Source organism: Cyanistes caeruleus, chromosome Z, assembly GCF_971803275.1.
Source record: "Cyanistes caeruleus chromosome Z, bCyaCae1.hap1.1, whole genome shotgun sequence".
Taxonomy (NCBI): domain Eukaryota; kingdom Metazoa; phylum Chordata; class Aves; order Passeriformes; family Paridae; genus Cyanistes; species Cyanistes caeruleus.
Genome location: NC_141732.1, coordinates 6,128,688 through 6,269,287, shown reverse-complemented (window position 1 = coordinate 6,269,287; position 140,600 = coordinate 6,128,688). Strand labels below are relative to the sequence as shown.

General features: G+C 45.4%; 5 protein-coding genes across 18 annotated transcripts; 3 read left to right on the top strand and 2 right to left on the bottom strand.

Moving 5' to 3' along the window:
- Positions 1–29,830: 29,830 nt before the first annotated feature.
- On the bottom strand, positions 29,831–31,367 carry LOC147648033 (uncharacterized). 2 transcript variants are annotated; one of them, XM_086867828.1, is made up of 2 exons: positions 31,164–31,367; positions 29,831–31,013 (listed from the first exon to the last, which is right to left on the bottom strand). In XM_086867828.1, the coding sequence occupies exon 2, from the start codon at positions 30,942–30,944 to the stop codon at positions 29,994–29,996; it is 951 nt and encodes a 316-aa protein (XP_086723954.1). In that variant the 5' UTR covers positions 30,945–31,013; positions 31,164–31,367; the 3' UTR covers positions 29,831–29,993. The 2 variants fall into 2 exon arrangements, with proteins under 2 accessions (XP_086723954.1, XP_086723953.1); XM_086867827.1 differs by having other exon boundaries at positions 29,831–30,963.
- A 119-nt stretch (positions 31,368–31,486) lies between these two features.
- Positions 31,487–53,968, top strand: LOC147648032 (RNA polymerase II elongation factor ELL2-like). 6 transcript variants are annotated; one of them, XM_086867846.1, is made up of 11 exons: positions 31,487–31,607; positions 32,513–32,692; positions 42,494–42,560; positions 43,821–44,062; positions 46,120–46,246; positions 46,662–46,752; positions 48,080–48,401; positions 50,383–50,449; positions 52,087–52,258; positions 52,692–52,736; positions 52,878–53,968. In XM_086867846.1, exons 7-11 carry the CDS (start codon positions 48,116–48,118, stop codon positions 52,974–52,976), a joined length of 669 nt encoding a protein of 222 aa, XP_086723972.1. In that variant the 5' UTR covers positions 31,487–31,607; positions 32,513–32,692; positions 42,494–42,560; positions 43,821–44,062; positions 46,120–46,246; positions 46,662–46,752; positions 48,080–48,115; the 3' UTR covers positions 52,977–53,968. The 6 variants fall into 6 exon arrangements, with proteins under 6 accessions (XP_086723972.1, XP_086723973.1, XP_086723974.1 ...); XM_086867848.1 differs by having other exon boundaries at positions 31,492–31,607; positions 43,818–44,062; XM_086867844.1 differs by lacking the exons at positions 31,487–31,607; positions 32,513–32,692 and adding exons at positions 36,797–39,710; positions 39,945–40,358.
- A 15,971-nt stretch (positions 53,969–69,939) lies between these two features.
- LOC111940706 (serine/threonine-protein kinase PAK 3-like) lies at positions 69,940–92,883 on the top strand. 4 transcript variants are annotated; one of them, XM_086867769.1, is made up of 16 exons: positions 69,940–72,631; positions 73,225–73,362; positions 79,435–79,472; positions 79,918–80,040; positions 82,961–83,095; positions 83,373–83,717; positions 84,165–84,332; positions 84,656–84,869; positions 86,890–86,953; positions 87,643–87,691; positions 88,435–88,547; positions 89,149–89,266; positions 89,953–90,052; positions 90,518–90,714; positions 92,056–92,193; positions 92,614–92,883. In XM_086867769.1, exons 5-16 carry the CDS (start codon positions 83,003–83,005, stop codon positions 92,704–92,706), a joined length of 1,692 nt encoding a protein of 563 aa, XP_086723895.1. In that variant the 5' UTR covers positions 69,940–72,631; positions 73,225–73,362; positions 79,435–79,472; positions 79,918–80,040; positions 82,961–83,002; the 3' UTR covers positions 92,707–92,883. The 4 variants fall into 4 exon arrangements, with proteins under 4 accessions (XP_086723895.1, XP_086723892.1, XP_086723893.1 ...); XM_086867766.1 differs by lacking the exons at positions 69,940–72,631; positions 73,225–73,362 and adding an exon at positions 78,280–78,537; XM_086867767.1 differs by lacking the exons at positions 69,940–72,631; positions 73,225–73,362 and adding an exon at positions 78,294–78,537 and having other exon boundaries at positions 84,165–84,281.
- Positions 92,884–102,568: 9,685 nt separating this feature from the next.
- Positions 102,569–124,074, bottom strand: LOC147648031 (RNA polymerase II elongation factor ELL2-like). Of its 4 annotated transcripts, none has more exons than XM_086867802.1 (11): positions 123,943–124,074; positions 115,427–115,611; positions 113,224–113,290; positions 111,721–111,962; positions 109,530–109,654; positions 109,024–109,114; positions 107,387–107,708; positions 105,339–105,405; positions 103,532–103,703; positions 103,054–103,098; positions 102,569–102,913 (listed from the first exon to the last, which is right to left on the bottom strand). In XM_086867802.1, exons 2-11 carry the CDS (start codon positions 115,553–115,555, stop codon positions 102,815–102,817), a joined length of 1,359 nt encoding a protein of 452 aa, XP_086723928.1. In that variant the 5' UTR covers positions 115,556–115,611; positions 123,943–124,074; the 3' UTR covers positions 102,569–102,814. The 4 variants fall into 4 exon arrangements, with proteins under 4 accessions (XP_086723928.1, XP_086723926.1, XP_086723927.1 ...); XM_086867800.1 differs by lacking the exon at positions 123,943–124,074 and adding an exon at positions 116,277–116,392 and having other exon boundaries at positions 111,721–111,965; XM_086867801.1 differs by lacking the exon at positions 123,943–124,074 and adding an exon at positions 116,277–116,392.
- Positions 124,075–124,182: 108 nt separating this feature from the next.
- Positions 124,183–125,719, top strand: LOC111945296 (uncharacterized). 2 transcript variants are annotated; one of them, XM_023947985.2, is made up of 2 exons: positions 124,183–124,386; positions 124,587–125,719. In XM_023947985.2, the coding sequence occupies exon 2, from the start codon at positions 124,606–124,608 to the stop codon at positions 125,554–125,556; it is 951 nt and encodes a 316-aa protein (XP_023803753.2). In that variant the 5' UTR covers positions 124,183–124,386; positions 124,587–124,605; the 3' UTR covers positions 125,557–125,719. The 2 variants fall into 2 exon arrangements, with proteins under 2 accessions (XP_023803753.2, XP_023803752.2); XM_023947984.2 differs by having other exon boundaries at positions 124,298–124,386; positions 124,537–125,644.
- Positions 125,720–140,600: the final 14,881 nt, after the last annotated feature.

Here is a 140,600-nt window from a genome sequence, read left to right as displayed (position 1 = left end):
ATCATTTCCGTGAAGAGGAGGAAGGAGGAGGAAACACTGTGATAATCCCATCAGGACCATTTACTCCAACACTAGCGTTAGAGTCAGATTGTAGACTAGGATTGTAGAGTAGGGTTATAGAGTAGCATTGTGGACTAGGATTGTAGGGTAGGGTTATAGAGTAGGATTGTAGACTAGGATTGTAGAGTAGGGTTATAGAGTAGCATTGTGGACTAGGATTGTAGAGTAGGGTTGTAGAGTAGGACTATAAATCAATAAAATTTCTAAAATTTTAACTCACGTGGAAGATTCCTTTCTTTCTTACCCTGTGAATAAGCTCAGCATTTCCTTCACAGTTATCAGTTGTCTCTTAAAGGTGCAAAGTGATATTCATGGCTTCTTTGGTGTGCTTTGCAAGTGGGGAAGGCTCTTCTTCAGTCATCCTCTCCAAAGTGCACTGCCTTTGGAATTTGGCTCACTGGCTGGGTGTTGCCCAGCTGTGTGGTATGTCTAATTGAGGCAGAAAGGGCATTTGCAGGTACAAGCAGTGGAGGGATGGGGCAGCCGAAACATCCTGTGCAGATGCAGGCCTTCAGCTGTGACTCCAGAGCATTTGGGTTCCTGCCATTTGGATTTGTATCCCTGTGGTGGTTTCACATTGATTGATATTTGGAGAAGGAAGAAACCACCTATGGAAGAGATTTCTCGGAAAGAAGCTGCTGGGAGCTCCTTCTGTGCCTGGGAAAGGTCAATAGCTGGCTAGTGCTGAGAAGTGACAACATTTTGAACCATTTAGAAATTAGGTCTGCCTCTGTGAGATCTACATTTTTGAAAATAAAGCTAGGGAAACCTCTCTCTTGGCTTCTGGACCCAGAAGGTGATGGAGCTCTGGTGAGGCCGGCCCTGCTCACCCATGGCGTGTGCTCCTGGGAGAGGCTGGGCCGGACCCCAGTGGCTCCTGGACAGGGATGGAGGCTGCAGAATCCCAGCCCCAAGCAAGGCTGGGCCACAGCTGTCGTTCCGATTGGGAACGGCTAGAAAGAACGACACTGGACTCTCAAGGGAGTCACAACACGAGAATTCTTTCGTTTATTGCTTCAGCCTGTCTTATAGACAGATACGTGGAAAGGTACAGAAAAGAAACTCTTATTGGCTAGCAAAGTGCTACATTACCATCATTGGTCAGGGGCACTTTGCCCCCCTGACTCTCTCCTGCAAGGAGAAACAAGAAGCTGTAAAACAACACCTGTAAGGCTGTTTAGTGTCCCTGAGAATTGTTTTAATTCCTTCTGATATTTTTCCCAGGATACTTTCTCAGGCAGCCTGAGGAGCCATGCGGCCTGCAATTTGTACAGGCACTGTGGTTCAGATTTAGCATCCATAATTCACCCTTTTCTGTTAGAAAAAATAAAAAAGGCAGTGTTTGTTATATTCTACTGGGCCCTTGTAGGATAAAGAACAAACACAGCTCAAGAGGTTTCTTTGCTAGAACTTTGAATGGATGCTGATCTAGAATTCATCTAGAATTTTGGCTTATGTTTTGGTATTTAAGATTTGTTCTCCTTGCAAGGACTTGATGGTTGACTCTAATATTTCTAATTCAGTGAATTAATACACACACTATACAAGACACTATATACAACATTGTTAGTCTGTTCGAATTGACAGTCTAACATGTCAATAGAGTAGTTTGAAAGAACACCAAAGTGATAAAAACAATGCACAATGCAATTTATATGCAATTTATGCTGCTTTGATCCCCTCTTCTTATCCCGCTTTTTTTTTTTTTTTTTTTTTTTTCCAAGTATAATTGAGGGATTTTTGAGGGATTTATTAAGTTTACATGGTTGTTGTTGTGTAGACTTGTCTTAGGATGATTTTTGGTTATTAGAACAGTAGTTCATGAATTTCAGGAGGTTCAGGGAACTCGAAGTTACCATCTCTTCGCGGTTGGTTGTCAGTTCTGTAAACACAAGACTTAAAAGGTACAAACTGAGTGAGTAAGTTTGGGTCCTGCAGGGGTTGCAGGACTTTGGCTTGGCTCAGGCCGCTGGAGGGTTTGTTGAGGCATCTCCTCAGGTCGGTACAGAAGGTCTCGGCGGAGTGGCCTGCCGCTGTAGCACGGCAAGCACTCTCTCTCTCTCCCGCGCCTCCCCGCTGGAGCGCGGGGGGACCGTGAGGGCGAGCCGTCTCGCGCACGCACGGGGCGAGCGAAGCCGCCGGTCCCCCCCACCCCGCTTTCTCGCCGGTGCTTCGGACGCGCGGTGGGGGGCGATGCCTGCCACGGGCCTGGCCCCGGCTTCTGATCTGGGATTGAGCTCGGGTTTCTTGGGGTTCTCGCGGCCGGCCGGCAGCCGGCCGGTGGCGGCGGGCAGGCGCAGGGGGAGCGAGGTTGCTGTTTCCCCTCCCCCCGCCACTCCTCTGCCGGGGGCAGCCGCACGCCCCGCCGCGTTGGTACCGGGGAGATTGGTTCGTGCACGCGCGGGGCGAGCGAAGCCGCTGGTCCCCCCCGCCGCTTTTCTGCCGGGGGGAGCCGCGCGCCCCGCCGCGTTGGTACATGGGGGGTTTGCTTGGGCGGGCCCCCCCCCCCTCGGCGGCGGCGGCGGCGGCCCGCCGTGTTCCGGACCTGCGCTCGGACTCCTCGGTGGCGGCCCGCGCGCCGGGCGCGGGGGGGGCTGAAGAGAGGCCTCTCTGCTGGCAGAGCCCACGCGCCGAGCTCCGCGGATGGCGGCTGCTCAGACTGCTCTGGAGAGGGAGATTTTCGGGCTGCAGATTGCTCCTGCTCGCCGCTAAAGTCCTCCGAGGGTCCGGGCAGAGTTAAAAGAGCACTATGCAGCTCATCCACGGTTTCATCTCCCGGTCCCTTATCTTGTACAACGGAGGAACTTTCAGCATCAAAGTTTCTCATCTCGGTTTCGCTGTCCTCAGACTGGCTCCGTTTCAGCGCTTTAAAAAGCACTCCCCAGGTGGCTGCTAGGCTACACACGCTGATATCTCCGTTAATGAATTCTGACCATAAATGGTGCTCTATCAACAGCCAAAGTTTGAGATCAAAGGCATTGTCCATAGTTATATCAAAACCTTGCTCTTTCACCCACTGAAATACAGCACGCATGGCATCTTCAGAAACACTGAGTCCCATGTGGGGCAGGGCATCCTGCCATGCAAGGTAAGCAAGCTGTTCATCAGCCGAAGTTCAGTTCCCCATTATGAGGACTTTATCTTGGCGGCTCCGCGAATGCAATTATGCACATGCTGTCGGCTCAGACCCGGGAATTTTGAGCTCTGCTTCGCCAAGATGAGCCGTTCCAAGCCCGCTCACTGGCAGGGCTCCACTATCCCGTTGGTTTCCAGAACCAGCTTCCTCTAGGAAAGCTTGGGAGAATTCCACTTACCCCTCTAGGGGGAAGGGCTGGCTTTTTCCGCTCGCTGCTTACCCTCAAGGGATTAGCAGATGTCACGTCGGTTGCTTTCTGACCTCAGGGGTCGGCTGCACATCACGTCAGGTTACCGGACCTCAGGGGTCGGTTCAACATCACGTCGGGGTCACCAGATGTCGTTCCGATTGGGAACGGCTAGAAAGAACGACACTGGACTCTCAAGGGAGTCACAACACAAGAATTCTTTCGTTTATTGCTTCAGCCTCTCTTATAGACAGATATGTGGAAAGGTACAGAAAAGAAACTCTTATTGGCTAGCAAAGTGCTACATTACCATCATTGGTCAGGGGCACTTTGCCCCCCTGACTCTCTCCTGCAAGGAGAAACAAGAAGCTGCAAAACAACACCTGTAAGGCTGTTTAGTGTCCCTGAGAATTGTTTTAATTCCTTCTGATATTTTTCCCAGGATACTTTCTCAGGCAGCCTGAGGAGCCATGCGGCCTGCAATTTGTACAGGCACTGTGGTTCAGATTTAGCATCCATACACAGCTGCTGACATCTCGCTGACACTAAACCCTCTCCCCAGCACACACCGACGGCTCCAGGCCGAGCCTCCCCTCCCATCAGCTGCTGGGCAGAGAGAGGGGGCCTCAAAATCATCATCAGCCTGAAATCATCATCATAATTGCTGCAGCCACTGCCCACGACCATCTGCAGACCGGGCAGGATTTAAGCCTTTCATTTAACCCTATCAGTGCACAGATGAGACCTGCAAACCACCATTCTCCCCTCAAGAGAAAAGGACAAAGAGGGGACACGTAGAAGACAACATGAAGATACTGAGGTCAGTAAAGAAAGATTCAAAGGAGGTGAATGAGGAGATGTCTCAGTGTTGGGCTGAAAAATTCTTTTGGTAGCGCCATGGAGATAGACAATGATACCTGGAAACATCTCCTTCAATTCATGAGAGAGGATGGGGGAAGCATTCAAACTGTGCATGTGAACAGAGGCATGCATTGATAAGAAGCCAAGCAGATGTTGCAGTAGCTGTGATCCCATGAGAAGCTTGAACAGAGAGAGAGAGAGATGAGAGTGAAGAAGACCTTTTGCCCCCAGGGAGAGAAGAAGAAAAGCTCTGTTCCCAGAGATGATGACAGAGACAGATGAAGGGAACATTTGCTGTTGAACAACTCGTCCTTAAAATAATACCCCATGGGTTTGTAGCCCATGAAGACAGTGGTAGTAGGGCTGTGAAAATGGGAAAGATTTCACAATTGCAGAACTTAACCTGGGCAGATGCTATTTGTGGAAATGAAAAGCCATGAGAGAACTGTTTCTTGTAGAGAAGTCTCGATGGCATGGCAAGAGAAATCTTCTCTCCCTACACGAACTGATGGAAGACTATTGTCTAGTTGGTACTGATTTAACATCCCATGTTTTGTGTCTATGCTGTCAGTTGGGAAAGGAAAGAAGTTAGTCAGGGGGAGGAAAGGAGTCTTGGAAGTATTATTCTTATGCTTCTCCTTCTTGTAGTCCTGTTAATAAAGTTTCTTTATACCTTTTAAGATTTGAGCCTGTTTTGCCCCTCTCCTAATCCATATCTCCCAGCAAAAACAAATGAGTAAGTGCACTGGTGATTTTAGCCAGTGCTAAACCCATCACATTATTTAGTAATTATAAAATAGAATTGTTACAAGAAAAATAATTGTCCTGGTGTGACTATATATATATTGAGTTCTGCACCTTTAAGGTTTGCTTTGGGAGCTGGGGGGAAGTTGAAGCTGCTGGAGGCTGATGGGACTTTTTTCTCCTGACCAATTACTAGCCATTTCTGAGAACTCCCAGTGATTCTGACCATTGAAAAGTGAGATCAACTTGTGAATACCGATCGTAAGGCTTAAGACTGGGAATTTCTTGTTCTCTTTGGTTTCCATCTTTTGAACAGGTAACAATGCTCTGGCTCTGGCACCGGCTCGGCCTCTTCCTCCCCAACCAGGCCGGACAAGGCCACGGAGGGTGGGGGAAGGAGAAGAGCGGAGGCGGCCGGCCTGACTTGGTTTGCAGTTTGTGCTACTGAACTGAAACCTGACTCCATGAACATCTGCAGCTTTCCAAGACTTGAACTCTTTTACTACCTGGATGAGACTTACAGATTAACCCTTTTTTCCCAGAGTGAGGGGGAGAGAGAGAGGGGGATAATCAACATGAAGAAGACATGATAAAACCATCAACGTCAGTGAAGAAAAGAATTAAGTTTTAGATGGGGAAGAGAGAATAAGGAGATGCTTTAATAAGCTGAAATATTTTTCTGTTAAAGCTATAGAGATGGACAATAGTGTCCTGAAAATAAAGAACTCCTTTAATTCATGACAGAGTTTATTGAGAGGAATGGAGTGTTCCAAAGTGTGGATTTTGAGCAAAAGGTGGAGTAGTTGTGATACCGTGAGGTGCTGGAACAGAGGAGGAGAAGTAATAGTTGAAGATTTGTGGCTTTGTAGAGGCAAAGAAAACCTTCTGTTTCCAGGGAGGCTCAGAGAGACAGATGAAGAGAACTTTTGCCTTTGAATAACTCATCCTTAAAAATGACATCCCTGGACTCATTTGACCCGTAACACACCTCAGAGTGATGTGAAATGGGAGGAGACAACTGATGGCAGATTTTTGCGCAGCTGGCATCAGAGAAATAGAAAGCTATGAAGAAAATTAGTTCTCTTGTGAAAAACTCCATAGATTAGCAGAAGAAGACTTCTGTTTCTCTACAAGGACTGATGAAAAGACTCTAGCAATTATTGGGACTGTTGTAAACACCAAAGTTTTTTTTTGTTTCTATGTTGTCAGGTGAACAAGGGAATGGTTGGGTAGTGGGGGAGAAAAGGGTTTTCTGGAGGTTTTATTCTGGTTTTCTTATTCTTACAGTTTTTGTTAATAAACTTTCTTTATTTTTTTTAAGTTTTAAGCCTGTTTGGCTCTTCTTCTAATCCATATCTCCTAGCAAGAAATAAGTAAATTTTCTAGTGATTTTTTAAATTACTGCTATAAAACCACAACATTTATTTGGTATGTTGGCCGGGAAACAAAATTAACAAATCTAAACCACTACAATCCCTAAGTGCAATCTCTTTGGCTGGATGAGAGTCTTACTCAAGTGAGAAAGCAGAAAGATCAGTGGTGGTGCTCTGCAAGGTCTCCTCTGGTGCAGAGCTGTCAGCGACTGGGAGGTGAGAGCAGGCTGTAAGAGACGGTGCCAAGTTTCCCTCATCTGCCTCACAACCATGGCAAGAACAGAGACCGAGACCCTGAAGACCACAAGGGACTTTGTGCAGAGCTTCTGGCCTGGTTGAGGTGGATGTTTGCTAAGTGATTGTTTGGAGGTGTGCTTGACCTGACAAAAGCTTTGCAGAGCAACAGGTCACAGCACAATTGTGATTGTTTGCAGGTGTGTTTGCTGTGCTGCCACGCTACACTGCCTTAATTCCTGCTGGTGAGCAGGGACTTGTGAAGAGCGGCCTGCTCTGTGCCTTACACCTGCTTCTCAAAGCAATGAGTCACACCACAATAGCCTATAAATCTCCCCACCTTTTGGCCAACTGCCCCTCCCTTTGAAACAGACTATAAAAGTGACTTTTCTAAGTTACTTTTTGAGAGAGAGATGTCCCCACAGAAGACACCAGCGACTCCATCTTGTCCGTTGGTAGCTATAACCCCCTTCTTTTTTTCTCTTTACTTTGCTTCTTTATCCCTCCCTTCGCTCTCTCTCTTTCTTATTCTCTCCCTCTCATCTATTGCATAACCCATGTTGCTGGCACTAAAATAAAGGTGCATTGTTGCTGTTGTGATTTGAACTGAAATCCCTTGGTGTCCTTTTTGCACTCGGAGATCATACGAACCTCTCACAACTCCCGCTTGTGTTAGAGGATCGTGACAGAGGCCCTGCCATATTTGATCCATGTTTGACCAGGTCAACAAGACAATGAAGAAAACTGTATCAGTTACGGGGTGGGAACTTGACCCTTGCAAGAGAAACAATGGATTGGTCAATGGGTGGGCAGTTAACTTTTGAAAGAGGAACTGTTCATAATGGAGGCATTGTTGGCATGGAGTCGGTATTCTGAGCCATTGTGGTCTCATCTCACGTGCCGGCCATGTGGGAGCTAAAGCTGTCACTGGGAAAATTGCACTCCTGAGCAAGAGATCTAAGGCCTGGCTCTGACTTGGAGGGGTGAGAAGGACGAAATGCAGACTGTTGATGCTGGGGATGTCCTGAAATTGCACGGCCTACCTTCCTCTCCTGCCGAGCACCATGCTTCACCTCCTTCTCCTGCTCAGTGGGTTTCTGGGAATCCAGGAGTTGGTATGTATTATTTGCTACTGCAACTAATGGAATAAATCTGCTTTGCAACCCCAGTTGTGTCTTGGCTTCTTTTCTAAGAAAAGTGTTTCCTACTGAGGCTATGACAATGACTAGCAGAGAGCCTCAGGACAACACTACTTTCATTTCAATATATTCTGAGATGGGATTTAAATATGTCAAATAATCTGGGGAAATGGTTTGCCTGTGAATTTCAGCAAAGTAATCAATATGTCTTAGTTATATGGATACAAACTAGTAGGTGAGATTGCTACATGTGCACAATTTAGGGAAGGGATTCTCCAAACACCCTGCACAGAAATAGATTAATGCCTCCTTTCAAGCCCTGAGCTGGCCATGGGGAACTGGCACTTCTTGGTCACTTTCATTTTGGCCACTTCTCTTGAGCATGTAAGAAAGATCAAAACAAAACCTTTTCCAGCTGTTTCTCTCTGGTTTACCTTTTTGAAGGCCAAAGCTCTGTGCTGCAGGTGGCCCAAGTGTGTGCAGAGTAATTAGCTCCCAAAAACCCCTTGTTTTTCCCAGAAGTCATCATCATTTGTTCCCAGGTGTGTCCAGATCTGGCAGGAGAAAAAGCCCACAGCACAGTGGGCACTGTGCCCTGCCCAGCCAGAGCTCTCTGGCACTCAGCAGCAGCAGCAGCAGCAGCAGCAGCGCCAGCACTTTTCAACCTGCTCCTGCCTTGGCTTCACCTGGGGGACAGAAGCCTCTGGAAATCAGCACTGCCACTCATGTTCCCAGCTTGGAGCAGCTGCTGCTGCTGCTGCTGGGTAGATCCTGCCAGTTCAACTGCTTCCAAATGGGAATAAAGGCCGAGGTAGAGATGGACAAACAGAGGAGCCCTGGGCACATCCAGTAAATGTACACATATATGGAGAGATTTGTTAAGAATTATTTCAGCTGTTATGGCAACAGTGTTTTCTTCCCCGGTTCTTTGCAATGCTCAAATGCCCACTGTGCTGTGGGCTCTTTCTCCTGCCAGATCTGGACACACCTGGGAACAAGTGATGATGAGTTGGGAGGAAAACCAAGGAGTGTGTGGGAGCTGCATTACTCTGCACACACTCAGGGCACCTGTAGCAGAAAGCTTTGTCCCCCTAAAAGGTAAACCAGAGGGAAACAGCTGGAAAATTTCATTTTGACCTTTCTTATCTGCTCAATGGAAATTGCCAAAGTTAAAGTTAACAAGCAAGGCCTGATTCCCACAGCCAGCTGAGAGTTAGAAAGGAGGCATTACTTTATTTCTGCCCTGGGTGTCTGGGGAATCCCTTCTGTAGGAATCCAGAAATGGAGGATTATTTCTCTGTCGTATTCTCCAAAAAGGTATTGATCTTGTCCGTCACTGACAGAATGGCTTCCAAATATCCCTGGGTAAAGCAGGACTTACAAAAAATTAAGTAGAAAGTACTATGATGTTTAGTGTATCACTGAAGTAAAAAATACTGATTCTAGAGTGTTTAATAGATGGAGTAAAGATGAAGGAAAAAGTTCTTAGTTGTTCTCCACGATTCTGCAGTTTGTAAGAGCACAAAGAGTGATTGGTTGAAAGTTAGCCACAGTTTTAGTTACTTAAGTAGATACAGAAAACTTATTTGTTAATATATAAAAACAATACATGTGTCCATTGTTAATTGGGTGGAAATGGATATAAAGATGAAACAGCCACATGGTTTGGGGCTATTTTATGCCTTCAGAGCCAAAGTGAGCCAGGTGATGGTGATTTGAACTTGTGCAGGAAGTCTGGGAAGGCCTGCCAAGTATTTTGATAACATCTTAATAAACACAAGAAGAGCCTTCTGAGCTTTGAAGTTTTCTTCCTGACCTGGAGAACTGAGATAACTGGAGCTCCTTGTGAAGGAGTATCCCAAGAGAACACAGCCCTGAGGAGACTGAGATCCCACAGCAACAAGTAATACAAGAAGTAATACGAAAAGAACTACACCACCTTTCCTAACTTGTGCACACCCAGCAATCTCACCTACTAGTTTGTATCCTTGGAACTAAGAGACATACTCAATAATTTGCTGAAACTCACAGGCTAAATATTGCCTGATTATTTGACATATTTAAACCACTTCTCAGAATTCATTGATATGAGAGCAGGGTTGATCTGAGCATCTCAAGTAGTCATTGTCATAGGTTCAGGAGGAGACCCATCAGAAAAGAAGCCAAGACACAACAGGGGTTGCAAAGCACATTTATTCCATTAGTTGCAGTAGCAAATAATACATACCAACTCCTGGATTCCCAGAAACCTGCTGAGCAAGAGAAGGAGATGAAGCATGGTGCTCAGCGGGAGGGGCAGGTAGGCCGTGCAATTTCAGGACATCCCCTGCATCAAAACAGTCGGCATCTCATCCTTCTCACCCCTCCAAGTCAGAGCCAGGCCTTGTATCTCCTGCTTAGGAGTGGAATTTTCCCAGTGACAGCTTTAGCTCCCACACGGCCGGCACGTGAGATGAGACCACGATGGCTCAGAATACCGACTCCATGCCAACAATGCCTCCATTATGAACTGTTCCTCTTTCAAAAGTTAGCTGCCCACCCATTGACCAATCCGTTGTTTCTCTTGCAAGGGTCAAGTTCCCACCTGACGCCGTACTCCGTGGCCCTTTACGCCCTGGCTAGCTCTGCACTACTTGGCTGTTGGCAGCGCCAAGAGTGGGGAACGGTCTGGGAGCAATATTCCTCAGACCGAACCTTCAGAGCCCTTCGCAATCAGGCCCTGCGGTCTCAGGCGTCGCGAGTCTCAGTGGAGGGATGGAGGAGGCTCAGAGTCTCGATTGCTTCCCAGGAACCAGGTTTATTGAGGAAAAGGGAGCGGTGACTGGGAAAGGACTGGGACGGTGAAGGATGAGAGCAGCTGAGCCCTGAGCACCTCCGTGCTTCGGGATTTAAGTGGGGGAGGGTACAAACCAGGGACCAATCAGGGTACAATGCGGGAGGAGTTAAGGGAGGGGTTTACAATACTGGGGACTAATAGGGGTGGGACATAGGCGGAACAGCAGTTAGAGAACCAACCACAAACTGAGCCAGGGGTGAAGGGCATGGAAGGTGCCGGAACAAAGGGTAGGGTTTACAATGATGGACATGGGTTAGGGGCAGGCTGGGGGTGATGGACAGGGAAGGTCTAAGAATAAGGGGAGGGGTTTACAAAATTGACAAGGGGGGGGTAAAACCATTACATAACCATGGGGGAATAACAAGATCCTACCAACAAGTTAAACAAACAAAATCAACAAACGGAATGCAACACCCATCCATTAAACAATATGGTCTTCTTTGAGTTTTCTGAAAGAGTCAAAAAGAGGGGAATTTTCCAACTGAGTTGATGTTTCAGAAAACTTTATTTATTTACAATCCTACTCTATAATCCTACTCTACTAAACTGCTCGGCAATCCTACACTATGGTCTTACTACTTGGTAATGTTACTCTATAAAACTGCTCGGCAGTCCCACACTACAGTTCTACTGTACACTAGTTATGAAAATAATGTCTTCTGTCATATTTTTCTCATCTTCTTTTTCTTCAGTGAAATGATGAGTGGTGACAGGGTGGATGCTGCCTTGGCTGATGTTACAAATGGATGCTGTACACAGGAAAAAAACCAACAAAAACCATTAAACCATGACTTTCCGAGCTCTGTGCTTCACAGGCTCACTCAGGATTCCTTTGCTTCCTGGAAAGACCCAGAAAGGGGGCAGACGAGACCATCTACACCTCCATCTTCATGTGCAGTGCCTTGCCATCACAGGCAAACCTGGCCCAGAGTCCCACTCATCCGTGAATTCTGGTGTCTAAACTTGATGGGACGTTTTCCCCGCCACTGCTCTAGAAATGGTGTTTTCTGTGCCTGGGGTTTCTACCTTTCAGGAAACTCCAAAGCCTCACATAGGCCCCTCTCTTTGAAAGACAGGCACTGTGCTAATTTCCACAGGCAGACCGAGCAGTGTCTACCTTTCCATGCCCTGCTCCTCCAGTGCTGGATGGCACCTTCCTTCCCAGCAGGGACAGCCGAGTGGCACTGGGTCCTGCAGTAACCTCTGCCACACAACCTGGCAGTAACCCTGGGGCAGTTGCTGTCTGCTTGACCGTGCCAGGCTGAGGATGGGGCAGGGACAAGTCCCACTCAGCTGTCCCTGTTTGCATGGCAGAAACCTCAAAGAGAGGGACAGGGTGACGCTGCACCGGAGCTCCGGCTGGCTCTACGGTGGTCTTTGCACTCCGGCGCAGGCGAACGCCAGGAGTGGCGAATCCCTGGGGAGTAGGCTTTTCCCTCAGTGAAACCTCCAGAGTCTTGGGCCACCCCAAGCTCTTTTTTCCCTGCCTCCAATGGGGATCTGCAGTCCCTGCCCAGCAGTGCTCGTTGTGGATTCTCAAGACAGAGGTGATGCTCCAATGCACCTGGCGCAGGTCAGCCTTGGCTCCAAGGAGGCTCCGATGCTCCGAGCTGTCGCGGATGCGGCGGCGAACCCGAGCGGTGCCATTGCTTCGCTGGGAGCCTGAGCGGTGCCCATCGCGCTGCCTCTCCGGACAGGCCGTGCTCTCACCGCCGCCGGGGCTGCGAGCAGCTGCTTTCCACGTGCCTCCGGCTCCGGACCCATCCCCGCAGCAGCGCTCTCCCAAAACGCGCTGACCCGCGCCCATTCTCAGCCCAGCTGCGGGACTCCCCGATCCGGGGATTCCCCGCTTGCCAAGGCGGTTCTCCCCTCCCTCCACGGCCGTCTTCCCTCTCCCAAGGATGCCCTCTCACCCCGGCTCTCCTCCCTCTGCCCTGGACTCTTCCCCTTCTCTCAGGGCTCTCCCCCCGTTCCCGGGATCCTCTCTCTCGGACTCTCCCTCTCTCCCGTGCTCTCGCTCTGCTCTCGGGCTCTTCCCCCTGCCAGGGTCTCTCTTCTGTCGAGCTCTACCCCGTCTCCCTGGGTCTCCCCCTCTATCCCGAGAGCTTCTCCTTCTCTCGGGATCTCCCGCTCTTTCCTCTTCCAGGATTCCTCCCCTCTGCCAGCATCTTTCCCCTCTGCTGGTCACTTCTCCCTCTGCCAAGGTCTCTCTCCCCTCTCCCGGGATGTCGCCCGTTCCTGGACCCCCTGGCTGCGGTGGTGCCGTGCTCGGAGCGCAGCGGGGCCGGGCCGGGGCCGCCGGGGCCGCGTCAGCTCCGAGCCGCGGGAGGAGCCGCGACACCGCCCCGGCAGCGGCCCCGCGCAGGCGGAGCGGCCCCGGCTGAGCCACGGGCTCTGCCTGGGCAGGGGCTGCGGGCTGTTGGAGCTCCTCCAGGCTCACTCCGGGCAAAAAGAGCTCCGACCAGTGCTCACTTCGGACCTTCAAGGCTGTCGGATGCCTTGCAGTGAAGCTGGAGAGCCCAGGATATTATGGTCACTTCTTGTCCTCAGCTCAGCTGGAAAATGGTTCCAAGCGTGAGTTCAAGGGATGTGTGTGCATCCAACGGTGTGTGTCTGCATCCGTGTCTGTGTCTGTGTCCGTGTCCGTGTCCGTGTCCGTGTCCCTGTCCGTGTCCGTGTCCATGTCCGTGTCCGTGTCCGTGTCCGTGTCCGTGTCTGTGTCTCTGTCTGTGTCTGCGTCCCTGTCTGTGTCTGTGTCTGTGTCCGTGTCTGTCTCTGCCTCTGCCTCTGCCTCTGTGTCACTGGGTGTTGGAGCTTCATGTGTTCACCCTGTGTAAGAGATGAAGATTCTCTCATCTGTCTCACAACCGTCTCAAGGACAGAGACTGAGACCCTGAATTTCACAAGGCACTTGGTTTAGGGGTTTGGGCCTAGCTGAGGTGGATGTTTAAGTGATTGTTTGCAGGTGGTTGCACGGTACACTGCCCTCGTTCCTGCTGGTGAACAAAGGCTTGCAAGATGTGGTTTGCTCTCTACCCTACCCCTGCCCCCTGCACAATGGAATTCATCACAATGATCATCAGTCTCCTCTGGTTTTGGCCCTATGCCCCTTGCTTTGTAATATCTATAAAATTACACCCCAAACTTACCTTCCTTTGAGATCTCCCCAATGGACAGAAGACCCTGTGTTGATGGACGGCTGAGTGGACCTCGACGTTGGTAGCTATAATCCCCTTACTCTCTTTTCCTTCTGCTTTGCTTTCTCCTCTTTCCCCTCTATCAGATATTAGTGCTGATAAGCACTCAATAAAGTGTGTTTCACTTTTTAAGTCCCAGGTTTCCTGATAATCTTTAGTACTCTAAAATCAAATCAAAGAACCACATCATGAATCCCACCTTGGGGATCGTGACACCCTGGCAGCAAATTCTTGGATATCATGAGTGTGATAAATGGAAATGATTCATGCCAACTAAATTGTTACTATTTAGAAAGTTATTGTTAGTAGCAATCAAGGGAATTAGTGTTACAAGGCAGATGTATCCCTTTACAGGTGTTACACGTTAAAATTAAGGTACAGGATGTAGTTTTGAGCTAAGTAATGTCCCAAGACAAAATTGACCTTGAGATGGACAAGGTTGGAATGCCTTTAGGCATGAAGCCTGAAATTATGAAACGTAAGACTAATTAGTGGAACATAATGCTTACTTCCATAACACAACGCTGAGTGTGCACACGCAACCTGTAAGGCCATCCAGAGGACAATGAGGATGAGTGTAAGCCTTCATCCAAAAGCCCCCCAAAAGAAGACTGAAGAACCCTAGCAACAAGTGAGGCATGCGCTGTGAAGAATAGTGATGGAAAATTAGAGAATCGGAAATAGGATGAGATTGGCGGGAAACATTAAGGGATATGTATAAGCATACAGTATATAAGTTTAGTTTGAATTGCTTTGTTTTGTACGTGAGGTAGGGCGGGAAGCCCTCTCCATACCCCGGTCGGTTTTGCTTATGCTTTAATCATACTTAAGTACTGGCAAGCTATATTCATATATGTGTCTATATATATATATATATATATATATATATATATATATATGTGTGTGTGTGTGTGTGTGTGTGTGTGTGTGTGTGTGTGTATATGTACACACACACACATATATATATGTCTATATATGTATGTGTATATATATATGTATGTGTGTGTATATGTACATCTATATATACATGAATATATTTATTAAATTGTATTCTTTTACTAAATGGTAGTCCTTTTATACCAAATTGCTATTCAAGTCACTAAATTATATTCTTTTATTAAATTGTATTCTTGTATTCAATCCCACTAAACTGTATCTTTTTTTTGTTCTTGTTGTTATTAAATTGCTGTTAACTCAGTAGACCTAAATTGACTAAATTTCAATTTCATTTGTAACAGTGAGTATGAGCCTGGATTTACCCAGGCTTTTAAGTGAAGAAACCTTGGGTCTATTTCTCTATGGAGTTCCTAGGAAGCAAAGCTACATTTTCAGTGGTGGTTCGATTGTATTTTGATTAGTCTCTGATGGACTTGTGGGTTTATTTGCTGCTGGAGTTGAAAGGAGTTGATCAATAGTTTACTCATGTAAGCATGAATTAACTATTAAGAGTCAGCAAATATTAATCACAAGCCTAAGAAGCAGGATGCACCTTAGCCTTGTCAACATAAACAGAATGCACCTTAAGAAGAGAAGAGAAGAGGAGCAGAACCTGTTGAAACTGGCACAGAAACTGCTGATGAAGGACTGTTCATGCTTCAGAAAGAAAGGTGAAAAGTGCAAAGTGAGGGAGACTGCCAGCCTTCATCGGAATGACCCCTGTGGAAGACTCGCAGCCTTCCTCAGAGCAATCACCACAGGACACTGCATGGGTGAGTCAGCTATGCTAGTGATATGAATGACTTTCAAGAAGTAACTTGCATAACCAGTCCTATCCCAAGGAATGTAATGAACATGCATGAAATTGAACGATAAACTGTGCTGTGTAAAGTGCTGAGTGTGTGTGTTAGGAGGAGCGACCCCCATGTACCCGGCGCCGAATAAAGCCAATCCCTACCTCACTGAGTCAGTGTCTGAGGTGACTCTTAGCTCAGCATTGGAGCAAATCAGAGCAGTTGCTGAATAGGAATCATTCTGAGTAGCGTGCTATAAAAAAATAATACTGAGAGGGTGAGCATCTTTTGTTCCCGAACAGCAGTTTGGGTTTCCAAAATGTTGTTTGGATAAATTAATTCTATGCTTTGCAGTTTAGTTTTGTTTTGTTTTGAGACTTTTCTTTCCCAATGGTTTATGAATAGCTAGCATAGAGTTTTGAATAGGAGACTGTCATTGTGCTGCTTTAAAATAGAAAAGATTCCATGAAATAATGGAAGCTGGAGTTTTTCTTGTAGTAGCATAAAAATGGATTTAGTGATGTAGTCAGTCACTTTTGTGTATAAATATCCAGTTAATATAGCATTAAGAAAGACGTATTGTAGGTGTAGGCAATCCATTACTAAAAAGATTTTCTGTGTCCTGAAGTTGGTGCATCAAGGATCTCTATTTATTTCTTGCTTCTAATTTTTACTGTTTTCAATTTGGGGTTGCTCTTCTTACTGTTTTATTTGAGTCTCAATGTTTCAGTGATCTTGTCTTTATATTGTAGGCTGTAGTAAATCTGAGCCACTGCTATCAGGATTGAATTGCTGTGAATGGTGGTGTGAAAATGCTTAAGGGCAGTCTCTGACACAAAGAGCTGCACCGTTTGCTGCTCGAAGTCCCATACTTAAATAGTTGATGTGGGTCTGTGCAAGTGTAATCTCATAACAATTCTAGTATAATATAGTGCTGGTTTACAGATGAATCCTGTGAAAAGCAAGTGCCAGATGTCTTTCAAGAAATGCTTATAAACAAGAGATTTGTAGTCTGTATTTTGACAAATCTGTAGACTTTTTGGGAAGTGGGTAAATGGTGTTCTGCTCATAAATCACAGGCATCCTTTACAGACCATCAGTGTGGTGTGAGCTTGCTGGATCAACATATGCTTCAGATGCAATGGTCATTCAGTTATCAGCATTTTGTAGCAGTTTTCCCTGTGTCACATTAAAATATCCCCATGGACAACGTTCTACATTGAGGCTGAGACATAGGAGATGGGAGTTTTTGCCCAAAATTTTTAATTGTTTCACTTTCTGTACTAAGTCAGAATTTCTTTCTGTGGCACTTGAAACAAACTTTTTAAGGAACAGCCTCTAACCAGTCTTGCTGTAAACAATTCTTTTTCCATGTCACTGCCCTTTATGCAGTAGGATCTGTACTGTCACGGTAAACACTGAATGTTCTGCCTTAATGTCAGTAAAGTCAGCAACAAGAAGAAAACCACTACAATTCTTACTTCTTATATATCTGAGCATCCTATTTCTGGCCCTTCTAAGGGACATAATCATTCATGGGACTACAGGTTAAACCCAACAAGTCAACACCTTAATACTGAGTGTGAAATACACAGAAATGTTAATGTATGATGTTGTTCTGCCTTTACAGTATGTGCTTCTAAACCAATTACATTTTCCTTCCCGAATGCAGTTTTATTTTGTTGATGGTGGCAGTGTTGATTTCAAATTCATGTCTTGTTACTGAGTTCATCTTAAGAAACTAACCATGTCTGATGTATATCCTAATCTAGATGAAGAAAAGAGAACTGTCCTTTGCTTTTTGAGGTATTCTTTTTTGGTGAAATACATCTGCCTGTTTGACTTGTGGAGCTTGGCTGGAGCTGATTCAAAGGTATATATTCATCTTCCCAGCAGGGCTGGCCTTTAATGCTGAATCTGTCCTTAGCAAAAGGGTAACCAAACGAGGGCTGAAGGCTGGAATTCCACAGAAAAAGCAAAGAAAGGTATTTTGAGAGGGTTGAGAGGAAGAACAACCATCTGTAAAGTCCCAAGCAACTTGCTTAAAGGGCATTTTGAAAGGGATTATGTTAAAATGGTTCTTGTACTCTGGGTTAAATGCATGGGAGAAAAAACAAAAATAGATTCTTGAGGGGTCCAAACAACTTTACTGGAAAACTTTAGAAAATCAGTGAGCTTTGGCAAAAGGTTTGGTACAGCACCCAATCAACATTAAACACTTCTCAGAGCATTAACCTGACCCATTCCACTTTGCAGACTTCAAATTTGTTTGATGTTAAATTACTCAAAATGATGTTTCTCCAAGAAGAGGGAATTAGAAGAAGAAAAAGAGAGAAAAGATACATAAAAGCACGCATAAAGATACAAACTCCTGAGTTCCAGTGGTGTTCAGATAGACACTTCAAGATGAAAGTAGTACCAGGACATGTGGCCTCATGCTGAGCCTTAAACATCCTTCAGCCTCCATGGGCCCACCCCTCAGGTGGGACTTCTGGTCATTTGGCCACACAGAAGCTGGGTCAGGGGCTCCAGGGGTGGAGAGTGGGGCATTTCCTCTAGTGTGCCAGTGCCTGGCAGCTCAGCCAGGCTGGGATACAGGCCCTTTGGCAGGTGTGAGGTAGTTCACTGCCTTGCCTGGGGAAGGCCTGACCTTTTCTCCTCCACACACGTGTCCCAGAAGCTCTCAAGACATCGATCTTTCCAGTCTCTGACACCGGCACAGGAAATTCTGCAGGGATAAATCTGCTCTGGTTTCCAGTGGGCAAGTTCTCCGAATAGAAGGGCTGATGTAACTTTGATCTTCTTGTAGGCACTTCCAGTTCGTATTCATTAGAAGTGAGCAGTGAGTACTATGACCAGGACTAGAGGGGTTCTGTGCCCACCTGAGTGGAGGAAAGGGACATTCAGCTCTCTTGGACTGTGTGGATTGTTAGCCTGGCACTTCGGACCCACAAGAGCAGGTGGCTTTGGTCAACAGCAGTGCAAAATGTACCCTGATGCCACTGAGCTGTCTAGGGGCAGAATCCATCTCTGTTCCTGGGGTGACAGGGAATCCCAACAGCTGCCTGCACTGCAAGCTGAAGAGAGCCTTCCGCTCAAACAGCCACAAATGATAAAACGCCACTGGCGCAGAGGCCCTGTGTATCCTCGGCATAGAGTACTTCAGGAGACGATGTTTCAAGGACCCAGAAGGGCATTGTTGGGCTTTTGGGATAGCTGCTGTGGAGACAGAGGAAATTAGAGAGCTGGTCCCTGGTGCCTCAGGGGACCCTTCTGCTGTGGGGCTGCTGAGGGTCAAAGAACAACAGGTACCGATCGCTACCACAAGAGTGCATTGTCAAAAATACTACCTCAGCTGGGACTGTGTGACCCCCATCCATGAGATGGTTTGTGAACTGGAGAACCCAGGAGTGGTCAGCAAGACTTGCAAGCCTTTGCAGTCCCATATGACCTGTGAATAAGTCTAAGGGAGAGTGGAGACTGACAGTGGAGTATCATGGCCTGAATGAAGTCACACCATGTGATGGATTTGCATTTAAGAAAAAAAGTAGAAAACACCCACAGAAGTTAAGGCTGCTGGAGGCTGATGGGAGTATTTTTCTCCTGGCCAATAGCTGGCCATTTCTGAGAATTGACAGTAGTTTTGACCATTGAAAAGTGAGATCAACCTGTGAACACCATCCTTTAAAACCTAAGCCTGAGAATTTCTGTTCTCTTTGTTTCCGGCTGTCAGGAAAATTAATCCACGAACACCAGAGGTTTATGTCCAAAAAGGAGACAGAGGAGTCCTTTTTCTTTATTCGAATAAAGGGAGAGGCCATGGGGCATTCCCCTGGGGTCTCTCAAATTTTTGGAGGGCGCAGCCTCCTTTTTATCCTAATTCCCGGCCGCTTGTCCCTTCTCTCTTTCCCCATAGGCTGAGGTACTTGAGAGGTACAGGCTTCCCGGAACGCCTGACACCTGGGGTACCTTCCCCCCCCCACCCCCAATGCATAATCCCTTCTTAACTTTTATGGAATTCATAGTGTTCTTTCAGTGCCTCTTTGATCTTCTACTGGAATCCATCCCATTGTTTCTGTCGTCTCTCACTGATAGCTACATCTTATCAACTGACCCACAGCTTGTTTGTAAAGACAAGCTCATCATTCCTCTCAATCCCTCCTCTTTTAATTTTTGTTAATAATTGTCTTTACAAACTTTAGTTATCATTGACTTAATTTCTTGTTCTTGGGTCTTTTTTTTGGCTTTGCAATTATTTGCAGTGGCATTACTTTCTGCCCTTTTGTAGCTATCTCTGGATCAGTAGGCACGGCTACTACCTGCATTCTTTTGATCACATGTTGAATGAGTTGTATTAAGCAAGGGATCATGCATGGTAAAAAGATTAGAGTTGCTACAACACATGAGAGGAAAAAAAGCATTTGTTTGACCCATAGGCCACCAGGTAACCATGAAAACATGTCCCATTCTCATCTTTTCCATGTTTGGACCGGTACATGGGCTAACTTTCTTATTCCTTTTGTTATTTGTTTTACCATTTTTCCATTGTCATCTATTTGCAAACAGCAGTTTGAGTCATTCAATTTTCCACACACCCCCCCTTCTTCTGCTAATAAATAGTCTAATACCATCCGATGTTGAAATATTGCATTTCTCATCTGAGTAGACTGGTCAGCAAGAAGGTCAAGAGCTGTAGCTGTCTGGTTGATTATTATTTCAAAGACAGCTTGCAACTTAATTATCTGATTTAGATTATGAATGGGTTCTCTGGCACCTGATATTAATTCATTTGGGTTCCAGGTAGCTGGTCCATAGTGTTGTATGATACGTTCAGGTGGCCATTCATCTTTTCCCCACTTTTGGGTGCTCCTTCCAACCAGGGATGTATCAATAGACCGCTTCTCTCTAATTAGATCATCATATACTTTGATTCCTAACTGATTTCCTTGAACTTGTGGTAGCAGAAAGAACAATGGTCTAATATACCCCACATAACATATTCCTGACCAGTTTGGGGGTAGCCTGCGGTAAGCATTTTGGCCACAAATCTAGTAATGCTCCTTTAGAGCCCAGGTCCCATTAGCGAAGGGACCTTTCTAATTTTCATCATCAACTGGTGGGTCAAAATACAGCTTGCTTCCAGGGCCTAGTGGTCCACCCATAATAGTTGCCTCGCCATAAGAATCACAATATTTACATTTCCAAGCTCCTACATGAGGTTTCCACTTGCAATCACATCCCAGATCTGTTTTATTAGATCTGGACCAGAACGTGTTAAAAAGGGTTCTAGTTCCATTTCGGTGTTGCCATTTCCACTGATAGTCTCGGACAACATGTGTCTTACTTGTGGAATTATCCCGGGGGCAGCTTAAAAATAAAGGGTCAAAAAACTTATCCTTCCCCACTGCTTTACAGCCTTCAAAATTTTTTTGGTAATTATGGAAGGAACACCTTACCCAGCTACCATTAGTGAGCTTAACATGCGTTTGATTCCATCTGCCTCTATATCTGGAACAGTCATAAGGAGGGCAGTTGGGGGTCCAACAATCTAAACCCAAAGATAAAGTCCAGTCACAAACGCTCTTTCCCACATATGTGCTTCCTGTTCTGTTTAAGCAATAAATGCCTCTTTCAGAAGAATGAAGCTGCCATGGACTTCTTTCTTTGTCTCAAAATCCAGTTCTATTATTGACTTCACTCAGGGTGCTAACCCACCATTTAGGCTCGACTGGGCTGGCCACCCATGGCCAGCTTTCAGATCCCCCTGGCCCTCCACAGACCCAACAGTTTTTAAGGTTAAAGGTCTTTGCTACTTGTTCTCTTAAAGTAAAAAAACTTATTTTCCCACTTTAGACCCCAACTTAACTGAAAATATAAAGGTAAAATTATTAAGAGAAACATTCTAATAGTGTTATAGTCTAATTTCTAATTTTCAATTTCACGTTGTCTTCTACACCACCTGTGGCAAGTGAAAGCACAGAAACAGCTTAGCATAAAGAAAGCAATGACAGCATGGATTGGCTCCCAGTGGCTGGAGATTTGAGAGTAGGGATTCCCATACAGACTATTTCAGCAGGCAGTCTGTGGGTAGGCACTCAGGGCTTCCCCCGATGTCGACACACGGCTACTGCTCCAGTCCACTCCTGCGGAGTGTCAGTTGCGGCTTCCCATCCTTCTCCTCCAGCTGAGATGTCCAAACCTCTGGGGCCTCAGAGACCTTGATTCGTGTTCAGCTCTCTTGACGGCTGTTTCTGGGGTCAGCAACAGCTGGAAAGGTCCACGCCACTTAGCCACCACTGGTGCTTCTTTCCACTCTTTAACTAGGACTCAGTCTCTTGGTTTTCACTTGTCCAAAGGCAGGGTCTGTGCCAGCAGAGTTTCCTGTCGAATAAATTTCACAAGAGACAGTATCCAGGCCACAAATTGTTCTAAATATACATCACTTAACTCTACTCCTGACTCAGGCCGAGAATTACAAAGATAAGGAATTCTAAACTTCAGTTCAAAGGGAGATAGTTGAATACTTCTCTTCGGTCTGGCCTTTACTCTTGCTAAAGCTAGTGTCAAGAGCCACACCCATGGCATATCAGTTTCTATCACCAGCTTTAGAAGATGCTTCTTTATTTTTCCATTCATTTTTTTTTCAACTCGACCTGATCTTGTTTTTAAAAAAATACTTTAATAATTGACCTTGTAGTTACGGAAACACCTGGGAACACTTCTGGCTACTCATAACAGACATACTATTACTAAAAAATCTCTTCACTCGGGGCATCTCAGTAAAATCCACTTGGCACCTCTGGAAGGGACGTACAGCCCAAGGCCTCTTGCCCCTGGCCAGTTTCTTTGTAACTTTGTTATTTGTCTTAGCACAAATCAAACAACCATCAACAGCTCGTTTTGCCAGAACAAAAAAACCCACAGCAGCATACATTTTGAGGAAGGCTTCTGCTATCCCTCAGGAGCCCCAATGACTCCCTTCGTGGAGCTGTTTTAGCAGTTGTGAGGCTAAAACTTTTGGTATCCACTGCTTATCATCTCTTGTAAACCAATTACCCCCTCTTTCCTCTGCCCCACTCTTTTTAACTATGTCAAGTTCTGGTGGAAAAGACAGCTTCTCTGGCAAGGGGGCAGTTACTGGGAGCAAGGGAAGTAACTTAGAGATTTCTGGCAACAATGCAGCTTTCCGAGCTTTTTCATCAGCCAGTCTATTTCTTATTGCCTCTTCCGAGCACCCTGCCTGGTGTCCCTTGATGTGTATTATTGCTACCTCTTTTTTTTTTTTTGGTAAATTCACCACCTCCAATAGGCGGGAGATTAAGTTCTCATGAGTTAACGTTTTTCTTCTGCAGGTTAATAAACCTCTCTCTTCCCACAGTTTCCCAAATGCGTGTATCACACCATATGCATATTTAGAATCAGTAAAAATATTTACTGTCTTGTCTTGGTATAACTCAAAAGCTCTCACGAGGGCATACAGCTCGGCTGTCTGGGCTGACCAGGTGGCTGGTAACCTCCCCCCTTCCTTTAATTGCTTTCCACTCACGACAGAGTATCCTGTAAATCGTCTTCCTTCTATCACCTTTGAAGACCCATCAATAAACACGTTTTCCCCTTCAGGCCATGGGATGTCTCTCAGATCATTCCTTGCCCTAGTTTGTAGATCTATTACTTGAATACAATCATGGAATTTTCCTTGGCTCCCTTCTTCAGGGCCATTCAAACAGGAGGCTGGGTTAAAACTTTCCTTGTTTTTAAATTCTAAATTTTCTTGTTCTAATAGACAAGATTCATATCTTAGCAACTTAGAGCTGGTCATCCACTTAGAGGCTCTCTCAGTTAACAACGCTTTAATCTGGTGTGAAACTTTAACAATCAGATAACCCCCCCTTGTCAGCTTTCGGGCCTCAGCCACCATCAGAGCTGTGGCTGCGCAGTTCTGCAGACAATGGGGCCAGATTCTGGCTACTGGGTCTAACATTTTAGAAAAATAGGCAACAAGTCTCTGTGTTCTCTCATGCTCCTGAATTAAAATTTCTTTTGCGTGACTTTGTATAAACATGATTTAGTTCAGCAGCTAGTAATGCCACTGCTTCAAGCCAATTACATTACATTTCTTTATTTATTCCTTTTTTTTTTTTTTCTTTTTAGTAATTAACCACTCCTTATCTTAATTTTTGCATTAAGTCCATCTTAGGCTTAGGGAGATGACTAACAAATTAACTTCCATTAAGGAAACTCTAATACTTATAACATTTTATAACTTTTAACATTTAAAACTTTTATTAAGGAAAGAAACAAAATACTTTCCTTTAAAGTTTTCTCATAATTTCCACAGAGGAAGTGCATGACAAATACTCAGGCTTTCTATAGGACACTATTTTTACAAGGTTGCAGTTACAGAATTTGCTTTAGGGCTACAACACACCACAGACTGGTGGGGATGTTCCCCACAAGGTATGACTTGCAGCATTGGCTTAATAACTGAAACTTGCCAGTTCTGGCTTTTTACAACAAAACATACAAAAAGCAGAGGGGTGTGGTCCCCTCCAAACTGGAGCCATTCTGCACAAAACTTCATGTAGACAAATTAATTAAATCTCCAAATTAATTTACTACAATTTTTACAATTCTTTCAAAGAAAGATGGTTAAACTTCTGAGCCCACAGAAGAAACTACAATTCTCACAACTCCTTTGAACGATTAAAAAATTCTTTAGACAATTTTCCCCCTCGGGGATAAAAATTAAGGTGAATCGAGAGGTCTTTGTTTTTCACTAAGACACACACCTCTCCTCGATCCAGACCCACTTTAGAAGTTGATAACGGCTCTAGGTTGGTGGATATAATGAGAGCCTTTGACACTCTTAACAATCCATTTCTCTTATCTTCTGGACTTTCTCGGCAGTCCAGCTGTTCTTGGCTTTTTTTTGCAGACATTGCCGTTTTCAGTGTTGTACGCCATGAAGACAGCACACTGATCCTTTCCCAGCCACTGTTTAGCTTGGGTCTCCCCTGCTGGGGAGAAAAAGCCTCTGCCACTTCCTTGTGACCGATCCCGTCCCCTCTGTCCCGGGGGACCCCTTGGACCTTGCGGTTTTTCTTTCTCTGGCCTGAAAAAGGCCATCACCTTCACCTTTCCTCCTTGTGCTCACTCTATTTACCACACACCGAATACCAGAGCCAGTCCCTGTCCTGCCACATTGTCCAAACAGCTCCTCCCTGCTCCAGTGTTCCCGGCGGGCACGGCCGGCAGCACCACAGGTGGCCAGGGCGTCCTGCAGCCTCAAAGGGCCGGCAGCTGCTGCTGCCCCTGTCCAGGGCCAGTGGGGTCAGGCACTGCCCAGTGCTGAGTCCCAGCAGCCTCACAGGCCCCCAGCCTGTGCTCCTGGTCCTGCACCTCCACTCCTGGTCCCTGCTTCAACCATGTCTCTCCACACTCTCCATTAACCAATTCTGTTCCAGCACAAAAACACAATCCATCCATCTCCTGCTGCCAAAGACTCTTTCTTGACTTCCTTTATTGCCCCCCCCACCCCGGGCATGGATTCTCGAGATCCCTTCTAGTTCCAGGCATTGATATGATATGCTGCTCCCTTCCCCCTACACCACTGTTATTCTCAGGTGCAGCTGTAGGAACAGCATTTCCCTGATCCCTTTGCCCTGGAAGGTGAGGATACCGGGACTTGCAGCTGGCCCTGGGTCAGCTGGTACCCCCCGTTTTGCCTCTTCTCCTTTTTTTTTTTTTTTTTTTTAACACATAGATTTCTCCTGTTGCTTGTTTAAACCATATCAATCCACATTCCCTTTTAATCCATTTTTTCTCAATTCTCCTCTAGATACCTTCACAGAACTCAACACAAATTAATTCTGTTTTCTAAGGTGGCCATACAAGTCCATTTGGCATCTTATACTCTGGCCATACATAATAACAATATTTTACCATCATCTCCATAGTTACCTCTGTGTGAATGCATAATCTGTCCCAAGATCTCAGCATTCTCCCCAAGGGACTCTCCGGGGGTATTGTGGGATCGTCATCCCTTTTGCCAGGACCCCTTCCCGGCTGTACCCTTGCAACCCTCCATGGGTGCCCTGTTTAGCCTGTGCTACCCTCCATGGGTGCCCTGTTTAGCCTGTGCAACCCTCCCTGGGTGCCCTCCCAGGCTTGCCTGTGCTACCCTCCCTGGGTGCCCTCCCAGGCTTGCTCCCGGAAGATCCCATTTTACTCACCGGTGAGGTTTTCAGTGGTCCTTCCCTGTGGACCCTTCACGGACCCCCCTGGTCCGCCACTCGTCTGTCTCCTGGACAGTCTCGGGAACCCAATCGATCGCCCGGTGCCGGCCGCCACCAAGGGGAGCTGATCACCGAAACTGGGTGAGGCGCGCCTTCAGCTCCGCTCGCTGCCCGCCGCCCCGGACGGTGGAAATATCCCGGACCGAGCCCCCAAAAATTGTCAGGAAAATTAATCCACGAACACCAGAGGTTTATGTCCAAAAAGGAGACAGAGGAGTCCTTTTTCTTTATCCGAATAAAGGGAGAGGCCATGGGGCATTCCCCTGGGGTCTCTCAAATTTTTGGAGGGCGCAGCCTCCTTTTTATCCTAATTCCCGGCCGCTTGTCCCTTCTCTCTTTCCCCATAGGCTGAGGCACTTGAGAGGTACAGGCTTCCCGGAACGCCTGACACCTGGGGTACCTTCCCCCCCCCCACCCCCAATGCATAATCCCTTCTTAACTTTTATGGAATTCATAGTGTTCTTTCAGTGCCTCTTTGATCTTCTACTGGAATCCATCCCATTGTTTCTGTCGTCTCTCACTGATAGCTACATCTTATCAACTTGTAATAAAGAATTGGGTAAATAAAAATTCGGAATAAGAAGTTTAAATAAAGTATGTATAATTATAACTAAATGGAAGTATGGAATAAGGAATTCTCCTCCAGGTCAAGGTAGAATTCCTTTTCCAAAAATCACGAATTGCAAAAGAACCCCCCCAGATAACAGGTTTCAGCAGACTCATCAACTCGGAGGAAAGGACAGGACACAGGCCATCATAGAAACAAAAGAACCAGCCTAAAAGTCTACCTCCAGAGAAAGGCAACGCCTGGCCGATTTCAGCCGGAGACCATCAAGCAAGACAAAAGGGACGAGCCTCAGGAAGATGGTCGTTGCCAGAATCGAACACCACACCCGCCAAACCCATACTACAGAAACTCAATCAAGAAAGACAAAGAAGAGACTACTCCTCCGAGATATCCATCGGCGCTAGCCCGGATCTCTCGATCCTGCTGTGATGAAATATGTTAAAATACATACAGACTCACTTTGCATTTGAGGAGACTCTGCCCGGATACTTACTGACTCAATGTTCTAGGCCAGGAAATCCATTCACCAGACAATCAGGGACATTTGGTGAATGGAAACTGGTTGGAATTCTAGCCTGGGGACATAAAATCCCTATAAAAACCCAGGCCAGAGAACCCTCAGACGTGGATTTGGGAACACCTATACCTTGCGTATAGACCCTGTCCACCCAGCGCTGCGCTGTCCATTTATTGTGGTTTTTTTTCCTCGCTGTTTGTTGCTTTATTAATTTATAATAAATTAATCTTTGTTAATCTTTAATCTGCCGTTGCATTTATAACAACTGACCCACAGCTTGTTTGTAAAGACAAGCTCATCATTCCTCTCACGGCTGTGAAAGGTAACAGGGCTCTGGTTCAGCCTCCTCCCCCACAGGCCGGACAAGGCCGCGGGGGGAGCGGGGCTGGCCGGAGTTGTGCGGTTCCCAGGGGGGGATGGAGACTGTGAAGTGACAGGAGCCCCTTCTCAGAGGGGCTGAACCCCTCACAGGGCTCGCTGAGCCTTGTACAGGGGGGCTGCCAGGCCAGGCCGGTTCCTGGCTCAGGTGCAGTTTCTGCCACTGCTGAGATTTGCAGAGACTGCCGAGGAAGGGGAGGGAAAGTCATCAGCCTGCAGCATGCTGAGATGCTGACCACACTCCCCCAGAGCAGCCACCGAAAATTCTCCATCACAAACAGCCGCAGCCTCTGCCCAACAGAGATCAGGTGGCCATCCACAAGGCTTGAGCCAGATTTTAACCCTTTTATTACCCAGATGGGACCTGCAGATTTAATCCTTTTCCAGAGAGTGGAAAGTGAGAGTGATTCACATGTAAAGAGACAACACAAACCATCCAAGTCAGTAAAAGAAAGGATCAAGCCTCAGATGGGAAGAGGATGAGGAGATGCACTAATAAGTGGAAATATTCTTTTGTTAAGGTTATGGAGATGGACAATAATGTAGTGAAAAAAACTCCTTTAATTCATGAAAGAGTATTTCAAAGGGGTATGAAGTATTTCAAAGCATAGATCTGAGCAAAAGTAATCCATTGATGAAGCTGAGCAGATGGTGAAGCAGTTGTGATCTCATGAAATGCTGGAACAGAGAAAGAGAAGTGAGAGTTGCCAAAGACTTGTGGCCCCCAAGAGGAAAAAGAGAAAACTTCTGTTTCCAGAGAGGCTCACAAAGACAGATGAAGAGAGCCTTTGCCTTTGAATGACTCATCCTTAAAATGACATCCCTTGAGTTCATGGCCCATGAACACACCTCTGAGTGGTGTGAATTGGGAGGAGAACCTGATGGCAGAGTTTTCCGGGCAGCTGGCATCAGAAGAATAGAAAGTCATGAGAAAACTGTTTTCTTGTCAAGAACTCTCCATAGAATGACAAGAGAACTTCTTTTTCTCTACAAAGACTGATGAAAAGGATACTATGTACTATGTAGTTGTGACTGCTTTAACCACCAAGTTTTGTCTCTAAGTTGTCAGTTGGACAAAAAAAAGTTGAGTGGTGGGGAAGAAGTTTTTTTTTATTCTGGTTTCTTATTCTTGTAGTTTTGTTAATAAATTTTCTTTATTCCTTTTAAGTCTGTTTTGCCCTTCCCCTAATCCATATCTCACAGCAAGAAAGAAGTAAGTTTTTTAGTCATTTTTTTTTTTAGCTTGTGCTTTAAAACCACGGCACACCATCACCGAGTGCTGCCATGCTGGGCGTGCACAAAGTTCAGTGTAAACTGGAGTCCACAGCACCATAGACATAACTGGCACATTTTTCTCCATTACTTCATCAGGAGAGTGCAGGTGCAGTTTGCAAGTGCACAGGAATCCAGTATAGCCCCAGGGCTGGAAACACAGCCCCAGTATTTATCATGACACTGGAAAAGGGTGAGGCTCTAGAACATTTGCAGTACATCCATTACATCATTGTATGAGGCAGCACAGCAGGGCAAGTTTTGGAAAGGAGAGAAGATAATCCAGATCCTCCTGAAAGCTGGTTTTGTCATAAAACAAAGTAAGGTCAAGGGAGCTTCCCAGGAAATTCCTCTTCTGGGAGTAAAATATCAAGATGGATATCATGCAATTCCCATGAATTCAGTCAAGAAAATAACAGATCTGTCCCCACTGACCGAGCAAGAGGGAAGTTTCCTAGGCCCCCTGGGTTTTTGGAGAATGCATATTGCAGAGTAGAGTCAGATGTGACTTAGAGGAATAATTTTAAGTGGGGTCCTGAACAAATTAAACTGTTTATGCAGTAGCCCTTGGGGTAGTCAATACAGGACAAGATGTGAAAAATCTGCTGGATTTATGCTGGGGTGGGTAAAAACCTTGACTGAAGGCTATGTAGTTGTGGAGAGTAAAGTATCACCCACATTGCCCCCTGTTTAGTTTTATGTAAATGTTGCCAGAGAGTTCTATAGTTTCTTTGTTATCACTGGTTAAGATTTGATGCATTATCTTACATATTCCTAATCCTCAGCTTTTTTTGGTCCCTTTCCCTCAGATGCCGCCCCTACCTTGGTTTATATAAGTTACTGTGTTACCCTGTCCCTCGACTCTTGTGTGCATCCCCATATGTGTTTGGATTATGTGTTTGTTATTTTGCTTGTTAAAGATCTTTTTTTTTGGGTCACACAATCATACCCATCCCTATTTATTTTCTCCACCCTCTGCCCTGAAAAGGTTTGTTGCAGCCACCCGTGCTGCAAGAGACTGACCCTGCATGGACCCTGTCCAGGCACCCAGCAAAGCCACTCTATCACTCCCCTCTGCCAAGTGGGCAGGTAAGAGAAAATATAGAGGCAGGCTGAGGGCATGGTCCTGTGGCAGGACCAGCTGCCCCTGATGCCTGCTGTGCCTATGGCTTCTGCTGCTCTGTGGGTGTGCAGCTGCAGCAGAAGCTGTGGGAAGAGGTGCTGCTGCCATGGCCATATGGCTCTGGGACCCCATGGCTGTGCCCCCCAGTGCCTGAGTGCCGCCCACAGCAGTACCCAGAGATTTTCTGAGGGAAATCACAATTTATTTCCTTCTCCTTGAAAAAGGTTTGCAAGAGCCCTGCTAGAGCTACTGGTGGAGCAGCCTCTGGCAGGCCTGGGGAGGGTTCTAGGGCCCGGGCTCTTCCTTTTGTCAGACATGTGGGGGCCCAGTGCACAATCAGTCCCTACCCTGGGAGCAGATGCAATTGATGCCCTGGACAGGGGGAAGCCTCTGATGCACCAGCTTCCTCCTCCTCATCGGAGCCTGTGGGGCTGCTGTTGGGAGTCCCTTGCTGGGAACTGCTGGAGCTGCAGCTGTTGCTGCTGGAGCTGCAGCTGCAGCTGTTGCTGCTGAAGCTGGAACTCCTAGAGTTGCTGGAGCTGGAGATCCTGGAATTGCTGGAGCTGGAGCTGGAGCTGGAACTGGTGGAGCTGGAGCTGGAGCTGGCCTCAGGGCCATTGTTCTCATCTTCTGTGGGCAGAAGCCTCTGGGCCTCCTCACGGTGCTGGCCCATAATGATGCTGATGACATCATGGACCAGTGGTGCTGTGTGTTCCTCGAGGAGAGGCTGCAGCACCTCAACCAGAACCCCAGCATTTGGCCCGTGGATGCAAAGGCCATGCAAGATGCTGCTCTCTATGGCATCTACCACCCACCACCAGCCCTGGTATATTCCTGCCAGCCTCTCATGCAGCCAGGGCCGCACGGATTCCAGGAGATGCTCTTGTTGACGGAAAATTTCTGCCCAGACCACAGGCAGGACACTCCCTGCAAACTCCAGCCCTGAACCTTCCTGCTCTGCTGTAGACACTGTCCCCTGTGGAGAAGATGAAGGGGACACCACAGGAGGATGGGAGCTGTTCTCATCCAGAGAACCAGGAGCTCTCTCTGCCTGGCTGCTGCCATCTGGCAGCTCCTCAGGGACTGTGACGGGTATCTCCAGATAGTCGTCTTCTCCATGATCAGAAAATCGCACAGTCACTATTGCTCCTCTGCAGAGTGGGCACACTGGATTTCTCTGTGTCCACCGCAGGATACAGCCCAGACAAAACTGGTGGTGACAGGGCAAAGTAGAAGCCACATCCTTAAAAGTGTCCTGGCAGATGGGGCAGTTGCTGTCAGTCTCTGTGGACATTTTTGTGCTCTTCAGCACGCTGTGGAGAGATAAGGATCAGCGGCTGTTTTCCCCCACTGCTGCCACCTCCTGCAGGAGGGAGAGGCCATGGTCATCAGCTGTTCGGGGGCAGGGAGGAAGAAATGGCCAGGCTCCTGGGGAAGGCCACCCTCCCAGCTCTCTGAGTCCTGTCATGCACCCCACAGCTGCCCTGGTTGGACATTTTCCTGCACAGCTTACCCTCAGTGCTGCATCTGCAGTGCTTGGCTGCCTGAAGCAGGCAGGGCAGGGAAAACAGGAGTGATGGCTCTGAGGCTGGCACCAAGATGGGCCAGTAACAGGCACCACCCAGCACTAGAGAAGCCTGGCTTGATCCTCCAGTCCTCACAATGTTGCTTGGATGGAGTTCAGGCTGCAGCCAGACTGGCCCAAGCTCTGCCAACTGAGTAGAAGCAGTGAGGAACACAAGGTCGTCATCCATTCCTTCTGTGACGTCACAGTCCACTGCTTGGTGACATCAGTCCCCACTCATCAGTGACAGCAAAACCTTTCACCTTCTGGTCACCCCAAGATAAGCAGTGAGGGGAGTAAGGTCACAACCCGTTGCTCAGGGATGTCACAGTCCACAGGTTGGCCACATCAGCCTCCTCCACCTGGTGCTGTCACAGCAGACCTTCCATCCCTGTAGGTACATGGCATCAGAGAGAAAAAAAGGAATATAATTTCTTATTTCCAGCTTCTACCTTCCCATATTGCTCCCTCCTTGGTCACCTGCACCTTGTGTCTGTGCCTGGGTGTCTCATCATGCTTTCAAAGTTCTCCCTGGGATACACTGACAGGGCACAGGGAAATAATTCAAAGCTGTGCCAGAAGGCATTAGTGAAATTGGCCAAATAGAAACTTTCTAACACAGTTTTGAGTATTGGAAAGCAGGCATTCTTTATTACACTGTGCTGGTCACTCAGAGGATCCCTCCTCTAATTGAGTGCCCCGAGTGTCAGGTGAACAGAGTTTTTATCGTACACACTGATTACATGTTCATTCGCTATCCCTTCTTACTTTGATGTATATTTATTACTTTATTTTACAAATTTGCACCCATTATTGGAAGTCCTTATAGTTCTTGGGGTTCTGTCTTCAATATCCAGTGTACTTTTTAGGTGGCTGTCCCTCGGCCCTCACTTTTGAGTAAGCACAATATCATTTTTTGCACAATAACTTCTGCTTTGTCAGCTTTGCAGAGCTGAGCTGGCATCCTGCTTTTGTTTTGCATGACTTCTGTTTGCCTAAGTTACATCCTTCATCCACTTCTTCAAGGCTGTGCTGCTCTGTTCTGTGGTCCTTACCAAGTCCCGCCTTTTCTTGAGATAAACTTCCTTGTGGGAACTTGTTTCTTAATACTTCTATTTCATTTTACAGCATAAGGCCTTATAACAGGTATAGACTGATATTTTTACAAAGCCAGGTGACTAAAATTTGGTCCAGATTTCTTCAAATCCCTGGGAGATGTCATCTTGAGCTAAGGAGTTTTGGCTCTTTTGATTCTGGAATAACGTATCCACGATTTTGCTCTGTCCATTTCAATGCAGTAAGAGTTGGCAACAGAAGTTGGAAAGGTCCTACTTTGGCTGTAGCAGAGCAGTTCCCCAGTCTTTCAAGCACACCCAAGCTCCTGGTTGGAACTTGTTCACTGGAATGTCCAGTCCTGTTGATCTGGAGATCACCACTCTTCACTGTAAATCCTGTAAAGTTTTACTGAGAGAAATGAGGTAATTATTCAGATCAACCTCTCCTTATATGTGTGTGTTTCCTGAAATGTGTGGTACTTGGTAGGGTTGATCATACAGCAGCCCATAGGGGCTGATTTTGCTGGTGTCCCATGGTTGAATTCTAATTTGAAGTAGAGCAACAGGTAAAGCTTGGACCCGTGCCAAGGAGGTTTCCTAACATATTTTGCCTGACTGCAGTTTGATTGTATGATTCATTCTCTCCACTTTGCCAGTAGCTTGGGGCCTATAGTGAGCATGAAGATCCCAAGCTATTCCCAAGGCTTTCCTAACCTCTTTTAGCCCTTCTGCAATAGTGGGAACCTCTGTCTGATGACGTTCCCAAAGGCAACCTCAATTTAGGTATTACTTGGTTCAACAGTATTTTAGCCACTTCCCTAGAGTGGTTGGTGTGACAAGGGAAGTCTTCTGGCCAGCCAGAAAAGGTATCCACCAGAACTAGGATGGATTTATACCTCCGTGTTCTGGGAAATTCAGTAAAATCCATCTGCCACTATTCACTTGGAACACCTCCAGATTCTATGGCTCTTAGTACTGCATTGTGAACATTATGTTTGTTTCTGTTACAAACTATACATTTTTTGAGTCTTGATTGTACAATCTGAGCCATTTCAGACCCAATTATAGATTTTTTGCAAATTTTTCAAAAGTTTTTCAGTAGTCCAGTGAATGGCTCTGTGTTTGCAATTTGCTATTTCACACAAGAGTGATCCTAGGACTACTCTTTGCCCAGTTAGGATGACTGCCAATCTTATGGATGAAACCTTGCTTCTACACTTTAAATTCTTTGTCAATCCCTAGAACTATACTCTGGTTTTTCTACTGGGAGAGGTATCTCTGACAAGAGTGTTAAAACTTTGTTTTCTAACATGTCTTTTTCTGCAGCCTCATTGAGCTTAATATTTCCCCATTTCCACTTTGGTCTTATCTACTTGGTGTGCTCTGCAATGCCTGATGGCACCTTCCACTGGTTTCTTGATACTTTCAAGTTGAGCCAAGATTTGTTTTCTGTTTTTGATGGATGTGCCTTGAGATGTCAAAAGGTCCCTTTCTTTCCAGAAGTCCCATTTGCATGTACCACTCCAAAACTTTATTCTGGGTCGGTTCAATTGTTAACTCATTTTCCTTTACCCAATTGCAAAGCTCAAGAGATTGGAATTAGTTCTACTTTCTGGGCAGAAACATCAGAGGGGAGTGCCCCCAGTTTGATTCCCAACCTCGTGTTGTGGAGTCACTGCATATCCAGGTAGCTGGAAAGGAAGATTGAGGACATGGTCCTGTGTCAGCAGCTGCTCCTGCTGCCCACTCTGGCTTTGGCATTTGCTATGCTGCAGGTATGCAGGTGTAGCAGGATTTCCTGGGGGAAGTGGTAGCACTGCTGACACGGCCCTGAGAGTCCAGGGGCCCATGGCTGTGCCCCCCAGCACAGGGGGTGAGCCACGGGGGGGCAGAAGGGGAAGGGCATTAGAAGGGAGAGAAAGCAGTGTCCAGGGACCGTGTGAGGGAAATAACAATTTATGTCCTTTTGGTTGAATGAAGAGTTCCAAATGCCCTGCTAGAGCTGCTGGTGGATTGGCCTCTTGCAGGGCTGGGGAGAGCCCTGGGGCTAAGGTCCCTTGTCCTTTTGGGGCACCAGGTCCACCTGGGCAAGTGGCCCCTGTTCCAGCCAGGAGCAGAGGTGCTGTTCCTTCTGCCCTGGGCAGAAGGACCTGCCACTGTCAGCCCCTCTTGCCACAGGTCCTCCTGATGCTGGTCCTGCCCTGCAGGGATGGGCACAGGTGGGGAGTGGCTGTGAAAGCCTGAGCAGGGGGTTTAACATGAACTGCTCTCAATGAGTTGTCTGGAAGTGAGAGTTTTCCTTTTTCTGCCAACCAAGGCTGTCAGTGTTTCTGTGTTTGTATTAATCAGAAAGATAAGAGTATAGGTTTGTGGTTTAATGGTGATCAAAGTGGTGTCTGAATTCAATTGATTTAAATTTTTTTTTTTTTTTTTTTTTTTGTAAAATGACAGTTTGTCCATGAAAAGTCTGCAAAACACGCACATCTTTTTGGAAGTGCTCAGAACCCACTGTCTGTGACCTCAATACTAGCTGAGTGACCCTTCAGAACCTTGAACTGACTAAGCAAAGGCATGAACTCTTTTGTCTTTGTTTAGAGGAAGAAAAATACCAAACCTGGAAAATCTGACTTATTCAAGAAAGTATAATTCTGTTCATCATTCATTCAGACACCTGTGAAGCCAGGCCAATAATGCTCTCTTCAATGGTTTAACACAGCTGATTGACATAAAATCACTTGGAATTTTGGCCTCAACTGTCAATGATATTTTGAATATGAGAAAGTCCATTTGGGGGAGGAACAGAATGCATTTGGACCATTCAATTTTTAAATTTTATTTTCAACACACAGATCCTCTCATTTTTCCTTCTTTAGCCTTAAGCATTAAAGTCAATCATCTGCAGCTCAAACGTAACTGTTTCTGCTCTTTTGCTTAATTTTTTTTTTTTTTTTTTGATGAGCTGAAAATATTCAATTGTAATTTGCTTTATAGAATTGTCAGTGTGGGACTGGAAAAAGACCACATGACTTTCTCCCACCATAGATTTTTAAATATTTTAAAATATTTTAAAATCTTATTATAAAGATTATTTGGCAATATTTAATTTTTGCTTTCTTTGTAACTTTATTAAGTCTGCACTTTAAAACAAGAGCTACCTAGCAGGCTTTCAGTTCAATTACAGCAGCTGCTTTTCAGCTGGCTAATTTTCCTGTAGGACTAGACAAGGAAAGTAATCACTTGCATAATAAATGGAATTGATTTGTGCTAACTAACTTGTAACTATTTGGAAAGTTCCTATTAGAAGCAATCAAAAGAATCAGTGTTACAAGGCAGATGTAACCCTTGACAGATGTTACAGATTAAAATTGAGATACAAGATTTAGTTTGGAAGATAAGTGATGTCCCAGGATGAAAATAACCTTGAAATAGACAAAATTAGAACAACTTTAGGCATCGGGCCTAAAAATCATTAAATATAAGACTAATTACGAGACTTACATAACATAACGCTTGGTACACACATGTAAACCTGTAAGGTTATCCAAAGGACAATGAGGAAGAGGAGAAGCCTTCGCCAAAATACCCTAAAAGAAGACTGAAGACCCCCTAACACCAAGTGAGGCATGAGCCATGAAAAAAAATGACGTAAAGTCAGAAAAATGAGAAATAGGAGGAAACTTAGGGGAAACATTAATGAATATGTACAAGCATACAGTATATAAGTTTAGCTTGAAGTGCTTTGTTTTGTACATGAGGCACAGTAAGAAACCCCCTCTGTACCCTGGTCAGTTTTGTACGTGAGGTGGGGTGAGAAGCCCTCCCCGTACCCCAGTCGGTTTTGCTTATGCTTTAATCATACTTAATACTTACTGGCAAATTATATATATAAATTGTATTTTTTATTTAATTGTTTTCTTTTATTAAACGGTATTCTTTTATATCAAATTACTATTTAATTTACTAAATTCTATTCATTTTTATTTAAACTGGTGTTAACTCAAGGGACCTGGTTGTCTGAAATTCTAATTTCATTTATAACAATTGGGAAATTGAGTTTTCCACATTGTTGCAGTGTAGGAATGGTATTCCCCAGTTTAGTGCTCACACTGAACCACCTCAGACCATGTGCCACTCACTGACTTCCCCACCACTTTCCCTGTGGCAGGATGGAGAGGAGAACACAAATAGGTAAAGATCATGGGTTGAGATAAGAACAATTTACTAGAAACAGCAGTGAAACAAGAACACAAACAGTAACAACAACACTAAAAGCAGAGTGTACAAGAGGTGAATGAGTCACATAGGACCACAAAGGACTTGACACACCCCATGACTTACAGCACACTGGCCAAGGAAGAACAAATGCCTTCCATTTCCACCTGCCATGTGGGAGGTGGCATGCAATTACCCCAAGGTCCTGTCCATGCTCCTCCTGGCTGCTGCAAAAGTTACCCCTGTCCTGGCTGGATCCAGGACACAGGATCTGCCCTGTGTCCTGGATCCTGCTCTGGATGAGAGCCCCCACAGCATCTGCCCTGGCAAAAGGGACTTGAGGACAACCTCTCACTCACTGACATTCCCCCTCTGCCCCTGCCCCAGCTGCCTTTTTGCCTCCATCCCCTTTTTTTGCTGCAGCAGTGCTTAGGAGTACTTAAAATGCTCCTTTCCAGTTTTCTTTAAGTGCCTCGTTGCTCTGCATTTTGACATAGACACAGTTTCCAGGTTGATGAGATGTACCTGAGCATGCAGATTCATCAGGGATGGTCAAACCAGAAACCTGTGCAAAGATGAGAGCACTTGTCCCAGAGATAATAGACATGGTCTTAAATTTTCATTTCCTATCATATTATTTTCTCCAGAAAGGATTGCAACTTGGTGAGGTCTTCCATAGAGCACTTAATATAGGCTGACTTTTTCTTTAGAAGCCATTTGAATTGTGGTTCTCAGAAGGGCAAGGGGAAGTGCTTGTGGCCAGTGAGTTTTCCTGACCAATTTTACTCCTTTGTCTTTTTAGACTCTGATTTGGTCTCTCAACCTGGCCACTGGGGTATGACCTCCATGGGCTAAGTAGGTCCCATTGAACTGGGAATGTTTTGCATAGATTTTGTAGAATTTAAGGCATGAAAAGAGAATCTCTATCTGATGACATTCCAAATGGGATCCCCAACCTGAGTATTATTTCTTGTACTTCTCTAGCTTTGTTGGTGTGGCAAGGAAAATCCTCTGGCCGTGCAGAATATGTGTCCACTAAACCTAATAAATAGCTATATGGCTCTTATTGAGGTAACTCAAGAAAATCTCTTTGGCATTAAGCTCCTGCACTACTTCCCTTTTTTGTGATAGTTACTGGCAGTCTTCTGTAAAACTGTGCATTGCTCTGTAAGCAGATTTTACGTTTTCTCTCTATACTTGTCACAATCCCTGTCAGCCTAGCGCTAAGTAGCTGCCTTTTCAAATTGTCTACCATGCTTTCAATACCCCAATGAGTTTCTTTATGTTTATCTTCTACAATTTATCTCATTGCTTGTGGCACTCTAACTTGTTGGTTTCTTGCTACCCACCACCCTTCAGGATTCAATCAGGCATTAAAAGCTTTTGCCAATTGATTATCTGCATCATGGTATTTTGTGACTGGTTTGGAAAGGTTCACAACTTAGGGAAAAATTGCTTTGTTCTGCCACCTCTCTAGCAGTTTTGTCTCCTACTCAGTAGCTGATGCTGGCTGGTGTTTGTCTGAACTGGTGAGCTTTGCAGTGCATTATTGGTACTTTAGCAGGGAACTGGACACTCCCAAAGCTTTCCCTATTTGATTGGAGATCCTGATTCCTTGTAGAAGGATCGAGAAACATAGTAGGATTCACGGCAGTAGGTGTCTTTAGTGCCATGTCTTTAGTTCCAGGAGTACTGCCTGTTACTTTAAGATTCTGCTCAGGGATAACCAGTGACCTCCTTTTTGCTCTAAACCAGACACAAGCAGGTGCAGGACAGAAATTGACATTTATTTCCCCATTAATTTTCAGACCTATTCAATCAGTCAGGACCATGGGCCCTCCTACTTTGATGCACACAGGCCATCCCTAAAGTACATTATTCAGTTCTTTTTTGAGAAATATGCTCCTTTCCACTGGTTCTTTCCTGCATTTCTAGTCTTTGAGCTAAAAATGGATCTACTGTGCAAGGTGAAGGCAGTCATGTATGAAGAGTGCCAAGAGCTCAGTCAATTCTGGTAACCCCAGAGTAGAAGTCATGAAATTTAAGATAAGAAGAGCCTGTTGGACATTCAGGAGTCCAGTGTAACACCTCCTTGATTTCCTTTGATGTTTCATACAAAGGCTTTTCCAATAGTCTGTAATTGGGGATCCATAATCAAGACCATGCAGTCAATCACAAAAAAGGACACAGTTCTAGATCTGGTGTTTGACAATTTGCTTTCTTCCTTTCTGTACCTCAAACTACCCTGTCCTTGTGTGTGTGGAAGCCAGGAGACCAGACATGGACAGATATGGACATGGTCTTGTAGAAAAACACACAAAAAAAAAAGGAAAGACAAGATTTCTTGGGAAATGAGCTTTGGAAAGTAATACAGGACACATTTTCAATTACATGCTTTTGTTCCCTCCCCCTGTAATGACAAGACAAGGGTTTTGGTGCATGGTTTAAATCAGGAATAAGCTTGTGTATGGGGAAAATGCAAATATAAACACAGTGTAAAATATTTTCCAGATGTGTCAGTAACTTCAATGGCCACCAGTAGTCAGCACACCTATCAGCCTGTAATTGTGTTCAGGATCAGTGCAGGCTCTTCCATGTCAGCTCCTCCTGCAGGGCACGTGGGGGCCTGGGTGTGCTGCTGGCTTGCTTTCTTTTAGGAGGCTGGGATGAGGAAGGCTCTGGGGGTTTTTGTCAAGGAGATGATATTTGAGTGACCGTGTACGTGCTCAAAGGCTCACAGACTGACCGGCCCACGGCAGGACTGACCAGTGCTGGGAGGGCTGCACCTTGCTGCCCTGCTTAGAGGTGTTAAGCTGCTCCTTCACCTCGGAGACAGCCAAGTACAACACTTTTGTGCAGAAACACTCTGTTAGCCCTGGTTTGCACAGCTGCAGCAACTGGGATGGTTGGAGCACCCCTTTCTGCACTTGGAAACCAGCTGAGTCATTCACGGGACAGGGCTGGGAATTCCCCACATTTGCCCATTTGGAATTCCCTCTGCCCCGAGCGTGTCACATCCCGCTCCTCAGTGACATCCCACCCAGCCTGGAACATGGAACTCCCCGTTTCCAAGGACACGTGGCCATTGTCACCGGCACACAGCAGGCCCGCTCAGACCCTTCCGTGGCTGCAGCGAGAGCGGAGGTGTCACAGTGCTAGGGAGTGTTGCTCCAAATTGCTTGGTTCTAGCACAAGGTGATCAAGAGGCCAATCCACGCACTGAGTGGAGGTAATTCTTTACAGTTCTGTGCAGAAAGTGGGGCTCAGTGGTCAATCCACAAAGCCACTACCACAGGAATCAGAATGTTTTAGTATTTAGACCTTTCATCAACTAAAGTAATTAGTGTTCTTTGTCTCCAAGTTACCTAGTTCTTCTCATAATCACTATTCCCTCTACTATTAGATTATGATCCTGTCACTTCTCATGCTAATTAGTCTGCATGTTCTGTCTCTCTGTTCTTAGTGAGAGCTTTCTGGAGTGAGTGGCCATAGTTTGCCCTGCCGGAAATTCCCTTTTACGCCGCTGGAGTAGATTCAGCACAGTTGCTGCTTTGGCTTTAGTAGTTGGCTCCTTGTCTTGGGGGTTCTGTCAAATGTCCTTGTGCCCATAAGTTCTGCATTCTTTGTGTCCACCATCAGTGGAACAAACTTCTTCCCAAGCCTTGCTAAGCTCCCCTAGGTCGGAGATAACTCTTGCCTGTCAAGCCCTACACCTTCAAAAGGCAATTCAGCCAAGAAGTAATTTGCCTTTCCAACACCTGGCCATCACTTAGAGCTTGTTGGCTAACACAGGGCTCTAATCCACACTGCGCCCCGCAGGGCCCCCAGCACCACTGCCATGCCCGTCAGGGTGACCCAGAGGTCCCAGGACCAACAGGTGAGGGGTGACTGTCGGGCTCTGGGCGTTGACACCGTGGGGGCTTGGCCGTGGTTTTGGTGTCAGGGGCTGCTGACCCTGCGGGTCCTGCTGTGCAGGGCTGGGGCCCCACTGGTGCTCCAAGGGCCCCTTTGAGGCAGCCGCCCCGCTGGAGGCGATTCACAGGGATGACACCCAGGAGGTGCCAGTGGAAGTCACAGGTTCCCTGATGGAAGTGGCTCTCAAGGATGACATGGAGGAGGTACCAGTGGAAGCTGGAAGTACCCCATGCTGTGACATTCAGTAACCTCATGCTCTGGGCATGGCTTTAGGTCCAAATGCATGGAATTCTCATTGTCCCATGTTTTTAATGGGATCACTGAAAATGTAAGGATAAATGAAGCCCTTGAACAGGAATTTTTTTTGATATTAGGAGTAGCCATTACTTTATTCCTGGCTCTGGTGCATAGTGGAGAACTTCTGCCACATGCATGCCACTTCCAAAGCTGTTCCACTTATTCATACCTTTTTATCAAACCAAGAAATTGCTGTTCATGGCTTCTAAATGACATCATTCTTCTCATTAACTACTTTTCTATTGTATTGGCTCGGATATTGGTGTCACCTTTCTCATTTCAATTAGCCCATATTTTTCAGACTGTTGATTAACTTTTTCCCAGACGAGTTGTTTTGAGCTCTGAGGCAGAAATGTTTTTATTAGTGTTTGTCTCCTGGTTACTCCAACATGTTCTTGGAGGGCTATGAAGTGTAGATTCCAGGTGTCCAGCCTTTTATACCTCAGGCTTTGTTCATTGAAGCTTATCAGGGTTAGTTTTGGAAAACGACAACTTCTGGTGATCTAACAATCCAGTTGTGACAGTTGACTGCCAAAAGATTCTTAGCTACCTGCTCTCTAAAGTGGGAAATGACAGTGCTTAAGACTGATAGAGTGCTTATGATTAATATACTGCTTATGATTAATTAAACAATTACTTACAAAGTTAATTAAAATAATTAGGTAGGAAAAAATGCAGGCTAAACAAACAATGAACAACTGCATAAGTAATGCAGGCTTACGTTTTGGTCACTTACATGATTGGTTTCCCTTCTTCTATAAAATGCACAGATGCTCTTAGAGCATAGTCCTTTGTTAAGCTGATGTAAAAGGATGTGAAGTTCAGGTGACTCCCTGTTCCCCTTCATGTCCTCTCCCTGTCCCAAGCTCTGCCAGTAGTGATGAATGAAACAGAAATATTAATGGAATTGTATTGAGGCAACACTTTGTGCAAGTGACATGGATGAAGGATGAACAGTCTCACAAGCAAAATGTAGAAGGATTTCTAAAAGACTGCTGAATATTGCTTTCACAGATATTTGCAAGTGATCCTCCTATTTCTTGAAAAGTTCAGGCCAGTTTCAGATGAGCAGCTTTTTAGCTTCACTGACAGCCAGTTTTGCCTTCAGAATGAAGCCCTTGCATGGCAGTCAGGTGTTTTTGTTAAAAAATATGATTATGCCAAAAGACATTTTAGTGATTTTTAAGCAGCACATTCAGGACTAAGTGATGAGTTCAAGCCAAGCAAGCCAAATTTTGTCACATCTGACTAACTTAGGATAAACTGTTTCCATTTTAACATCTATGCAAATAATTGCATCTTGAGCTGAGGAAACGAGCAAGGGTTTCCATGCCTTTTACAAATGAAGTTGATATTTTGCAGTTGAAGTTGTTCTTGGAGCTGACTCCAGAATGGGTTTCCTAAGTTCCAAATAAATCCCAGTGTGGGTTCCTGCCCCAACTTTGTGATCTTTCTGTGAACCACTCTTGCCACGTTTGTTAGCTGAGTGCTGGCCAGTTCAATTGCACTCAGGCACTTGATTTCAAGGGAAGCTGGTGCCCATCAATTCCAGCAACTGGGAAAGGATGACTTGGTACTTGAATGCTTGGCTGCATTAGAGGCTAAGTGACGGTCATGCTCTCAGGGCAGTTTTGTAGCCGGCTGCTTTCAGAGGGAGAATGGTGTCAAAGCAGCCCTTTGTAGTTGATAGGAGAGCAAACCTTTCCAAATTCAGCTCTTGTTTAAAATTAGGGACCTGCTTAGTCAGCAGGAATGGAGTGCGGGCTGAACGTTTTACAGAAGATTTCTTTTTCCTTTTAGCCAAATACCGGGGAGGCGTCACACACTGGAAGTGCGCAGGTTGTCAAATTGTCTAACCCACCTGGAGGTATGGTTGCTTTTCATATTTTGCTCCATGTCTGTAAGACTTGAAACATGGTAACTCATTTTTGCAGCATATTCTTGAGACAAGGGGGTGTGTTCAGAGATCTCAACTGCGGGTGCTTTGCTCTTAGGTCAGCTTTGCAATCTCTTGTCACAATGGCATTCAGCCATTGGCCTGTTTTCCCCTGAGGAAGCCTGCTTGTTCTTCCTTGTTCCCATGCTGATTGACGGCTTGGAATTTTGAGCATTGAAGTCAAGGGTTGCACCACTGCAAGCACATTGGGCTAAACCATTCACCTTAAGTGGAAATTGAAAGAAAATGACTTTGAGGAAGTTGCATAGAGAATTTCATCAGGTCAATATGCAAAACTTTGCTTGATTTCATTTGTTGTCTTGGTCATTATTAGGTGACTGTTGCCACAATACCCTCTTGGGTTCTTTTCAAGGCAAGTGAAAGGAAAGTCATGATGTCATCTTCCCCATGGATTTTGTCATTTCCCACCAAGAAAACACTCCAATGTGCTTAGGTGGTGTCGTTTGTTTTTTATCTGTTGTGAGTGTTGTTTCCCCAAGGAGCCTGGCTGCAGGCACACACAAGGTGGACATTGCCATTGCAGGCACTCAGTGGTGCTGCCTGCAGCAGTGAGCTGAACCAGGCACAGCCAGCTGCCCTGAGAAAAAGGAGCTCTCACCTGGCTGTGGCTGCAGTCCCCTGCCTGCAGGGACATGCCTGCCACTGGAAGGGCAGCTCTTGCCCTGCTTTAGCTCAGTCTAGAGCATTTTATGGCCGCATCATCCTGGCTCTTTGGAGAGACAAAATTCACCTTGCCAATTTCTCATTGGGGATGTTCCGTTTCACATGTGAATGATGATTTGTGTGATTCTTGGTGGTGATTTACATAGATCCTAAGGGCATATTTAACATTTAGTGACTGGGGTCTGAGGACTGGCAGTGGTGGGACAATCATGGAACTTGGGGCCACTTTTGCTTTGGGCTGGCACTGGGAAACACAGGTGAGACAGAACTGGTTGCTGGTAGGCTACAGGGTGCCTCTGCAGCATGCTCCATGCAGTATCAGTTAGGGAGCGGGATTTGTCACAGAATCAGAGAATGCGCTGTGTTGGAAGGGATCCACGTGGATATTTAAGTCCAGCTCTGTCCCCAAGAATTGCATCATCCTTTGAAATCAAGTTTCTTGACTTCTCCCAGCCTCCCATTTCACACTTCTTTATCTCTTTTCCTTTCCTTTGGGAAAACAAGCAGATGTCAAAAGAGCTGAACCGAGCGCTTCATGTCCTGAACCAGAGGGAAAAAAAACAAAGCCCATGAAGCCTGCAGACAGTGAACAAAATCCTTGCACTGCTGTTTATCACCGACCCTACAAGGACAGGGTGATTCACTTACTTGCTCTGAGGGCCTACAAGAAGCCAGAGTTACTTGCTCGCTTGCAGAGAGATGGAATCAAGGAAAAGGATAAGGGTACCCTTGGAAAGATCCTCCATCAGGTGAGATTGTGGAGTTTGTGACAGCAATTTTTCCACAGTACTACTCTCTTCTTCCTCATTTTCACTTGTTCCTATCAGCCCTCTTTCAATTAGAAATTAGAAACTAAGCAGTGGCTTATAGAATGCTCCATACACCTAAGTTCAGTTTGTCCATCAACATAGTCCAGATGCCTCAAGCTGCAAGTCCATGTGAGGAAAGAAAACTTCAAAATATTTGAGGTCTTGGTGTTTTGCTAGAATAGCTGGCAATGAGTAACACTTTGTAGGGTTGTTGCTGCTCATGCCTCTTTTAATCCTCTCTCTTTTCCTAGCACTGTTGAACTGTTTCATGCAGTAACTTCACAGGGGTTCCTTGATTTTATGAAGTGGTTTGTAGTGGTACCTAAAATTTCCTAGGATAAGTTTGAGAGGAGAGACGTTTGGAAAGTGCACAGGGCAGCATTTCCTTTTAACAGACTTGGTGACCTCTCAATGGTACTTGGCTTCTGCTGGGATCTGTGAGGATTGCCTGCCAGGAAAAGGTGTTCCAGGCAAAAGCTCCATGATAAAGGTGGTAGCCTAAACTTGAGCACAGGGTTTCTTTCCTGGCGTGTAGATTGAGTCTTCATCTTGCTTGGAACAATGTTATTCAATGCCTTCTCCAGTGCTGCTCTATCTTCTACTGCTATTTCTTTAGGATAAACAGTTAGAAGATGCACACCCATGGAAAGATGCAGTGGTTTTGTCCTTCTGTTTTAAATATTTCCTGTTCCCTTAGGCTAAATGTCAAGTAGGAATATTTCTTTTTTAGGTAGGAAAAATTGTTTGGAATATAGTCAAGGCAGGAAAATTCAGCATGGACAGAGTTTCAGTTGATCCCACAGGGACTTTTTAAGAACTTGATAGAAGGATTTCATTCCTTGACATTCTGAAGTTTGTTGCTGTGGTTGCTCAGGGCAGTGGCAGGGTTTTTGCCTGCTGAAGACACAAACTGGCAATTTCATCAGAGCCATATTCTACCATCCCAAGTGAGGAAGCCCATTTAGATTTCAAATAGATTAGAAAAATTTCACAGTTCAGCTCCTTAGAAGGTAGAGGGTGAAAACATTTCCTCCTGTTCCACTGCAATGTTTAAGATTGCTTTGGAGGTAATGTCCTGTAGGAGGTGTGAACTGCCTCAAGGTACTGGTTTGCATTCTGAAAGGGCTGTGTGAGCACTGCACACTCAAATGCCTTGCTCAGGCTTTTCCAGATAGCAGAGCAAGTGGGAGTTTCTTTTGTATAAATGTAAAATGGGCAGCCTGAGCTGGCTGAGATGTGGTACACACACTCTTGCTTCCCTTCAAACACAACCTTAGTTCTGATTTTAAGACAGGAATTCCTAATTCAAAGTAGCTTTGTTACTTTTACATTTCTTTAAGCTGTTGACAGACAGACATCATCACAGACCCGAATCAACAATATTTAGCATGTTTTCATGGAGATAAAAAGGGTAGATTTTTACAGAAGGTGGTGATGTGTTGATCATATATTCAGTGTGCTGTAGGGGTCAATCTTTCCTGTGGGCTTTTCTATGGAACTCTGAGCAGGTGTGAAGTGGTGAAGCCTAAACCAGCCCTTTTGATATTAGTGGTCTTGAGGTTTTACTACTGCATTTTACCTTTTTGAGTAGACTTGGTAGTTGTCTTGAGGAAGATATGAAGCTCGCTGCTTTTCAAAGGAATACAGCAAGGCATGTGCATGGCCTTCTCATGGCAGCACTTTGCTGGAATGAACCCTGGTTCTGCCACATGAAGAGGGACTCTGGGCCTGACCACAGTTCTGTCTTGTAGCACTACATGTTGGTTTCCAAGGAACACTTGCTAGATAGAAATAGAATTATGTGGTTGTTTCTATTTGGTGACACTTTAATATAGCTGAAAACTCATGCAATAAGGGAATCATTCATCTCTCTACCAAAAGATGTTGTTTAGTTCAAAGTGGGTGTTCACAAATCATTGTTGAGGACCAATTCTATTGCTTTAGTTTACATACAGCACCCATCATGAATGGTTGTTCTCTTAAATGTCTGCCTGTAGGTAGCCAACCTGAATCTAAAGGATAATTCCTACAGTCTGATGGAATATCTTTGTTGGAAAGCATTCAGAACAATTGGCCTGGCTATACTGATGTAGACAGAGAGAATTTGAAGTTGATACTTTCCAGGTAAGTTCAGTCTTTAGGGGAAGGAGAAGAGTCTTTTCAGAAGAAGGCCTTAGGAAATGAAGCCTGGATTCTCAGAGTACGCTGAGGTAGCAGGGACCCATTGGGATCCAACTGACGGCCAACTCCTGGCCCTGCACAGGACACTGCAAGAATCACACCATATGCCCAGGAGTGTTGTTGAAACACTTCTTGAAGCCTTGCTGCACTGACCAGTGCCCTGGGGAGCCTATTCCAGGGCTCAAGCACCCTTTGGGGCAAGAATATTTTGCTGACATCCAGCCTAAATCTGCCTCAACTCATCTTCATGCTATTTTCTTGAGTAATGACACTGAAGTTCAGATTTACCGGCAAGGAAAGACTTATGGCTGTTGACCATTTAGAGCTTGTAGCCTGAACTCTTGCACCATCCTTCCAGAAAAACAGCTCCATCTCAGAACACAAGCAGCACCAGCCAAGAGCCATCTCTGGAAGCTTCTAAGAGAGATGCTTCAGCAAGGCCTGCTCAGGTAGTTTGTGCATTTTTAACATTCTGTAGTGTGTATGAAGTTGCAGCACACTTGCTAAATAGCTTTCACACACTTGCTGCTGGTGTAAAAGCTGTGCTGGGAATGTGCAGGACCAGGCCAAAGCACGTTAGTCAGTAATTCTGACTGCTGGCACAGGAAGGTTGTGATCAGAAGAGAGGCTCCTGCAGGGCTCAAGCAGCAGCGTCCTGAGCCAACTTGCTGCTCTGCCTGGAGCCTTGAGCTCAGTCTCCACCCTCAACTCATTCCCTGCAGAAGGGCTCAAAGGATTAGCTGTGCATGTATGACAGAGGCACGTGAGAAATCTACTGTACATGAGAAGCTTCAGCATGGTGGAGCAGATGGGGCCCTCTCACTCTCTTTCCCCCCTCTCTCTCTTTCACTCTCTTTGTTGACTCCAGCTCCAGACTATGCACATGTCAGGACCAATGCAGGATCTCCAGACCCTTGATATTCTCTCTTGTGTCTCTCTTTTCTCTGCCTTTATTTTTCTCCTGTCTCACTCTGCCTGGGCACAGCATGGCTGTCCTGTTCTACTCCATCCTCGGCCCTGAAGTTTGCAGTGGGAGTGGGGAGCTTGTGGCCGTGTGCTGTGGCTTTGGAGCCAGCACCTTTGAGAAGGTCCTTGGGAGGTGCTGAGAGATGATTGAAGGGCACTGAGGAAAAGTGAGGGCCCCTTAGTCACCACTTGTGAAACTCTCTTATAAAAATTTCAAGATCCCCATCTATGAGCTTTTGAGTGTGAAGTGTGGGGTGGCTGCTGGAGTGAAGGTCACTCTTGTTGAAAGCACAAGAATTCCTTACATGTGACTGAGGTTTTTGTTCAGCCTGATGAGAAATCACAACCAATCATCACACCTTGCACTGACAGATTGTGGCAGTGAAGATTAATCCCGTCTTTACTACATAAAACCTGAAGCCAGTCAGGTGCCTCTTTACTAAATCATGTGGGTATGTGACAGCAAAAGCTGAGTCTCTTCCTGGTGTGTACTAGTGGAAATTGAGACCTAGGCAAAACAGACCAGACCTCCCCCTCTGTGGGGAAACCTTTGATAGAGCTGCTGAAGGGAGTGTCTTTCTCCCATGACTTGGAAGAAGGACATGCTAAGTCTTAAGATGAGAAAGTAGGAGTGAGATAGAGAATGTATTTACCTGCAGTATTTCCTGGTTTCAATGTTCTTTTCATTTAAGATGTATTTTCAAGCACTGCCAGTTCAGAAATGCTACTTTTTCAGAATGGGAGAGAAACCTGATCTAGATAGATAAATATATGGACATAGATGAATGAGTTCTTTTGTTATTGTTGCAGAAACGGCCTCTGGCTTCTGACTTTAGCGGTCCTGTGATGAGCAAGAAGCGGAGAATTGCTCGCCAGCTCAGTTACAACCAGCCAGCAGCTGATGGCCACTTCTCTTCCTTGCTGCTGCCTTCCACATCCACTTCCACTTTGAACATGTCTCCAAGTGTTGGCTCCGTTTCCCCCTGCACCTGTGAGGTGCAAGAACAAGACAAATTTCAGAGTTCTAGCATCCCAGAGCCTTCTGGGGTGCAGGAGGAGATCCCCAATTCTAATGGAAAGAAAAACCAACCGGGGAGGCTGAAGCAGCTGTGTCCCTGGGAATTCGATGAAGGTATTAATGTGCTGCCTTTCCTAAGTCCTGGGGGAATAACCGTGGTGTAAAGATTTGGTTATTAAGAGAAGCTTCTGCCCAAATTAAGGTGCAAGTGCAGCCCTTTTCCAGTGTCAATAGTAAAAATGTTATTTAACAGTTAATACAAACTGGGGAGATAAAAAGAAATTAGGGAAGAGAGGCAGGGTGGGAGAAGAGAGGGGCATTAAGTAGGAAGATATCAGTACCATGTGGATTCTGTGTTGTCCAATTGGTCCTTCTTCCCTCTGGTCTTCTTGGTGGTGGGGGTTCCCAAGTTGCTCTGAAAGTACCACCTTTATAGTGGATCCACAGGGTGCTCACAGATGTTCCCACACCTTGGGCTAGAAGTGATGGAAGTGTTTATTCCCTTACCCACAGTGGAATGTTTGTCTAGTGTCCTAATTGCGAACCTTCAGCACTGTTAGTCCAAGGCTGGTGCTTTCCTTCATGCCATCTGTGCTTCTCTTAAATTCCCCTTGTGCTGCCTTATCTCTTATGGGAACATCCTTCTTGGACAGTGTTCTCAAGTAGATAATTGTGTTCTTGCACCTGCTGAAAAGGCAGCTTTGAAGGCTGCATACATAAAGGCACTGCTCTACATTTCTGCTCTACCATTATTCCTTGCTTGATGGTCATGAAAATCCAGACTGCTTTTTCTGCCATTGCATTCCATTGTTACTCTTGGTTTAAAAGACAGGAGCAGCAAAGGCCAGAATCTGTGCTTCTGCAACCTTATCTAAAACTACCTTAATTTTTAGAAATTCTCCCTCTGTAGTGCAAAACCAATCAAGAAGAAAGAAATGTCCAATAGATTGCTGTTGGGAGAACGTGGTTAAAAGGAAGAGCCAGGCACTAGAAAGTTACAGGGATTGGATTTTTTTCTTTTCATTTGATTTCTAGTAAACACACAGTTGACTCAGACAGTTGATTGAGCCACCACTTTTTCCATCAGCAGCTTTTCAAGTCTGCATGCTGGAGATAGAAACCTGTCAGACATTTACTGCAGACTAGTTTACTGAAACATGTAAACATCTCAATGATTTCATCATTGTTTGTTGAACTCAGCCTTTCCATGGCAACTCCATGGAAGCTACAAAACCTGGCCTGTGGTTTGCTGGAGTTGTAGTTTGAAGTGGCCTGGGAGCTCCTCTCCATCCTAGCTGCAGAATTTCTTTCTTCAAAAGCTCTAGAAATGGTACAGACTGAAAACAGCATTGAAAAACTAACCAGAAAACCCACAAGGAACACTTGATTTGTCATCAGAGGGACACACCCAGTACGGCAGAGTTCAGTTGCTTTGTTAAATCTATGTCTTGTCCCTTTTGGAGGTTGAGCTTGCAAATGACAAGGGTTTTTTAGCCTGGAGGCATGTCTACTCTTGCAAGTGGTGCTGTGCTTGTAGAGACAGGTGCCTTGAGACGGTCTTTGCACATTTCTTCTGCACATACACATGGTAGCTGCAAACCTTGGGATGTCTTTTGGAAAGATTCCTGCTTGAGTCTCTAAAGATGTGAGCATTGTTCTTCAGAAGCCTGTTAGAAAATTCTGCCCAGCTGCTGTTGGAAAAATCTGTACTGTGTTTCAAGTTGGGGCTTAGGCTGAAGCTTTTGTGTGGACTGAGCTATGAGAGCAAATGCACTTTTGGAAATGAAATGCCCACCCCAAAGCTTACCAGCTGTATTGAACATACTGTGATTATTGCTATTTCTGTCCAGTTTAATTACCCCTTTGACACTTCTGTTTATACTTCTGCTACACCATGTAGCAATGCAGAACCTGTAGAACAAAGTGGCCATCCTCTTTCTAAACCCTGGGACTTGGCTACTGTGGAGAAGGTCATATGTGCCATCCTATGATATAATGCTGTGAGAAGGAAGCTCTAAAAGGACTTGTTAAAGCCAATACAGTGGGTGTTTTTGGATATTTAAGATTATATAATCAAGATCCTACTTTTCTGCAGGCGAAACAAAAGATACTTCCATTGCCTCTCCATGCTCTGCAACAGCCAACCAGCCAGACTACTTGAGGTGAGTAAAATTGCCATTAACTCTTGCCACTCTCAGTGGGGTGCAGTGTCAAGCTGTTTCCTGTGTGGAAAGGGTAAGTTGGGGAAAGTTTGGCTGGGCCTCCAAGGCTCCGAGCTGAGATGAGCACCGAGGTGGGTTAGGCCTGGAAAGGCCCTTCCTTGCTGCAGTGCAGGTGCCCAGGGCCAGCTGCAGCAGTGGTGCTGCATCCTGTCATGGTATTTGCAGTGCAGGAGGGGAGGGGGAAGTGTGTGTGTGTGTGTGTGTGTGTGTGGTATAAAGCAGTGGGAATTGCTCTCAGCTTCTGTCAGAGCTGTGATGTTGGCAAGGGCAGTCAGGCCTCCTGCAGCCCTTGGGCTCTGGGGCAGCTGCGGCCTTTGGAGCAGGCGCGGCAGGGCCCTGGCTCATATTGGATACAGCCAGGGATGTTCCGTGGGGAGGCTGAGGGCAAGGCGGGCCCTGCAGGGGAGCAGCTGAGGGAGGCCTGTGGTAGGGCTCTTGCTAGGGGATGTCCCTGGGCAAAAGCCAGTAGTCCAGGCTATTGCTTCTCCGCTACCTCCCAAAATGTTGAAAGGCCTCTGCAGTTCTCTTTTCAAAACCATGCAGCACACCAGTCAGGTGCAGCTGGCCTGGGGTGCATCAATCGTATATGTTGTCTGTCTTGGTACTGAATTTCAAGTTGTTAAAGATTTCCTGCTTGTAAATATTAATCTCAGATGCTTTGAAGGATTCATTCCCATGAGGAAAGAGTTCTTGTCATCCAAAAAGAAGCCGGTCTTCAGGGCCAGAGGAGCAGAAGTACTGGTGTGGCAGTGTTGAAGTGATATCTATTATTCTCATTGCCACTTCATCTTGGATTTGTGTCATGAGTTTGATAGAACTGCACTTGTGTTGATTTGAGGGGGAAGGGAATGAAGAAGGCTTTACTCCCATCAGTGGCTCCAAGCTTTAATGAGCTTTGTCCTCCTTAAGAGGTGATATGGTTTTGGGTTTAGTTGTGGTTTCAGACCAGTCTGCAGTTTGTTTCTGTGCCTCTGATACAAGTGCCTCAATTCAATGGTCAGTGATGTAACTGCTGCTCACTAGAAAAATGAAATTTTATCCTTATCTCTGCTTTGCTGTTAGACAGACAAAAATGGAGCTCAAAAGTCCAGCTCTGCACCCAGTTCATCAGAAATGCAGTCCCTGCCAAAATAGTATTGCAGATGGATTTTCAAAAAGAAATGTAAATGAAAAAGTTTTCCTACCCAGAAAGAAAGAAGATAAAATTAGGCAATGTTTCTTCTCTCCCTGAAGATGCTGTGTTTGTTAGTCGTTTGACACTGGAAATCAGTGCCGATATTTCCTAAATGTGATCCACTTGCTAATGAAGAAAACCTCTACAATATAAAACAGTAGTTACTAGGTGTCATAGAAATGTGGCAGATTTTTAGAGCTACCTGACTTCATTCCCTTGAAGCACATCAGCTTATATGTAGAATCATTGAGTCCCAGAGTGACTGACTGAGAGTTTGGGGGTCTGTGTTTGACATTCACCACGTGCTTGGTGTAACAGTACAAGTGTGCTTTCTGAAATAGAAACATATCAGAATGTTCTCTTACAGTACACTCCTAGAAAAATGGTCTGATTTTTCCATTAGAAAATACGTAACTATAGTCTCCTTGGACCAACGCCAGCGCTACAAGGATGACTTCAATGCAGAGTATGAGGAATACCAAAATTTATATACTCGGATTGACAAGATCAGAGAGCACTTCACACAGCTTCAGGAACAATGGAAGTCTGTGACCGTAGGCTCTGAAGCCCATCAGGTAGAGAAGGATAAAGCCATAAAGACTGTGCTTCATCAGAGCAGTCCTTTGGATTCCCTGGAGCTGCTCAGTGAGATGCAGGGAAACTGAGGAATTGGCATATATGCTCAGACACTGCTTGGGCTGGGTCAGATTTTTGGCAAGACCCTGCCCATAAAACCCTGTTTGAGCTGTCTGAGAACAATCCGTAGGGTGAGAGGTGTCCCAAGCAGAGTCTTAGAGCATGTGCTCCTTCTGGTGCCTGTTGAGAGGCTTAATTGCAGATCTTGGGTGATACTGGGAGTTGGGGATTTGTTGTTGCAAACCTCCCAGAAGAGTGGTGGCTCACAGAGAAGAAAATCTCGGGAGTCAAACGGAATGCATTTGTAGTGCTTTAGTAAAGTTTGCATTTTATGGTGGTAGTGAAACATTCTTTGTGTGTTTTTTCTTGAAGATGCTGCTTCATCGAATCCTAGCAGATTATCAGCAGATACAACAGGTATGTTTGACACCAGATCTGCAGAGCGTGGTTACTGCTGAGTCTGGCTCAAGGCTTTTTTAAAGCAAAAGCACATCTTGTAAACTCTGCAGAAGTCTTTGCCTGCCCTATTTTTTTTATTTTTTTATTTCTCCTTCATAGGGTAGCCCCAGCTACTTTGAAATGAAGAACAGGTGCCTGTACCTCCACAACAAGCTGTCACATATTCAGAGCCTCATATCTGAATTTGACAAGCATTAAGTGGAGTCCTGGCACCAGGGAACTGCTTCAGCCAGAAATATCTATGAACTCTGGATTTTTTATTACAACTAGAAGATTAGGTTTTTAGGATTATTTACATTAGTGTTGAACAGTAGGTTATGTTATGTTATAAATGCAAAGGCAATTTCGGGTTATATAAAAGAGAAAATTTATTATCAAACAATAATAAATTCGAACAAAGAGAAAAAACCACAATAAAATAAGCAGCGCAGCGCTGGGTGGACAGGGTCTATAGGCAAGGTATAGATGCTCTCAAATCCACACCTGAGAGTCCCTTGGCCTGGGTTTTTATAGGAAGTTTGTGTCCCGAGGCCAAATTCCAAGCAGGCACCCTTTGCTAAGAGGTTCTTGATTGTTCAAAGAATAGATTTCCTGGCACCGGAGAATAGGGTCAATAGACGTTGGGCAGAGTCTCCTCATATGTAAAGAGGTCCAGGATGTCTTTTTGATATCATTTTGGTCCGGGCCATTAGGGTGGAGTGGTGGCACCCATCCTGGAGCCGATGGCTATCTCGGCTGGCTCCTCTTCCTTTGTCTAGTTTCTCCATTTCTCCAGCACAGGTGGGCAGGGCGGAGGTGCTCAGGTTCGGTGATATCTCGTCCGGGCCCGTTCCTTTGTTCATTCGATGGCCCGTGTCCTGTCTATTCTTTCGGGGCTGATGTGCCTGCTTGCGATTGTTATCTGGGTGCTTGGCTGCAATCTGTTGCCTCTCGGAGGAGAATCACGACCAGATCTGGAGAAGGACTTATTCCTATTACATGTTGTATTTTTTTATGACATCGCAATTACATATATATTTTATAATACCCTTTACGAATTTTTACTCATAGATTAATTTATTACATGTTAGCATTGAGCAATAGATGACTTTCTAAAAATGTAGAATTAGTTCAAAGAAGTTGAGTAAGTTAATGGATTTCAAAGATGATATTATTGAACTTTAAGAATAAAGAAATTTCCCTTGTGACAACTCCTTCTCTCATTGTTGCTTGTATCATATTGGAGAGGCATTTTTCTTCTGGCCAATTATTTTCTTCAAGACGTATGTTTGTCTAGTGAAATAAATTTATCAGGAAAAGGTTGAAGCCCAGTACCTCTCTTAAAAACGAGATTCACTTAATAAATTATAAAAATAATTTAATATAAACAAAAGACAATTAGGAGACAAAAGAAATAAAGCAAAGGGTTAAAACGGCCGGGTGCCCTGGTGGGTTGCCAGGAACACACCTGGTATCTCAGGAGTGTCCTTTTTATCCCCTCTTTGCTGTGAGAGGTTAATGCATATTCAAGCATGTCCCCTCCCTGGTTCCACCTTCTTGGATCATGTTATTTTCTGCTGGTCAGCATTATTTTGGAGTTTGGTTTCCTTTCTGCTGCAGATGGTCACTTGTTGATAAGGGTCCAGGCCCCTTATACTTCCTCAGAGAGCAGATGGGCTTCATCTCTTTCCCCCTTACCAACGTCCTGGTACCGGCTTTTTGGTAACAGTTTGCTCTCCATTTCCTGCTGCTGATAATAGCCTGTTTTCCACAGCTTGATCCTCCCATTGTCTTGCCTGTTGGAGTTATCTTGCCTTCTCCAGATGAGACATATCCTTACCATTCAGAATTCCTATCTAAGCCTGTAACTTGCTAAGAGAAAAGAATATAGTAAAAGCATATAATATATTTATCAGAATAATTGTGAAAAGCCAATATTTACAACATTAATTCACAACAAGCCCTCCTTTTATTTTTTTTATAAATCATTTGGCTTGAGCAATAATTCTTGTTTTCTAGCTTCTAGCACTCGTTCATTTTTCTCACAAATCAGTTTAGCTTTTTCCAATAGATCTTTCACATTATTTTGTTTTCCTAATACCATGATTTTTGTGCCATTCTAGATGTAGCCAATTTTGAGTCTGTAGGCATTACTACTATTTGCATGCCTTGCACTACTTTGGTGATTAGCCAAATTAAACAGGGGATTAAACAAGGAAGAAATATTAAACCAGCTGTAGCACTGCTACAAGGAGAAGAAACTTAGCTTCTTCTACTACTCTATCCCCAATATATTATCCCACCAGTTAGTGGTCATTACTGGTTTTCATTTTTGGACTGGCACATGGGCCATTTTTCTGATTTCTTTGGCGATATCTAGAACGGCATTTTTATTGTCATTGAAAACAACAATCTTATGTATTAATTTTCTCACAGAACACCCCTTCTTTTAGCCAATAAATAGTCTAAAGCCAGCTTATTTTGATATATTGCCACTGTGGCTTCCATCACTGACTGGCTATTAATTCTATAGCTCCAGCTGTTTCACTGGTTATGATTTCTACAACAACTTGGAGTTTCATAATGCAAAAATTGGGGTTCGATATCTCCAACTTCCATCTTGTGCCCAAGAATGTTTCTAATATGTGTTCAGGGGCTATTTCTCATCTCCCCATTTTTGAGGTACTCAAACTATTCCCTTTTATTTCTTTTTACGACCTCAAAAACCAACACCCCCAACTAATTTCTGTCTTGTCCTGACAAAAAGAAAAATCCTAGCTGAATCATTCTCAGAGTACAATTCCCCTTCCATTGCGAAGGGAGTTTTGGGTATGCCCTTTTCTCACATATCCCAAAATAAGACATCTGGTGCTTTCTAATAGTCATTTTTCTGTTGATTTATATTTCCCCAAAATTTGGCTATTTCCAGAGTAAGGATTTTTCCCTGTACTATTACACTGGAAGAATCTGGTTCTATTACTATGTACACAATTTTTTCTTTTACTTTCCTTGGGGTCTAATACAGAGTTGGTTTCTCTGGAACTTGCTATGTACAAGTTTTATTACCAGCTTTATACTTTTTACCAGGAGTATTTCTCACTTCATGAAGAAGTTTTCTCCATTTAATTGCTGTTTGAGCTTTGCTTACATGTCCTGACGTGAGGTTAATACAGGTCTAGGTTGCTGTGTTGGCTTTATCTTTTCACTTACCATTTGCTCTCTTACCAAATCTTGGTTATTTCTCCTGGCAACAACTGTGAAGAAAATCCATCTTTTTCTCCTTTTTGGGCAGTTGTTTTCTAATCTGTTACTACTTGTTCTTAGATTTTCTGTAGTCTAATATTTTCCCTTTATGCATACAGGTACTTAATTTGGATAGGTTATAGCAGTGATTATCGATACTGGTGTGGGTAATAAGAAAGAAACCCCGGTGTCATTCCATGTAAAGCTTTTGATAGCATTTGTAACATGGCTTTACTGGTGTCCCAAAAGGGAAAAGGATAAGTGACAGAAGAAGGAATAATAGGGGTCCAGTATGGCTTACACCCCCACCAATCCTGCCTATGAGGTTGCAGCCCACAGCAGGTGTTTTATATTCTTCTCGGTGGCGAGTTGTAGTGGTCAATCTGGTCTTGCCCCCTTATTTCCTTGTCACTTCCTCTTTTGTAATTTCCAAGCAAATTTCTTTTGACACCTTTTAACAACAGTTTCCCACCGTTCCTCAGGTACTTCCCACTCAACACGCACTAGTAATTTCCCATCTGTAAAAAAAAGTTATCATTTAAGTTATTCTTAATAGATTTGACACCTCACACTTCCTGCAATGAGAGGCTTAACTTTGGACTACAATACCTATTACTCTCTAATTTAAACACTTATATTTAATCCAGATAGCATGCCCCGTATTGGGATGATTTAGACAATATATATGATGTGGCACTGATGGAAGTCGTGGTTCTCCCCCCTCCTTTATACAAATCACAGGCAAAAGTAAAAATATACGAGGATTTCCCAACTAAAACAGCCCCAGTCCTCCTGTTTGGAGTGGGAGTTTTCCTCCCCAAGGTGGATATCAAAGTGTCCCAGAACTTATCCAGGCAGGACTTGAAACTACTGATACAGGCTTGGTCTTACTTCCCAGTTAGGCGTGATTCTTAGCTCATTCCTTGGATCATTTAGATTGTTTCAGTTCATTACCGCCGGTCTCTGCTCAGGAGTACATTTGGTATCACTGGGTTTGGGTGTTACAGTCCAGTCCTCAGGTCTTTTGATCTTATTGGTGTGAATCCAACTTCACTCTTTGGTCCAGATTGCAGCTTCTCTGCCTTAATTATCAGTAGTACCTGAAAACAATTTCTTAATAACACAGGGAGAATGAAAACGTCACATCAAAATTTTCCATCAGCGAAATTTATCAGTTAACATAGGAGCCAATCTCTTTCTGCGTGTTCAAATTAGTTAAACAAGAAAGGCTAGGTTAGTTTTGACTTCAAATAAATTACATTCATTACCTTTTTACCTTTTGGGTACTATTTATTTGTTTAGCTTCACAAACTTCTTTTATCGGTTTCTTAGAACAAACCCCTTCCTTTTAACAACAAGAGTAAAAGAAAGAAAAGAAAAAAATAAGAGAGAAAAAAAAAAATAAAAATCCTATTTCAAGAAATTAAACACCTTGATGAGGTTTTCAGAACCTAACGAGCAAGATTACTTTTGCTTTGGTCTCATCATCCACCGGTCTGTTTCTCGGCCTTTGTTCCGTTCCTTTCCCATTGACAGCAGTTTTTCAGGCTATCTCTCTCCCGCACCCCTGCTGCCGCAGCTCTGGGCCGAGCAGGCTGTTTCAGCTGCTCGCTCTGCAGGGGCCCACTGGCGTCCTTGCCAGTCTCTTGCGTGCTGACCCTGGGACAAAGCCCGTGTCCCCTCTCTCCCTGCTGTGCCGTCCCTTCACACACAGGACTGGCATGTTCAAACACACTCAGCTCCCGCCACTGCCGAGGGGCAGAGCCCGGAGTCCACAGTGCTCTGGTCTGGGGCTCCTCTGCTGGGCCAGCTCGCTCCTCAGCAGCAAACCTCACCCAGCACCGCTGCCAGGCCGGAGAGCACTGTCAGCACCCCGCACCCCTCGAGACCCCAGCACAGACACGGCGGGTCCCGCTCCAGCAGCGCCACTCACGAACCGCGCTCTGCACCCTTCACATCGGGTGGGAGAGGACCGGGAACCGCCACACCGAGCCCTGCTGTTCGCCACTCACAGGTACCGGGTCCTGCTACAGCCGCTTTACATAAAAGCAATAGAACAACACCTAAACCTAGCAACTCCTAACCCAGCGCTCCAGATGCTCCTAACATCTCCTATTTCGGGCACAATTCTCATCTCTAATCGCGCTTGAAAGTTTTTCTCCCCACAAGCCAGTGCTCACTCTTCGGAGCCAACAAGACACTTCTCGCTTTCTTTCTAAAAATCTTTACAACTTTAATGAAAAGAGACGCAAACCTCTCTCTTTCTCTTTGCCACTATTATCTCGCCACTCTTTACACCACATCCCTCCAGAATCTCTACTACACAAATTACTTTGCTTCAGAATCAACAACAAATTCCAACACCTCCTTTTGGGGACGCTCCCCAAAGCCATCAAAGGCACTAGACACAGAGATCAGTCAGCTATCTAGCTACTTTTACCAACTAAAACAAACTTGCAATTTCTATTTCTTCTGCCTTGAACAGATCTTCAGTCAAGCTAGAAATGAAGACACAGACATCATTCTTCTCTAAGTTTTCTTCTACAGGTACAAAGGAGTCTATCCTCACACAGCTGCTTAATGTGAATAATCTCTAGTGTAACTTTTCTCATGACAAGATAGGTCAGGTCTTTTATTCTTACAGGCATTTAGATACATTGACAAGTTTCTGACAATACCTTTATGTTTCAACAGTACTTGCAGCTTATATACTATGAGCAATCTATAGCAAGAACCAGTCTTACAATTATTTTTCGAACTCTTCTTTCACAAAATAAGACTCTCTAAATTAACACATGTACTTATTAAAATAGACCAAGTTTAGAGTTTCCACAATCCTCTTCTTAATTCGAAACACCAACAATCTTAATTTTAATCTTTTAACTGGGTCCACTTCTGCTTTTGTAATAAGCACAGCTGCAAAACAACACAAGCACTCCTAGAGACATGTGCACTCTCTTGGCAAATTCAAAAGAACAAGAAATCATGGCAGTTCTGAGCCTGATCTTCAGCTAAACACACTATCACAATAACTCCTTAGCAATCACCAGAGAGATGATCAGCATTTCATATCGTGAAAAGAGACAAAATAATTTTCAGCAGCAGTAAAAAGATTTACAACAATCCACAGGATTTTGCTTTTAGGCTGACACCAGGTTCTGCTGTTAAGAACCATGGGCTGTGCCCATCAGCACGGGACACAAACATTAGGGTTAACAGCTCTAACACTTATTGACAACCTGATAAGTTTTCACCTCAAGAAGTGACTGCTATGCGAATTACTGTAACTTGCCTTTAAAATTATAATCAACCACAAAATTCTACGATATTCACCAAAGTAAAGAAATTGGAAGGCATACTAAGAAATGGGTTTGTTTCTCTACAAAATAAATATTGCAGTCACTCAAGAAAAAAACAAACAGAGCTCACTTCTTTTCCATTTTCTCCCAGGATGCATACTCTTCCTGTAATCTCAAATTTTAAGCACCGACACAGCTTACTGCTGCAGAAGCCCACAGCACCATCATACACGGAATTCTCTCAGAACCCGATAAAAACAAAGGCTTGCAACTTGCAGCTCCCTTGGTTTGGAGCTGATACCATACGCCAGTACTGCTTCATATCTCACTCACACATCTGGCTAAGAAAAAGCTCTCTGAGACAGTTTGACACCAGTCCTTACTCCTGAAATCACAGAACTTAATGTGCGGGGTCTCATAAGACCCCGGCATAGAAAACCTGGGTCCCAGAGGGACTCACCCAGCTCTCTCACCATTGGGCATGTTCCTGGCCTGTTTCACAGCTTCAGGAGGTTCCAGGAGTCACTGAGAGCTCCTCCGATACCCCTGTGCCTGGAGCAGGGAACCCGAACCAGCATCTGTGGTTCAATCCAGCCTGCCTGCAGCTGCCTAAACACAGCTCTGCGGCTTGAGAGCTCCAAAATAAGTTTAAACAATCCAGGGGCACCAAGACATAGAAGGCCCCTGCCCTCACTTTACTCAAAAGGGATGGGCTGAACTCATCCCCTCAGGGCACCCTCCGTGCCCTGATCTTATCAGGGTCTGGCCGGACTCACCGCCGGCCGGAGCTCCAGGAGTTCCTAGCTCGGCAGGGAGTAGCTCTGGGAGCACCATCTCCCAGGAAAACCTTTCACCGCCACCACAGCGGGGCAAAGAAAACTTCTAAAAAAAACCAAAAAAACCACAAAAAACAAACAACTTCAAACACTGAATCACATACCATCTCACCAAAGCGACCCCTCCCCCGCAAGCAGCTCTTGTTGCCCAGGGGGGAGGAAAGGCATGGAGGGACCATCACCACTAAAGATAACCTTGGCTTTGCTCTGAGACCAGAGCTGCTATCCCACTGAGAACAGATTTGATAAAATACCCCCGCGGCTCCTGGGCTACAAGCCCCAGTTCTGGTTTGCCTCCCCTCCCGGGGCTCCAAAACAGGAGCTCGCAGGGAGGAAGCGAATCCCTCCATGTGTCCTCACCGTGATCCAGTCCCTGTGGAAGCATTGACGCGTGTTCACTCTTACTCCAGCACAGCACAGAAAACCTTTCCTCTTTAACAACACAATACAGTTGCTCACCCTCACTCCAGCACAGCACAGAAAACCTTTCCTCTTTGACAACACAATTCAAAAAAAAAACCCCACAAACTTCAATGCAACAATCACACCTATTTACGCATTCTCACATCTGTTCATTCAACTCCACCCAGTCACAGCAAGACAATAAGGTGCTCTTTACTTCCCTTGTTAATATCCGCCCATGGGCACTGTAATATGTCAAATATCCCAAGTTTCTTGGATTATTCCTCAATTTGGCAGTTTTAAATCCAAATTTCTTGGATTTAATCCTCAACTTGACAAAGTTTTAGAGAATCCACTTTTTACTCTGTTTTCCCAGTGGATTGTGCCAGGAAAACCTTGGGCTCCCTTTCCCGAGGGGCTCACCCCTCCCCTGAGACCCAGTCCCAGTAACCCCGGGGGTATCTTGCAACCCCCGCTTCCCGCTCCCCCAAAGATTACTTACAATCCGTCTTCTTCTTTGGGTCTTCGTGCACAAGAATTATGGAGCAAAAATACCGCGGTTTTATGGAGCCTTTTTTTTCCCTTTCCTTTGCTTTATTCCTCTCCTTCTTGTCCTCGGGGTTTTGACCTGCAGCCGCTTGGTCCACGCTAGGAGAAACAGAATGGGATCTGCTGAACTCAGCAGGGGCGCGCCTGTTTCCCCGTTCTGCATCTCCGGTGGTCCTAGAGGTGAGGTGCTTATCCCGGAAAGAGCCCCCAAAAATTCTTAAAAACGAGATTCACTTAATAAATTATAAAAATAATTTAATATAAACAAAAGACAATTAGGAGACAAAAGAAATAAAGCAAAGGGTTAAAACGGCCGGGTGCCCTGGTGGGTTGCCAGGAACACACCTGGTATCTCAGGAGTGTCCTTTTTATCCCCTCTTTGCTGTGAGAGGTTAATGCATATTCAAGCATGTCCCCTCCCTGGTTCCACCTTCTTGGATCATGTTATTTTCTGCTGGTCAGCATTATTTTGGAGTTTGGTTTCCTTTCTGCTGCAGATGGTCACTTGTTGATAAGGGTCCAGGCCCCTTATACTTCCTCAGAGAGCAGATGGGCTTCATCTCTTTCCCCCTTACCAACGTCCTGGTACCGGCTTTTTGGTAACAGTTTGCTCTCCATTTCCTGCTGCTGATAATAGCCTGTTTTCCACAGCTTGATCCTCCCATTGTCTTGCCTGTTGGAGTTATCTTGCCTTCTCCAGATGAGACATATCCTTACCATTCAGAATTCCTATCTAAGCCTGTAACTTGCTAAGAGAAAAGAATATAGTAAAAGCATATAATATATTTATCAGAATAATTGTGAAAAGCCAATATTTACAACATTAATTCACAACACCTCTACTATGAGGTTGCCCACATTTTAAGAAAATATTAGAGGAAAAGGAAATTCTTTATGATACATATAGGGGTGTTTTCCAACCCTTCTCCTTAATGCACACTCTTTGCCTTAAGTGGTCCAAAGAGTAGGAGTTTGGACAACCCCCTCCCCCAGTCAGCTTGTTTGGGAGGGTTACAGAGGAATGTGTTATGGGCTGCTCTAAGCTGTCAGCTGAAGCAGCTGCCAGGACTGCTTGGAGATCATGGCCTCATCTTGTCAGTGAGCCAAGGAATATCCAGATCTTTTGCAAGTGTTCTATAAAACACATGGAGAAGTGTTGGAGGCAAGGCTCATCAACAGATTTTAAAGAGAAAGTGGCTTGAAATGTCTTTATGGAGACTCTGTCTGTTTTATAGTTTTTCCAAAATAATCTGTCACAACCAGTCTTTCTAGAGAGACACAGATATTGATTCCTGCACAGACCTAAAGGGATTTTGAAGTCTAGTCTTTTACCTAAGTCTCGTGCCATTAATTTCTTCAGCTGACAGGGTAGAGGTGTGTCCAGCAATGCCATAACCTTCTTCTGGGGAAGGATATGAAATTGACTGAGGAAGGACAATATCTGGCAACAATTCAAAGGGGCCCTTTCTTTCTTGGAGACTGTTTTACCAATTCCTCAATTGTCTGCATGCCTACAATGTTTAGCCCCCTGTATGTGAGACATCTTGGGGTGTTTTGTGATTGAACACCTGATCCATTGTTGCCCTTCTGTTCTTTTTCAAGTGAAATTCAAGAACATGTCACCTCTATAAATCCTGATGTCTCACTATATTGGGGACAGTGAGGTAGTAACGACATGGTGTCTCTTGTGATTTGAACAGGAGAGCAAGGTTTATTACTGCAGATCTTGTTTTATAGACAAGTATGCAAAGGTCCAGAAAAGTAAAATTCTTATTGGTCAGTAAACTAAGACATTACCATCATTGGTCAGTGGTCTACACCACCCCTTGACCTTCTCTTGCAATAAAACAAGACACTGAAAACACCTGCAAGGCTGTCTTCTATTTCTAATGATTATTTGGATTCCTCCTTATGATTTCCCAGGCTACTTTCTCATTCAAGTCTGAGAAAGTTATGTGACTTGCTTTTCCACAGACACTGGGTTCCCTGCTTGCCGCTTGCATTTAGCATCCACAGCCTGAGACTTGGGTCTTGCTTTGTCTGGGCCAGGGGCTGCTCCTACAGCTCGTCAGTGCAGCAGCACAAGGAACGGTGATGTGGGGAGCATGGGGTGAATTCTGCTGGGGTGCCTTCCCTTGGGCACTTGGGGACTGCTGCTGGTGGACGGAGCATGCAAGAGTGCTGCTGTTGAGAGTGTGGGCTGAGACAGAGGTTTTAGAGGCACATCCTTATTCTGGGTCACATTTCACTCTTGCTGTCAATTGCCTTTAGGATGTGTAATGTCCACATACTCCTTAGACCTGTGTGTTTCTGGCTGTCATTTCTGTCCACATCCCTATAAAACCAAAGGAGAAATAAAAAAACACTCTATGCCAAACAGAAAGAAAATAAAAACTCAACAGCTTTATATGGAAAAAGAGCTTTTGAATATTACAATTAGAAAGACACTAATTCAGTAAATTACAGTTGCTTTATATACCTGTTAAAAATGATTGTATGAGCTTGGGAGGTTTGGTGTAGCTTGGATTTAAGTCTGCAAGTTCATAGCTGGGGAACAAAGCAGGAATATCCCTGAAGAGCAGAAGGCTGCTGGAAACTGCTGGGAGTGGGGCAGGGCACAGTGTCCTTGGCAGAGGAATGTGATGGGGGGTTGGCACCCTGCTGGCTTTCCCAGAAGCCTGTCACTACTCCTCTGTCCCATGCCTGCTCACAGTGGGGAGAAGCCCTGGTGCAAACCAGATCTGAGCATCCCAGCTTGCAGTGCTTGTGAAGCTGCACCTGTGCATGGGGTGGTCCCCACCTGCTGCAGGTGAGAAGATTTTGTTGTTGGAAAGAGCAGAACTCATCAGGTTAATGAATAAAAAGTCTTTAGAATGTCTTTGTATATGAACAAGTATCCTTGGTCTTCAGAAAGAAGGGACTGTCCTGGCTCAGGCTTGTCGAGCTAATATCTTAACTGAATGTGGCTGAACATATAAAAGAATGCAGGTAGTTGTTGATTGTGCATTTTGAGTCTATAGCCAGCCCCCAAATCTTTATCCTTTTGAGGAAAGAAGAGTGAGAATTGAATGTCTTCAGCTGGGAGTTCCCAGGGGAATCTCCAGGTAAGGTGGAAAATCTTTCAGGTTACAAACCTTAAAACACAGTCTTCACCCTGACAGCCACAAAAGTCAGAATCAGGGCTGGCTTTCCTCTGACCAAGTCTGCCTCCCTGACACAAAAAGAACTTGGCCAGCTGCCTGCACAAGATGAAGATTGATAGAGTGATATTCTTGTTGGGCTCAGCCATTGTGTTCAGCTGTCCTTGAAGGAGAGGCTGGGAGCAGAGCAGAAGTGAGAAAAGGGGTGGATGTCAGTACTGGAGGCTTGGGGGATTTTCCCCACCACTTGACCTCAACCTCCTCTTCCTTTCCAAATGTGACAGCCACATATACAGGCTTAGAATGGCTTCAAGATTTCATAAGATACATGCTTTCAAAATAGCCATTTTTGTCCTAATAACACTGAATGCAAAACACATGCAGTAAAAACATTCTGTGAGTACCTCACATGACTGGAAAGTCAGACCTGGAGAGGAAGAATAACTTCAAACCTTTTAAAAATATAACTTTAAGCAGCATTCAGCCTTCCACCTCAAACCACTCTCTATCCTTGGGTGAAGTGCTGCTGCCTTAGGTGTTTGACTTTTCTGTCTTCAGCCTGAGGCTCTGGAGCATACATGGATTGGCTGCTCTCTGTGTCTTCATGCTGACACCACTTTTTGCAGTAACTTCAAAGAGACACTATGGCCTTACAAGGACAGCAAATCCTGTGTTACTTGCTCTCCAGCAGCAGAGCTTCCCCTAATACCACTACAGTGAAATGGGCACAAACCATCCCTGGCAATCCTCGATGGCTACCATGCCACAACCCTGGAAACAAGACACCATCTCCAGCCAAGTCAGTGCCAATCCTCTGCATGAAATCATATGATTCACCCATCCATCCCTTCCCACAGGAAATTTCTTGCAGTTCTATGCTTGCCACAAGATGACAAAAACTTCACCAGACAAGCTTTTAGGAAAAAGATCAGCAGGCTCCCACAGGTTGACACTCCCACAGTGGTGTCAGGGAGGATGGGAGAAGAGTCTTAATGGTGTCCTTGTGCCTCTTGTTTTCAGAACCACTGGCAAAGTCTGACAGGACTGCAGGGAGGCTACATGGCCTTACCTATAAAAAGGTACCCCCACAGAGCCTGGGTGGAGAGCTCACAATACCCTGGACACCCTTGGCTGGATCAATGCTGGTCCCAGCCCTGGTGATCCTCTCCCATGGGATCTCTGCTTCCTTTTTCTCTTTCTTCCCTCTTTCTTCAATGCCTCATAAAGCAAAGCCTTCCTCCCAAATCCTCCCTGCATTGCCTGAACACACTCTGGCTTTTGGGACACATTGCAGCTTCCAGCACTGCTCAGTGCTGCTGTTGTGGCTCAGTGGGTGCTCAGTTGAGGAGCTGAGTGTGCAAGGTGAGGCTGGGGCTCTGAGCAACCTGGTCTAGTGGAAGCTGTTCCTGACCATGGCAGGAGTGTTGGGACAAGATGATCTTTAAGTGCCTTGCAACCCAAGCCATGGCTCTACCCAAGGCAGTATGGTTCTATGATTCTAAGAAGCTACAAAAAGTATCTCCAGTGTAAATCTCAAGTGTGCTGCTATATATCCATAAGTAATCACATGAGAGTGATTAGAGAATTTTTTTTTTAAATTTTAATCAAAATTTTACATATTCAATCAAAAAAATGCATCATTTAGTCAAGGTACACTAGAAGAAAAACATACAAGTGTTTCAGAACATGCCTAGTAAAACAGTTATTCTGTTTTCTAACTTCTATTTTTTCTAACTTCCTATTTTCTTTTCTGACTTCTCTAACTTTTTTCTAACTTTTCATTTTTAATTTATGGTTGTGTCTTTTGGTTTTTTCTTCCTCTTAAAGGAAACACCCCATGGCTTCAGGACAATAACAATGGTTTTCTGACTATCATGTTGTCATGAGGTGACTTTACCTTTAAGGTGGTTGTGAGAGCTAAGGAAGTTGAAGTTGCTGGGGACTGAAAGGAGTGTCTTCTCCTGACCAATTATTGGTCATTACTGGGAATTGACAGCAATTTTAACCATTGAAAAGGGAGATCAACTTGTGGACCCTACCTTAAGATGTAAAGTCAGGGCACTTTGGTACTTTTTGTTTTCCTGGCTGTGAAAGGTAACAGAGCTCCGGCCTCCCGTTCCCTGCCCAGGCCATGTGGCCGGGCGGGGGCTGGGCTGGGCCCAGCGGCTCCCGGCCGGGAGATGGGGCCTGTGGAAGGCTTTCCCCGGTCTCTGGCCAGGCCGGGCTGATCTCTGGCTCGGCTGCAGGTTTTACTGTGACTAAATTTACTAGAGACTGCCGAGTGAAGAAAGAAAGAGGCTCTGAACCTGCAGCGAGCTAAAGCGGCGACTACACTTTCCGGAACAGCCATGAAGAATCTTCCATCACAGACAGCTCCAGCTCCTGCACCGGCAGAGGTCACAGAACCATCTACAAAGCTTGGGCAAGATTTTAACCCTTTCATTACCCAGATGAGACTTGCAGATTAATTTTTTTTATCCAGAGAAGGAAAAAGAGAGAGAGTGATCAACATGAAAAGAGACTTTATAAACTACCAGTGACAAGAAAGAAAAGAAGCTTCAGGAAAGGTAGAGAATTAAGAAGATGCTTTAATTAAGATGAAATATTTTTCTGTTAAAGCTATGGAGATGGACAATAAGGTCCTGAAAGATCTCCTTTAATTCATGACAGTATATAGGGAGGAATAAAGTGTTCAAAGTGAAAATTTCGAGTAAAAAGTAGAGTGATTGTGATATAGTGAAGTGCTGGAAACAGTGAAGCGAAAATTTGAAGCCTTGGGGGGCAATGAGAAAAACTGTTTTCTGGTGAAGCTCACAGAAACAGATGAAGAAGACTTTTGCTTTTGAATAACTCATCCTTAAAATGCCATCCCTACACTCAGGGGTGAAGTGTTGCTGCCTTAGGTGTTTGACTTCTCTGTCTTCAGCCTGAAGCTTCTGGAGCAGACCTGGATTGGCTGCTCTCTGTGTCTTCATACTGACACCACTTTTTGCAGTGACTTCTAAGAGACACTATGGCCTTACAAGGACAGCAAATCCTGTGTTACTTGCTCTCCAGCAGAGAGCGATGCTGGATACACACCTCAGAGTGATGTGAAATGGGAGAAGTGAGCTCTGATACTAGCAGCTCTGGGCAGCTGACATCAGGGCAATGGAGAACTATAACAAAAAATAGTTTTCTTGTGAGAAACTCCATAAATAGAAAGAAACTTCTGTTTCTCTACAAAGACAGGTGAAAAGACTGTAGCAGGAATTAAGACTGTTTTAACCACCAAAGTTCCAAAGTTTTTGTCTCTGTTGTCATGTGAACAAGGGAATAGTAGATAGGGGATAAAAAAAGTTTTTCTGGAAGTTTATTCTGGTGTTCTTATTATTGGAGTTTGTTAATAAACTTTCTTTATTCCTTTTAAGTTTTATGCCTGTTTTGCTCTTGTTCTAATCCATATCTCACAGTAAAAAGTAAGTAATTTTTTTTTAGTTACTGGTTTAAAACCATGACACTACCTGCCCCTCCCACCGAGTACCATGCTTCACCTCCTTCTCCTGCTCAGTGGGTTTCTGGGAATCCAGGAGTTGGTATGTATTATTTGCTACTGCAACTAATGGAATAAATTTTCTTTGCAACCCCCACTGTGTCTTGGTTTCTTTTCTATATGGGTCTCCTTCTGAAGCTATGACAATGACTACCAGAGAGCTTCAGGACAACCCTATTTCCATTTCAATAAATTCTGAGACAGGATTTAAATATGTCAAATAATCTGGGGAAATGTTTAGCCTGTGAGTTTCAGCAAAGTACCGAAGATGTCTTAGTTCCATGGATACAAGCTAGTAGGTGAGATTGCTACATGTGCACAGTTTAGGGAAGGGATTCTCCACACACTCTGCACTGAAATAAAGTACTGCCTCCTTTCGAACCTTGAGCTGGCTGAGGGGAATGGGCCCTCTTTGGTCACTTTCATTTTGGCCATTTCTCTTGAGCAGGTAAGAAAGATCAAAACAAAATCTTTTCCAGCTCTTTCCCTCTAGTTTACCTTTTGGGGGGCCAAAGCTCTGTGCTGCAGGTGGCCCAAGTGTGTGCAGAGCAATGCAGCCTCCACAAAATCCATCAGTTTCCTCACAGGTCATCATATTTTCTTCCCAGGTGTGTCCAGATCTGGCAGGAGAAAGAGCCCACAGCACAGTGGGCACCGTGCCCTGCCCAGACAGAGCTCTCTGGCACTCAGCAGCAGCAGCAGTGCCAGCACTTTTCAACCTGCTCCTGCCTTGGCTTCACCTGGGGGACAGAAGGCTCTGGAAATCAGCACTTCCACTCATGTTCCCAGCTTGGAGCAGCTGCTGCTCCTCATGTTTCTCACCCTTCGCCACTCAGCTTTCCTATCCTTTTCTTCCCTCCTGTAGTGGCCAGGGATCTGGCCAGCGGTGTGGCCGTTCTTCCCTGGAGGGAGGAGACCCCTTAGGCTGCAGATGGTTGCCCTCTCCTTGGGAGAGAGACCCTGGCTGGCCACCTTTACTGGTGTGCTGAGGTCAAAAAGCCACCCCCAGCATGCCTCCGGTTTTACATACATTCTGTGTTTCTCACTGGTTATTCCCTTTGACCCACCCTTTTCCACAGCGGATAAAAAGCAAGTTCTCTCCGACCCTAGCAGCTTTTGAACTGGGATTTCTTGGAGGAGAAAGCTGAATTAAAACCTCCTGAGAGATCAGAGCTACGAAGATCTGTCTCTTTTCTTCTGTATTTGCCTTTAGAGCTGTTTTCACTCCAGCAGCCCTTTTGAGGGCTAAAGAGCTGAAAGCCCAGAAGCAGCTGCTGAGGTGCCCGAGCCCTGAAGTTCTCACCACCCCACCTTCACACACAGCTGACTTCTCCTTCCCATTTCTCTCCTTTTCTTACTCACATTTCTCACACTTGTGACCTCCTATTTTCTGCCTTTTTCCTCTCTTATTTCTTCACCCACTGCTTCCTGTCAGTGACTCTTTCTCTTCAGTAGTTGATGGGTTTCTCTTGTTTTCTTCCTGCAATCCCCTACTCAAAATATCGGGTGCTAGAGCAGCAGCCCAAGAAGCCTCTGCCTGTGCATCTGCTGAACACAAAAGCTCTGCTCAGCCTAAAGAATCTCATAAAGAAGAACCTAAGCCACAATGGATTTCCTGCTGCAGTTTGATGGGTTATTTTCATTTCTACATAGTCTTCATAGTGTTCTAAATAAATAGGTACCCTGAGGGATAGATATCACAGGTGAGCACCCATTGCACAGTCTGCTTTCAGTTAAATCCCATCTCCATTTTCAACACCTCACACTCACTATGAGTCCTGCATGGAAGAACCAGGCTGTGATGCTTCTTTCTGCTTTTGGTACTTTCTTTTGGAAAATGAAATTTTCTATTTTAAAACATTCAAACCCTGGAGTTTTTTCTATTTTCACCTGAGACTACTGCCAACTGAGGTTACAAACTGGCTGGTATGTGTTTGTGTGCACAGACCACAGGTCTGTCTCCATGCCCCAGGTGTCTGTCAATGTCCATTGAAACAGATGGCTGGAAGGGGAGCTCTGACTGCCCTGCGATGTTCTGGGGCTGGGGCTGGGCTGGTAGAGGCTGCAGAACGCTCTGAGAGACACAGCCTCACCTCTGGCCACCATCTTGTGCGTGGCACAGCCTCAGCTCTGGCCACCATCTTGTGTGTGGCTGCCTCAGCCCCAGCCACCATCTTGTGCATTGTGGCAGCTCTGAGGGCTGTGCGAGGGACGCTCTTCCCCAGCGCTGTTTTGTGTCCTTTCCCAGGATGGCATTTGGAAATGCTGCTTCTGTCCTGGGTTACCCTGTTTTGGCCTTGTCAATACAAAACTCGCTCTCTTACTCATATTATGATTAGAAGATTCTAAGAAGAAAATGAAAAGCATACTGGGATTATGATGCACAAAAAGGAGTGAATTAAACAGTACTCCATAGTGCAGGGCCTATAGAGCAAGGATTTGTTTATTCAACACCATGAGTGAGGTGAACAGCTCTGCCACTTGTCCATTCAAAAAGCACAGTACAAACTTTTACACATTTTTAACTTATTGGGCACATTCTACTTTCCTGACCTTCATATTTTCTAATTCCTTGATTATGGAAGCCCTTGTAGCAGGGCTCTGCACAAGGTGGTCGTCAGCCTCCTGGTGGTCGTTGCGGATGAAGGCCAGAAGTGTTCCTCAGGCTTGAACTTTTTTATCTCTGTTTCTGCACGTGCTCTATAAGATTGTCTGCTCAAATAGCCAGTGGTTAGCTTTATGCAGTTGCCTTGTGCTAAATTTGCTGATTTCTGAGAAGTGCTTGATTCCCATACCCTGTTACAAAGTAACTACTTTCCTCAGAGCTACAGCTTTTTCCCTTAGCTCAAGCATTATCTCTTTGCCTCAGTATCCAAAAGAGGAAAGGGAGGAGGGGGAAAAGTTGGTAGGGTGATAGGGCAACATTATCTTGTTGCCCAGGGATCAATTCCTAGATCAACTAAGCGGCATTCTCCTCCATCTAGTAAGTGTGGGGGTACCACAGGGACAATGCCATTGCATGGATTTGGAGTGTTGGGGTGTTGGCACCAAAGTCCTGCTCTTGAGGGAAGTGCAGGGACACAGGGGCTGTCAGAGGACAATGAGACATGGGGGACATGAGGCCATAATGTGCCGAGCAAGATCCTGCCCAGGATGGCAGCAAAGGCATTTCCTCCCCACGGCCTTGGCAGCGTAGGAAATCCCAAAAGGGGCTGAGGAGTCCCATGGGTAACCAGGAGGGATGACCGACATCACTGTGGCTGCCAGCATTCCCCAATCACTGGCCATTCCATGGACACTGGGGACTCTGAGGATGCGTGGATATGCTGGTTTTACATTTATTATTACTCAGTGAGGAGGGAAGAAGCCACCCAGGAAAATGATTTTTCTGAGAGAAGCTGCTAAGAGCTTCCTCTGTGCCTAGTAAAAAACCAATAGCTGTCTAGTTCTGAGAAGTGACAACCTATTAAATAATTTTAGAAGCTGGCTCTGCCTCAGTGCATTCTACATTTTAAAAGACAGGCAAGCCCAAGAGGGCTGTCTCTTGTTTCCAGCCTTGAAAGGTAACTGGGCTCTGGCTGGGCCTGCCCCGCTCCACCGCAGCCTGCGAGGCCTGGAGGGGCCGGGCCAGGCCCCAACAGGAGCCAGGCGGGGGATGGGAGGCTGCAGGGCCCCGGCCAGAGCTAAGCCAATTCACAGCTACTAACATCTTACTAACACCAAGCCCTGGCCTCAGCCCTGGCCCTGTCTGCTCGTGCCGAGCCAGAGTCCGCTGGGCCCTGGGAGTAGCTGCTGGCCAAGCCAGGCCCCCTCCAGCACGACCCCCCACAAGCGGCTGCCATCAGTGGGAAGGGGAAGCCATCAGTCTGCAGCTGAAATGAGAAACAGCAGGGGCCAAAGACCAGCCACACAGCAAGAACAGCCATGACCATTGTGATCAGGTCCCTGAGATCTTAGCACAACCACAACACGGCCTCAAATCCATCACCGTAACTATTGCAACCACTACCCAGCAAAAATCATCGTAACCATCTGCAGGCCTGGGTGAGATATTAACTCACTGCAAAGAGAAGACCTAGAGACCTTAATCCTCTCTCAAGAGAGAGAAAACTATAAAAGACACGTATAAGATAACATAAAAGTCAATAAAAAAAGATGAAGTCCTAAATCAAAGGAGCATGAGGAGATGCCCTAATATGCCATTGCCATCTGCTGCAAGTACTTCCACCGAGGCTCCCTTCTAGAAATGTCCCTGCAGCACATCAGCATCAGCACTAGGTTTGGTTGCATCAGTGGGGCAGATCAAGCCTTACCCCACGCAAACAATCTCCATTCTCAGGCAACATTTTGCTTTGGGCTATCATTCCAGCTCTTTTGGCTGTGTAGATGGCCCTAATAACAGGAAACAATCATCACAGAACTGGTGCTATTTTTTCCAGCAATGAAGGAAAGAAACTCAAACCAAACAAAGTTTCTGAAATAGTGGTTTTGAGAGAAGAAGTACACCCCCATTCTTCTCACGGGGAAACTTGCCTGCAACCTGGAGAGGATGGTTTAAAGGCACAGAGTCCCTGCTGCTTCTTGTGCCGTGCTGCTGAAACACTTAGTGACCATATTTGTTCATAAGCCAAGCCACTTTCTCCATATCACCAAGCTGGAGCCTGGTGATGGGGAGAGCCTGCCAAAACCTCCAGTTTGTTTCCTGCCACTTTCTGGGATGGGTCCAGTGTTTATGCATTGACTTGAGTATCCAACGAGCAGAGGCTTAGCAAAGGGATGACACTTCTCTTTCTTCAGATTTCACCAGGAATGTTTTCCTATTTCCACATAAGGGAACCTGAAATTTTCAGACTGCAGAGAGACAAAGCTGCAGGTGACTCCTGTGTGCCCAAATAGGCATTTTTATCTCAATACATTTGTGGAGGCATCTTAATGTATCTGTGTTGAATAGGGGATCCCAAATGTTTGTTTCCTTACCTGAAAAGTACCTGGGGGATTTCCTTTCTTTTCTTCCAATTACCATTGTTTTCAACAACAGGACAAAAAGCTTGATGAGTTTTGTTTTATGGCAGCTGTGCTTCCGGGACCAACAAGCACTGCTGAGCTGCCTTTTATGTAATAATCCTTGGAAAGAGTAGAGTTAGTTAGAATAGCAAAATCCCTCTTCCAAGAAGCCTGTCAAGCTGGTGTGAATCCTCAGAGAAGAAAACATGTATTTGCATGTCTTTATTTTCCCACTAACTAGATCAGTCCATGAAATCAGCTGCCAAAGCAAGACCTGCAGGATGTTGGAAAAGCTGGGGCTGCTTTGGGGCTTGTGTTTTTTGATGATACAGGGAAGTCATCTCTGCCTCTCTGCCAGGGCAAAATCTGCCACTGCAGAGTGGAGCTGAAACAATGGGCTCTGGGAGAGCAGTTGCAGATGGGAAAGAAGCAGGTGGAGCCTTGTGTTTCTGTTTGCTCCAGGTTCAACTCCTGATAGCCAAAGGAGGGACCCCACAGCTGCGGCAGCCCAAACTCCTCTCAGCTTTGCTGCGTGACTTCCTGAGCTGCTGCCTGCAGACAGACGAGGCACAGTGCTGGTCTGCTGAAGAGCTCCTGCAGGTAAAATGCCAAGGGGCTGCAGGTGAAACAGTTTCTGAAAGATGGTGGCTCCTTCTCCGCTGAATTCCAAGGCATCAGATGTGCCCCCCTCCTCCTCCCTTCCAATCTTGGTGCTGTTCAACTGAGAATGGTGAGGAATTCTAGACTGGGCAGGGCTGGCAGGGACCTGTAAAGCTCATGTGGTCCAAGTGCCCTGCAGGGAGCAGGGACGTCTTTAAAGGGAACAGGATACTCAGACCTGAGCTATTTCCAGGGGTGGGCACCTACCAGCTCTTGGGCCAACCTATGCCACTGCTGCCCCATGCTCCTTAGACCTACTCAATGCCCTTTTCATTTAAAAAATATTCCCCTGCCTTTGCAGCTCTTAGCTTGGAAAATCATGCTTTCTTCTTGTTTCCTTTTCCTTTCTGCTACATCAATTTGTAACATCGGACAATCCTGGGTGCAGCCTGGTGACACTCATCGTATCAGTGAAGCAGTGGAAGGAGAGAACAATAATGTTTTAATCAATATAGAACTGTTTTCTCCATGGCTAGCTTAGAGTAATATTGTAGAGTAGGAATGTAGAGTAAGATTAGAAAGTCGGATTGTAGAGTAGTAATGTAGAGTTGGATTTTAGAGTAGGATTATAAATCCATAAATTTTCTGAAGCCTCATCTCTTTCAGATGATTCCCTTCCTTCTGACCCTGTGAGAAAGCTCAACATTTCCTTCTGAATTGCCAGTTATTTCTTAGAGGTGGAAAGTGACATTGATGGCTACTTTGGTATGGTTTGTAAGTGGGGAAGGCTCTTCTTCAGTCATCCTCTCCAAAGGTCACACTAATTCAAGAGGCATCCTGATCACATAGTATCTTTCATCAATCTGCTGCTGCTCTCTGTAAACAATTTGGAATTCGAAAAACACTGGCTCGAGCGGTGCTTGCAGCATGTCCTGACAGCACTATTCTGACACCACTGCAAGATGGAGGAGCTAATCCTCGGGGACTCCGGCCCCATGAGTTTGGCAAACTGATGTTACTGAATTTACACCTTTTGGACCATTACATTATGTGCATATGTCAGTGGATACTTGCTCAGCATTTGTGTGGGCTTCTGCCCATTCATCTGCCTCAGCTGCTGCAGCTCAACAACTTTGGAGAAGAACTCCAAATTTTGCTGTGATGGGATTCCCCAAGAGGATCAAAACTGATAATGGTCCCATATATTGAGCCACTTCTAGTGCTAATTTTTTACAACATTGGGGTATTCAACTTCTCCATGGAGTCCCATATAGCTCGTCTGGCCAAGCAATTGTTGAATGCTTTCATCACATTCTTAAAAGTCACTTTACTGCTTTGGAAAAACAGGGGAAAATAGAGGGTTCCCCCCATGAAATATTGGCAAAACCATTATTTGTTATAAATTGGTTGAGTGTAGGTGGACGACAAGACCATCCTCCTGCAATAGTACACATGCAAACAAACCAACCTGATTTTACTTTTAAAAATATTCAAGTTAAATATTTTCCTCCTCTGACTGGGTTATGGGAGGGCCCAATGCAGTTATTAACTTGGGGAAGGGCTTATGCTTGTATTTCCACAGGGAAAGATTCAGCTACATGGATTCCTGCAAAATGGCTTAAACCATGCTTACAGAAGAATAATGACATCAGCTCTTTGTCTTGAAGCATGGAAGAGACATCAGCATGGAATGAACTTGGCATTGACACCATTGCTGAGTGCCCTGCACCCTGACAATAAGGATGCAGTTGGTTTTTTGCCAGATCTTACTGCATTTTTTGTGGCTCTTTGAAAACAATCAGTTGACAAGAGACAATTAGAGACTCTTGAAGGTGTTTGTGGAGAACAAGGGCTTGACTATCGACCCTGGCTATTGGTGTGTTGTTCTTGGTGTAAACAAGAGAGTTGGAGAGTCACTCGGGCATGTGAAAGAGAGGAGGTGTGTAAGTGTCAGCCATGTATCACATGGGTTATTACCTACTCTAGAGCACGATGGTTGACTGACTTTGGTGGTCCATCATTAGACCAGTTGCCTGGAGGGAATGCTCCAAGGGGTGCAGTCAGAGTACTGCGTGAACAACAACAGTTTCTAAACTCGTTCAAACAGATTGAAGATTTTGGACAGAGAGTATTAGCAGACATTAGCTTTGAGCTTCTTAAACGCTTCGCATTTTTACGTATTAGGCGAGGCAATAAGGTAGTGAACACCAAGTGTGGAATGGGTGTTGGAGTTGCCCAAAGTTGGCAAGTTTGTAGTCCTGAATGGGACATGGCAGAAAGACGATGCCCATCGCCCATGGCGATGTTAATGTTGATTTTTTGGGGTTTTTCATTGTATGGTGAGGGGTGTTTCTGGACAAAGCACAAAGAAATGTTTGGGTAACCTGGGCTAATGTGTCTGGTATGCAGGATTTTTGTCTCAATTTACAGCAGGCCAGTGACCCTTTTTGAACTTGCTTAATTGGCATTCCCCTTCAGGAGAACAAAACAGATTTTTCTGGTTGGGGGGACCCGAAAATTGTAAATTTAAGAAGTGGCAGAAGTGATGACTGTCTCAGTCCAAAGGGACAGTATACTTGGCTGTCTGTGTGCAATGCAGCCTGGCAGAAAAGAGTAATTGCAAATTTGAACTGATCATATCCTATTCCATTTCAAGAACTGGATTTGTTAGCCAGTGTTTTCCCAACCTTGGATGTCAATGTTACTGTTCTGCCTAGTTGCAACAGTATGGCCCCACCATGGCAAGCAGTTAATGGTACAGGAGTAGTTTGGTTTGGAGATCCTTGGATTAGTTGGTTACAAAAGCAAGGAGAAAAAACATTGTTTGAAGGTTATCCAAATGTTACAGGACAATCTCCATGGAACAGATTAAAAACAGGGGGTCTGACAGGAAACACTTCAGGAGAATGGGAACTCCCACCAGGATTCTTTTTGATTTGTGGGAATCGAGCATTGCCTGGTATTCCAAGATGACCTGTTGGTGGACCATGCTCTCTTGGTCCACTAAAATTATTTGCCCCCCACATGAGGAATTTATTGAATGCCAGTCAAAGTCATCATCAAAGATCACATTGATCCATTTGAATTTTGATGAGACTTGTAATGCCAATGTGCAATTACCATCATTGGTGACTGTCATTGCAACATCTTTCCATTTACCAGAGGGAATGGCTGCCAGGAATGTGAAAAATAAAGCTCGTCTTGCCTGTTGGGTTGACAAACAGTTGCATTTGACTAAGAAAGTGTTGAGTGAGTTGCTGACTGATGTTGATAGTATTCGGCATGACACCCATGCAGAATTGCGCAGCTATAGATTTTTTGTTATTACCACATGGACATGGATGTGAAGATTTTGAAGGAATGTGTTGTTTTAACTTATCTGAGCACTCCCAAAATATTCATAAACTAATGGCAGGACTACATGAAAACATGAAGCATATCAGAGAATGACATGATCCTTTTTCTTTCTAGTTTGGGTTTAAGGGGTTGGTGGCAGGCCTTGGTCAAGAGGGCAGTAATGTTACTGATTGTATTTCTAAGCTTTCTGCTGCTTCTTCCTTGTTTCTTACAATGCCTTCAACAAATGTTGCACCATTTAATTCCTCCAATTTTAAAGAAAAGAAGGGGAGATGTAGGACCCTGAGCTGCATTAGAACAAATTTCACCTCAAAGAGAAAGAGTTAAGAACGTGGGCAAGGTTATCAGACAGGGAAGGAACAGTCATGGTCAGCAAAAGAACACAAAGGAAGAGCCAAACAGGATGGGAGATAGAGAAGTTGAACACACAAGTGTTGGTCCCATATACACAAACGTAATTATCCAATACAAATGCTTACAAGGATGTGTGCAGCCAGTTCTACAGGGGATACTTGTATGAATAGATCTATATACAGTATAAAAGTAACCAAGCTTAGAGAATAAACAAATGATCTGATCCTCCTATTGGTGCTGTGTTATTCCTCTTCCTACATGGAGAAATGAAGACCCTGGCACTGAACTATGACAATGACTAGCAGAGAGCCTCAGGATACCCCTACTCTCATGTCAATAAATTCTGAGTTGTGATTTAAATCTGTCAGAAAATGAAAATGGTAAAAATGAAACATTTTCCAGTTGTTTCTCTCTGGTTTATGTTTTTTGAAGGCCAAAGCTCTGTACTGCAGGTGGCCCAAGTGTATGCAGAGTAATGCAGCTCCCAAAAAAACCCCTTGTTTTTCCCAGAAGTCATTATCACTTGTTCCCAGGTGTGTCCAGATTTGGCAGGAGAAAGAGCCCACAGCACAGTGGGCACCGTGCCCTGCCCAGTCAGAGCTCTCTGGCACTGAGCAGCAGCAGCAGCAGCAGCGCCAGCACTTTTCAACCTGCTCCTGCCTTGGCTTCACCTGGGGGACAGAAGGCTCTGGAAATCAGCACTGCCACTCATGTTCCCAGCTTGGAGCTGCTGCTGCTGCTGCTGCTGGGTAGATCCTGCCAGTTCAACTGCTTCCAAATGGGAATAAAGGCAGAGATATATGTAGACAGGAGCCCTGGGCAAGTCCAATAAATATGCAAATATGTGGAGAGATTTGTTAAGAATTATTTCAGCTGTTATGGCAACAGTGTTTTCTTTCCTGGTTCTGTGCAATGCTTTGGGCCATTCTCTTGGTCTGGTTGCCTTGTCTTTGGTCCCATGTGAGTGCTCAGTTGGGGAACAGGCTGTAGGTGCTTGGGCCACTCTTGCTTTTACTCTTGGATCCCTTCAACAACGGGGTTTGTTCCACCATGAGAGTCTATGCAGCTTTGTGACAGAGGAGAACTTCCCAGGCTATTTGGTGTTTGCTGTAGGGGAGGTTGGGTTGCTTTGCATAAATTTGCATAAATTCCAATGCAGAACACTTGCTTTGTGATGTCAGGGCATGGTTGCCACATTGTCGTGGTGACATCAGAAGGTTGCCTTGGTGCACGGAAGGCCTCAGTGTCAGAGCAGCTCTTGGGCTTGCTCAGTGCAGGAGCATCCTCCTGCTTGAGGCGTTTGTCAGTGGGCAGCTGCACACTGACAGGAGCCTTGTGTATCTTGTGTTGGAGCAGTGTCTGCAAACTGGCACAGCAGTGCTCCAATGATGGAGCCACTCGCTGCTGCAGTTTGCACTGTTTACGGCTTTGTTTATTCCGGCTATTACCTGACCAACCTGGCATGTAAGTAGAGGTTTTCCCTGGGTGTAACCTAACCTGGCTTTTGTAGGTCTTCCTGCTTTTTCTTAGTCACTGGGTTGATTTTGAAACAGAAGGACCATTAGGATGCCACTGCTTTGCTAAAGCTCCTGTCAACAAGTTTAGCAAAAACGGGATGCCTGTAGCCAGGGGTCTGCAGGCAGCATTTGCAAGGGTTCCATTCCCTGCACAGGAGAGTCTGTGGCAGCAGAGTCTGTCCTTTCCTCAGTTTGCTGGCTCAAGCAGGATAGCTTTGAAAATGCAGAGACCTTCTCAGAAGGCCTTCTTAAGACTTTGTGGTTCTCCCCATAATTGAGGGAAAGCTTCTTTTGTTCTCAGTTTTGTCATGAAAGGATTTGACTAAGTTCACCCTTTTCTGAGTGCTAGAATAGCAATACCCTTTGCAATGAAGTGCAAACTCCAAAGCAGTGTGTGTGTGCTCCTGAACGCTGGAGCTGCTGTCGCTGTGCTGCACAATAGAACTGCCACAGCTCAGGGGGATTTGGGGGAAGATTTTCTGGGCCAATGTTTTCAGCAAGTTAATGAGAATTATTGCATGCAACTTATCTTTTAAAAAAGTACCTGAAAGGAAAAAGAGCAAAAGCTACTTTATCTGTAGGACAAGAATCGAGCATTGAGTGTTAAAGAACACTTTGCATGTTCTTGATCAACTTTGTGTTCACTTACTGGCAAAAGAGGCCAAAGCGTAGGCACAAGCAAGAATATTGCCCAGTTCCTTGTTGGATGTGTGAAAGAATTGTGTCCCCTGAGGGAGGCTGTCAGAGGAAAATACCCTCTGTTTGGGTTCACTTATTCTATGGGATTCAGCAGCCCAGGCAGTTTTCTCACCCCATTGCGTTCATTTTCCCTTGCTCACTGCAGGTCACCTGAGGCGTGTGTTCAGAGGTGCCGATCCTGAGGTGAGTGAGAAAGGAACCTTTGATATTCCTGCTGTTGAAGAATTGTGGAGCAAGCTGGGATCTTGGCCTGTGGCAGCAGAGTGTAGGTGGCCAGCTGAGTAGGCTGAAAGGAAATCCATTTCCATGTCTGCAGCAGTGATAGCAAAGGCATTGCTGCCTATTTCCTCATTTTCCACTTCAGTGCTTTAAAAGAACCAGAAGACCAGTTTTGCAGAAAGAACACTGCATATTCTTGACAGTAGCCAGGGTGGGAGATCTAATTCAGACAATTTGCAGTCCAGTTGAATTAAGCCATTTTCATTTAGTTGGAGTGACTTAGAATCCCATTGCTATCAAAGTGGATGATTTGTCTTTAGTCGAGCTGGTTGTAGAAATAGAGCAGAATAGAAGTAAGGTTATAAATGATAGGTAGCTGCCTGTCCCTAACACTACTATCTGTGCACAGAGCCCAGAACCAACAGCAGACTCTTCTCTGGCTCCCTCTGCTCCTGGAGAAGAGGCCAAAGAGGAGCAAAATGACCACGAGCCTCCAGCACTGGTCACACCCCAGCCTGAACATTCAGAGACTGTAAGTGCCACTTCTGGCTGGTGTTGTCTTTAATGCAAGGCAGAGCTGCAAGTTCCTGAGCAGCCAGCACTTGCTGTTGGTAGCTGAGGCTGCCGAGTGCTGGAGTCGTGCCAGCACCTAGCAAGTCACCCCAGGCAATGGCAGCTGAAAAATGACTTTTGATCTGTCATGTTTAGGCCCCCAATTGCTGGGATTCTGAGAGGGGCCAGCCTGAAGCATGAAGGCTCCCTGTGCCCAGAGGAGGGAGCATTTCAAAGACACTCTGCTCAGCCATGTCACATTCTGGAGAGGACACTATGGTCTGGAGAGTCCTGTGCCCTACAGACTGGCCAAGTAGCTGCAGGCACAAAAGATGTGGATCTGACCACACAAGCACTTTGGGGTGGTTTGTCCCCATGAGCTTCTTGAGTGTGCTTACCTGGGAGTATTTCAGAGACACACTGGGGATGTGAAATTTCTGACTGAAATCAGGGATTTTGGTGCCTTTGTTGCCAGGTTGTTGTTTTGCCTCTTCAGGCAGAGCAGTCAGTAGCAGAGCTGACAGGTGCTCTGAGCCCATGTCTCTTCTGGCTTTTGATAAGCTGCAAAGAGATGATTTTGTTGTCCATGAATCCATGTGGGGCCGCTCTTCTCTTGTGTGGCAAAAGACACAAACTGCACAGTTCTGAATCCTTCTTCTGAGGCAAAACCAGAGACTCCATATGTCTGTTGAGACTTTTCTTTCTGAAGTCTGCAGCTTTGAAAACTCCCCAGGAGCCTGGAGGCTGGGATAAAGCCGCAAGTCCTTGAGTGCTGTCTTGTGTTGCTAAGAACAGGAAAGACATCTCCAAATTTTGGATGGTGTCTTTAAATCAAATGTGCAACTTGGTGCCTGAGCAGCTGCCTGGGACAAAGCACCCAGGGGTGTCGCTCAACAGCAGCTGAACGTGAGCCAGCTTGGGCCCAGGTGGCCAAGAAGGCCTGGGGCATGCTGGCCACGTGTCAGCAAGAGTGGGGCAGCAGGAGCAGGGCACTGAGCATCCCCCTGTGCTGGGCAGCACCGTGGTGCTTCAAGTCTGCTTCAAGCAGACTTCCATCAATCCCGACATGCCAGTGCTCATCACTTGGGCCACTTTCCTGCCAAACATGCCCTCCCTGCAGCCAAGAAGATTAGACCCTGGAATGGGTGACAATTTCATTCTTTGCTTTGTTTATTTGTCTGTTGGTTTGATAGCAGGAAGAACACTGTGTAATTTCTCCTTCTGCAGCCATTAAAGGTGCTTTGGCTCAACCCTTCCTGCCCACTTGCAGCACTGGAAGAGACTCTGTTAGAATTTGAATTTGGAAGATGGCAGTTCTGGAAAATGCAGAATTTTTGCAGGAGAACACATAGTTTGGGGTGGGGATGTTGGGGCAGAAGGAGCTGTTCTGGTGCCAGGCCAGACAGCAGGGCTTGCACATCACTTTCAGGTGAACAATGCCCATGCCTTTTGGCAGCCCATGGTTGATCAATAGGTGTTGTGTTTGGGAATTGAGCAGGAAATCAATGGCCTTGCATTCCAGCTGGTGCTGAGAGATCAGAGAGGCTGGGAGGGGCTGGGCTTCATTTCTGATTGCAGCCACTTCAGCACCATCAGTGTGGGTGAGTCCAAGAGAAGAACTTGTCTGAGCACAGATGCACAAAGACTGCAGTTCCCAGAGCAGTGCTCTGGGTCTGACAGCAAAGCACCAACACAATCCAGATTCCCCAAGAGTGTGATTTATTGAAGCAACAGGAGAGCAAGTTCAGCACTGCTGCTGATGGGGGCACTGGCTACCAAGTGTTGATGTGTGTAGGGATAGAAAATATAGCAAGAGAGTTTATCTAGTGAGATCTAGCTGTCTGTCTATCTATCTATCTATCTATCTATCTATCTATCTATCTATCTATCTACCTATCTATCTATTTTGATTTGATAAATATCAAATATTCCATTTGAATTTTCCCATCTCTGCTGCAAAGCAGTTGGTGGTATAAAGGTCACCTAAAGTCATCCCTTTGAGGAGAGGAGGAGAGACAGGTTCCATTGACTGTTCTGGAGCAGGCAGAGATGATTCCCCCTGCAGAGATGTTTTTTTTTTTTTCTCTTCAGAGCTCTTTTCCTTTTCCACTCTCTTCTGCTGTGAAACCTTCTTTTTATGCAACAAATTGCTGCATGTCCTAAGGGAGTGGAACAATCTCAAGCTCTAGGTGGAGTTTGGAGACTTTGGTCATACATGCATTATATGACACATGGTTTCCTTCATTGGCATCCCTCGGGGTGTGTCAATTCATTTGTTGATGGGGCCTTTGGAGGATCTCTGTTAGTGCCGCTCAGAATTCTCAGCTGACAAAAGAGGGAGGATAAACACCTTGGTCCTTTTCCATATACTCAGGTGGCCATAGGGGCTCTCTGACCTCCATTTGAAGATCAAATTGCACACATCCTTATCTCCTGACCGAGCAGGATTTCTAGCAAGAGTGTAGATGTCAGAAAGGCAGGAACGGTGGTGCAGGCCTGAGGAGAACATGAACTCCACAAGTGTTTCTCACAAGGGATGAAATCACACAGGAAAACACCTGCAGAGCCAGGGTGGAGCTGTGGGACAGGGCTGAGTGTGAGTGACTATGGAAAGACAAAGAGGACAGAGCAGAAGGGGAGGGAGGCCCTCAGCAGACCCTTGAGAAATGGCACACATTTTCTGTCAGCTGCCCAAGAGTCTGTTGGGGATTCAGACCCAACTGGACCCAGATTGTACTGCCAGTGTCACTTTGGAATCTGTGTCTCCCCATGGGCAGAGAACAAGCCAGGAGAGCAGCAGCACAGTGCTTTGGGAACGTGTGAGCCCATCAGTGTTTGAGTCTTGGCCCACAAATGTTGTGTGGGGAGTTGAAGGCCATGTTCTCTTGCTTTCTGTGCAGGTTGTTCTGGAGAAAGAGCAGGAGCAGATTGATTTGTCAGAGATGCCATGCCAGACTGAGGGAGAGCTGTTGCCAGCCCGAGAGCAGGAAGAGCAGCTTGGGCAGCAGGTGGAAGAGGCACTGGAGAATGGCCAGGTAAGCCTGACTCAGCAGGTGACAGAGTGCAGGGCAGGAAGAGGGGCATAAAACACAGCTCTTGGGACTGAGGAGGCCAGGAGTCCAAGAGGCACTGAAAGCACAGAGCCTTGTAATCTGCAGAGATCAGCACTGGGACAGGAGGGTTACAGTGGAAGCAGAGGTGGTTAAGTAGGCAGAAAGAAGCGACTGAATGAGTGTGATTTTGAGGCTGAAAGAGGGAAAAGCTGAGCCTGATGGCAGCTCCCAGTCACTTGTTCTCCATTTGTGTGTACAGAATATCAAGGCAGAGCCACAGGCAGAGTTGCCTGAAGCTCAGAGTGCCATTGTGGCAGTGAAGGGAAGGCACCAGGAAGACATGAGGAGCACCGAAGAGGAGATGAGGCTCCATGAGCAGAGAGGAGATCAGCAGAATGAGGTGAGTGAAAGAGTAGAAGTCACTCCACTCATCAAGCTGTCTCTCTCGTGTTTTTTAGAGGACATCAAGGAAAATCTCCAGGCAGAGCTGCAGGAAACAGAGGCTAGGATCGACGCAAAGGAGAAGAGGCTGGAGGAAGAACTGAAAATTGTCATAGAGAAAATTAATCACCTGATTCAGAAGAAGGATTCCCTACTAAAACAAGTGAGTGAAACAGCGATAGCCACTGCAGTCACTGCAGTCTGGTGGTTTCAGCCCCTCTTGCCTTTCCCCTGCAGAGCAGCAGGGAGCTGGGGTGATGCCTCTCAGTGCCATCCTGCTGTAGTGTCTATCCCAGCTGCTTTGAAGGAAACTTCCTGGTGTGCTGAATCCCAACTGCTGCTCTGGACAGTGGCACAAATCATTTTCCCCTTTTGCCAGCACTCATCTGAATGCATTCCTGCTGGCCTGTTTCCTGCTCCCCTTGTTTCTTCAGGTGTTTTTGCAAGTGAACACAGTCACCCAGATAGATGTTGAACACAAGCCACAAGCTGTCTGTATCCCTTGGGGAATCTGCTCCTCTCCTGCTCGTTCCCTTTCCTCACAGTTAATGAGCCTTGGCAGAAAGGGACAAGCTGTAGTCTCTGACTGCTTTGTTCTGTTTGACTTGAGGTTGGAGTGTTGACACCTCACCTGGCAGCCTCGGAAGGCTTCCAGCAAATGACTGGTGATGAAGAGCCCCAAGGTCGACATGAGGCACAGCAACTGTCCCAAGCAGAGATGCTGAAGGTTGAGCATGTCTCAAAGATGGTGAAGGAAAAGTGGACTCAGTGGGAAGAGGTAGAACATTTGGACAAAGACGCTGCAATTGTGTCTGAAGCCCTTGGAGGGGGAAAGGGATCCTTGGGAGGAAATGGAATGGTCATTGTTGCAGTCATCCTTCAGAAAATCCATGAAAATGGAATATGAAACTGGCTATGAACTCAATTAAAACCAACTTCTGGTTTTGACCATTTGGTTTCAGAAGCGGGCATCCAAAATAATCCAGTTTATGAGCTTGGCATATGGCTAAGAGCAACTTCTTACGGGCTTGTGTTTGTAAAGATAACTTAGGGCAATCTCTGCCGGTCATCTTTCTGACACCAACTCATTTCTACTCTCAGATCTACACAGGCTCTTCTATTGAATCTGCTGCATCATCATCATCATCATCATCTGCAGCAGCAGCAGCAGCAGCAGCAGCAGCAGCAGCAGCAGCAGCGTCATCTAAAGGAGCCTTGGTTCCCCAACCAGAGAAGTGGAGCCCGGGCTGTTCATCCATCTCCAGCACTGACACAGATGCTGCTCAGCTACAGGACGACTTCCTGGAGCTTCTGAGTATGGCTTGTGTATTTCTTGTCTGAGGGACAGTGAATTGTGTGCACGTGCCAACATAGCTGTACCAAATATTCCTCCTCAATTTGGTGTCACAGAGACATTTAGGGCTCCCCACAGGAACTGCTGTGCTTCAAGGCAGTGAGAGACCACTCTGGGTGTTCCTGTTGCCTCTGAGGGAATCTTGGACTGGCTCGGGTCTGCCTGGGCTTCGTTTTCTCCTAAAGGCAGAAGCAGAGATTGTTCTTGCATCAGCAGAAGGCTGTAACCTAGCAAATTATCTATGCAAGTGCTGCATGCTAGTGGCCAAACTGAAGAGAACATTTGATTCCTAAATTCAACTTAGACTCCAGGCTTCCCTACACTTGTCAGAACCAAAATGCTTCAGAGAAATTGAATGCTTTTGGGGTTTTGTGGTTTTGTTGCAGTTCTGATTTTAATTTGGGGTTTTTCTGGCTTATTTTGGGGTTTTTTTTGTAGAGATTTTCTCCATCCTGAAGGAGCTGTTCTGCCCCATGTGTCTTACTGGTGTCATTTTTATGAACATTCTTATTACCACTATTACATCTACTACATTATTTGATGAGAATGCGGTATTTTTGTCAGTGAGGACTTCTTTGAAAGAACATCAGGTGACAGCAGAAACAGAGAGCAAGAGCAGTTTTCACTGGGCCCACAAGGAAAAAACAGATACTTGTATAACAATCTGAAATTAATATCCTACTTTTATTCTTATAAAGATATCTCCAAGAGACACACAGACATGGTGTGATCAGATAAAACTTCACCGCAGGCGTTTCTCAGGAGGGAGCCTCCAGCCCCTCCACTGTGTATTCCTCAGATCCATGGCACTTTTTCATATCTGATTTCAAATCATTCCCATGACTCTTAGAATGCTACCCATTGGCCCAACCCCTGCTCAGATCAGTCTCTAGGAAAACACATCAAGCCCTCTGTGATTCTGCAGCACAACCCATTTAATCTGCTTCTCGCCCATAAGAGCTGCCAGTGTTGTGCCCTCCCATAAAGACCTGGTGGGGCTGAGAAAAGATCCCAGTTGGTTCTGTGTGTACTTTCACCTGTTGAGACAAAAAAGGGCATTGATCCACACCTCGGTGTGTCTGATGCCAAAGCCAATCCCGTTGTGTCCTGGATGGGGACAGCAGCTTGTCAGGGGCTCAGGCTGGCTGTGGCTTGTGGCCATGGCTTGTCAGTGCTCATGCTTGGCCTTTGGCAGCCTTGCTGTGTGCCCTGGCCCTGAGGGCTGCTCTGACTGAAGGGGCTGGAGCCTTCCTTAGCTGGGAGAGTGGCGCTGCCGCCCGGCCGGCCGCTGCAGAGCCGAGCTGGCCCGAGGCAGCAGCCCCTCATCTGGGCCGGCTTCTGCACGGCACGGCCTGGACTCCCGAGAGGGACAGCATCTCCTCTGGGCAGCTGTGCGTGTCACAGCGGCACCTGAGCAGCACTGCTGTCCTCGCTGCCCTTGCCCGCTGTGCCCACTTGGGAAGGTGGGGGGGACGTGTGTGGTGCTGAGAGGCCGAGTCCAATGGCAGCCACTGATCCGCACTGTCAGGGTGAAGGGAAGCACTGGGGTTCTTCCCATGGGCCCTGGGCAAGGGCGTCTTGGAGCTCAGCCTGCTCATACAGGGTGAGGGTGCTGATGCCAAAAGCCCCCTTGGAATGGGGTATAGCATCAGCTGCTTGGCTTTACAGATGGAAAGGCATTCATTCTGTTGGCAAATGCTGCAAGCTAGAGAAGATGCCCTCCTCTCCTGGGGATGCATCTCCCTGGGATTTATTTCCTGACAAGAGAAGTCTTCAAAGGACTGGACAAAACCAGTCTCTCTGCTGGCCATTTGGACTGCAGAACTGCCTGGCTTGTTGCTCTTGCCCTTGTTGTTGTTGTGGTTGCTGCCCAGCTGACCACAAAGGGTTCAGAGCCCCAGACAGTGGGGCTGCCTTTCGTATCTCCTGGAAGGTGATATTTCTGCATGAAAGTGAGAATCTTGCATTTTGTTTCCCTCAGGGAGAATGGTGAACATGGAAAATCCCATACGAAAATACATTGAACTGGAAAATCTCGGCAGCGGGTGAGTCCACAAATACTTCTACACAGCCTTGGGCCAGGTGTTTCGCTGGTGGAATATCCATCAAGTGGGAAGTCAGACAAGCTGCAAACATGTTTAGACACCAGGGTTAGTCTGCCCCATCTCTCAGTACTGGCCAGAATTTGTAAGTGTGCTCAGAAGGCATTGCCAAAGACCTCCCCATGCTGCCAACCAAGGTCTTGCCTGCAGCAAGGAGCATAACCTGGTAGATCTCCTTGTCTCTCAAGTGTGGGACAGCTCTGTGGTAATTTCCTTAGCATTTGTGTATGTCTCAAGATCATAGAATTTTGCCACACAAATGACAGGAGAAGAACCTTGCTTACCTGAAAGAGCAACCTGCCCCTTTATGATAGCTGTCAGATAACAATCCTCAGGGACATTTCTGTCCAAGAGTTTCCTAAAGGAAATTCTCCGTGCTCAAGGTTAGACCTGCCCAGTTTGGAAACTGATAGCCGAGATGAAGGAATAAGCTGTCTTTTTGAGCTGAGGCAGGAAAGCCCAGCACTTCAGAAACAGGCCCAGTGCCCATGCACTTGAGGGGAAAATGTATCATCTGCCTTCTGGCAGACCCGCAGCTTTTAGGTATTTACAGCAGAGATCTCCTGTCTGGAGTGGCTTTCACTGCAAGATCTAAATGGCTTCTCCTTTCTTTGCTGCTGTTTTGTTTCTAGGGCTTTTGGAGAGGTTTCTAGAGCACTTGACATTGCCACAGGAGGAGAGGTAAATGTCAACAGCCCCTGCAGACTCTGCTGTTCTCAAGGCCTTTCCCTACGGGTGACATCTGTGCCTGGAGCTTTGGGTAGAGCTGTGCAGCAAAGACACAGGAAGCACAGACTGGTGCCAGCCTGCAAATTGCACTTGGGACAGTCTTTGTCCTTCTCAGCTGCCAGTAGGAAGGCAAGGAGGGCAGCGGTTCCTTGCAGAGAAGGACGTGCCTACTTGCTCTCAATTGCTAAAACCAAGGTTTAGCATGTCACTTAGAGCATCTCACTGCTCTTTGGGGCTACAGCTTCAGAGTCCTGAATCCTCATTTCTGGCTACCAGCAAATACATCTGAATGTTACTGGTAGCTCATTAGCCACTTGGGAGCTGTACATAGGGAGAGATCTGCAAGGTGTCCCTAAAAGCCCAAAGGCCTGCCTGTATCCACAGAGTACCAAGGCACAGATTACTTCTCTGGAAGTGCAGGCAGAGCAGCAGAGGGTGTGGTCAGAGCTTTGTGGGTGAGAGTTGATACACCTTTGTTACCAAGTGGACAAGACAAAGTGTCAGTGGTCAGGTGTCATGTAACTGTCCCCAAGGGAGCAGAGCAATGGGCTGTTGGATTGTCACTTCCTAATTACTCCAATGTCTAATCACAAGGTGCTTTGGCACAGCTTGGCTGTGCCATTCCAGAATCACTCACTCCATGTGAGAAGCTCCATGCCAACTTCCAAAGTTACTCATTTTCAATATCATTTTAGGTGGCCATAAAGAAAATCAATCTTCAAGGACTGAGGAGGAAGCAATTAACTGTTAATGAAATCATGATCATGAAGAGTTATAGGAGTCCCAGTGTTGTGAATTATTTAGACAGGTGAGTGATCATGGTCTTATCCCATCAATATTTGTTTCCATAATACAAGCATAAGAAGTTAAGAACCTGCTTTGGCCACTGGCAGAAAATAGAGCTCTTAATTATTGGTTAATTATTATTTCTCTACTTATCTCCAATGGGTGGGAAGAGACTGTAGTTTGTCTGCAATCATCTACCTTGGTAAAGACAGTTTGAAAATTGTTCAAAAACCTGCATCAGCCCTATCTTAATAATTCAAAACCCTGTATGTTCATTGCATCTGCATTTTCTCGGGATTGAGTTTTTCCAGTTTCTTAAATGCTGATGATCCATCCTAGAGAGGATTTCCCTTGGATTGTTGCCCCTCTTTCCCATTACTGTGCATGCCAGGAAGACTAGGTGCTTATTTCCAGAAATACCATGCGTGGCAGCTTTTTTATCTGGGCTGTTACATACATGCCTTTCTTCTTGAGACAGCACAGACTGCAAACACTGCACAGTCCAGAGGCAATTTTCCTTTTAGTCTGTCCTTGTCTCAAAGGGACCCAGAAACAAGAATTGAGCAAAAAAACAAGTAGCCATGCATGTTCATCTGCATGGCCTTGTTTCCTTCTTCTTTCAGCTACCTTGTGCATGAGGAACTCTGGCTGGTGATGGAGTACATGGACGGAGGCACTCTGACTGATGTCATCAGCAAGACGTACATGTCTGAAGGAGAGATTGCAGCTGTCAGTCGTGAGGTCAGGGATCCCACCTGTGCTTCCAAGGGCTTGAGCAAGATTGTCTGGGAAACTGGTGCTCAGAATGGGAGTGATTTCATGTGCCAAGCTTGGTTTCTGTCTTGCTGGTATGCTATGGGCAAGCAAGAGCCTTTCAAGTGAACTGCCTGCCAGTGTCCCTGCACTCACTCTACTCACTTCTTGTACTCTTATGTCCTTCTGTTGTATTCTAGTTCTGTTGTTTCTATTTGGATTTTCTGTTCTCCACCCTGCCTATCTAAACTTTTGCCTGTCTGCACTGCATTCCTTACCTCTAAAGCAAAGGTGCTGGTGGCAGGATTTGAAACAAACAGCAAAGAAAAAAAGAGGGACTAATTTCTTTTAGGTCTCAGCTGAAAAGGATAGTAGTGCAGCCCAAATGCTGTTTGCTTCTGAGCACACCCACTGCAGCTGCAGTCACTCTGCCTGGTTTGCAGGGGACAGTCTACAACAGCAGTTGCTGCTGCTGTTTCAAAAGCTGCCATGCCTTTCCTGACAAAGGTCCTGCTCTGCTCCTGTTGCAGCAGCAGGCTCTTCCTCTCAGTGGCACTGTGTTCTGCCATTACTCCCCATTCCCCTGCAAAGGGAATTTTTACAGCTGTTTCCTTGCTTGTGTGATGAAATCACATCACTCATTTTTGCCCCCCTGTTTCTGTTTTCTCTCGCAGTGCCTGCAAGGACTGGATTTTCTTCACTCCAACCATGTGATCCATCGAGATGTGAAGAGCTGCAACATCCTTCTCAGAACGGACGGCTCTGTCAAGCTGGGTCAGTGTATTCTTGGTCAGGTTCAGCCTCCCAGGGATGTGGGGTGTGGGGCTGCTTTCAGTGACTGCCAGCTCCCCAAAAATGGTGCTGATGGCAGTGCAGGGGCCCCTGCTGTGAGCTGAAGGCACAGTTGTGATGTGCACAGAGGTATGACAAGGTACCACAAGCAGTCAAGAGTGGTATTGCTGTGTGTGTGTGTGTTTGTGTGTGTCCCTTCCAGAGTGAGGGAGCTACAATCTAAACCTTCAGGGCAACAAAAAGTGCTGCTGGAGGATGTGTGAAAACTGTGGGGATGTTTTAAGTAGCCAGTGCCATATTTCCTTGGATAAACCCCATGGAAACAGAGCAGGGACTGCTGTCCAGGAAATGCAACAGCACATTCTCCAACTTCTACTGGGCAATTCTTTAGGTTGGTTTCCTAATTGACAGGATCCAAATAAAACTAGTATTTTTCTTTCTCCTCAGCTGATTTTGGCCTTTCTGCTCAGCTCACCCCTGAGCAAAGTCATCGTCGCTCGGTGGCTGGGACTCCTTGGTGGATGGCACCTGAAGTCGTGCTGTGTCTACCATATGGCCCCAAAGTCGACATATGGTCTTTTGGAATTGTGGGAATTGAAATGGTGGAACGACAAGTCCCTCATGACAGTAGAAGTTCTCTCTCGGTAAGGTGCAAATACTCTCTGATCCTGCTCTCTTTCTCACCTGTCCCATGTTCTCTGTGCCATTGGACAAAATGCCATTGCCATCTGCTGCAAGTACTTCCACCGTGGCCCCCTTCTAGAAATGTCCCTGCAGCACATCAGCATCTGCTGCAGGTTTGGTTGCATCAGTGGGGCAATTCAAGCCTTACCCCACGCAAACAATCTCCATTCTCAGGCAACATTTTGCTGTGGGTTATCGTTCCAGCTCTTTTGGCTGTGTAGATGGCCCTAATAACAGGAAACAATCATCACAGAACTGGTGCTATTTTTTCCAGCAATGAAGGAAAGAAACTCAAACCAAACAAAGTTTCTGAAATAGTGGTTTTGAGAGAAGAAGTACACCCCCATTCTTCTCACGGGGAAACTTGCCTGCAACCTGGAGAGGATGGTTTAAAGGCACAGAGTCCCTGCTGCTTCTTGTGCCGTGCTGCTGAAACACTTAGTGACCATATTTGTTCATAAGCCAAGCCACTTTCTCCATATCACCAAGCTGGAGCCTGGTGATGGGGAGAGCCTGCCAAAACCTCCAGTTTGTTTCCTGCCACTTTCTGGGATGGGTCCAGTGTTTATGCATTGACTTGAGTATCCAACGAGCAGAGGCTTAGCAAAGGGATGACACTTCTCTTTCTTCAGATTTCACCAGGAATGTTTTCCTATTTCCACATAAGGGAACCTGAAATTTTCAGACTGCAGAGAGACAAAGCTGCAGGCGGCTCCTGTGTGCCCAAAAAGGCATTTTTATCTCAATACATTTGGGGAGCCATCTTAATGTATCTCTGTTGAATAGGGGATCCCAAATGTTTGTTTCCTTACCTGAAAAGTACCTGGGGGATTTCCTTTCTTTTCTTCCAATTACCATTGTTTTCAACAACAGGACAAAAAGCTTGATGAGTTTTGTTTTATGGCAGCTGTGCTTCCGGGACCAACAAGCACTGCTGAGCTGCCTTTTATGTAATAATCCTTGGAAAGAGTAGAGTTAGTTAGAATAGCAAAATCCCTCTTCCAAGAAGCCTGTCAAGCTGGTGTGAATCCTCAGAGAAGAAAACATGCATTTACATGTCTTTATTTTCCCACTAACTAGATCAGTCCATGAAATCAGCTGCCAAAGCCAGACCTGCAGGATGTTGGAAAAGCTGGGGCTGCTTTGGGGCTTGTGTTTTTTGATGATACAGGGAAGTCATCTCTGCCTCTCTGCCAGGGCAAAATCTGCCACTGCAGAGTGGAGCTGAAACAATGGGCTCTGGGAGAGCAGTTGCAGATGGGAAAGAAGCAGGTGGAGCCTTGTGTTTCTGTTTGCTCCAGGTTCAACTCCTGATAGCCAAAGGAGGGACCCCACAGCTGCGGCAGCCCAAACTCCTCTCAGCTTTGCTGCGTGACTTCCTGAGCTGCTGCCTGCAGACAGACGAGGCACAGCGCTGGTCTGCTGAGGAGCTCCTGCAGGTAAAATGCCAAGGGGCTGCAGGTGAAACAGTGGCTGAGGGATGGTGGCTCCTTCTCCGCTGAATTCCAAGGCATCAGATGTGCCCCCCTCCTCCTCACCTCCAATCTTGGTGCTGTTCAACTGAGAATGGTGAGGAATCCTAGACTGGGCAGGGCTGGCAGGGACCTGTAAAGCTCATGTGGTCCAAGTGCCCTGCAGAGAGCAGGGACATCCTTAAAGAGAACAGGATACTCAGACCTGAGCTATTTCCAGGGGTGGGGCACCTACCAGCTCTTGGGCCAACCTATGCCACTGCTGCCCCATGCTCCTTAGACCTACTCTGACTCAATCACCCTTGCATTTAAAAAATATTCCCCTGCCTTTGAAGCTCTTAGCTTGGAAAATCATACTTTCTTCTTGTTTTCTTTTCCTTTCTACAGCATCAATTTGTAACATCGGCCAAGCCTGGCTCCAGCCTGGTGCCACTCATCCTTTCAGTGAAGCAGTGGAAGGAGAGAAGGATAATGTTCTAATCCATTTAGAACAGTTTTCGCCATGGCCATCTTAGAATAGAATTGTAGAGTAGGAATTTAGAGAAGGATTGTAGAGTAGGAGTGTAGAGTAGGATTGTAGAGTAGGAATGTAGACAAGGATTGTAGAGCAGGATTATAGAGTAGGATTTTAAATCAATAAAGATTATGACACCTCAACTCCTTTGGATGATTCCCTCCCTTCTGACCCTTTGAGAAAGCTCAACGTTTCCTTCTGAACTGCCAGTTTTTCCTTAGAGGTGAAAAGTGACATTGATGGCTTCTTTGGTATGGTTTGTAAGTGGGGAAAGCTCTTCTTCATGCATCTGCTCCAGATCACACTGCCTTTGGAATATGGCCCAGTGGCCAAGTTTTGCCCAGCTGTGGCATTTCCAGTTGAGGCAGAAACAGCAATGGCATTTGCAGGAAAAACCAAAGGAGGAGTGGTGCAACGCAAACATCCCATGCAGATGCAGGCTGTGCAGATGTGACTTGAGAGTATTTGGGTTCCTGACACTTAGATTTGTGTCTCAAATGCAATCTCTTTGGCTGGAGGAGAGTCTTGCTCAAGTGAGAAAGCAGAAAGATCAGTGAGGGTGCTCTGCAAGGTCTCCTCTGGTACAGAGCTGTCAGCGACTGGGAGGTGAGAGCGGGCCCGACCTTGGCCAGGCTGGAGCCCCAGCAGAGCCCTGGCAGAGCCCGGAGCAGCCTGAGCCTCGGCAGAGACAGGCTGGAAGGAGGCCCTTGGAGCGGCAAGAAGCAGCAGCCCGGCCCTGGGTGCCTCTTGCTGGGAGAGGGCAAATCCTCCACTCTCAGAGCCAAGCTGGCAGCTGGCTGCTCCTGAGGGGAAGCGTAGCCGTGCTGGGCACAGCACACACTGGTGCCATTGGCCATCTGGAGTCTGCACAGGAGGAGAGAAAGGCAAACAGCAGCTGAGGGCTGGTGCCCTGGCTGACCATTGCTGCTCTTCTGCCGGCTGCCCTGGAACTGCTGGCAATGGTCAGCAGTGTGTGCAGCACTCTGGCACAGGGGGAGGGAGCCGGGCTGCTCCGCAGGCTCCAGCACAGGGCAGTGTCCTTCAGGCATGGCATTTCTGCCACGGGAAGCGAGGCCAGCATGAGGCAGTGACAGCAAGTCAGGTCAGATGTGCAGGAGCCAATGCCTCACACAGCTCTGGGACAAAGTGCCTGCAGTCCTGGAGCTCTGCACTGAGCCACAGCAAAGGTGTGAAATGCAGTGTGTTTTGCAGAAATATTCAGGGGCACCAGGCCAGCCTGCTTTGTGCTCTCTGGTGCAGAGCACTGTGCAATGCAGCTGGGAGCTGCTGGGAGAGAGAGAGAGAGAGTGAGGATGTGCCTGAGGCTTCTCCTTCAGTAGTGATTTGGAAGGGAGCAAAGAAGGGACCTGAGAAGGGTCCAGTAGGCAATTTGTGTTTTCTTCCTTCATTTCTGAATGAAAGACACAATGTGGCTTCATGCAGCAAGAGCACTTGCAGAACTTCTTGACTATAAGCTTGTGTTTGATTCCCAGAAAAGGAAGGAGAGGTGTTAGGAAAATGTTGACGTGTAAACAATAGGGCTTAATCTTGTGAATTCTGTTAATTTTAACAAACAGTGCTGAGGCCTGTATTCCTCCACTTCAGAGATTAATGTGTGCAAGTGACTATCTTAGCCTTGAGAATAAAGAGAGTGGTCCTGTTAAGAAGGTAGCTGGGAGGCATTCAAGAGAACAAAGTGGTTTTAGGAGTCTCTTGACATTCAGAGGAGAAGATGAGGAATGGGTGTTTCCAAAAGACTGTGTCAGGGACCGGAGTCAGGTTTGAGGCCCTGCCATATTTGATCCATGTTTGAGCAGGTCAAGAAGACAATAGAGAAAACTGTATCGTTTAAAGGGTGGGAACTTGACCCTTGCAAGAGAAACAATGGATAGGTCAGTGGGTGGGCAGTTAACTTTTGAAAGAGGAACAGTGCATAATGGAGGCATTGTTGGCATGGAGTCGGTATTCTGAGCCATCGTGGTCTCATCTCACATGCCGGCCATGTGGGAGCTGATGCTGTCAATGGGAAAATTGCACTCCTGAGCAGGAGATCTAAGGCCTGGCTCTGGCTTGGAGGGGTGAGAAGGGCAGATGGATTTGATGCTGGGGATGTCCTGAAATTGCACTGCCTTCCTGCCCCTCCCACCGAGTACCATGCTTCATCTCCTTCTCCTGTTCAACAGGTTTCTGGGAATCCAGGGGTTGGTATGTATTATTTGCTACTGCAACTAATATAATAAATGTGCTTTGCAACCCCAGTTGTGTCTTGACTTCTTTTCTACATGGGTCTCCTTCTGAAGCTATGACAATGACTACCAGAGAGACTCAGGTCAACCCTACTCTCATGTCAATAAATTCTGAGAGGTGATTTAAATATGTCAAATAATCCAGGGAAAGGTTTAGTCTGTGAGTTTCAGCAAAGTATTGAATATGGCTTTGTTCTAAAAATACAAACTAGTAGGTGAGCTTGCTGGGAGTGCACCTTTTCAGGAAGGGATTCCCCACACACCCAGCACTGGAATAAAGTAATGCCTTCTTTCTAATCCTCAGCTGGCCGTGGGGATCAGGCCCTGCTTGGTAGGAAATCACTCTAATTTTTCTCTTGAAGCATTGAGAAATGTATGTTGAGGATTGATTTTAAGCACAAGGACTTCATATGCACAGAGGTTAAGTGTGTTACAGGACAGTGGCATGACTGGCATCTGTTCCCCCTTCTAATTTCCTTTTTGCTTATTTTATTCTTTCCCATGGATATTTTTGGCTGCTAAACTGAATCTGTTGAAAACAGGTTTTATAAACAGGTTTTGTAAATCTGTGTATAAGAGAAGCATAGGAGTACAGTAGCAGTAGAGCAGGGAAGCTGAGAAGCCAGGTCATAAATTCTTCATATCCTTCAGGATGCAAACATTTTCTGCAGCATTTGTTAGTTCACAATAGAAAGGGTAGGATTAAGAAGCAATGGAGTTACTGTTAATTTATGACATCAGAGAAAGCCTGTAGTTCTGTCACAACACTATGAGTAGATCTTTTCATTCCAGAGGAATGCCTATGCATCACTATGTTCTTTAGTGTCTCCAAATATCTAAAGAATGACATCATTTTCCCTCCTATTAAGTAGGAGAAGAAAGCCTGCTGCAACAATCTGCAGAACACCTTTGTTAGTGTGCTCATATTGTATTTTTCCCCATCAGGAATAAAGAGAGGGAGATAGAGCATGTCTCTACGGTACTGATGGCCAGGGAAGAAAGGCAGAGGGGTCAACAGCCTTTCATGGGCTTTGAGCAAAAAACCTCACTAGCAGAAGTGACATTTTTGGGAAAAATCTGTCTGGTAATCATAATCATTGTCCCCACAATACCTGGCAACAAAAATCTTCAATGTGCTGCTCATGGAGGAGGTGATGACCCTCCCAGATTTGCTAGTGCTGCCAGGGATATTGACTTTTGTGGTGGGACTTTGAGCTCAAACCTCCCCAGCGGGGACTCAGTTCAATTTTAGTTATCATTGTGTGCTCATAAGCTACACCCCAGGAGACAAACCTAGCTGTGGATGCTTTCTGAGACATAAGAGAAAACCCCAGAATTTTATGACTGGCATGATCCTTGCAGATGCTATTTAGCATTTTCTTGACCAAAAGAACTTGTCATGCTGCTGCCCTGGGTGTACACTGTATGTGCTAATGCCAAAATGAACCCAGCCTTTACCTGAGCATAGGTGCTCTTCTAGAAGCAAAATCTAATGAAGGAACTCAATCCCTCATGATCACTCTTGTACTTTCAATTCTGCTTTTTCATCTGCCTTTGTAATTTGGTATGTAACTGGAGACTGTGGCATTTCTGCCACATCAAATGTACCTGGAAACTGCACTTGGGAGAAAAAGGTGGAAAAACAAATTGCTGGAGATGAATTTTTTTTTCTTTTAGTAAGGTATCAAAATTGTTATATTTTTCAATATAGTTTTATAGCTAAATTGTTCTTTTCAAATTCCATTCTAAAGTCATAGACATTTTTATTATTTTTTTGGTGATACTTTTCAGTGTAAGAGGTACTTTGGGGTGTGGGCGGCCTGGGGCACGGCAGAGACATCTATAGTTGAGTTAGATGTTAGTTTATTTCAGGGCGTGGGCGATAGAGCCCTGCTAGGAGCCAGCAGATGAAGCTCAAAGCAGGCTCAGAGGGAACAAGACAAAAGGGGGTAAAAGATGAATACATGATTTCAAGACTTAAGATGGCTAAGAAAGAGAGTAAGAGAACAGAAGTGAGAGAGGTGGGAAAAGAGAAGCAGGAGAGTAGCAAGAGCAGAGAAAGAGAGCAGCAAGAGAGGCAAGAGAGACAAGAGAGTAGCAAGAGAGGCAAGAGAGCGAGCTCTCCTTTACAATTACTTCTATAACCTCTACATTTGAATATTCTATTCCTTTACTAACCAATCTTTGAAAGTATACTAATACAGTAACATTTGTGTGCGACCTATAGAAATCGCTGCTTTTGCATATTTTTAGTTATCTCAGGGGTACTTTGGACTTTTCCTTATGAGGTTGGGGAGAGGGGTTTCAGCTTAGTTTTACTGGGGGAAAGAATGTGTTCTGGCATAGCAGACTGGTTTCTTTGAATTATTCAAACTGTGCTTTCATTTGTATTTCTTCTTTAGCCTTTCTGGCTAAGGAGTCATATTTATAATTCCTTTCTGATTCTACCTTTCCAATATTTCAGAACTTGAGAAGGTGTTTCCTTCCTTATTTTTGTATACATACATACAAAATAAAAAACAATTTATGACTCAGCTGACTGCTGCAGACTCAAAATTTGATGGTTAGTTTTAGAATGATTGATTTCTTAAAAAAACTTGGCATCTGCAGATCCTAAAGTTCTTTAGAAGATGAATATAATTATCTATGTCTTGTATATCAGGAGTCTAAAATATAGAGTATTACATTGCTTTTTCAAGATGATGAAAGAAAACTGAAATTATTAAACAAAAATTAGTAGGGAATAATATTGATGGAACTTACATGTGAAAAAAGTAGTTTTTATCATTCTATAGTTATCAAAAATTAAAGCAAAACTTAAATTACTGTGTAGATGTGAATAAAATGAATATTTCTGAAGCTCAAACTCATAGAAAAATTTGTGCCTACAGCTAAACGGTGGCTTGTCTAGACATTTGATAGCATCCTTGTATGTTTCTACCAGAAGACAGCTCAAGTATCAAAAGTGGGGATTAAATGCTTCACCATGACGTGCTGTGCAAAAGTGACACAAAAGCTCTGTGAATGTCAGTCTAAGCTGCCTGTAGTCCTGCATTTTCAAGATTTTAGAAGCTTCCCCAGTTTCTTTACTAGGAGTTAGTCTGTTGCCAATGATTTCTGTATTTACAACACATAAGAAAGTACTGGTTTTAATTTTCTTGAAATGTTTTATAGGTATTCAAGAATAGGCTTTGTGGAAAACATGATATCCAAACCAGAGCAATATCTGGGCAGTATGCATTTTAGACAGTGATAGGCACAGGTTTTATACAGAGAATTCAGGCAGTATAGAGATACTTATTATTTCTTCAGAGATTTATGCTTACTACTCTTCTGACAATAAACCATGTTTCCATTTTACTCGGCATCCCCATCATGCTGCCAGTATCAGGTGCAGATGTGCTGTACTTGCAGACATAGACTATCTGATAAATTTTAATTCTTAGAAAGAAATCTGGCTAGAAATTTTATTCTCATTCTCTGTACTAGTTTAGATTTGTCAGTGTTCATTTCCCAGCCTATGCACCAAATAATGGGGTGGGTTTTAGCTCTAGCTAAAAGACACCAGAGTACTTACTCATTTCTTGCTGTGAGATATGGATTAGGAAAAGGGCAAAAGAGGCTTAAAACTTACAAGGAATAAAGGAAGTTGATTAAGAGGACTACAAAAATAAGAAACCAGAATGAAACCTCCAGAAAGTTTCCCCCCACAACCCCGCAATCTTTCTTTTCCCATCTGACAACATAGAGACAAAACTTGGGATGTTTAAGCACTACCAACTAGACAGTACTTGTCTTTTCATCAGTCTCTGTAGGGAGAGAAGGAGATTTTTCTTGTCATTCCATGGAGAGTTCTCTACAAGAAAACAGTTTTCTCATGGCTTTTCATTTCCAGGACAGGCAGCTTCCCAGGAAAAAACTCGGCCATCCTGCCTTCCTCCCATTTTCACACCACTCAGAGGTGTGTTCATGGGCCATCAACTCAAGGGGTATTTTTGAAGGATGAGTTATTCAAAGGCAAAGGTTCTCTTCATCTGTCTCTGTGATCATCCCTGAGAGCAGAGGTTTTGCTCTTTCCCTGGGGGCCAAGGGTCTTTCTCAGCTCTCTCTCTCTGTTCAAGCATCTCATGGGATCACAGTTACTCCACTGTCTGCTCTGCTTCGTCAACGGATACCTTTGCTCAGATTTACACTTTGAATACTTCATTCTCCCCAGTACTCTTTCATGAAAGAAAGGAGTTATTTTCAGAACATTATTGTCCATCTCCATGGCCCCACCAAAAGAATATTTCAGCTGATAAGAGCATCTCCTCATTCTCCTTCCATCTGACGCTTGAATTTCTTTTACTGACCATGATGCTTTATGGTTTCTCTCTCTCTGTCGATTACTCTGACTTTTCTCTCACTAGAGAGGCAATTAAAGTCTGCAGATCTCATCTGTGCAGTGAAAGAGTTAAATTTTGCCCAGGCCACGGCTAGGTATTCATGGTGTCAGATTTCAGCTGGGCAGCCCCTGGAAGGCAGTGGATGGTTTTCAGCCTGGAGCCGTCTGTGCGGGCCAAGGGGGGCGAGATGTCAGCAGCCGTGGCCCGGCCCAGCCTGGGGCCAGGGGTCCCCCTGGAAATGGCTTCAGCCACCCCGCTGGAATGGGAGCTGGAGGGTTTCCCAGGAGGGGCCAGAGCAGAGCTTGGCCTGGCCTGGGCGAGGGGGTCCCGCACTCTCCATCCCACGCCCGGGAGCTGCTGGAGTCTGGCCCAGCCTCCCCCAGGCCGCACAGGCCGCGGGGGAACCGGGCCAGCCGCACCAGAGCTCCGATACCTTTCAAGGCTGCAAACAAAGAGACAAGAAGTTGCCGGGCTTGGCTTTCAAAGGTGGTATTCACAAAGGTGAACATAGTTTTCAGTGCTGCAAAAAGCTGTCAATCTCAGAAGTGGCCAGCTGTTGGCCTGGTCTCAAGTAGAGAAGAAACTCCCAGCAGCCTCGCTCAGAGAAATCCTGTCCATGGATGTTTTCCACTTTTTTCCTAAATGCCAAACTACCACATTCTCTAAGGTGTTCTTCTGTAGAAATGTATGTATTTTAAAATTATTTTTAAAGCAGCTACTTTTAGTATTTAGAAATAAGACTGAAAGTAGATAATGATGCTTTGTGAGTTGCTATTCTTCCCTGGTCTTAGTGGAGGCTGTGATGTATCTATCACAGATATTAGATTAATAATAAGAAGAATTAGGTATTTATAACTGTGTAAGGCATAAAGGAAAAACTGCTATGTATAAACCCCCCACCTTATATCGTGGTAGAAATTAAAAATCAGAAACCAATTTGTAAAATAAAGTTATTTAAGGAAGTGGTTTTGAACAAATGAAATGTTTCTGGAATGCTTCCACTGGTTCCAACACCTCCCAAACTGCCCTGGCACTGGCAGCATTGGGATCAAAGAAAGAGGTCAGTGGTGAATTTGTATGTGCCTGGACAGTACCTAGAGCATTTGAAATGATATCTTCAGGCTTAAGTTGAAGTAGATGCAACTCCTGAGTCCTTCATTCGAGGTAACTCTCAAAATTAACTTTTAAAAAATAATGCTTTGAAAAACAGGTTACACCCCTCATTCTTGCAGTCCTAGATAGGTGTGTCCTTTTCCCAGAGTAGCACTAAGCTTTATAGAGACTGAGAAAAAAAGTTTTCAGCACTAGTAAAGTTTTCCACATGAAAGTCGGAAAACCTTGGTTATTGTCCTTAGGCCATGGTGTATTGGTTTTGAAAAAAAACCCACTAGAAAATAGGAAACAGAAAGTTAGAAAAATTGAGAAAAGTTCAAAAAATTAGGAAGTCAGAAAAGAAAATAGAAAGTTAGAATAAAGAATAACTATTTAAATAGGCATGTTCTGAAACATTTGTATGTTTTTCTTCTAGCGTACCTTGACTAAATGATGTATTTTTTAAATTGAATATGTAAAATTTTGATAAAAAGAAATAAAAAAAAACCCCACTTCTCTAATCAGTCTTGCGTGATTACTTATGGATATATATTAGCATACTTGTTTGTTGCACTGGAGATACTTTTTGTAGCTTCTTAGAATCATAGAACCATACTGCCTTGGGTAGTATGCTCCTACTTTGTTCCCCTTGCAGAGTTAGATCCAAGCTACACCAAATGCCCTGAGCTCATACAATCATTTTTAACAGGTATATAAGCAGCTTTCCAGCAACTATCATTTACTGAATTGGTGTCATTCTAATTGTAAAATTCAGAAGGTCATTTTCCATATAAGACTGTCGCATTTTTTATTTCTTCCTGTTTGGAATAGAGCGTTTTATTATTTCTCCTTTGGTTTTTAGGGATGTGGACAGAAATGACAGCCAGAAACACACAGGTCTAAGGAGTATGTGGACATTACACATCCTAAAGGCAGTTGACAGCAAGAGTGAAATGTGACCCAGAATAAGGATGTGCCTCTAAAACCTCTGTTTCAGCCCACACTCTCAACAGCAGCACTCTTGCATGCTCCGTCCACCAGCAGCAGTCCTCAAGTGCCCAAGGGAAGGCACCCCAGCAGAATTCACCCCGTGCTCCCCACGTCACCGTTCCTTGTGCTGCTGCACTGACGAGCTGTAGGAGCAGCCCCTGGCCCTGACAAAGCAAGACCCAAGTCTCAGGGTTTATAGAGGTGACATTTTCTTGAACTTCACTTGAACGGAAGGGCAACAATAGATCAGGTGTTCAATGACCAAACACCCCAAGATGTCTCACATACAGGAGGCTTAACATTGTTGGCATGCAGACAATTGAGGAATTGGTGAAATAGTCTCCAAGAAAGAAAGGGGCATTCACAGCCCCTTTGAATGTTCCCAGATATTGTCCTCCCTCAGTCAATTTCATATTCTTCTCCAAAAGAAGGTTATGGCATTGCTGGACACACCTCTACCCTTTCAGATGAAGAAATTAATGGCACGAGACTTAGGTAAAAGACAAGACTTCAAAATCCCTTTAGGTCTGTGTAGGAATCAATATCTGTGTCTCTCTAGAAAGACTGGTTGTGACCTATTATGTTGGAAAAATCTACAAAACAGACGGAGTATTCATAGGGATACATTAAACTAATTTCTCTTTAAAACCCCATGAAGAGCCTTGCCTCCAACACTTCTCCTTGTGTTTTATGGAACACTTGCAAAAGATCTGGATATTCCTTGGCTCACTGACAAGATGAGGCCATGATCTCCAAGCAGTCCTGGCAGCTGCTTCAGCTGACAGCTTAGAGCAGCCCATAACACATTCCTCTGTAACCCTCCCAAACAAGCTGACTGGGAGAGGGGGTTGTCCAAACTCCTACTCTTTGGACCACTTAAGGCAAAGAGTGTGCATTAAGGAGAACGGTTGGAAAACACCCCTATATGTATCATGAAGAATTTCCTTTTCCTCTAATATTTTCTTAAAATGTGGGCAACCTCATAGTAGAGGTACTGGGCCTCAACCCTTTCCTGATAAATTTATTTCAGTGGACAAACCTACATCTTGGAGAAAATAATTGGCCAGAAGAAAAATGCCTCTCCAATATGATACAAGTAACAATGAGAGAAGGAGTTGTCACAAGGGAAATTTCTTTATTCTTAAAGTTCAATACTATCATATTTGAAATTCTTAAACTTATTAAATTTCTTTGAACTAATCCTATATTATTTGGAATTAACCTACTCTTTATTGCTAGCAGAACCTACTGTTCAACACTAATGTAAATAATCCTAAAAACCTAATCTTCTAGTTGTAATAAAAAATCCAGAGTTCATAGATATTTCTGGCTGAAGCAGTTGCCTGGTGCCAGGACTCCACTTAATGCTTGTCAAATTCAGATATGAGGCTCTGAATATGTGACAGCTTGTTGTGGAGGTACAGGCACCTGTTCTTCATTTCAAAGTAGCTGGGGCTACCCTATGAAGGAGAAATAAAAAAATAAAAAAAATAGGGCAGGCAAAGACTTCTGCAGAGTTTACAAGATGTGCTTTGCTTTAAAAAAGCCTTGAGCCAGACTCAGCAGTAACCACGCTCTGCAGATCTGGTGTCAAACATACCTGTTGTATCTGCTGATAATCTGCTAGGATTCGATGAAGCAGCATCTTCAAGAAAAAACACACAAAGAATGTTTCACTACCACCATAAAATGCAAACTTTACTAAAGCACTACAATTGCACTCCATTTGACTTCCGAGATTTTCTTCTCTGTGAGCCACCACTCTTCTGGGAGGTTTGCAACAACAAATCCCCAACTCCCAGTATCACCCAAGATCTGCAATTAAGCCTCTCAACAGGCACCAGAAGGAGCACATGCTCTAAGACTCTGCTTGGGACACCTCTCACCCTACGGATTGTTCTCAGACAGCTCAAAAAGGGTTTTATGGGCAGGGTCTTGTGAAAAATCTGACCCAGCCCAAGCAGTGTCTGAGCATATATGCCAATTCCTCAGTTTCCCTGCATCTCACTGAGCAGCTCCAGGGAATCCAAAGGACTGCTCTGATGAAGCACAGTCTTCATGGCTTTATCCTTCTCTACCTGATGGGCTTCAGAGCCTGCGGTCACAGACTTCCATTGTTCCTGAAGCTGAGTGAAGTGCTCTCTGATCTTGTCAATCCGAGTATATAAATTTTGGTATTCCTCATACTCTGCATTGAAGTCATCCTTGTAGCGCTGGCGTTGGTCCAAGGAGACTATGGCTACGTATTTTCTAATGGAAAAATCAGACTATTTTTCTAGGAGTGTACTCTAAGAGAATATTCTGATATGTTTCTATTCCAGAAAGCACACTTGTACTGTTACAACAAGCACATGGTGAATGTCAAACACAGACCACCAAACTCTCAGTCAGTCACTCTGGGACTCAATGATTCTACATATAGGCTGATGTACTTCAAGAGAATGAAGTCAGGTAGCTCTAAAAATCTGCCACATTTCTATGACACCTAGTAACTACTGTTTTATATTGTAGAGGTTCTCTTCATTAGCAAGAGGATCACACTTAGGAAACATCGGCACTGATTTCCAATGTCAAAGGACTAACAAACACAGCATCTTCAGGGAGAGAAGAAACATTGCCTAATTTTATCTTCTTTCTTTCTGGGTAGGAAAACTTTTTCATTTACATTTCTTTTTGAAAATCCATCTGCAATACTATTTTGGCAGGGACTGCATTTCTGATGAACTGGGTGCAGAGCTGGACTTTTGAGCTCCATTTTTGTCTGTCTAACAGCAAAGCAGAGTTAAGGATAAAATTTCATTTTTCTAGTGAGCAGCAGTTACATCACTGACCATTGAATTGAGGCACTTGTATCAGAGGCACAGAAACAAACTGCAGACTGGTCTGAAACCACAACTGAACCCCAAACCACATCAGCTCTTAAGGAGGGCAAAAGTCATTAATGCTTGAAGCCACTGATGGGAGTAAAGCCTTCTTCATTCCCTTCCCCCTCAAATCAACACAAGTGCAGTTCTATCAAACTCATGACACAAATCCAAGATGAAGTGGCAATGAGAATAATAGATATCACTTCAACACTGCCACACCAGTACTTCTGCTCCTCTGGCCCTGAAGACCGGCTTCTTTTTGGATGACAAGAACTCTTTCCTCATGGGAATGAATCCTTCAAAGCATCTGAGATTAATATTTACAAGCAGGAAATCTTTAACAACTTGAAATTCAGTACCAAGACAGACAACATATACGATTGATGCACCCCAGGCCAGCTGCACCTGACTGGTGTGCTGCATGGTTTTGAAAAGAAAACTGCAGAGGCCTTTCAACATTTTGGAAGGTAGCGGAGAAGCAATAGCCTGGACTACTGGCTTTTGCCCAGGGACATCCCCTAGCAAGAGCCCTACCACAGGCCTCCCTCAGCTGCTCCCCTGCAGGGCCCGCCTTGTCCTCCCCAGGGAACATCCCTGGCTGTATCCAATATGAGCCAGGGCCCTGCCGCGCCTGCTCCAAAGGCCGCAGCTGCCCCAGAGCCCAAGGGCTACAGGAGGCCTGACTGCCCTTGCCAACATCACAGCTCTGACAGAAGCTGAGAGCAATTCCCACTGCTTTATACCACACACACACACACACACACACACACACACTTCCCCCTCCCCTCCTGCACTGCAAATCCCATGACGGGATGCAGCACCACTGCTGCAGCTGGCCCTGGGCACCTGCAGTGCAGCAAGGAAGGGCCTTTCCAGGCCTAACCCACCTCGGTGCTCATCTCAGCTCGGAGCCTTGGAGGCCCAGCCAAACCTTCCCCAACTTATCCTTTCCACACAGGAAACAGCTTGACACTGCACCCCACTGAGAGTGGCAAGAGTTAATGGCAATTTTACTCACTTCAAGTAGTCTGGCTGGTTGGCTGTTGCAGAGCATGGAGAGACAATGGAAGTATCTTTTGTTTCGCCTGCAAAAAAGTAGGATCTTGTTATATAATCTTAAATATCCAAAAAAACCCACTGTATTGGCTTGAACAAGTCCTTTTAGAGCTTCCTTCTCACAGCATTTCATCATAGGAGGGCACATGTGACCTTCTCCACAGTAGCCAGTCCCAGGGTTTAGAAAGAGGATGGCCACTTTGTTCTACAGGTTCTGCATTGCTACATGGTGTAGCAGAAGTATAAACAGAAGTGTCAAAGGGGTAATTAAACTGGACAGAAATAGCAATAGTCACAGTATGTTCAATACAGCTGGTAAGCTTTGGGGTGGGCATTTCATTTCCAAAAGTGCATTTGCTCTCATAGCTCAGTCCACACAAAAGCTTCAGCCTAAGCCCCAACTTGAAACACAGTACAGATTTTTCCAACAGCAGCTGGGCAGAATTTTCTAACAGGCTTCTGAAGAACAATGCTCACATCTTTAGAGACTCAAGCAGGAATCTTTCCAAAAGACATCTCAAGGTTTGCAGCTACCATGTGTATGTGCTGAAAAGAAATGTGCAAAGACCATCTCAAGGCACCTGTCTCTACAAGCACAGCACCACTTGCATGAGCAGACATGCCTCCAAGCTAAAAAACCCTTGTCATTTGCAAGCTCAACCTCCAAAAGGGACAAGACATAGATTTAACAAAGCAACTGAACTCTGCCCTACTGGGTGTGTCCCTCTGATGACAAATCAAGTACTCCTTGTGGATTTTCTGGTTAGCTTTTCAATGCTGTTTTCAGTCTGTACCATTTCTAGAGCTTTTGAAGAAAGAAATTCTGCAGCTAGGATGGAGAGGAGCTCCCAGGCCACTTCAAACTACAACTCCAGCAAACCACAGGCCAGGTTTTGTAGCTTCCATGGAGTTGCCATGGAAAGGCTGAGTTCAACAAACAATGATGAAATCATTGAGATATTTACATGTTTCAGTAAACTAGTCTGCAGTAAATGTCTGACAGGTTTCTATCTCCAGCATGCAGACTTGAAAAGCTGCTGATGGAAAAAGTGGTGGCTCAATCAACTGTCTGAGTCAACTGTGTGTTTACTAGAAATCAAATGAAAAGAAAAAATCCAATCCCTGTGACTTTCTAGTGCCTGGCTCTTCCTTTTAACCACGTTCTCCCAACAGCAATCTATTGGACATTTCTTTCTTCTTGATTGGTTTTGCACTACAGAGGGAGAATTTCTAAAAATTAAGGTAGTTTTAGATAAGGTTGCAGCAGCACAGATTCTGGCCTTTGCTGCTGCTGTCTTTTAAACCAAGAGTTACAATGGAATGCAATGGCAGAAAAAAGAGTCTTGGTTTTTCATGACCATCAAGCAAGGAATAATGGTAGAGCAGAAATGTAGAGCAGTGCCTTCATGTATGCAGCCTTCAAAGCTGCCTTTTCAGCAGGTGCAAGAACACAATTATCTACTTGAGAACACTGTCCAAGAAGGATGTTCCCATAAGAGATAAGGCAGCACAAGGGGAATTTAAGAGAAGCACAGATGGCATGAAGGAAAGCACCAGCCTTGGACTAACAGTGCTGAAGGTTCGCAATTAGGACACTAGACAAACATTCCACTGTGGGTAAGGGAATAAACACTTCCATCACTTCTAGCCCAAGGTGTGGGAACATCTGTGAGCACCCTGTGGATCCACTATAAAGGTGGTACTTTCAGAGCAACTTGGGAACCCCCACCACCAAGAAGACCAGAGGGAAGAAGGACCAATTGGACAACACAGAATCCACATGGTACTGATATCTTCCTACTTAATGCCCCTCTCTTCTCCCACCCTGCCTCTCTTCCCTAATTTCTTTTTATCTCCCCAGTTTGTATTAACTGTTAAATAACATTTTTACTATTGACACTGGAAAAGGGCTGCACTTGCACCTTAATTTGGGCAGAAGCTTCTCTTAATAACCAAATCTTTACACCACGGTTATTCCCCCAGGACTTAGGAAAGGCAGCACATTAATACCTTCATCGAATTCCCAGGGACACAGCTGCTTCAGCCTCCCCGGTTGGTTTTTCTTTCCATTAGAATTGGGGATCTCCTCCTGCACCCCAGAAGGCTCTGGGATGCTAGAACTCTGAAATTTGTCTTGTTCTTGCACCTCACAGGTGCAGGGGGAAACGGAGCCAACACTTGGAGACATGTTCAAAGTGGAAGTGGATGTGGAAGGCAGCAGCAAGGAAGAGAAGTGGCCATCAGCTGCTGGCTGGTTGTAACTGAGCTGGCGAGCAATTCTCCGCTTCTTGCTCATCACAGGACCGCTAAAGTCAGAAGCCAGAGGCCGTTTCTGCAACAATAACAAAAGAACTCATTCATCTATGTCCATATATTTATCTATCTAGATCAAGTTTTTCTCCCATTCTGAAAAAGTAGCATTTCTGAACTGGCAGTGCTTGAAAATACATCTTAACTGAAAACAACATTGAAACCAGGAAATACTGCAGGTAAATACATTCTCTATCTCACTCCTACTTTCTCATCTTAAGACTTAGCAAGTCTTTCTCCAAGTTGTGGGAGAAAGATACTCCCTTCAGCAGCTCTATCAAAGGTTTCCCCACAGAGGGGGAGGTCTGGTCTGTTTTGCCTAGGTCTCAATTTCCACTAGTACACACCAGGAAGAGACTCAGCTTTTGCTGTCACACACCCACATGATTTAGTAAAGAGGCACCTGACTGGCTTCAGGTTTTATGTGGTAAAGACGGGATTAATCTTCACTGCCACAATCTGTCAGTACAAGGTGTGATGGTTGGTTGTGAATTCTCATCAGGCTGAACAAAAACCTCAGTCACATGTAAGGAATTCCTGTGCTTTCAACAAGAGTGACCTTCACTCCAGCAGCCACCCCACACTTCACACTCAAAAGCTCATACCTGGGAATCTTGAAATTTTTATAAGAGAGTTTCACAAGTGGTGACTAAGGGGCCCTCACTTTTCCTCAGTGCCCTTCAATCATCTCTCAGCACCTCCCAAGGACCTTCTCAAAGGTGCTGGCTCCAAAGCCACAGCACACGGCCACAAGCTCCCCACTCCCACTGCAAACTTCAGGGCCGAGGATGGAGTAGAACAGGACAGCCATGCTGTGCCCAGGCAGAGTGAGACAGGAGAAAAATAAAGGCAGAGAAAAGAGAGACACAAGAGAGAATATCAAGGGTCTGGAGATCCTGCATTGGTCCTGACATGTGCATAGTCTGGAGCTGGAGTCAACAAAGAGAGTGAAAGAGAGAGAGGGGGGAAAGAGAGTGAGAGGGCCCCATCTGCTCCACCATGCTGAAGCTTCTCATGTACAGTAGATTTCTCACCTGCCTCTGTCATACATGCACAGCTAATCCTTTGAGCCCTTCTGCAGGGAATGAGTTGAGGGTAGAGACTGAGCTCAAGGCTCCAGGCAGAACAGCAAGTTGGCTCAGGACGCTGCTGCTTGAGCCCTGCAGGAGCCTCTCTTCTGATCACAACCTTCCTGTGCCAGCAGTCAGAATTACTGACTAACGTGCTTTGGCCTGGTCCTGCACATTCCCAGCACCAGCAGCAAGTGTGTGAAAGCTATTTAGCAAGTGTGCTGCAACTTCATACACACTCCAGAATGTTAAAAATGCACAAACTACCTGAGCAGGCCTTGCTGAAGCATCTCTCTTAGAAGCTTCCAGAGATGGCTCTTGGCTGGTGCTGCTTGTGTTCTGAGATGGAGCTGTTTTTCTGGAAGGATGGTGCAAGAGTTCAGGCTACAAGCTCTAAATGGTCAACAGCCATAAGTCTTTCCTTGCTGGTAAATCTGAACTTCAGTGTCATTACTCAAGGAAACAGCATGAAGATGAGTTGAGGCAGCTTTAGGCTGGATGTCAGCAAAACATTCTTGCGCCAAAGGATGCTTGAGCCCTGGAATAGGCTCCCCAGGGCACTGGTCAGTGCAGCAAGGCTTCAAGAAGTGTTTCAACAACACTCCTGGACATATGGTGTGATTCTTGCAGTGTCCTGTGCAGGGCCAGGAGTTGGCCATCAGTTGGATCCCAATGGGTCCCTGCTACCTCAGCGTACTCTAAGAATCTAGGCTTCATTTCCTAGGGCCTTCTTCTGAAAAGACTCTTCTCCTTCCCCTAAAGACTGAACTTACCTGGAAAGTATCAACTTCAAATTCTCTCTGTCTACATCAGTATAGCCAGGCCAATTGTTCTGAATGCTTTCCAACAGATATTCCTTCAGACTGTAGGAATTATCCTTTAGATTCAGGTTGGCTACCTACAGGCAGACATTTAAGAGAACAACCATTCATGATGGGTGCTGTATGTAAACTAAAGCAATAGAATTGGTCCTCAACAATGATTTGTGAACACCCACTTTGAACTAAACAACATCTTTTGGTAGAGAGATGAATGATTCCCTTATTGCATGAGTTTTCATCTATATTAAAATTTCAACAAATAGAAATAACCAAGTAACTCTATTCATATCTAGCAAGTGTTCCTTGGAATCCAACATGAAGTGCTACAAGACAGAACTGTGGTCAAGCCCAGAGTCCCTCTTCATGTGGCAGAGCCAGGGTTCATTCCAGCAAAGTGCTGCCATGAGAAGGCCATGCACATGCCTTGCTGTATTCCTTTGAAAAGCAGCGAGCTTCATATCTTCCTCAAGACAACTACCAAGTCTACTCAAAAAGGTAAAATGCAGTAGTAAAACCTCAAGATCACTAATATCAAAAGGGCTGGTTTAGGCTTCACCACTTCACACCTGCTCAGAGTTCCATAGAAAAGCCCACAGGAAAGCTTGACCCCTACAACACACTGAATACATGATCAACACATCACCACCATCTGTAAAAATTTACCCTTTTTTTCTCCTTGAAAACATGCTAAATATTGTTGATTCAGGTCTGTGATGATGTCTGTCTGTCAACAGCTTAAAAAAATGTAAAAGTAACAAAGCTACTTTGAATTAGGAATTCCTGTCTTAAAATCAGAACTAAGGTTGTGTTTGAAGGGAAGCAAGAGTGTGTGTACCACATCTCAGCCAGCTCAGGCTGCCCATTTTACATTTATACAAAAGAAACTCCCACTTGCTCTGCTATCTGGAAAAGCCTGAGCAAGGCATTTGAGTGTGCAGTGCTCACACAGCCCTTTCAGAATGCAAACCAGTACCTTGAGGCAGTTCACACCTCCTACAGGACATTACTTCCAAAGCAATCTTAAACATTGCAGTGGAACAGGAGGAAATGTTTTCACCCTCTACCTTCTAAGGAGCTGAGCTGTGAAATTTTTCTAATCTATTTGAAATCTAAATGGGCTTCCTCAGTTGGGATGGTAGAATATGGCTCTGATGAAATTGTCAGTTTGTGTCTTCAGCATGCAAAAACTCTGCCACTGCCCTGAGCAACCACAGCAACAAACTTCAGAATGTCGAGGAATGAAATCCTTCTAACAAGTTCTTAAAAAGTCCCTGTGGGATCAACGGAAAAACTGTATCCATGCTGAATTTTCCTGCCTTGACTATGTTCCAAATACTTTTTTCATCCCTAATAAGGAAATATTCCTATTTGACATATAGCCATGGGGAAGAGGGAATATTTAAAATGGCAGGAAAGAACCACTGCATCTTTCCATGGGTGTGCATCTTCTAACTGGCTATCTTAAAGAAATACCAGTGGAAGATAGAGCAGCACTGGAGAAGGCATTGAATAACATTGTTCCAAGCAAGATGAAGACTCAATCTACAGGACAGGAAAGAAACCCTGTGCTCAAATTTAGGCTACCACCTTTATCATGGAGCTTTTGCCTGGAACACCTTTTCCTGGCAGGCAATCCTCACAGATCCCAGCAGAAGCCAAGTACCATTGAGAGGTCACCAAGTCTGTTAAAAGGAAATGCTGCCCTGTGCACTTTCCAAACGTCTCTCCTCTCAAACTTATCCTAGGAAATTTTAGGTACCACTACAAACCACTTCATAAAATCAAGGAACCCCTGTGAAGTTACTGCATGAAACAGTTCAACAGTGCTAGGAAAAGAGAGAGGATTGAAAGAGGCATGAGCAGCAACAACCCTACAAAGTGTTACTCATTGCCAGCTATTCTAGCAAAACACCAAGACCTCAAATATTTTGGAGTTTTCTTTCCTTTTCCTCACATGGACTTGCAGCTTGAGGCATCTGGACTATGTTGATGGACAAACTGAACTTAGGTGTATGGAGCATTCTATAAGCCACTGCTTAGTTTCTAATTTCTAATTGAAAGAGGGCTGATAGGAACAAGTGAAAATGAGGAAGAAGAGAGTAGTACTGTGGAAAAATTGCTGTCACAAACTCCACAATCTCACCTGATGGAGGATCTTTCCAAGGGTACCCTTGTCCTTTTCCTTGATTCCATCTCTCTGCAAGCGAGCGAGTAATTCTGGCTTCTTGTAGGCCCTCAGAGCAAGTAAGTGAATCACCCTGTCCTTGTAGGGTCGGTGATAAACAGCAGTGCAAGGATTTTGTTCACTGTCTGCAGGCTTCATGGGCTTTGTTTTTTTTCCCTCTGGTTCAGGACATGAAGCGCTCGGTTCAGCTCTTTTGACATCTGCTTGTTTTCCCAAAGGAAAGGAAAAGAGATAAAGAAGTGTGAAATGGGAGGCTGGGAGAAGTCAAGAAACTTGATTTCAAAGGATGATGCAATTCTTGGGGACAGAGCTGGACTTAAATATCCACGTGGATCCCTTCCAACACAGCGCATTCTCTGATTCTGTGACAAATCCCGCTCCCTAACTGATACTGCATGGAGCATGCTGCAGAGGCACCCTGTAGCCTACCAGCAACCAGTTCTGTCTCACCTGTGTTTCCCAGTGCCAGCCCAAAGCAAAAGTGGCCCCAAGTTCCATGATTGTCCCACCACTGCCAGTCCTCAGACCCCAGTCACTAAATGTTAAATACGCCCTTAGGATCTATGTAAATCACCACCAAGAATCACACAAATCATCATTCACATGTGAAACGGAACATCCCCAATGAGAAATTGGCAAGGTGAATTTTGTCTCTCCAAAGAGCCAGGATGATGCTGCCATAAAATGCTCTAGACTGAGCTGAAGTAGGGCAAGAGCTGCCCTTCCAGTGGCAGGCATGTTCCTGCAGGCAGGGGACTGCAGCCACAGCCAGGTGAGAGCTCCTTTTTCTCAGGGCAGCTGGCTGTGCCTGGCTCAGCTCACTGCTGCAGGCAGCACCACGGAGTGCCTGCAATGGCAATGTCCACCTTGTGTGTGCCTGGAGCCAGGCTCCTTGGGGAAACAACACTCACAACAGATAAAAAAACAAACGACACCACCTAAGCACATTGGAGTGTTTTTTTGGTGGGAAATGACAAAATCCATGGGGAAGATGACATCATGACTTTCCTTTTACTTGCCTTGAAAAGAACCCAAGAGGGTATTGTGGCAACAGTCACCTAATAATGACCAAGACAACAAATGAAATCAAGCAAAGTTTTGCATATTGACCTGATGAAATTCTCTATGCAACTTCCTCAAAGTCATTTTCTTTCAATTTCCACTTAAGGTGAATGGTTTAGCCCAGTGTGCTTGCAGTGGTGCAACCCTTGACTTCAATGCTCAAAATTCCAAGCCGTCAATCAGCATGGGAACAAGGAAGAACGAGCAGGCTTCCTCAGGGGAAAACAGGCCAATGGCTGAATGCCATTGTGACAAGGGATTGCAAAGCTGGCCTAAGAGCAAAGCACCCGCAGTTGAGATCTCTGAACACACCCCCTTGTCTCAAGAATATGCTGCAAAAATGAGTTACCATGTTTCAAGTCTTACAGACATGGAGCAAAATATGAAAAGCAACCATACCTCCAAGTGGGTTAGACAATTTGACAACCTGCGCACTTCCAGTGTGTGACGCCTCCCCGGTATTTGGCTAAATGGAAAAAGAAATCTTCTGTAAAACGTTCAGCCCGCACTCCATTCCTGCTGACTAAGCAGGTCCCTAATTTTAAACAAGAGCTGAATTTGGAAAGGTTTGCTCTCCTATCAACTACAAAGGGCTGCTTTGACACCATTCTCCCTCTGAAAGCAGCCAGCTACAAAACTGCCCTGAGAGAGCAACCGTCACTTAGCCTCTAATGCAGCCAAGCATTCAAGTACCAAGTCATCCTTTCCCAGTTGCTGGAATTGATGGGCACCAGCTTCCCTTGAAATCAAGTGCCTGAGTGCAATTGAACTGGCCAGCACTCAGCTAACAAACGTGGCAAGAGTGGTTCACAGAAAGATCACAAAGTTGGGGCAGGAACCCACACTGGGATTTATTTGGAACTTAGGAAACCCATTCTGGAGTCAGCTCCAAGAACAACTTCAACTGCAAAATATCAACTTCATTTGTAAAAGGCATGGAAACCCTTGCTCGTTTCCTCAGCTCAAGATGCAATTATTTGCATAGATGTTAAAATGGAAACAGTTTATCCTAAGTTAGTCAGATGTGACAAAATTTGGCTTGCTTGGCTTGAACTCATCACTTAGTCCTGAATGTGCTGCTTAAAAATCACTAAAATGTCTTTTGGCATAATCATATTTTTTAACAAAAACACCTGACTGCCATGCAAGGGCTTCATTCTGAAGGCAAAACTGGCTGTCAGTGAAGCTAAAAAGCTGCTCATCTGAAACTGGCCTGAACTTTTCAAGAAATAGGAGGATCACTTGCAAATATCTGTGAAAGCAATATTCAGCAGTCTTTTAGAAATCCTTCTACATTTTGCTTGTGAGACTGTTCATCCTTCATCCATGTCACTTGCACAAAGTGTTGCCTCAACACAATTCCATTAATATTTCTGTTTCATTCATCACTACTGGCAGAGCTTGGGACAGGGAGAGGACATGAAGGGGAACAGGGAGTCACCTGAACTTCACATCCTTTTACATCAGCTTAACAAAGGACTATGCTCTAAGAGCATCTGTGCATTTTATAGAAGAAGGGAAACCAATCATGTAAGCGACCAAAACGTAAGCCTGCATTACTTATGCAGTTGTTCATTGTTTGTTTAGCCTGCATTTTTTCCTACCTAATTATTTTAATTAACTTTGTAAGTAATTGTTTAATTAATCATAAGCAGTATATTAATCATAAGCACTCTATCAGTCTTAAGCACTGTCATTTCCCACTTTAGAGAGCAGGTAGCTAAGAACCTTTTGGCAGTCAACTGTCACAACTGGATTGTTAGATCACCAGAAGTTGTCGTTTTCCAAAACTAACCCTGATAAGCTTCAATGAACAAAGCCTGAGGTATAAAAGGCTGGACACCTGGAATCTACACTTCATAGCCCTCCAAGAACATGTTGGGAGTAACCAGGAGACAAACACTAATAAAAACATTTCTGCCTCAGAGCTCAAAACAACTCGTCTGGGAAAAAGTTAATCAACAGTCTGAAAAATATGGGCTAATTGAAATGAGAAAGGTGACACCAATATCCGAGCCAATACAATAGAAAAGTAGTTAATGAGAAGAATGATGTCATTTAGAAGCCATGAACAGCAATTTCTTGGTTTGATAAAAAGGTATGAATAAGTGGAAAAGCTTTGGAAGTGGCATGCATGTGGCAGAAGTTCTCCACTATGCACCAGAGCCAGGAATAAAGTAATAGCTACTCCTAATATCAAAAAAAATTCCTGTTCAAGGGCTTCATTTATCCTTACATTTTCAGTGATCCCATTAAAAACATGGGACAATGAGAAATCCATGCATTTGGGCCAAAAGCCATGCCCAGAGCATGAGGTTACTGAATGTCACAGCATGGGGTACTTCCAGCTTCCACTGGTACCTCCTCCATGTCATCCTTGAGAGCCACTTCCATCAGGGAACCTGTGACTTCCACTGGCACCTCCTGGGTGTCATCCCTGTGAATCGCCTCCAGCGGGGCGGCTGCCTCAAAGGGGCCCTTGGAGCACCAGTGGGGCCCCAGCCCTGCACAGCAGGACCCGCAGGGTCAGCAGCCCCTGACACCAAAACCACGGCCAAGCCCCCACGGTGTCAACGCCCAGAGCCCGACAGCCACCCCTCACCTGTTGGTCCTGGGACCTCTGGGTCACCCTGACGGGCATGGCAGTGGTGCTGGGGGCCCTGCGGGGCGCAGTGTGGATTAGAGCCCTGTGGAACATGGTGGATCGTGCCCAGGCTCTCTGCTCGGCCATCCGGCTCTGCCTTGGCTGCTCCCGCTCCCACACAGCCACTGCTTCTGTCACAAAATCTGGGAAATGTAAACTTGATGTTAGGAAAAGGTGTTCTTTGCTCTTTGGCCTTTATGGCTTCCAAGACTCATCAACAAGAAGGGAGATTATTTCCATGAAACACAAAGTAGCCAACAAGCTCTAAGTGATGGCCAGGTGTTGGAAAGGCAAATTACTTCTTGGCTGAATTGCCTTTTGAAGGTGTAGGGCTTGACAGGCAAGAGTTATCTCCGACCTAGGGGAGCTTAGCAAGGCTTGGGAAGAAGTTTGTACCACTGATGGTGGACACAAAGAATGCAGAATTTATGGGCACAAGGACATTTGACAGAACCCCCAAGACTAGGAGCCAACTACTAAAGCCAAAGCAGCAACTGTGCTGAATCTACTCCAGCGGCGTAAAAGGGAATTTCCGGCAGGGCAAACCATGGCCACTCACTCCAGAAAGCTCTCACTAAGAACAGAGAGACAGAACATGCAGACTAATTAGCATGAGAAGTGACAGGATCATAATCTAATAGTAGAGGGAATAGTGATTATGAGAAGAACTAGGTAACTTGGAGACAAAGAACACTAATTACTTTAGTTGATGAAAGGTCTAAATACTAAAACATTCTGATTCCTGTGGTAGTGGCTTTGTGGATTGACCACTGAGCCCCACTTTCTGCACAGAACTGTAAAGAATTACCTCCACTCAGTGCGTGGATTGGCCTCTTGATCACCTTGTGCTAGAACCAAGCAATTTGGAGCAACACTCCCTAGCACTGTGACACCTCCGCTCTCGCTGCAGCCACGGAAGGGTCTGAGCAGGCCTGCTGTGTGCCGGTGACAATGGCCACGTGTCCTTGGAAACGGGGAGTTCCATGTTCCAGGCTGGGTGGGATGTCACTGAGGAGCGGGATGTGACACGCTCGGGGCAGAGGGAATTCCAAATGGGCAAATGTGGGGAATTCCCAGCCCTGTCCCGTGAATGACTCAGCTGGTTTCCAAGTGCAGAAAGGGGTGCTCCAACCATCCCAGTTGCTGCAGCTGTGCAAACCAGGGCTAACAGAGTGTTTCTGCACAAAAGTGTTGTACTTGGCTGTCTCCGAGGTGAAGGAGCAGCTTAACACCTCTAAGCAGGGCAGCAAGGTGCAGCCCTCCCAGCACTGGTCAGTCCTGCCGTGGGCCGGTCAGTCTGTGAGCCTTTGAGCACGTACACGGTCACTCAAATATCATCTCCTTGACAAAAACCCCCAGAGCCTTCCTCATCCCAGCCTCCTAAAAGAAAGCAAGCCAGCAGCACACCCAGGCCCCCACGTGCCCTGCAGGAGGAGCTGACATGGAAGAGCCTGCACTGATCCTGAACACAATTACAGGCTGATAGGTGTGCTGACTACTGGTGGCCATTGAAGTTACTGACACATCTGGAAAATATTTTACACTGTGTTTATATTTGCATTTTCCCCATACACAAGCTTATTCCTGATTTAAACCATGCACCAAAACTCTTGTCTTGTCATTACAGGGGGAGGGAACAAAAGCATGTAATTGAAAATGTGTCCTGTATTACGTTCCAAAGCTCATTTCCCAAGAAATCTTGTCTTTCCTTTTTTTTTTGTGTGTTTTTCTACAAGACCATGTCCATATCTGTCCATGTCTGGTCTCCTGGCTTCCACACACACAAGGACAGGGTAGTTTGAGGTACAGAAAGGAAGAAAGCAAATTGTCAAACACCAGATCTAGAAAAGAACTGTGTCCTTTTTTGTGATTGACTGCATGGTCTTGATTATGGATCCCCAATTACAGACTATTGGAAAAGCCTTTGTATGAAACATCAAAGGAAATCAAGGAGGTGTCACACTGGACTCCTGAATGTCCAACAGGCTCTTCTTATCTTAAATTTCATGACTTCTGCTCTGGGGTTACCAGAATTGACTGAGCTCTTGGCACTCTTCATACATGACTGCCTTCACCTTGCACAGTAGATCCATTTTTAGCTCAAAGACTAGAAATGCAGGAAAGAACCAGTGGAAAGGAGCATATTTCTCAAAAAAGAACTGAATAATGTACTTGAGGGATGGCCTGTGTGCATCAAAGTAGGAGGGCCCATGGTCCTGACTGATTGAATAGGTCTGAAAATTAATGGGGAAATAAATGTCAATTTCTGTCCTGCATCTGCTTGTGTCTGGTTTAGAGCAAAAAGGAGGTCACTGGTTATCCCTGAGCAGAATCTTAAAGTAACAGGCAGTACTCCTGGAACTAAAGACATGGCACTAAAGACACCTACTGCCGTGAATCCTACTATGTTTCTCGATCCTTCTACAAGGAATCAGGATCTCCAATCAAATAGGGAAAGCTTTGGGAGTGTCCAGTTCCCTGCTAAAGTACCAATAATGCACTGCAAAGCTCACCAGTTCAGACAAACACCAGCCAGCATCAGCAACTGAGTAGGAGACAAAACTGCTAGAGAGGTGGCAGAACAAAGCAATTTTTCCTAAGTTGTGAACCTTTCCAAACCAGTCACAAAATACCATGATGCAGATAATCAATTGGCAAAAGCTTTTAATGCCTGATTGAATCCTGAAGGGTGGTGGGTAGCAAGAAACCAACAAGTTAGAGTGCCACAAGCAATGAGATAAATTGTAGAAGATAAACATAAAGAAACTCATTGGGGTATTGAAAGCATGGTAGACAATTTGAAAAGGCAGCTACTTAGCGCTAGGCTGACAGGGATTGTGACAAGTATAGAGAGAAAACGTAAAATCTGCTTACAGAGCAATGCACAGTTTTACAGAAGACTGCCAGTAACTATCACAAAAAAGGGAAGTAGTGCATGAAAGTAGAAAAGTAGAAATGAAAATTTAAGACCATGTCTATTATCTCTGGGACAAGTGCTCTCATCTTTGCACAGGTTTCTTGTTTGACCATCCCTGATGAATCTGCATGCTCAGGTACATCTCATCATCCTGGAAACTGTGTCTATGCCAAAATGCAGAGCAACGAGGCACTTAAAGAAAACTGGAAAGGAGCATTTTAAGTACTCCTAAGCACTGCTGCAGCAAAAAAAGGGGATGGAGGCAAAAAGGCAGCTGGGGCAGGGGCAGAGGGGGAATGTCAATAAGTGAGAGGTTGTCCTCAAGTCCCTTTTGCCAGGGCAGATGCTGTGGGGGCTCTCATCCAGAGCAGGAGCCAGGACCCACAGGGCAGATCCTGTGTCCTGGATCCAGCCAGGACAGGGGTAACTTTTGCAGCAGCCAGGAGGAGCATGGACAGGACCTTGGGGTAATTGCATGCCACCTCCCACATGGCAGGTGGAAATGGAAGGCATTTGTTCTTCCTTGGCCAGTGTGCTGTAAGTCATGGGGCATGTCAAGTCCTTTGTGGTCCTATGTGACTCATTCACCTCTTGTACACTCTGCTTTTAGTGTTGTTGTTACTGTTTGTGTTCTTGTTTCACTGCTGTTTCTAGTAAATTGTTCTTATCTCAACCCATGATCTTTACCTATTTGTGTTCTCCTCTCCATCCTGCCACAGGGAAAGTGGTGGGGAAGTCAGTGAGTGGCACATGGTCTGAGGTGGTTCAGTGTGAGCACTAAACTGGGGAATACCATTCCTACACTGCAACAATGTGGAAAACTCAATTTCCCAATTGTTATAAATGAAATTAGAATTTCAGACAACCAGGTCCCTTGAGTTAACACCAGTTTAAATAAAAATGAATAGAATTTAGTAAATTAAATAGTAATTTGATATAAAAGAATACAGATTAATAAAAGAAAACAATTAAATAAAAAATACAATTTATATATATAACTTGCCAGTAAGTATTAAGTATGATTAAAGCATAAGCAAAACCAACTGGGGTATGGGGAGGGCTTCTCACCCCACCTCACGTACAAAACTGACCGGGGTACGGAGGGGGTTTCTTACCCTCCCTCACGTACAAAACAAAGCACTTTAAGCTAAACTTACATACTGTATGCTTGTACATATTCATTAATGTTTCCCCTAAGTTTCCTCCTATTTCTCATTTTTCTGACTTTACGTCATTTTTCTTCATGGCTCATGCCTCACTTGGTGTTAGGGGGTCTTCAGTCTTCTTTTGGGGTATTTTGGCGAAGGCTTCTCCTCTTCCTCATTGTCCTTTGGATAACCTTACAGGTTTACATGTGTGTACCAAGCGTTATGTTATGTATGTCTCGTAATTAGTCTTATATTTAATGATTTTTAGGCCCAATGCCTAAAGTTGTTCTAATTTTGTCTATTTCAAGGTTGTTTTCATCTTGGGACATCACTTATCTTCCAAACTAAATCTTGTATCTCAATTTTAATCTGTAACATCTGTCAAGGGGTACATCTGCCTTGTAACACTGATTCTTTTGATTGCTTCTAATAGGAACTTTCCAAATAGTTACAAGTTAGTTAGCACAAATCAATTCCATTTATTATGCAAGTGATTACTTTCCTTGTCTAGTCCTACAGGAAAATTAGCCAGCTGAAAAGCAGCTGCTGTAATTGAACTGAAAGCCTGCTAGGTAGCGCTTGTTTTAAAGTGCAGACTTAATAAAGTTACAAAGAAAGCAAAAATTAAATATTGCCAAATAATCTTTATAATAAGATTATTTTATTATTATCTTATTATAAATCTTATTTATAATAAGATTTTAAAATATTTTAAAATATTTAAAAATCTATGGTGGGAGAAAGTCATGTGGTCTTTTTCCAGTCCCACACTGACAATTCTATAAAGCAAATTACAATTGAATATTTTCAGCTCATCAAAAAAAAAAAAAGAAAATTAAACAAAAGAGCAGAAACAGTTACGTTTGAGCTGCAGATGATTGACTTTAATGCTTAAGGCTAAAGAAGGAAAAATGAGAGGATCTGTGTGTTGAAAATAAAATTTAAAAATTGAATGGTCCAAATGCATTCTGTTCCTCCCCCAAATGGACTTTCTCATATTCAAAATATCATTGACAGTTGAGGCCAAAATTCCAAGTGATTTTATGTCAATCAGCTGTGCTAAATCATTGAAGAGAGCATTATTGGCATGGCTTCACAGGTGTCTGAATGAATGATGAACAGAATTATACTTTCTTGAATAAGTCAGATTTTCCAGGTTTGGTATTTTTCTTCCTCTAAACAAAGACAAAAGAGTTCATGCCTTTGCTTAGTCAGTTCAAGGTTCTGAAGGGTCACTCTGCCAGTATTGAGGTCACAGACAGTGGTTCTGTGCACTTCCAAAAAGATGTGCGTGTTTTGCAGACTTTTCATGGACAAACTGTCATTTTACAAAAAAAAAAAAAAAAAAAAAAAATTTAAATCAATTGAATTCAGACACCACTTTGATCACCATTAAACCACAAATCTATACTCTTATCTTTCTGATTAATACAAACACAGAAACACTGACAGCCTTGGTTGGCAGAAAAAGGAAAACTCTTACTTCCAGACAACTCACTGAGAGCAGTTCATGTTAAACCCCCTGCCCTGGGTTTCACAGCCACTCCTCACCTGTGCCCATCCCTGCAGGGCAGGACCAGCATCAGGAGGACCTGTGGCAAGAAGGGCTGACAGTGGCAGGTCCTTCTGCCCAGGGCAGAAGGAACAGCACCTCTGCTCCTGGCTGGAACAGGGGCCACTTGCCCAGGTGGACCTGGTGCCCCAAAAGGACAAGGGACCTTAGCCCCAGGGCTCTCCCCAGCCCTGCAAGAGGCCAATCCACCAGCAGCTCTAGCAGGGCATTTGGAACTCTTCATTCAACCAAAAGGACATAAATTGTTATTTCCCTCACACGGTCCCTGGACACTGCTTTCTCTCCCTTCTAATGCCCTTCCCCTTCTGCCCCCCCGTGGCTCACCCCCTGTGCTGTGACTCTCAGGGCCGTGTCAGCAGCGCTACCACTTCCCCCAGGAAATCCTGCTACACCTGCATACCTGCAGCATAGCAAATGCCAAAGCCAGAGTGGGCAGCAGGAGCAGCTGCTGACACAGGACCATGTCCTCAATCTTCCTTTCCAGCTACCTGGATATGCAGTGACTCCACAACACGAGGTTGGGAATCAAACTGGGGGCACTCCCCTCTGATGTTTCTGCCCAGAAAGTAGAACTAATTCCAATCTCTTGAGCTTTGCAATTGGGTAAAGGAAAATGAGTTAACAATTGAACTGACCCAGAATAAAGCTTTGGAGTGGTACATGCAAATGGGACTTCTGGAAAGAAAGGGACCTTTTGACATCTCAAGGCACATCAATCAAAAACAGAAAACAAATCTTGGCTCAACTTGAAAGTATCAAGAAACCAGTGGAAGGTGCCATCAGGCATTGCAGAGCACACCAAGTAGATAAGACCAAAGTGGAAATGGGGAAATATTAAGCTCAATGAGGCTGCAGAAAAAGACATGTTAGAAAACAAAGTTTTAACACTCTTGTCAGAGATACCTCTCCCAGTAGAAAAACCAGAGTATAGTGCTAGGGTTTGACAAAGAATTGAAAGTGTAGAAGCAAGGTTTCATCCATAAGATTGGCAGTTATCCTAACTGGGCGAAGAGTAGTCCTAGGATCACTCTTGTGTGAAATAGCAAATTGCAAACACAGAGCCATTCCCTGGACTACTGAAAAACTTTTGAAAAATTTGCAAAAAATCTATAATTGGGTCTGAAATGGCTCAGATTGTACAATCAAGACTCAAAAAATGTATAGTTTGTAACAGAAACAAACATAATGTTCACAATGCAGTACTAAGAGCCATAAAATCTGGAGGTGTTCCAAGTGAATAGCGGCAGATGGATTTTACTGAATTTCCCAGAACACGGAGGTATAAATCCATCCTAGTTCTGGTGGGTACCTTTTCTGGCTGGCCAGAAGACTTCCCTTGTCACACCAACCACTCTAGGGAAGTGGCTAAAATACTGTTGAACCAAGTAATACCTAAATTGGGGTACCTTTGGGAATGTCATCAGAGAGAGGTTCCCACTATTGCAGAAGGGCTAAAAGAGGTTAGGAAAGCCTTGGGAATAGCTTGGGATCTTCATGCTCACTATAGGCCCCAAGCTAGTGGCAAAGTGGAGAGAATGAATCATACAATCAAACTGCAGTCAGGCAAAATATGTTAGGAAACCTCCTTGGCACGGGTCCAAGCTTTACCTGTTGCTCTACTTCAAATTAGAATTCAACCATGGGACACCAGCAAAATCAGCCCCTATGGGCTGCTGTATGATCAACCCTACCAAGTACCACACATTTCAGGAAACACACACATATAAGGAGAGGTTGATCTGAATAATTACCTCATTTCTCTCAGTAAAACTTTACAGGATTTACAGTGAAGAGTGGTGATCTCCAGATCAACAGGACTGGACATTCCAGTGAACAAGTTCCAACCAGGAGCTTGGGTGTGCTTGAAAGACTGGGGAACTACTCTGCTACAGCCAAAGTAGGACCTTTCCAACTTCTGTTGCCAACTCTTACTGCATTCAAATGGACAGAGCAAAATCATGGATACGTTATTCCAGAATCAAAAGAGCCAAAACTCCTTAGCTCAAGATGACAACTCCCAGGGATTTGAAGAAATCTGGACCAAACTTTACTCACCTGGCTTTGTAAAAATAGCAGTCTATACCTGTTATAAGGCCTTATGCTGTAAAATGAAATAGAAGTATTAAGAAACAAGTTCCCACAAGGAAGTTTATCTCAAGAAAAGGCAGGACTTGGTAAGGACCACAGAACAGAGCAGCACAGCCTTGAAGAAGTGGATGAAGGATGTAACTTAGGCAAACAGAAGTCATGCAAAACAAAAGCAGGATGCCAGCTCAGCTCTGCAAAGCTGACAAAACAGAAGTTATTGTGCAAAAAATGATATTGTGCTTACTCAAAAGTGAGGGCCGAGGGACAGCCACCTAAAAAGTACACTGGATATTGAAGACAGAACCCCAAGAACTAAAAGGACTTCCAATAATGGGTGCAAATTTGTAAAATAAAGTAATAAATATACATCAAAGTAAGAAGGGATAGCGAATGAACATGTAATCAGTATGTACGATAAAAACTCTGTTCACCTGACACTCGGGGCACTCAATTAGAGGAGGGATCCTCTGAGTGACCAGCACAGTGTAATAAAGAATGCCTGCTTTCCAATACTCAAAACTGTGTTAGAAAGTTTCTATTTGGCCAATTTCACTAATGCCTTCTGGCACAGCTTTGAATTATTTCCCTGTGCCCTGTCAGTGTATCCCAGGGAGAACTTTAAAAGCATGATGAGACACCCAGACACAGACACAAGCTGCAGGTGACCAAGGAGGGAGCAATATGGGAAGGTAGAAGCTGGAAATAAGAAATTATATTCCTTTTTTTCTCTCTGATGCCATGTACCTACAGGGATGGAAGGTCTGCTGTGACAGCACCAGGTGGAGGAGGCTGATGTGGCCAACCTGTGGACTGTGACATTCCTGAGCAATGGGTTGTGACCTTACTCCCCTCACTGCTTATCTTGGGGTGACCAGAAGGTGAAAGGTTTTGCTGTCACTGATGAGTGGGGACTGATGTCACCAAGCAGTGGACTGTGTCATCACAGAAGGAATGGATGACGACCTTGTGTTCCTCACTGCTTCTACTCAGTTGGCAGAGCTTGGGCCAGTCTGGCTGCAGCCTGAACTCCATCCAAGCAACATTGTGAGGACTGGAGGATCAAGCCAGGCTTCTCTAGTGCTGGGTGGTGCCTGTTACTGGCCCATCTTGGTGCCAGCCTCAGAGCCATCACTCCTGTTTTCCCTGCCCTGCCTGCTTCAGGCAGCCAAGCACTGCAGATGCAGCACTGAGGGTAAGCTGTGCAGGAAAATGTCCAACCAGGGCAGCTGTGGGGTGCATGACAGGACTCAGAGAGCTGGGAGGGTGGCCTTCCCCAGGAGCCTGGCCATTTCTTCCTCCCTGCCCCCGAACAGCTGATGACCATGGCCTCTCCCTCCTGCAGGAGGTGGCAGCAGTGGGGGAAAACAGCCGCTGATCCTTATCTCTCCACAGTGTGCTGAAGAGCACAAAAATGTCCACAGAGACTGACAGCAACTTCCCCGTCCGCCAGGACACTTTTAAGGATGTGGCTTCTACTTTGCCCTGTCACCACCAGTTTTGTCTGGGCTGTATCCTGCGGTGGACACAGAGAAATCCAGTGTGCCCACTCTGCAGAGGAGCAATAGTGACTGTGCGATTTTCTGATCATGGAGAAGACGACTATCTGGAGATACCCGTCACAGTCCCTGAGGAGCTGCCAGATGGCAGCAGCCAGGCAGAGAGAGCTCCTGGCTCTCTGGATGAGAACAGCTCCCATCCTCCTGTGGTGTCCCCTTCATCTTCTCCACAGGGGACAGTGTCTCCAGCAGAGCAGGAAGGTTCAGGGCTGGAGTTTGTGGGGAGTGTCCTGCCTGAGGTCTGGGCAGAAACTTTCCATCAACAACAGCATCTCCTGGAATCCGTGCGGCCCTGGCTGCATGAGAGGCTGGCAGGAATATACCAGGGCTGGTGGTGGGTGGTAGATGCCATAGAGAGCAGCATCTTGCATGGCCTTTGCATCCACGGGCCAAATGCTGGGGTTCTGGTTGAGGTGCTGCAGCCTCTCCTCGAGGAACACACAGCACCACTGGTCCATGATGTCATCAGCATCATTATGGGCCAGCACCGTGAGGAGGCCCAGAGGCTTCTGCCCACAGAAGATGAGAACAATGGCCCTGAGGCCAGCTCCAGCTCCAGCTCCACCAGTTCCAGCTCCAGCTCCAGCTCCAGCAATTCCAGGATCTCCAGCTCCAGCAACTCTAGGAGTTCCAGCTTCAGCAGCAACAGCTGCAGCTGCAGCTCCAGCAGCAACAGCTGCAGCTCCAGCAGTTCCCAGCAAGGGACTCCCAACAGCAGCCCCACAGGCTCCGATGAGGAGGAGGAAGCTGGTGCATCAGAGGCTTCCCCCTGTCCAGGGCATCAATTGCATCTGCTCCCAGGGTAGGGACTGATTGTGCACTGGGCCCCCACATGTCTGACAAAAGGAAGAGCCCGGGCCCTAGAACCCTCCCCAGGCCTGCCAGAGGCTGCTCCACCAGTAGCTCTAGCAGGGCTCTTGCAAACCTTTTTCAAGGAGAAGGAAATAAATTGTGATTTCCCTCAGAAAATCTCTGGGTACTGCTGTGGGCGGCACTCAGGCACTGGGGGGCACAGCCATGGGGTCCCAGAGCCATATGGCCATGGCAGCAGCACCTCTTCCCACAGCTTCTGCTGCAGCTGCACACCCACAGAGCAGCAGAAGCCATAGGCACAGCAGGCATCAGGGGCAGCTGGTCCTGCCACAGGACCATGCCCTCAGCCTGCCTCTATATTTTCTCTTACCTGCCCACTTGGCAGAGGGGAGTGATAGAGTGGCTTTGCTGGGTGCCTGGACAGGGTCCATGCAGGGTCAGTCTCTTGCAGCACGGGTGGCTGCAACAAACCTTTTCAGGGCAGAGGGTGGAGAAAATAAATAGGGATGGGTATGATTGTGTGACCCAAAAAAAAAGATCTTTAATAAGCAAAATAACAAACACATAATCCAAACACATATGGGGATGCACGCAAGAGTCGAGGGACAGGGTAACACAGTAACTTATATAAACCAAGGTAGGGGCGGCATCTGAGGGAAAGGGACCAAAAAAAGCTGAGGATTAGGAATATGTAAGATAATGCATCAAATCTTAACCAGTGATAACAAAGAAACTATAGAACTCTCTGGCAACATTTACATAAAACTAAACAGGGGGCAATGTGGGTGATACTTTACTCTCCACAACTACATGGCCTTCAGTCAAGGTTTTTACCCACCCCAACATAAATCCAGCAGATTTTTCACATCTTGTCCTGTATTGACTACCCCAAGGGCTACTGCATAAACAGTTTAATTTGTTCAGGACCCCACTTAAAATTATTCCTCTAAGTCACATCTGACTCTACTCTGCAATATGCATTCTCCAAAAACCCAGGGGGCCTAGGAAACTTCCCTCTTGCTCGGTCAGAGGGGACAGATCTGTTATTTTCTTGACTGAATTCATGGGAATTGCATGATATCCATCTTGATATTTTACTCCCAGAAGAGGAATTTCCTGGGAAGCTCCCTTGACCTTACTTTGTTTTATGACAAAACCAGCTTTCAGGAGGATCTGGATTATCTTCTCTCCTTTCCAAAACTTGCCCTGCTGTGCTGCCTCATACAATGATGTAATGGATGTACTGCAAATGTTCTAGAGCCTCACCCTTTTCCAGTGTCATGATAAATACTGGGGCTGTGTTTCCAGCCCTGGGGCTATACTGGATTCCTGTGCACTTGCAAACTGCACCTGCACTCTCCTGATGAAGTAATGGAGAAAAATGTGCCAGTTATGTCTATGGTGCTGTGGACTCCAGTTTACACTGAACTTTGTGCACGCCCAGCATGGCAGCACTCGGTGATGGTGTGCCGTGGTTTTAAAGCACAAGCTAAAAAAAAAAATGACTAAAAAACTTACTTCTTTCTTGCTGTGAGATATGGATTAGGGGAAGGGCAAAACAGACTTAAAAGGAATAAAGAAAATTTATTAACAAAACTACAAGAATAAGAAACCAGAATAAAAAAAAACTTCTTCCCCACCACTCAACTTTTTTTTGTCCAACTGACAACTTAGAGACAAAACTTGGTGGTTAAAGCAGTCACAACTACATAGTACATAGTATCCTTTTCATCAGTCTTTGTAGAGAAAAAGAAGTTCTCTTGTCATTCTATGGAGAGTTCTTGACAAGAAAACAGTTTTCTCATGACTTTCTATTCTTCTGATGCCAGCTGCCCGGAAAACTCTGCCATCAGGTTCTCCTCCCAATTCACACCACTCAGAGGTGTGTTCATGGGCCATGAACTCAAGGGATGTCATTTTAAGGATGAGTCATTCAAAGGCAAAGGCTCTCTTCATCTGTCTCTGTGAGCCTCTCTGGAAACAGAAGTTTTCTCTTTTTCCTCTTGGGGGCCACAAGTCTTTGGCAACTCTCACTTCTCTTTCTCTGTTCCAGCATTTCATGAGATCACAACTGCTTCACCATCTGCTCAGCTTCATCAATGGATTACTTTTGCTCAGATCTATGCTTTGAAATACTTCATACCCCTTTGAAATACTCTTTCATGAATTAAAGGAGTTTTTTTCACTACATTATTGTCCATCTCCATAACCTTAACAAAAGAATATTTCCACTTATTAGTGCATCTCCTCATCCTCTTCCCATCTGAGGCTTGATCCTTTCTTTTACTGACTTGGATGGTTTGTGTTGTCTCTTTACATGTGAATCACTCTCACTTTCCACTCTCTGGAAAAGGATTAAATCTGCAGGTCCCATCTGGGTAATAAAAGGGTTAAAATCTGGCTCAAGCCTTGTGGATGGCCACCTGATCTCTGTTGGGCAGAGGCTGCGGCTGTTTGTGATGGAGAATTTTCGGTGGCTGCTCTGGGGGAGTGTGGTCAGCATCTCAGCATGCTGCAGGCTGATGGCTTTCCCTCCCCTTCCTCAGCAGTCTCTGGTGGAACTCAGCAGCGGCAGAAACTGCAGCTGAGCCAGGAACCGGCCTGGCCCGGCAGCCCCCCTGTACAAGGCTCAGCGAGCCCTGCGAGGGGTTCAGCCCCTCTGAGAAGGGGCTCCTGTCACTTCACAGTCTCCATCCCCCACTGGGAACCGCACAACTCCGGCCAGCCCCGCTCCCCCCGTGGCCTTGTCCCGCCTGGGGGGGAGGAGGCTGAACCAGATCCCTGTTACCTTTCACAGCCGGAAACAAAGAGAACAGAAATTCTCAGGCTTAGGTTTTAAAGGATGGTGTTCACAGGTTGATCTCACTTTTCAATGGTCAAAACTACTGTCAATTCTCAGAAATGGCCAGCTATTGGCCAGGAGAAAAATACTCCCATCAGCCTCCAGCAGCCTTAACTTCTGTGGGTGTTTTCTACTTTTTTTCTTAAATGCAAATCCATCACATGGTGTGACTTCATTCAGGCCATGATACTCCACTGTCAGTCTCCACTCTCCCTTAGACTTATTCACAGGCCATATGGGACTGCAAAGGCTTGCAAGTCTTGCTGACCACTCCTGGGTTCTCCAGTTCACAAACCATCTCATGGATGGGGGTCACACAGTCCCAGCTGAGGTAGTATTTTTGACAATGCACTCTTGTGGTAGCGATCGGTACCTGTTGTTCTTTGACCCTCAGCAGCCCCACAGCAGAAGGGTCCCCTGAGGCACCAGGGACCAGCTCTCTAATTTCCTCTGTCTCCACAGCAGCTATCCCAAAAGCCCAACAATGCCCTTCTGGGTCCTTGAAACATCGTCTCCTGAAGTACTCTATGCCGAGGATACACAGGGCCTCTGCGCCAGTGGCGTTTTATCATTTGTGGCTGTTTGAGCGGAAGGCTCTCTTCAGCTTGCAGTGCAGGCAGCTGTTGGGATTCCCTGTCACCCCAGGAACAGAGATGGATTCTGCCCCTAGACAGCTCAGTGGCATCAGGGTACATTTTGCACTGCTGTTGACCAAAGCCACCTGCTCTTGTGGGTCCGAAGTGCCAGGCTAACAATCCACACAGTCCAAGAGAGCTGAATGTCCCTTTCCTCCACTCAGGTGGGCACAGAACCTCTCTAGTCCTGGTCATAGTACTCACTGCTCACTTCTAATGAATACGAACTGGAAGTGCCTACAAGAAGATCAAAGTTACATCAGCCCTTCTATTCGGAGAACTTGCCCACTGGAAACCAGAGCAGATTTATCCCTGCAGAATTTCCTGTGCCGGTGTCAGAGACTGGAAAGATCGATGTCTTGAGAGCTTCTGGGACACGTGTGTGGAGGAGAAAAGGTCAGGCCTTCCCCGGGCAAGGCAGTGAACTACCTCACATCTGCCAAAGGGCCTGTATCCCAGCCTGGCTGAGCTGCCAGGCACTGGCACACTAGAGGAAATGCCCCACTCTCCACCCCTGGAGCCCCTGACCCAGCTTCTGTGTGGCCAAATGACCAGAAGTCCCACCTGAGGGGTGGGCCCATGGAGGCTGAAGGATGTTTAAGGCTCAGCATGAGGCCACATGTCCTGGTACTACTTTCATCTTGAAGTGTCTATCTGAACACCACTGGAACTCAGGAGTTTGTATCTTTATGCGTGCTTTTATGTATCTTTTCTCTCTTTTTCTTCTTCTAATTCCCTCTTCTTGGAGAAACATCATTTTGAGTAATTTAACATCAAACAAATTTGAAGTCTGCAAAGTGGAATGGGTCAAGTTAATGCTCTGAGAAGTGTTTAATGTTGATTGGGTGCTGTACCAAACCTTTTGCCAAAGCTCACTGATTTTCTAAAGTTTTCCAGTAAAGTTGTTTGGACCCCTCAAGAATCTATTTTTGTTTTTTCTCCCATGCATTTAACCCAGAGTACAAGAACCATTTTAACATAATCCCTTTCAAAATGCCCTTTAAGCAAGTTGCTTGGGACTTTACAGATGGTTGTTCTTCCTCTCAACCCTCTCAAAATACCTTTCTTTGCTTTTTCTGTGGAATTCCAGCCTTCAGCCCTCGTTTGGTTACCCTTTTGCTAAGGACAGATTCAGCATTAAAGGCCAGCCCTGCTGGGAAGATGAATATATACCTTTGAATCAGCTCCAGCCAAGCTCCACAAGTCAAACAGGCAGATGTATTTCACCAAAAAAGAATACCTCAAAAAGCAAAGGACAGTTCTCTTTTCTTCATCTAGATTAGGATATACATCAGACATAGTTAGTTTCTTAAGATGAACTCAGTAACAAGACATGAATTTGAAATCAACACTGCCACCATCAACAAAATAAAACTGCATTCGGGAAGGAAAATGTAATTGGTTTAGAAGCACATACTGTAAAGGCAGAACAACATCATACATTAACATTTCTGTATATTTCACACTCAGTATTAAGGTGTTGGCTTGTTGGGTTTAACCTGTAGTCCCATGAATGATTATGTCCCTTAGAAGGGCCAGAAATAGGATGCTCAGATATATAAGAAGTAAGAATTGTAGTGGTTTTCTTCTTGTTGCTGACTTTACTGACATTAAGGCAGAACATTCAGTGTTTACAGTGACAGTACAGATCCTACTGCATAAAGGGCAGTGACATGGAAAAAGAATTGTTTACAGCAAGACTGGTTAGAGGCTGTTCCTTAAAAAGTTTGTTTCAAGTGCCACAGAAAGAAATTCTGACTTAGTACAGAAAGTGAAACAATTAAAAATTTTGGGCAAAAACTCCCATCTCCTATGTCTCAGCCTCAATGTAGAACGTTGTCCATGGGGATATTTTAATGTGACACAGGGAAAACTGCTACAAAATGCTGATAACTGAATGACCATTGCATCTGAAGCATATGTTGATCCAGCAAGCTCACACCACACTGATGGTCTGTAAAGGATGCCTGTGATTTATGAGCAGAACACCATTTACCCACTTCCCAAAAAGTCTACAGATTTGTCAAAATACAGACTACAAATCTCTTGTTTATAAGCATTTCTTGAAAGACATCTGGCACTTGCTTTTCACAGGATTCATCTGTAAACCAGCACTATATTATACTAGAATTGTTATGAGATTACACTTGCACAGACCCACATCAACTATTTAAGTATGGGACTTCGAGCAGCAAACGGTGCAGCTCTTTGTGTCAGAGACTGCCCTTAAGCATTTTCACACCACCATTCACAGCAATTCAATCCTGATAGCAGTGGCTCAGATTTACTACAGCCTACAATATAAAGACAAGATCACTGAAACATTGAGACTCAAATAAAACAGTAAGAAGAGCAACCCCAAATTGAAAACAGTAAAAATTAGAAGCAAGAAATAAATAGAGATCCTTGATGCACCAACTTCAGGACACAGAAAATCTTTTTAGTAATGGATTGCCTACACCTACAATACGTCTTTCTTAATGCTATATTAACTGGATATTTATACACAAAAGTGACTGACTACATCACTAAATCCATTTTTATGCTACTACAAGAAAAACTCCAGCTTCCATTATTTCATGGAATCTTTTCTATTTTAAAGCAGCACAATGACAGTCTCCTATTCAAAACTCTATGCTAGCTATTCATAAACCATTGGGAAAGAAAAGTCTCAAAACAAAACAAAACTAAACTGCAAAGCATAGAATTAATTTATCCAAACAACATTTTGGAAACCCAAACTGCTGTTCGGGAACAAAAGATGCTCACCCTCTCAGTATTATTTTTTTATAGCACGCTACTCAGAATGATTCCTATTCAGCAACTGCTCTGATTTGCTCCAATGCTGAGCTAAGAGTCACCTCAGACACTGACTCAGTGAGGTAGGGATTGGCTTTATTCGGCGCCGGGTACATGGGGGTCGCTCCTCCTAACACACACACTCAGCACTTTACACAGCACAGTTTATCGTTCAATTTCATGCATGTTCATTACATTCCCTGGGATAGGACTGGTTATGCAAGTTACTTCTTGAAAGTCATTCATATCACTAGCATAGCTGACTCACCCATGCAGTGTCCTGTGGTGATTGCTCTGAGGAAGGCTGCGAGTCTTCCACAGGGGTCATTCCGATGAAAGCTGGCAGTCTCCCTCACTTTGCACTTTTCACCTTTCTTTCTGAAGCATGAACAGTCCTTCATCAGCAGTTTCTGTGCCAGTTTCAACAGGTTCTGCTCCTCTTCTCTTCTCTTCTTAAGGTGCATTCTGTTTATGTTGACAAGGCTAAGGTGCATCCTGCTTCTTAGGCTTGTGATTAATATTTGCTGACTCTTAATAGTTAATTCATGCTTACATGAGTAAACTATTGATCAACTCCTTTCAACTCCAGCAGCAAATAAACCCACAAGTCCATCAGAGACTAATCAAAATACAATCGAACCACCACTGAAAATGTAGCTTTGCTTCCTAGGAACTCCATAGAGAAATAGACCCAAGGTTTCTTCACTTAAAAGCCTGGGTAAATCCAGGCTCATACTCACTGTTACAAATGAAATTGAAATTTAGTCAATTTACGTCTATTGAGTTAACAGCAATTTAATAACAACAAGAACAAAAAAAAGATACAGTTTAGTGGGATTGAATACAAGAATACAATTTAATAAAAGAATATAATTTAGTGACTTGAATAGCAATTTGGTATAAAAGGACTACCATTTAGTAAAAGAATACAATTTAATAAATATATTCATGTATATATAGATGTACATATACACACACATACATATATATATACACATACATATATAGACATATATATATGTGTGTGTGTGTACATATATATACACACACACACACACATATACATATATATATAGACACATATATGAATATAGCTTGCCAGTACTTAAGTATGATTAAAGCATAAGCAAAACCGACCGGGGTATGGAGAGGGCTTCCCGCCCTACCTCACGTACAAAACAAAGCAATTCAAACTAAACTTATATACTGTATGCTTATACATATCCCTTAATGTTTCCCGCCAATCTCATCCTATTTCCGATTCTCTAATTTTCCATCACTATTCTTCACAGCGCATGCCTCACTTGTTGCTAGGGTTCTTCAGTCTTCTTTTGGGGGGCTTTTGGATGAAGGCTTACACTCATCCTCATTGTCCTCTGGATGGCCTTACAGGTTGCGTGTGCACACTCAGCGTTGTGTTATGGAAGTAAGCATTATGTTCCACTAATTAATCTTACATTTCATAATTTCAGGCTTCATGCCTAAAGGCGTTCCAACCTTGTCCATCTCAAGGTCAATTTTGTCTTGGGACATTACTTAGCTCAAAACTACATCCTGTACCTTAATTTTAACATGTAACACCTGTAAAGGGATACATCTGCCTTGTAACACTAATTCCCTTGATTGCTACTAACAATAACTTTCTAAATAGTAACAATTTAGTTGGCATGAATCATTTCCATTTATCACACTCATGATATCCAAGAATTTGCTGCCAGGATGTCACAATCCCCAAGATGGGATTCCTGATGTGGTTCTTTGATTTGATTTTAGAGTACAAAAGATTATCAGGAAACCAGGGACTTAAAAAGTGAAACACACTTTATTGAGTGCTCATCAGCACTAATATGTGATAGAGGGGAAAGAGGAGAAAGCAAAGCAGAAGGAAAAGAGAGTAAGGGGATTATAGCTACCAACGTCGAGGTCCACTCAGCCATCCATCAACGCAGGGTCTTCTGTCCATTGGGGAGATCTCAAAGGAAGGTAAGTTTGGGGTGTAATTTTATAGATATTACAAAGCAAGGGGCATAGGGCCAAAACCAGAGGAGACTGATGATCATTGTGATGAATTCCATTGTGCAGGGGGCAGGGGTAGGGTAGAGAGCAAACCACATCTTGCAAGCCTTTGTACACCAGCAGGAACGAGGGCAGTGTACCGTGCAACCACCTGCAAACAATCACTTAGCAAACATCCACCTCAGCTAGGCCCAAACCCCTAAACCAAGTGCCTTGTGAAATTCAGGGTCTCAGTCTCTGTCCTTGAGACGGTTGTGAGACAGATGAGAGAATCTTCATCTCTTACACAGGGTGAACACATGAAGCTCCAACACCCAGGGACACAGAGGCAGAGACAGACACGGACACAGACACAGACACGGACACAGATACGGATGCAGACACAGACAGAGACACAGACACAGACACAGACACGGACACAGACACGGATGCAGACACACACCGTTGGATGCACACACATCCCTTGCACTCACGCTTTTCCAGCTGAGCTGAGGACAAGAAGTGACCATAATATCCCGGGCTCTCCAGCTTCACTGCAAGGCATCCGACAGCCTTGAAGGTCCAAAGTGAGCACTGGTCGGAGCTCTTTTTGCCCGGAGTGAGCCTGGAGGAGCTCCAACAGCCCGCAGCCCCTGCCCAGGCAGAGCCCGTGGCTCAGCCGGGGCCGCTCCGCCTGCGCGGGGCCGCTGCCGGGGCGGTGTCGCGGCTCCTCCCGCGGCTCGGAGCTGACGCGGCCCCGGCGGCCCCGGCCCGGCCCCGCTGCGCTCCGAGCACGGCACCACCGCAGCCAGGGGGTCCAGGAACGGGCGACATCCCGGGAGAGGGGAGAGAGACCTTGGCAGAGGGAGAAGTGACCAGCAGAGGGGAAAGATGCTGGCAGAGGGGAGGAATCCTGGAAGAGGAAAGAGCGGGAGATCCCGAGAGAAGGAGAAGCTCTCGGGATAGAGGGGGAGACCCAGGGAGACGGGGTAGAGCTCGACAGAAGAGAGACTCTGGCAGGGGGAAGAGCCCGAGAGCAGAGCGAGAGCACGGGAGAGAGGGAGAGTCCGAGAGAGAGGATCCCGGGAACGGGGGGAGAGCCCTGAGAGAAGGGGAAGAGTCCAGGGCAGAGGGAGAAGAGCCGGAGTGAGAGGGCATCCTTGGGAGAGGGAAGACGGCCGTGGAGGGAGGGGAGAACCGCCTTGGCAAGCGGGGAATCCCCGGATCGGGGAGTCCCGCAGCTGGGCTGAGAATGGGCGCGGGTCAGCGCGTTTTGGGAGAGCGCTGCTGCGGGGATGGGTCCGGAGCCGGAGGCACGTGGAAAGCAGCTGCTCGCAGCCCCGGCGGCGGTGAGAGCACGGCCTGTCCGGAGAGGCAGCGCGATGGGCACCGCTCAGGCTCCCAGCGAAGCAATGGCACCGCTCGGGTTCGCCGCCGCATCCGCGACAGCTCGGAGCATCGGAGCCTCCTTGGAGCCAAGGCTGACCTGCGCCAGGTGCATTGGAGCATCACCTCTGTCTTGAGAATCCACAACGAGCACTGCTGGGCAGGGACTGCAGATCCCCATTGGAGGCAGGGAAAAAAGAGCTTGGGGTGGCCCAAGACTCTGGAGGTTTCACTGAGGGAAAAGCCTACTCCCCAGGGATTCGCCACTCCTGGCGTTCGCCTGCGCCGGAGTGCAAAGACCACCGTAGAGCCAGCCGGAGCTCCGGTGCAGCGTCACCCTGTCCCTCTCTTTGAGGTTTCTGCCATGCAAACAGGGACAGCTGAGTGGGACTTGTCCCTGCCCCATCCTCAGCCTGGCACGGTCAAGCAGATAGCAACTGCCCCAGGGTTACTGCCAGGTTGTGTGGCAGAGAGGGAACTGCAGGACCCAGTGCCACTCGGCTGTCCCTGCTGGGAAGGAAGGTGCCATCCAGCACTGGAGGAGCAGGGCATGGAAAGGTAGACACTGCTCGATCTGCCTGTAGAAATTAGCACAGTGCCTGTCTTTCAAAGAGGGGGGCCTATGTGAGGCTTTGGAGTTTCCTGAAAGGTAGAAACCCCAGGCACAGAAAACACCATTTCTAGAGCAGTGGCGGGGAAAACGTCCCATCAAGTTTAGACACCAGAATTCACGGATGAGTGGGACTCTGGCCCAGGTTTGCCTGTGATGGCAAGGCACTGCACATGAAGATGGAGGTGCAGATGGTCTCATCTGCCCCATTTCTGGGTCTTTCCAGGAAGCAAAGGAATCCTGAGTGAGCCTGTGAAGCACAGAGCTCGGAAAGTCATGGTTTAATGTTTTTTGTTGGTTTTTTTCCTGTGGACATGTCGTGGTTTTAAACCAACAACTAAGAAAATTACTTATTTCTTGCTGTGAGATATGGATTAGAACAAGAGCAAAACAGGCACACAACATAAAAAGGGAAAAAAAGAAAGTTTATTGACAAACTACAATAATAAGAACACCAGAATAAACTTCCAGAAAAACCTTTTCATCCCCATCTACCCACTATTCCCTTGTTCACATGCCAACAGAGACAAAAACTTTGGAACTCTGATGGTTAAAACAGTCCCAATTCTTGCTACAGTCTTTTCACCAGTCTTTGTAGGGAAACAGAAGTTTCTTCCTGATAATTTATGGAGTTTCTCACAAGAAAACTGTTTTTGTTATAGTTTTCCATTGCCCTAATGTTAGCTGCCCAGAGCTGCTATTATTAGAGCCCACACCTCCCATTTTCACCTCACTCTGAGGTGTGTATGGGCCATAAGTCTAGAGATAGCATTTTTAAGGATAAGTTATTCAAAGGCAAAAAAGTCTTCTTCATCTGTTTCTGTGAGCTTCACTAGAAAACAGTTTTCTCATTGCCTCTCAAGGTTTCAAATCTCCCAGCACTTCACTATACCATAATTACTCTACTTTTTACTCAAATTTACACTTTGAACTCTTTATTCCTCCCTAGATACTGTATCATGAATTAAAGGAGTTCTTTTCAGGACTTCATTTTCCATCTCCACAGTTTTAACAGAAAGATATTTCAACTTAATTAAAGCATCTTCTTAATTCTCTACCTTTCCTGAAGCTTCTTTTCTTTCCTGTCACTGGTAGTTTATAAAGTCTCTTTTCATGTTGATCATTCTCTATCTCTCTCTCTGGATAAAAAGATTAATCCACAAGTCTTATCTGGGTAATGAAAGGGTTAAAATCTTGCCCAGGCTTTTTGTAGATGGTTCGGTGATCTCTGCCGAACAGGAGCTGGAGCCGTCTGCGATGGAAAGTTCTTCATAGCTGCACTGGAGAGTGTGGTCGCTGCTCCAACCCGCTGCAAGTCCAGGGCCTCTCTCTTTCTTCACTCGGCAGTTTCTAGTGAATGTAGTTACAGCAAAACCTGCAGCCGAGCCAGAGATCGGGCTCGGCTCGGCCCGGCCCGGGCCCGAGGAAAACCTTCCGCAGGTCCCTCCCATCTCCAGGCTGGGAGCTGCTGGGCCCGGCCCAGTCCCCGCCCGGCCGCATGGCCTGGGCAGGGAATGGGAGGCCTGGAGCTCTGCCACCCTTCACAGCCAGGAAACAAAGAGAACCAAGAGAGCTCTGGTTTTACACTTTAAGGTAGGTTTCACAAGTTGATCCCACTTTTCAATGGCCTAAACTGATGTCAATTCTCAGCAATGATCGATAATTGGTCAGGAGAAAAGACTCCAGGCAGTTCCAAGCAAATCCAACTCCCTTAAAGGTAAAGTAACTCCATGAGAGGACAGCATCCATTTGTAACATCTGCCTAGCCAGCATCCAACCCTGTCACCACTCATCATTTCACTGAAGAAAAAAAAGATGAGAAAAATATGACAGAAGACATTATTTTCATAACTAGTGTACTGTAGGACTGTAGTGTAGGACTGCCAAGCAGTTTTATAGAGTAACATTGCCAAGTAGTAGGACTATAGTGTAGGACTGCCGAGCAGTTTAGCAGAGTAGGATTAGTAGAGTAGGATTGTAAATAAATAAAGTTTTCTGAAACATTAACTCAGTTGGAAAATTCCCCTCCTTCTGACTCTTTCAGAAAACTCAAAGAAAACCATATTGTTTAATGGGTGTGTGTTGCATTCCGTTTGTTGATTTTGTTTGTTTAACTTGTTGGTAGGGTCTTGTTATTCCCCCACGGTTATGTAATGGTTTTACCCCCCCCTTGTCAATTTTGTAAACCCCTCCCCTTATTCTTAGACCTTCCCTGTCCATCACCCCCAGCCTGCCCCTAACCCATGTCCATCATTGTAAACCCTACCCTTTGTTCCGGCACCTTCCATGCCCTTCACCCCTGGCTCAGTTTGTGGTTGGTTCTCTAACTGCTGTTCCGCCTATGTCCCACCCCTATTAGTCCCCAGTATTGTAAACCCCTCCCTTAACTCCTCCCGCATTGTACCCTGACTGGTCCCTGGTTTGTACCCTCCCCCACTTAAATCCCGAAGCACGGAGGTGCTCGGGGCTCAGCTGCTCTCATCCTTCACCGTCCCAGTCCTTTCCCAGTCACCGCTCCCTTTTCCTCAATAAACCTGGTTCCTGGGAAGCAATCGAGACTCTGAGCCTCCTCCATCCCTCCACTGAGACTCGCGACGCCTGAGACCGCAGGGCCTGATTGCGAAGGCCTCTGAAGGTTCGGTCTGAGGAATATCGCTCCCAGACCGTTCCCCACTCTTGGCGTTGCCAACAGCCAAGTAGTGCAGAGCTAGCCAGGGCGTAAAGGGCCACGGAGTACGGCGTCAGGTGGGAACTTGACCCTTGCAAGAGAAACAATGGATTGGTCAATGGGTGGGCAGTTAACTTTTGAAAGAGGAACAGTGCATAATGGAGGCATTGTTGGCATGGAGTCGGTATTCTGAGCCATCGTGGTCTCATCTCATGTGCTGGCCGAGAGGGAGCTAAAGCTGTCACTGGGAAAACTGCACTCCTGAGCAGGAGATACAAGGCCTGGTTCTGGGCTGGAGGGGTGAGAAGGATGAGATGCCGACTGTTTTGATGCAGGGGATTTCCTGAAATTGCACTGCCTACCTGCCCCTCCCGCCGAGCACCATGCTTCATCTCCTTCTCCTGCTCAGCAGGTTTCTGGGAATCCAGGGCTTGGTATGTATTATTTGCTACTGCAACTAATGGAATAAATGTGCTTCGCAACCCCTGTTGTGTCTTGATTTCTTTTCTGCATGTTGTCTCCTCCTGAACCTATGACAATGACTACTTGAGACGCTCAGATCAACCCTGCTCTCATATCAATGAATTCTGAGAAGTGATTTAAATATGTCAAATAATCAGGCAATATTTAGCCTGTGACTTTCAGCAAATTATTGAGTATGTCTCTTAGTTCCAAGGATACAAACTAGTAGGTGAGATTGCTGGGTGTGCACAAGTTAGGAAAGGTGGTGTAGTTCTTTTCGTATTACTTCTTGTATTACTTGTTGCTGTGGGATCTCAGTCTCCTCAGGGCTGTGTTCTCTTGGGATGCTCCTTCACAAGGAGCTCCAGTTATCTCAGTTCTCCAGGTCAGGAAGAAAACTTCAAAGCTCAGAAGGCTCTTTTTTCTTGTGTTTATTAAGATGTTATCAAAATACTTGGCAGGCCTTCCCACACTTCCTGCACAAGTTCAAAACACCATCACCTGGCTCACTTTGGCTCTGAAGGCATAAAATAGCCCCAAACCATGTGGCTGTTTCATCTTTATATCCATTTCCACCCAATTAATAATGGACACATGTATTGTTTTTATATATTAACAAACAAGTTTTCTGTATCTACTTACGTAACTAAAACTGTGGCTAACTTTCAACCAATCACTCTTTGTGCTCTTACAAACTGCAGAATCGTGGAGAACAACTAAGAACTTTTTCCTCCATCTTTACTCCATCTATTAAACACTCTAGAATCAGTATTTTTTACTTCAGTGATACACTAAACATCATAGTACTTTCTACTTAACTTTTTGTAAGTCCTGCTTTACCCAGGGATATTTGGAAGCCATTCTGTCAGTGACGGACAAGATCAATACCTTTTTGGAGAATACGACAAACAGAGAAATAATCCTCCATTTCTGGATTCCTACAGAAGGGATTCCCCACACACCCAGGGCAGAAATAAAGTAATGCCTCCTTTCTAACTCTCAGCTGGCTGTGGGAATCAGCCTTGCTTGTTAACTTTAACTTTGGCAATTTCCATTGAGCAGGTAAGAAAGGTCAAAATGAAATTTTCCAGCTGTTTCCCTCTGGTTTACCTTTTTGGGGGACAAAGCTTTCTGCTACAGGTGCCCTGAGTGCGTGCAGAGTAATGCAGCTCCCACACACTCCTTGGTTTTCCTCCCAACTCATCATCACTTGTTCCCAGGTGTGTCCAGATCTGGCAGGAGAAAGAGCCCACAGCACAGTGGGCACCGTGCCCTGCCCAGACAGAGCTCTCTGGCACTGAGCAGCAGCAGCAGCAGCAGCACCAGCACTTTTCAATCTGCTCCTGCCTTGGCTTCACTTGGGGGACAGAAGCCTCGGGAAATCAGCACTGCCACTCATGTTCCCAGCTTGGAGCAGCTGCTGCTGCTGCTGCTGGGTAGATCCTGCCAGTTCAACTGCTTCCAAATGGGAATAAAGGCCGAGGTAGAGATGGACAAACAGAGGAGCCCTGGACACATCCAGTAAATGAACAAATATATGGAGAGATTTGTTAAGAATTATTTCAGCTGTTATGGCAACAGTGTTTTCTTCCCTGGTTCTGTGCAATGCTTTGGGCCATTCTCTTGGTCTGGTTGCCTTG

Bases quoted from the DNA above. Each gene is read 5' to 3' on its own strand.
- LOC147648033 (XM_086867828.1), bottom strand. From the start codon at position 30,944: ATGTCCACAGAGACTGACAGCAACTGCCCCATCTGCCAGGACACTTTT.
- LOC147648032 (XM_086867846.1), top strand. From the start codon at position 48,116: ATGAGCAAGAAGCGGAGAATTGCTCGCCAGCTCAGTTACAACCAGCCA. The intron at 48,402-50,382 runs GTATTAATGTGC...ACTTTTCTGCAG, and splicing joins TCCCTGGGAATTCGATGAAG to GCGAAACAAAAGATACTTCC. The intron at 50,450-52,086 runs GTGAGTAAAATT...TTTTTCCATTAG, and splicing joins AACCAGCCAGACTACTTGAG to AAAATACGTAACTATAGTCT.
- LOC111940706 (XM_086867766.1), top strand. From the start codon at position 78,459: ATGATGGAGCCACTCGCTGCTGCAGTTTGCACTGTTTACGGCTTTGTT. The intron at 86,954-87,642 runs GTGAGTCCACAA...TTTTGTTTCTAG, and splicing joins CTGGAAAATCTCGGCAGCGG to GGCTTTTGGAGAGGTTTCTA. The intron at 87,692-88,434 runs GTAAATGTCAAC...ATATCATTTTAG, and splicing joins ACATTGCCACAGGAGGAGAG to GTGGCCATAAAGAAAATCAA.
- LOC147648031 (XM_086867800.1), bottom strand. From the start codon at position 115,555: ATGGCCGAGCAGAGAGCCTGGGCACGATCCACCATGTTCCACAGGGCT. The intron at 113,291-115,426 runs GTGAGGGGTGGC...TTTTCCATTTAG, and splicing joins AGAGGTCCCAGGACCAACAG to CCAAATACCGGGGAGGCGTC. The intron at 102,914-103,053 runs GTATGTTTGACA...TCTCCTTCATAG, and splicing joins ATTATCAGCAGATACAACAG to GGTAGCCCCAGCTACTTTGA.
- LOC111945296 (XM_023947985.2), top strand. From the start codon at position 124,606: ATGTCCACAGAGACTGACAGCAACTTCCCCGTCCGCCAGGACACTTTT.